Raw genomic sequence first — 142,057 nt, 5'->3', positions numbered from 1 at the left:
CTTCTCTCTTTAGAAAGCAAGCAAACAAACAAAAAACAATAATAAAAGCCCCATCTGGGTTGAACCTTGGCAGACCTGTTAACGCTGCCACGGTCTCTGTGAGTTCATATGGATATCGGTGTAGTTTGCGTTCTGACATGGTGATTTTTTCCCCACGATATAATATGTATTTTTAAAAACTCCCCACTTTATCATTGCTCCCTTTTCGAGATATTTCATATTTTTCTAAGAGACAAAAGAAAATGTGAACTAAGTTTTAAGATTTGTTCAATCGGAATAGTGGATACTTTTTCAAGTATTTAAAATAACTTGTAATAATTTTCGGCGGTGTAGACATAGCCCTGTGGCCAGAGCTTGATGGCCACCAGCCAGGCCCAAGGAAAGAGAAGAGAGAGGGAGAAGTTGGAGGAGGAGATTAAGAAGAGAGCATACATTTTGGGTTTTTTGTTTTGTCCTGTTCTGTTTTGTTGTTGTTTTTGGTGTCTTTGTGTAGCCTTGGCTGTCCTGGAACTCACTCTGTAGACCACGCTGGTCTTGAACTCACAGATCCACCTGCCCCTGCCTCCCAAGTACTGGGATTAAAGGCATGCGCAGCCACTGCCAGACCTGAGATCACACATTTTGGAAACAGCGGCTGGAGAGACAGCTAGCAGATAAGAACACTTGCTGCACTTCCAGAGAGCCTAAATTCAGTGTCCAGTACCACGTTAACCCCAGATCCCAAAGATCCGCATCTTACTTCCAAGGACACCTGCGCTCACATGCACACACCCACATGCAGACATACACAGCTACATGTAAGTAAAAATGATAAAAATTAAACAGATTAGGCAGTCAAGTATAATGGTACATAGCTGGAATCCTATCTCAGCACATCAGATGGTCAGGATATGAAGAGTTCAAAGGTCAGCCTTGCCAACATAGCCAGTCTAAGATTTGAAAAAAGTCTGAGTTACAGGCACAGTGGTGCAGACCTTTAATTCCAGCATTTGGAGGCAGAGGCAGGAAGATCTCTGAATTCAAGGCCAGCCCGGTCTACAGATTGGATTCCAGGATAGCCAGGGCTACACAGAGAAACCCTATCTTGAAAAAACAAGAAAGAAGAAAATCAATGTGAATCTATGTTGTGGACACAGTTCTGGAATAAATGTCTGGAATAAATGTCTCTGAACAAGGCTGCTTTTGTCCCAATGCAAGCTGGTCTCAGAGCAAGATCATGGCTGACTCAGGGGAGGACCCTTACAAATCCCAACAAGACCTACAAAATGGGGATGCCAGTGAAGGAGGGATGGTCCTGTCAAGCCGTTTCTAATTCAGAGAAAGAGGATGACCATGACAAGCCCCGACAGCCATGTGACCCTGAAAACAGCTTCTAGAATGCCTGTCTGCAGACAGTTTCTTCTACTGTCCCGCCCACTGCATCAGTACCACGGTGTTCTGACAGTGCCTTCTGCCTCGTGTCTTTGGGATATTCATGTACAACCCATGTGTCACTGGCCTACCAACACCCTGCCCTGCACAGCACACAGGAAATGAACACATCAAGGGCACAGTCCATCACGGCAGGGAAGCCACGGTGTCGGCAGCAGACTAAGCAGCTGGTCACGTTGATTCACAATCAGAAGGAAGTCGGAGAAGCACACGTGGTGCTTCTTAGCTCGTGCTCTCCATTTGTTCAGTCCATAGCAAGTGGGCTGGTCGGTTTTCCCACCTAGGTTAGAATAATCAAGATAACCACAGTCATGGGCATGGTAGAGACCCCTCTCTCAGGTGATTCTGGATTCCAGAGTCTGTGATAATGTTGCCCATGGCCGTGGCTGTCTATAACCTCAACATTGGGGTGTGCAGACAGGCAGATCCCTGGACTAGCCAGGCGAGCCAAAGTGGTCAGCTCTAAATTCAGCAAGAGACTGTCTAAAACTGGGAGAAGTTGAGTGGCCGTGCTTTAACACCAGCAATGGGGAGGCAGAGGACACCTAGATCTCTGAATCTGAGGCCAGCCTGGTCTAGATAAGGAGTACCAGGCCTTCGAGGGCTACATAGTGAGATTCTACCTCAAAATAAATGAATGATGGAGTTCTATAGAGGAAGACACCCAAATCTCTCTGGCTTTCCTGAGCACACACCTGTGCACACACGAGGACACGAGCACATGCACACAAATTTCTAATTAAAAACAAAGGGGGGAGTTGCCAGTGCTTTCTGAGCAAGTGTAAAACCCTTTATAAACTGAATGTCCAAATGAAATGGGGGGGCGCAAAACATGATCTCGTTTGCATAGCTATGTGCAACTGCAAGTACTTTTTCGGGCTGTGTACACACACACACACACACACACACACACACACACACAGAGTTTTGGTTTTGGAGACAGGGTTTCTCTGTGTGTATCAGTCCCTGCTGTCCTGGCACTCCCTTTGTTGACCAGCCTGGCCTCGAACTCACTGAGATCCACCTCCCTCTGCCTCCCAAGTGCTGGAACTAAAGGCATGCACTACCATCACCCAGCTGACCCTTTTTATTATATTTTATTATTTACGTGGGTGGGTGCACAAATGTTGGGGTCAGAGAACTATCTGAAGTTCCTCTTTGTGGGTACCGGAGATCAAACTCAGGTATGACAACAAGCACCTTTACCAGCTGAGCTATCTGGCTGGCCCTTTAGGGACAGACCTTTTTAAATGCAGATAATAAATCCTAACGAAGTTGCTCATACCTGTAACACCTACTTTTTGTGAAGCTGAGGCAGGAGGACTGTTGCAAGTTCCAGGTCGGACTGGGGCTAGAAGAACCTGCCTCAAAGCAACAACGAAACACTTAACACAGGGCTGGAGAGATGGCTCAGTGGCTAAGAGCATTGCCTGCTCTTCCAAAGGTCCTGAGTTCAATTCCCAGCAACCACATGGTGGCTCATAACCATCTGTAAAGAGGTCTGGCACCCTCTTCTGACCTTCAGTCATACAGACAGAATATTGTACACATAATAAAATAAAAAAAAAAAACACTTAACACAGTATCTCAAAGTAGAACTAAAACTCACAGAAAAGAGTTGAAAGCGCTTTGATCTCAAGATGCAGAAAGTCTCACAAGGGACCACACATGTGGTACACATACACACATGTAAGGCAAAACATTCATGCACATAATGTGAAAATAAAAGTAAATTTTAAAAAGAATGTCTCAGCCATCCTCCGGATTGGGTGGCGTCCAAAACCGCGCAGACTCCTCCCAACCAGAAGCGCGGCTCACTGTGGGACTTCGACTCCCACAAGGCATAGCGCTACTACGCAAAAGAGACGTCAGGGAATGTGTCAGAACGTCCGGCCTCCGAGAGTCGAGTGCATCAAGTGCCGCCAGGTTTTGCGTCTGTATACCAGGCCAGTGTTAACTCTGCTAGCCCAGGCCGTTCTCTAGCTTCAGGCAAATCCTCTGTCTCAGCATCCCAAGTGCTGTGATTGTAGGCATGGGCCACAAAACGCGGCTGCGAGTTATGTCTTTACGTGAGATTCGTATTTGAGCCTAGAAACAAGAGGCTACAATCCCCAGAAGCTCTGAGCGCCACAGGTGGGCCTCACAGCTTAGGGCTGTTACACAGAGAAACCCTGTCTCGGAAATATACAAACGAAACAAAACAAAATTATGTAATCCTTCAGAGCTGTTTTGTTGAGTTTTTTCTTTGTTTGATTTGGGTTGGTTTTGGAGACCATGTCTTTCTTCCACAATCGAGGCTGGCCTAGAGTTCACTGTGGGAGGAGTATGTAGTACAGAATGGTTTTGATCCTCCTGCCTCCATCTCCCTGGTACTGGGGTTACGGTAGGTTTGGAACCCGGGCATTACGCTACCAACCATGTTCCAACCCCTTCTCTAGAGGCTGCCGGAGCAATTATAACCACGGAGACGGTGGATGCTGCTGGATGCCCCTGTTAGGTATTGGTGAACAGGATGGAAATAGTGATACTTATGCAGAGGCAGGAGATAAACTGAACCCTAAACTGCTCTCAAACATTCGGTGGGAAAGGATGTGAAGCCCTGACCTCAGCCATCCCACAGTGCTCCGTGACTGAAGTGCACCCCACCCCCAGTTTTGTTTTTGTTCTATTTTATTCTTTTATGCATATTAAGTGTGTTGCCTGCAGAAGTCCAAAGGGATTATGGTCTGAAGTTACTCGGGAGGCAGAGGCAGGTGGACCTCTGAGTTTGAGGCCAGCCTGGTCTTCAGAGTGAGTTCCAGGATAGCCAGGGATACACAGAGAAAACCTGTCTCAAACACAACAAAAGCAACAAAAAAGTAAAAAATTTAAGTATTAAATTGAGAATTCCAATAACCAATTTAAGAGAGAAGATTGAAAGAGAATTTAAAGATATTAATTGGCTTTTAGTTGTAATTCAAAAATTCATTCTGAATTATTGCTCAGCTAAGTTCTCATGAGCTCAGCAGCAAGTTCACAGAAAACAGCGGAAGTAAGAAGAAACAGAACTTGAAGGAGTTAATTCCAAAGCTCCTTTTGGCTGGGCTTGGCACACTCCTTTACTCCCAACACTGGGGAGGCAGAGGCCTGTAGAATTCTGTGAGTCAAGGCTACAAGCTATTTGAGACCCTGTCTATAGATAAATGAAAAAAGCTGCTTTTGTTTGAGGTTTTCTTTTCTCACCCTCCCCTTGGATTTTGGAGACAGGGTTACTCTGTGTAGCCCTGGCTGTCCTGGAACTTCTTCTGTCAATGAGGCTGGCCTTGAACTCGGGGATTCACCTGCCTCTGCCACCCCAGTGCTGGGATTAAAGGTGTGTGCCACCACTGCCCGGCTTCCCACAATATTTTTAAGACTTATTTAGTTTTATTTTATTTGTATGGATGTGTTGCCTGTATACCACGGCACCATCTGCAGTGCCCACAGAGGCCAGAAGATAAAGGAACCCCTGGAACTGGAGTTGATGCTTGTGAACCAGGATGTAGGTGCTTGGAAATTAAACCTGGGTCCTCTGTAAGAGGAGCCAGTGTTTTTAACCTCTGAGCCATCTCTCCATCTTGCCCCTCCCTTTTTAGGTAGCATTGGATGTATCCTAGGCTAGCGTCAAACTCACCATGTAGTCAAAAAGGACCTTGAGTTTCTAATCTTGCCTCTACCTCCTAAGTGCTGGGATTACAGGGTATCCTATCATGTAATCCCTAGTATCTGGTTTATGTGATACTAGGGGTCAAACCCAGGGCTTCAAGCATTACAGGTAAGCACTGTGAATTGAACTACATCCCTAGTCTCCTACAAATTTCATCTAATACACCATTACTGAGGCCCTACTGTGTGCCTTGGGCAAAGCTACAATGTCAGCCCTGCTATGTCTGACTCCCAAACTCAGAGTGGAGAAAACGCATAGGACATTTCTACATCAAATTCTCTGGCCTGAATTATTGTGGAATATTATTTTAACTAGGCAAAGATGTGTGACATTTGTTTATGCTACAGAATATTACATTACCTATGTTCATGCTGCGTTTGTTTAATTATGTAAAGATGTGTTGCATTTGTTTCTCCTTGCCTGCCTAAGGCACCTGATTGGTCTAATAAAGAGCTGAACGGCCAATAGGCAGAGAAAGGATAGGCGGGCCTAGCAGGGAGAGGGAATATATAGGAAGAGAAATAACTAGGAATGAGAAGGAAGAACAAGAGAGAGAAGGAAGAGAGATCAAGGGACACACCTGGAGCCAGAAGCCATCAGCCAGCCAGACACAGAGAAAGCAGGAAAGCACAAAAGGATAAAAAGACCTGAGGCACAAGGCAGTGATGGCACTAAGATGTGGTGGTGCACCCCTTTAATCCCAGCACTCGGGAGATAGAGCCAGGTGGATCTCTTTGAGTTCGAGACCAGCCTGGTCTACAGGGTGAGTTTCAGGACAGCCAGGGTTACACAGAAAAATCCTGTCTCAAAAAAAAAAAAAAAATGGTGATGGTGTGCACTCTTAATTCAAGTAGAAAAATAGAACAAGGTGCATTTCTTGTCCTTACGACTACACTGAGTCCTCGCTGAGCAGTGCCTCCTTGATTTATGAAGTTTATGAAGAGGGGTATTGGACCAAGATAATGATTCTCAGATTCAAACTGCACTTGGTCTGGCTTGCCCTGCAACTGGGGTTTCAGTTAAATTTATAATCCTTTGCACTGGGTGGTGGCAGCAGGCCTTTGGTTTCAGCACTCGGGAGACAGAGGCAGGCGAATCTCTGAGTCTGAGGCCAGTCTGGTCTGCAAATCAAGTTCCTGAACAGCCTGGGCTGTTACACAGAGAAACCCTGTCTTGGGGGGAAAAATGTATTGTACTTGCATAGCATGTCCAAGTCCATAGATTGCATGTGTATGTGAACGAATACGTGTGCTCACCATGTGCATGCAGACCAGAAAAGTACATTCAGTTCCCCGGTTTATAAACCACCCGATGCAGGTGCTAGAACACAAGTTGGTAGCTGAGATAACACGTGGTCTGACAAGGGGTGACTAATCCCCACAACGATGGTATGTGCTCAGGGAGAACATACCCTGTCCTTCTTACCGCAGCAGACTACGTGAGTGCGTAAGCATTTGTTGGTTTGTTTCCTTTCTCTCCCGGAATGGGAATTAAGCCCCGTGCCTGGCTAAGCGAGCGCCTCACGCTGACCTACACGCCGGCCCTTTGTCAGCACTTGGAATGACTTCAAAGCTGTGTGATTATGGCAAACTTAACTATGACGGGCTCTCCTCCAGATGAATTAAAGCAAGCATCTCTGGGCGGGGCCCAGCGTGATTAAAGCTCACCTCAGTGGTTCTGCCTGCAGTGGGTGCCACCTAATCAGGGATACCCATCTACGTAGGAAATGTTAATGAATAATTCCAAGGTCGGGGGCCTCCGACTCCGACAGGCATCACAGAATTGCTTTCGAGACAGGAGTTAAGATGCCCATAGGTGGTCACGGTGGGTCCACAGAAGGGCAGAGCTAGTCACAAAACACATGCGGCCCCTCCCCCAAATGAACTCTCCGGGTGACCCACAGGAACACGAATAGGGTGTGTGGACGCCTCATCAGCTGGACCCACTGCGTGCTCAGAAATGACCAATCTCAGTAAGTTTACCTCAGACTCTAGCCGGGCAGTGGTGGCATACACCCTTAATCCCAGCACTCAAGGAGGCAGAGGCAGGGGGATCTCTGTGAATCTGAGGTCAGCCAAAACTCAAAAGTGAGTTCAAGGACAGCTGGAGCTGTTACAGAGAAACCTGGTTTCAAAATAAAATTAAAAAAAAAAAAAAAAAAAAAAAGAAAGAAAGACTGTCTCAGTCTCCATCTAATTCCACCATATGTATCACACACACACACTCAGTAGCTGGAGAGATGGCTCAATGGTTAAGAGCACTGCCTGCTGCTTTTCCAGAGGACCCCAACGTGGAGGCTTACAGCCATCTGTAACTCCAGGTCCGGGAGATCTGACACCCTCTTCTAGCCTCTAAGGGCATGCATGCACAGTGGTATACATGCATTCAGGCAAATGACCCATACATTTTTACACTGTAGAGAATGTGACAGCCCACCAGGCAGATCAATATGGTGTCATTCTTCCTCGGAGTCCTCCCCACCCTTGGGAGTTCTTCCTCACTTTTCTTACATTAACCCTGCTCCTCCCTTGTCTAGGTTTCCCTGTTCAGAAGCCTCTGTCTTCAAGTGGCTCAGGTGACCGTTGATGGCCCAGGTCAAGCTCACCAGACCTAGGGAAAGCCTCCATTGCACTCATAAATCCCGTTATCAGATTCGGGGACAGAGAATTTAGGTGTTGTATGAGTCTGTGTGGGCTCACACTTGCCAGGTAAGAGTCAAACTGAAATAGAGAACAGTATTCACGAGCTCATTCCTGGTTCTGCAGAAATTGCTTGATAATGTGGAGGTATAAAAGAAATGGACAGAGCTGGAGAGATGGCTCAGAGGTTAAGAGCACTGGCTGCTCTTCCAGAGGTCCTGAGTTCAATTCCCAGCAACCACATGGTGGCTCACAGTCATCTATAATGAGATCTGGTGCCCTCTTCTGGCATGCAAGCATACATAGAAGGAATGTTGTATACATAATAAATAAATTATTTTTAAAAAGAAAGAAATGGACACCCAAATGGCCCATGCCTTTAATCCCAGTACTCTGAGGCAGAGGTGGTGGATCTCTGAGTTTAAAGCTGGCTAGAGCTACATCAGGAGGCTGTCCCAAAAACAAGGAGTGTATAAACCAGCAGACCAAATCCATTACTCGCCAGTCAAATGAGGCCTACCAAACCGTGGGTCTAAGCAATTGTGGATTTGTTGGCAACAATTTTTAACTGGGAGATTTTTTTTCATAAAATCCCGAGCTTCTGGTGTGATGATACACTGTGTAGCATGCTGGAGGCCCTTGGTCCTGTCCTAAATACCAACAAAGTGGGGAAGGAAGCGTGTGGTTTTCGACCCCAGATAACTCACCAGCTGTGTGACCTCCTGCCTCTGTTTACCATTTATCTACACAAGGTGTCAAATGGCAGTGCTAGCTGGGAAAGGATGGTTTGAGAGTTGGTTTTTGTTGTTTGTTTTGGGTTGTGGAAAGTGTCGTTGCCTTGAGACAGACTTCGCCCAGGCTGGCCTGGAACTAGTAATCAGGGACGACTTTGAAGATCTAATCCTCTTGGCACCCCCTCCCAAGTGCTGGGCTTAGAGGCATGTGGCACCACGTTATTACTGATTTGAGAACTGGAAAGTCAGGTCCTTGTACATATTACCCTCTACCACTGAGCTACAACTCCTGGATTGTATTAGCTGTTGGAGGATTTCTGTGCTTTGCCGTGATCAACAACAGTACCTCAGAATTCCACTAGAGGGACTAAAACCAAGGAATTCGGCAAGCTCTGAGGCCCAGGTCTGTACCAAGGGCTGCTCTTCTCTTTAACCCCGTCCCCTTTTCTTTTCTTTCATTTATTTTATATATATTTTTGAGTCAGGGTCTCATCATGTACCCCATCTGACAGTCTGACTCTTTCTCAAAAACAAACAGAAAGTAAGATTTGTTAACAGGGCATCGCTGCTCCTGTTCGTAAGCCTGTCACGCAGGCGCAGAAGCAAGAGGCGGAGAGTGTGGTCCTGTGGTCAAGGCACACCTGAGCTACATTGCAAGACATTGTCTATGAAGCAAAGAAAAAGGCTGATGAGATGGTCCAGCCAGCAAAGGTGCTTGCAGCCTACCCTGGTAACAAATCTTGGGGGCGGGGGTATGACTTGTTTCTCATGAGGTGCATGAGTCCTGGGGATACGTGCTTGTGGAAGTCAAAGGATAACGTGCAGCAGCTGGTTCCCGCCTTCTGCTGTGTGGGCTCCAGGCTTAGAACTCGGGTCTCAGGCTTGTCAGCCCACACTCAGATATTTTTGCTTTTGTTTAATTTTTTGGGGTGGTTTTTGTTTGTTTGATTGATTGATTGATTGATTGATCGATTGACTTCTAATGTGTTTGGGTGCTTTGCCTGCATGTATGCTACGTACCATGTGCATGCCTGCCATCTGTGGAGACCAGAAGAGGGCAATCAGATCCTCTGGAACTGTTGTGAACCACTGAGTAGGTGTTGGGGATTGAACCCTTGAACCTAAGTCCTCTGGAAGAGCAGGTGGTGCTCCTAACTGTTGAGCCACCTCTTCAAGACAGGGTCTCACACATTAAGCCGGTGTAGTTGGGGACTCTAGGTAATTTAAATGTTTTTCTTTTTTTTTTTAACTCATTGCGTGTGTGTATGTGTGTGTGTGCACGTGCATGTATGTGAGATCTCTGTGTGAGTGTGCATGTGAGATCTGTGTAGGTGTGCATGGGTGTGAGATCTGTGTGTGTAAGTGTGAGATCTGTGTGCGTGCATATGTGAGATCTGTGTGAGAGTGTGTGTTTGTGCATGCGTGTGTGTGTGAGATCTGTGTGAGTATGCATGTGTGAGATCTGTGTGTGAGTGTGCATGTGTGTGAGTATGCGTGTGTGTGATCTGTGTGTGAATGTGCATGCGTGCATGCGTGTGTGAGATCTGTGTGTGAGTGTGCATGTGTGTGAGTATGCGTGTGTGTGATCTGTGTGAATGTGCGTTAGTGCATGTGTGTGTGATCTGTGTGTGAATGTGCATGCGTGCATGCATGTGTGAGATCTGTGTGTGAGTGTCCCACATTGCCCATGTGGAGATCAGAAGACTGTAAGCCAAGACTGCTTATTCATTTCCTGGATGCCCAGACCCAAATAATCACACAGAAACTATATTAATTACAACACTGTTTGTCTTATTAGCTCAAGCTTCTTGTTAACTATTATATCTTAAATTAACCCTATTTCTATTATTTTATATTTTGTAAGGCTCGTGATTTATTATCTCTTGCTTCTTGGGCAGCTCCTTGACTCCTCCTACTGTCTCCCTATACCCCTCTCATCCTGGCTGTATTCTACCCTGCCATAGGTCAAAGCAGCTTTATTCATTAACCAATAAAAGCAACACATATACAGAAGGACAGCCCACATCAGAAGACAATTCGCAGAAATCAGTCCTTTCCTTTAGCTATGTCAGACCCTTATTAGGTTTTTGTCCAGGGTAGTTTTACATCAGCTTGACACAAGCTAGAGTCATTAGAGAACCATACCCCTATTGAGAAAATGCCTCCGTAAGACTGGGCTATAGGCAAACATGTGGCGCGTTATCCTAATTAGTGACTGATGTGGGTGGGCTCAGCCCATTGTGGGGGGGGCACCATTGAGCAGATTGGGAGTTCTAAGAAAGCAGGCTGAGCAAGCCATAGGGAGCAAACCAGTAAGCAGCTCCCTTCCGTGGCCTCTGCAACAGCTCCTGCCCCCAGGTTCCTGCCCTGCATGAGTTCCTGTCCTAGCTTCCTTCAGTGACGGACTACAGTGTGGAGGTGTGAGCCAAACAAACCCTCCCCTCCCCAACCCGCGCTTTGGTCGTGGTGTTTCCTTTGCCACAACAATAGAAACCCTGACTAAGGCAACCTTCATGGCGAGTGTTTTACACACCGAGTCCTCTCACTCAGCATTCTCTTCATGCTGCTGTCTCTCTTGAAAATCTGGGGGATCTGTAATCACAGCATTGTCAAGCTGGAGGCTGAGGCTGGAAGATCTCAGTGGGGCTGGAGAGGTGGCTCAGTTTAAGAGCATGCACTGTTCTTACAAAGGACCTGAGTTTGGTTCCCAGCACCTACATCAGGCTACTCACAACCTCCTGTAATACTGGGTCAAGGCTTCTACCAACACCCACAACACACACACACACACACACCACACGACTTTTTTTTTTAAATTGAGATGGTCTCACTATGTATCCCTGAATGGCATGGATTTTTGTTTGTTTGTTTTTGTTTGTTTTTCAAGATAGGGTTTCTTTGTGTAACAGCTCTGGCTGTCCTGAAACTCAGTTTGAAGATCAGGCTGGCCTCGAACTCAGAGATCTGCCTGCCTTTGCCTCCTGAGTGCTGGAACCGAAGGCATGCACAGTAACTGCCCATTTTTCCCTTTTCTTATGTGCACTGGTGTTTCCCCTGCATGCATGTCTGTGTGAGAGTGTTGGATCTCCTGGAACCTGAGTTACAGACAGTTGTGAGCTGCCATGTGGGAGTTGGGAATTGAACCTGGATCCTTTGGAAGAACAGCTAGTATTCTTTCTTCACCACTGAGCCATCTCTCCAGCCCCCAGTCTTATTTCTTGCCTTCCTCTTGTTGTGGGGTTTCCGCCAGAGGAGACTGCACATACACGGGGTTAAGTCAATAGAAAGTCTTGGTAGCCAGCTGGTGACTGTATTGGGTGTTCAGGGAGTTCTCAGGGTAAACTTCCAAACACAATAAAACATATTCAATTAACAAGAACAGTTGGCCAGAATCAGAACTGCAGAAGTTAAAAAGCAAGGTTGAAGCACAATTAATAAAAATCAGAGACAGATATTGGGGTTTAGCCTGAAGATCAGAAAAGCAAAGCGGCCAGCTACTGGCTCTTACTGTGACCTCAGTCCGAAAATTGTGATCCTGCCTCTAGGAAGCCTCAGAATGAGACTGAGAGCTGTCTCCTCCATATATATATATATATATATATATATATATATATATATATCCTCTCTAGTTCTGGGATTAAGGGCATGCACCACCGCCGCCTAATTGCTATGGCAAACTATTGTGGCTACTGGGATTAAAGATGTGTGTCACTGTGGCTACTGGGATTAAAGATGTGTGTCACTGTGGCTACTGGGATTAAAGGTGTGTGTCACTGTGGCTACTGGGATTAAAGGTGTGTGTCACTGTGGCTACTGGGATTAAAGGTGTGTGTCATTGCTGCCTGGCCTGTAAGGCTGACCAGTGTTGCTGTTTTACTTTTCTGATCCTCAGGCAAGCCTTATTTATTAAACTCCAAATGAAATGCCACTACGCAAGGTTAATACATTAGAGATTTTTCCAGAACTATAGACTTTGACGGATTAGATCTTCGTTTTTTCATTTTGGCAGGTAATACTGTCATCTATGTGCTGCGGTGGTCTTTGTTTGTTTGTTTTTGTTTTGTTTTATTGTTTTTATTTTTATTTTATTTATTTATTTATTTTGAGACAGGGTTTCTCTGTGGCTTTGGAGCCTGTCCTGGAACTAGCTCTGTAGACCAGGCTGGTCTTGAACTCACAGAGATCCGCCTGCCTCTGCCTCCCGAGGGCTGGGATTAAAGGCGTGCACCACCGTCGCCCGGCTGTTTTTATTGATCTATACATTTTCCCACTCCCCTTCCTTCCTCCCCTCTTCCCACTAGCCATTCCCCTTGCCCCCCACACTTCTAGTTTACTCAGGAGATCTGGTCTGTTTCTCCTTCCTAGGTGGAGCCATGTATGTCTGTCTTGGAGTCCTCTTTGTTGTCTAGGTTCTCCGGGGTTGTGGACACTAGGCTTGTTATCCTTTGCTTTATGTCTATAATATCCACTTGTGAGTGAGTACATATGATATTTGTCTTTCTGGGTCTGTGTTACCTTACTCAGTATATTTTTTTTCTAGTTCCATTCATTTGTCTACAAATTTCAACATGTTATTATTTTTTACCATTGAGTAATATCCGTTGTGTAACTGTATCACATTTTCTTTATCCATTTTTCAGTTGAGGGGCATCTAGGTTGTTTCCAGGTTCTGGCAATTATGAATAATGCTACAATGAACATAGTTGAGCAAATGTCCTTGATGTCCTTGTGGTATGGTTGAGTATCTTTGGGTATATGCCCAAAAATGGTATTGTTGAGTCTTGTAGATTGACTCCTAATTTTCTGAGAAACTACCATACTGATTTCCAAAGTGGTTGTACAAGTTTGCATTCCCACCAGCAATGGAGGAGTATTCTCCTTACTCCACATCCTCTTCAGCATAAACTGTCATCAGTGGTTTTTTGTTTTTGTTTTTGTTTTTGTTTGTGTGTGTGTGTGTGGTTTTTGTTTGGTTGTTTGGTTGGTTTTTGGGTTTTGGTGGTTTTTTTTTTTTTTTTTTTTTTTTTTGGTTTATTAGAGATAAGGTTTCTCTGTGGCTTTGGTGCCTGTCCTGGAACTAACTCTTGCAGACCAGGCTGGCCTCAGACTCACAGAGATCCACCTGCCTCTGCCTCCCAACTGCTGGGATTAAAGGTGTGCACCACCGCCAACCTATCTTGGCCATTCTTACAGGTGTAAGATGGAATCTCAGAGTTGTTTTGGTTTGCATTTCTCTGATGGCTAAGGATGTTGAACATTTCCTTAAGTATCTTTCAGCCATTTTAGATTCCTCTGTTGAGAGTTCTTCTTTTTAGGTCTGTACCCCACTTTTTATTAGGTTATTTGTTCTTTTGCGGACAAGAATCACAGGTTTAACCAAGCGGTGGTGGTGCACACCTTTAATCCTAGCACTCGGGAGGCACCCTAGTGTACAGAATGAGTTCCAGGACAGCCAGGGATCCACAGAGAAAACCTGTCTCAAAACCTGCACCCCCGACCCCCAATGAAAAAGAACCTGGATTTCCCTAGCAGCTGGGCCTGCTACCCTGCTTTCCTAGGGCTGTTGTATCATCCAGGTCCCCTTGTGTTTGTAGTGTTTGACACTCCCCACTGAGTAGCTGGGGCTAGATTGGCAGGTTGCTTTCTGCTCTTCTACTTCTCCATGGCATTTAGTTTTCTGTCATCACCTTCAAGATTCCTGGATAACTCTTCTCCCTTTCTCTGCTCAAAATAAAGTTTCTCGGCTGTCTTCCTGGCTTGTTTGCAAAGGACTGGAAAGGAAATAACCATTCTGCCACCTTGTCCCAGAAGTCACCTGTGTAGAGGTCAGAGGACAATGTGATGGAATCAGTCCTCTCCTTCCACCTTTACATGGCCTCTGGATATTGAACTCAGGTCATCAGGCTTTTGTGGAAATGCCTTTACCCTCTGATAAGTCTTGCCGGTACCAAAGCCTATTATTTTTAATGGAACCACAATAAATTCTCAGAACCTAACTGAATACACATACATGGATACACCCATATATATATATATATATATATATATATATATATATATATATATATATATGTGTGTGTGTGTGTGTGTGTGTGTGTGTGTGTGTATATATATATATATATATATATATACACACATATATATTTCCTTGGACTACCGGCTCACAAACAATATGGAGACTCCTTATTAATTATGAAAGTTCAAGCCAGGTGGTGGCGCACGCCTTTAATCCCAGGCAGGCAGATCTCTGTGAGTTCAAGGCCAGCCTGGTCTATATGAACTAGTTCCAGGACAGGCTTCAAAGCTACAGAGAAACCCTGTCTCGAAAAACCAAAAAAAACAAAACAAAACAAAACAAAAAAAAAAAGTTCAGCCTATAGCTTAGGCTAGTTTCTAACTAGCTCTTATAACTTAACCCATTTCTAGTCATAGCTCGTGGCTTTTATTTCCTCTGTTGGTCTCTCTGTGTCCAGCTGGTGACTCCACCCTTCTTCTTTCCAGAGTTCTCTCTGTCCAGAAGTCCTGACTATGTCTTCTGCCCAGCTACTGGCCCCTTAGCTTTTGATTAAACCAATCACAGTGACACATGTTCACACAGTGTAAAGGAATATTCCACACCACGTGACCACCACTCCAACAGAAGTGTCTGGACCAGGCAAACGTTACTTCTGACCAAGATGGCATGCTTGTGAGAAGCAACACAGAAAAAGGAAGTGCCTTTGGTTTTTATTCTAACTCAGGTGGTGACTGTGTCTTTTCCCCAGTGGCTGGGATCCCACCACAGTCTCGCCCACCCCCCACCCCCAAAAAAGTTAATGGCCATTCTTGGCTATAAAGCAAGTTTGATGCTAGCCTTGCATACATAAGATCCTGTCTCTAATAAAAAAAGAAGGGAGGGAGGAATTAATTAGTTAAGGATTTGGGCAGAGACAGGTGTGGTGGCACACACCTTTAATCCCAGGACTCAGGAAGCAGAGGCAGGTGGATCTTTGTGAGTTCAAAGCCAGCCTGGTCTACACAGTGAGCTCTAGGATAGCCAGAGCTACACAGAGAAACCATGAAAAATAAAACAAGGCACCTGAGATACCTAACCGCCCTCAAAGCTGCCTTTTCCCAGTATAATTCTGTTTAGGGTATATCAGTGTTTGTAGATGGAAATACTGCTGTCACTGGAACATCCTTGAACCAGCATGAAGGAAAGTCTGAAGAAAGCTAAGAAAGATTTAACAAGAAATATTGAATGTGGTGTGTTGGTTTATGCTTGCAACCCCAGCTCTCAGGAGCTTGAAAACAAGCACAAGTTTCAGCCTCAGTTACATGGAAAATGATCCAATTATTCAGAGCAACATGGAAACACTCTATTTAAATAAGTCAAACAAACAACAAGGATTATTCAAAAACTAAGTGTTGCTTTACAGTGCGGGAGCTGCACCTTAAGCAACTGCTATCCCAACCAACAATTGCAACCCAGCAGTTACCAGAAGCAGTTCAGCCTCCTGACCATGGTGAGGTGGGAAACCATGCTACAGAGAAACCCTGACTCAAATAAACAAACAACAATCCTCAGAACTCTAAGACTGAAGTGAAATCCTACTAGTAGCTAACTTTCTTTGCTCTGATCTCCCAAAAAAGGGGCCGTCCTTCTTCTCAGCCCCGACTAAAGAAACCTCACTATGCGGGGTTCCACCTACCCACTTCCTGTCAACTAGTTGCTGACTCAGCCTCCTGACTCCAGGTTAATTTTATTTAATCAAACAAATGTAATCCATCTTTGCATTGGTAACAAAGACAGCGGAAACAGCTTTACACAGATAATATTCCACAACAGCTAAGCGTAGCCTTCATTATGAATTTAAGCTACAAGATCCTCTTTGGTGAGGGCTGGGGTCATGGCTCAGTCAATAAAGTGACCTCTGAGTATGAGGACCTGAGTTCAGATCTCCAGAACCAATTTATCTGTAGGGAACGAGTAGAGTTCTGAGTAAATGTGTGTTGTTGACCAGGGAACAGCCATGTCAGGGACTTCAATGTCTCAACCTCATGAAAGAGACCATGCCTGGGAGAGATGGCAAAGTCTTCCTATCAGTGAGCGCAGGAATGTTGATTTGGGCAGGAAATGACCACTGTGTTTTTCTCAGATGTTTGCTACCTGAAGACTGGTTTCTTACAACTACTGCTTCTACCAAGATGACCTCAGCCTGCCTCCTTGTTCAACTGTGTGCAATAACCCCACCTTCCTGTTCAGATGTATATAATAAGCACACTGAGTGTCTTAGGGTTTCTATTGCTGTGAAGAGATACCATGACCATAGCAACTCTCATAAAGGAAAATAGTTCGTTGTGGTGGCTCACTTACAGTTTCAGAGGTTTAGTCCATTATCATCATGGTGTAACGTGGTGGTGTACAGGCAGACATGGTGCTGGAGAAGGAGTTGATGATTCTACATCTTGAGCCAAAGGTGACAGGAAGTAAACTATGTGCCACACTGAGCATAGCTTGAGCAAAGGAGACCTCAAAACCCACCCCCACCAGTGATACTTCCTCCAACAAGGCCACACCTCCTGACAGTACCCTGCCCTTTGGGGACCGTTTTCTTTCAAACCAGCAGCATTCAGGGTACTGAGGCTTCTTCACCACAGAGCCCAGACCTCAGCTTTTCTGTATGTGTGTCTGTCCTTCCTTCATTCCCTTGTCAGCCACAGTTATGACTCCAGAACTCAAGCTGTGTCAGGACTCGGTTCACTGTCATAGCAGCACTGGGGAGATGGAGACAGGACAATTCGGGCTTGGTATCCAACTAGTCGAGGACATTTTTACGTCTGGATTCAGTGAGACATCTGTCGCAGAATATAAGTGAAAAGTGTGGAAGACATCGACCTCTGGCCTCCGTGTGTCCTGGTGTCCATGTACACACATGTGTACACAGCATACATCCCACATACTGCACACACACACCTAAACAATAAATAAATTCTCTTAGGTGACAATACTAATCTAAAAAATGTGTCATTCACTAAAAGAGCCCAACTGAATGTCTGACACAGTATACAAATATTGTGAGACCCTGAGATTTAACTGAAATATGACTTCATAGACTCCATCTTAAAAGATGAGATTTCTTTTTAGGACAACTGGTGTGATAGAGAGATTTAAAATGGACAGCCAATTAAGGAGTGAGACATTAAGAGTCAAAGAGGTCCAGACGTCTCTGAAGACAGCCTTCACAGATACCTTGTAATTCATGGTTGTTAGGGTTTCATGCCCAAAAACTGACCAATGGTTTCAGAAATCCTCGTACTCTGTACCCTTTTTACCCAGTCCCAAAATGCCAAAACCAAGACATGTACCCCCTTACTTGCAGCATTTCCCCTTTAAGAGCTCGTCTTTTTTTGACCTCAGGGCCGCATTCTCTTCTCACCTACCGCATAGGTGCTGGAGATCTGTGGTTCGAGCTTAAGCTTGCTAAATAAAGACCCTCTTAAATTTATATCGAAAACCGGCTCCTTGGCTTCACTGGGGATTCCGAGATACAGCATAACATAAAGCTCATTTCTTTAAATAAAACTAGTTTGGGAGGCAGCCTGGTCTACAGAATGAGTTTCAAAACAGAACTACATAGTGAGACCTTGTCTCAAGAAACAATTTGAAACTGGTTTTAAAAAAGTAGGTAAGCCGGGCGGTGGTGGCACACGCCTTTAATCCCAGCACTCCGGAGGCAGAGGCAGGCGGATCTCTGTAAGTTCGAGGCCAGCCTGGTCTACAATAGGTAAACATTGAGGCTAATTCCTTTTTTTTTTTGGTTTTTTGAGACAAGGTTTCTCTGTGGTTTTGGAGCCTGTCCTGGAACTAGCTCTTGTAGACCAGGCTGGTCTCGAACTCACAGAGATCCACCTGCCTCTGCCTCCCAAGTGCTGGGATTAAAGGCATGCGCCACCACGGCCTGGCAGGCTAATTTCTTTTAAAACATGTGTGGGTTCAATATAGCAGCTGGAACATGTTTTATTAAGTCATATCAAAACCATTTATTCCCTTACTACAAGCCATCTGTATTCATTTTCTATTTTGCTTAGCAAATTACCAGGAACACAAAGAAAAAAAAAGCATGGTTGGAAGGTGGTGGCACAAGCCTTTAATCTTACTACTCTGGAGGAGTCAGAGGTGGGTCTCTGAGTTCAAGGCCAGCCTGGTCTATACAGCAAGCTCTAGGAAAACCGGGCTTATAGGCAAAAACCTTGTCTCACACCCCCCATCCCAAACAGATGTCAAACTGCTAAGGCTGCCTCCAGGAAACCAAGGGAAGAGCCAGGGAAAGAGTTCCATGTTAACAGAACTTGAAGAAAACGAGTTTATGACCTGGGGTGGGGTTTGTGGGCAGGGTCGAGAAAAATGTGAGGCTAGCTTTGACTTTTGACTAGTTAGCAGGCAATAGCCACTTGGTGATTGAGTTCCTCAGAGATAAGGAGGATGACTACATTTTTAGCAAGGAGGAACTTTTGTCAAACCCTGAGGCAAGGGTGGCTTTGGTCTAAATGCTAGACCTTGGGAAAAGGAATTTACGGGGGGGGGGGGGGTACAGAAAATCCACTATAGTGAAAAATGTTTTAGTTTCATTTATGACTCAAACTCTTTTTTTTTATATATATTTATTGAGCTCTACATTTTTCTCTACTCCCCTGACTTTCCACTCTCTCCTTCAGCCCTCCCCCAAGGTCCCTATGCTCCCAATTTACTCAGGAGATCTTGTCTTTTTCTACTTTCTACTTCCCATGTAAATTAGATCTATGTAAGTCTCTTAGTGTCCTCATTGTTGTCTAAATTCTCTGAGATTGTGGTTTGTAGGCTGGCTTTCTTTGCTTTATGTTTAAAAACCACCTATGACTGAGTACATGTGATAATTGTCTTTCTGTGTCAGGGTTACCTCACTCAAAATAATGTTTTCTAGCTCCATCCATTTTCCTGCAAAATTCAAAATGTTATTTTTTTCTGCTGTGTAGTACTCCATTGTGTAAATGTACCACATTTTTCTTATACATTCTTCGATTGAGGGGGCATTTAGGTTGTTTCCAGGTTCTGGTTATGACAAACAAAGCTGCTATGAACATAGTTGAGCACATGTCCTTGTGGCACGATTGAGCATCCTTTGGATATATATATACCCAAAGGTGGTATTACTGGGTCTTGAAAGTTGTTTCCTAATTTTCTGAGAAATCGCCACACTGACATCCAAAGGGGTTGTACCAGCTTGCATTCCCACCAGCAATGCAGAAGTGTTCCCTTTTCCCCACAACCTCTCCAGCATAAGTTGTCATCAGTGTTTTTGATCTTGGCTATCCTTAAAGGTGTTAAGATGGAATCTCAGAGTTGTTTTGATTTGCATTTCTCTGATGACTAAGGATGTTGAGCATTTCCTTAAGTGTCTTTCAGCGATTTTAGATTCCTCTGTTGAGAATTTTCTGTTTAGGTCTGTACTCCATATTTTTTAATTGGATTATGTGATCTTTTGGTGTCCAATTTCTTGAGTTCTTTGTATATTTTGGAGATCAGTCCCTGTCTGATGTGGGGTTAGTGAAGATCTTTCCCCATTCTGTAGGCTGTCATTTTGTCTTGTTGACCGTGTCCTTTGCTTTACAGAAGCTTTTCAGTTTCAGGAGGTCCCATTTATTAATTGTTTCTCTCAGTGTCTGTGCTGCTGGGGTTATATTTAGGAAGTGGTCTCCTGTGCCAATGCATACAAGTGTACTTCCCACTTTCTCTTCTATAAGGCTCAGTGTGGCTGGCTTTATGTTGAGGTCTTTGATCCATTTGGACTTGAGTTTTGTGCATGGTGATAGATATGGGTCTATTTTCATTGTTCTACATGTTGATATCCAGTTATGCCAGCACCACTTGCTAAATATGCTTTCTTTTTTCCATTTGATATTTTTTGCTTCTTTATCAAAGATCCATCTGCTGTGGTTGGAAAACTCAGGTTTCAGACACCTGCTCTGGGCTGCCATGGAGCCCCCTGTGGGTCTTTACAATTCGGGCCTCTCAGAAGCCCTGTGACATTGCTTCAAAGTCAGCCTACTCGCTGAGTTGGCAGGGTGCTTGCCCAGCGTGACCTGGGCTCGTCCCCAGCACTGTCTACAACTCAGGTTGGTGGTTCATGCCTATAACCCTAGACTGGAAGTTAAGAGAAGAGAAGCAGGAGTTCAAAGTCATCCCTGATTACATAGTTCGAGGCTAACCTGTGAAAAGCAAGGTCCTGTCACTAAACAAGAACAAACATTAATCCCAGCACTCGGGAGGCAGAGGCCGGCGGATCACCAAACAGAAGCAGCCATCCCACCACGGTGACAGGTCACAACAGCACTCACGAGAAGAGTTCTTTCTGTCACTTTGCTTGTCACTGTGATGAAAATATCTGACAGAAGCAGCTTCAGGGAGGAAGGATTTGTTTTAGCGTGGGTTTCTGGCAAGTTCAGTGCATCACAGGTGGGAAAAGTGGAGAGCTGAGGCTCCAGGGTCAGGTCAGAGAGCAGCATGAGACCGGGAGCAAGGCCAGGGTCCAACCTTCAACAGTTCAACGGAGGTTCCCTCTTAGGTTTGTTTGGTTGCTTGGTTTGGTTTAGTTTGTTTGTTTTTTTTTTTTTTTTTTTTTTTTTGGTTTTTCGAGACAGGTTTCTCTGTGGTTTTCGGAGCCTGTCCTGGAACTAGCTCTTGTAGACCAGGTTGGTCTCGAACTTTGGTTTAGTTTTTGAGACAGGGTTTCTCTGTGTAGCCTTGGCTGGAACTCACTCTGTAGACCAGGCTGCCCTTGAACTCACAGAGATCCGCCTGCCTCTGCCTCCCTAAGTACTGGGATTAAAGGCGTGGACCATCACCGCCAGGCTCTTAGTTTCATTATTAAAAGAATTTAAGAACATACTCAGAGGGAAATTTGAGAACAATTTTATTAGTTTAAAAGAAAAAAAAAAGCCTTGGGAAGAGAAAGGAAGGAAGGAAGGAAGGAAGGAAGGAAGGAAGGAAGGAAGGAGAAAAAGAAAGGAAAAGAAAAAAGTCAGGCATTGATGGTACATATGGAGAAATGCAGTCTTGAAAGAAAAGAAAAAGCACTTGGAAGGTGAGCTGTATCTCAGCTGCCTGAAGGAGAGGGAAAGCCACTGCTTTCTGGGTCACACATGGCAAACCTGAGGTCGTCTCACTAAAAGTGAAAAACAATCTCAAATTACCAGGGAAAGCACACTCACCCTCTGGTAGCATCTGAGAGAAACCTGAAGAAAGAGGAGCTGCTGGGAGAGAAGGCTCACCTATTGCAAGTTCTCGATGCTCTTCAGAGGAGAGTTCAGTTCTCAGGATCCACCTCGGGCAGCTCGCAATGGCCTGTAGTGTCAGGTGTGGGAGAGCTGAAGCCCTCCTCTGGCCTCCAGGGGCTTCCATACACGTGGCACAGACACACAGACATACACAAAGAAAAAGGGAACATTCTGTCCTGTCTTCTCAAGGTTGGATCTAATGGAGCCTCATAGCCACTTGTGGAGACTACATCACGGGTGGGGGCTCTGGAAAGGAAAAGTACATTATTCCATTAAAGAGATAATTATTCCTCCCATTTCTTTAGCATGACACAGGTGACTCAGCTGTAGTGCGAATTCTAATTGGTCTTAATAATAAAGACTCTGAGTCATATACGGGGTAAATGCTGAAAGATCAGAGAAGCAGAGCAGCCAGCCACTAGTTCTTACCTCTGCCGAATCCTCAGAACAAAAGGGCAAACTGTTCCTATGACTCTTCAGACTGAATGTTCTGAGTGCCTGTCTTCTCCCCCCCCCCCTTATATTCCTCTCTGCCCAGACATATCACTTCCTGTCTCCACCTCCCTGGTGGTGGTATTAAAGGTGTGAATCACCACCACTTGACTATTTCTCCACTGAGCTACCTCTCTAGCCTCTTTGTGTGGTTGTTTTTTTGTTTGTTTGTTTGTTTGTTTGTTTTAAAAAAGGAAGGAAATAAAGAAAATTGGCCAAGACATGGTGGTCCATGCCTTTAAGCCTGGCACTCAAGAGATGAGGCAGGAGGATCTCTGTGAGTTCCAGATCTCAGTGAGTTCTAGGCCAGCCAGGAATACATAGTAGAACCTTGTCTCAAAAGGGAAAGGTTCAGAAACCTCGCTCAGAAAATGGTTCTCTTGCCGGGCGATGGTGGCGCACGCCTTTAATCCCAGCACTCGGGAGGCAGAGGCAGGCGGATCTCTGTGAGTTCGAGACCAGCCTGGTCTACAAGAGCTAGTTCCAGGACAGGCTCCAAAGCCACAGAGAAACCCTGTCTCGAAAAACAAAAACAAAAAAAACAAAAAAAACAAAAAAAAAAAAGGGAAAGGAGGAGGAGGAGGAAGAAGAAGAAAAAAAAAAGAAAAATGAAAATTACACACTTAAATCTACGCACGGAGGCACACACCTACAATCCCAACACTTGGAAGGCTGGGAGGGGAGAATGGTGAGCCAGCTTGGGTTGCTTTGAGAAACCTCAGCTCCAAGCAAAGAACCTGTATTGAATTTCATCGTTGTATACACTGAATGGACTAAAACTTCCACATTCTAGAGAAAAGCATATTCAAGATTCTCCGTAGACTCCGAGGCACTCAGTATTCCCCCAACTTTTCTAAAAGGCGCCTCTAGCAGAAGGAAAGGGAGTGTAGTTTATGATTAGTTTGTGAATCTAAGCAAACATCTCACAAGATTAGACCCCAAAGGACTTTGGTGACAAATCTTTCTGAAAGTCAGGTAGTTTCCAGTCTTTTGACTTTTCCAAGCCACCGAAGAAGCTAATTGATTTCTCAGCGATTAGGTTATTAAATGATATTTGTGTCGGGCACAAACCTGAAAGCCCAGCTCTCAAATCTGAGCCTGGACTATGTTACAATTCCATACCAGCTGGGCTCTGCAGTGAGGTGGGAGGGGGAGATATTTTTGAAAACAGAAAGTTGGGTGATTTATTTTTCAGCATAACACGGGGCAGAACTTGAAATAATTTGATACTATAACAAAACTCCTTAAATGCATGTCTGTTTATATATGTGTATGTGTACACATATCTAATGGATATGGAAATCAAACAATAATATTTATTTACCTATATCTAAACTATTTGGAAAGAGATGATTTTCTTTCTTTCTTTCTTTCTTTCTTTCTTTCTTTCTTTCTTTCTTTCTTTCTTTCTTTTTTTGTAGTCCTACTAGCTGGCGTACACTAGGCAGGTTCTTTGCTACTGAAGCTGCATCTCCAACAGTCTCCAGTGATTTCAGGGTGAAGTGTGGGGTGGTGGTGTGTCCAGGCAGAAGGATTTCTTGAGCCCACAAGTAGAAGACCCTGTCTGAACAATGGGGAGCTGGAGAGATGGCTCAGCAGTAGAGAGCATTTGCTGCTCTTCCAGAGGACCAGAGAGTTTGGTTCTCTGCACCCTCTAGCTGATAGTCTATCAGGTGTTCACAATGGCCTTCAGGTGATCTGACACCCACTTCTGGCCTCCATGTTCAGTCACCTGCACACCAACCACACAGAAACAAACACGTCATTTGCCTCCGCTCGGCTGTTATAACAAATTACCACCAGCTGGGCACTCAATCAGAGTTCGTTTCTCAGGCTCTGAAGTTGGACATCTGAGACTATGGCACCCGGAAACCCTAGGACTTCCAGTGCCCACCAAGCTGGCCTTGCTCTCCCGGAGAGCTGCCTGTCTCTGTCTCCTAAGTGCTTACATTAAAGGAGGGCATTGCGTGGGAATCTCTTTTTATAGGGGCACTGATTCCATTCTGAAGACGCCACCTTCATAACCATTTCCGAAAGGCTTACATCTCAGTGTTATCATTCTGAGGATTGGAATATATCACAAAAGCACTCTGTCCTTGATATTATTAAAGAGGTGGCTACTAAGTTAATGGGTGACAGGGAATAGTGTGTAAAGTTATAATGGGGGACTAGAGATGTACCTCAGTGGAAGTGTGTTTTCTTTCTTTCTTTCTTTCTTTCTTTCTTTCTTTCTTTCTTTCTCTCTTCTTTTTTTTTTCTTTTTCCTCTTTGGTTTTTTTTTGAGACAAGGTTTTTCTGGGTAGCCCTCACTGCCCCGGAACTCACTCTGTAGACCATGCTTGCCTCGAAGTCACAGAGATCAGCGTGCCTCTGGGATTAAAAGCCTGTGCAACCATCTCCAGGCAGTGTGTTTCCTTAAACTTCACAATACTCAGTAACAGCTGCCTCCACCACCATGACAGTGGGCAATCCAGTGGCCAACACAAGCACAATACATATGGCTACAATACCTGTTTCATTTTCTTTTTTGTGGTAGGGCTCAAACCCAGGGCATACTAAGTAATCCTGTAGTAGGGAATGCAGTAGAGTCATCGTATCCAGGGTGAACACTAGCAAAAAAATAATTGCTTTCTACCCAGCTACCACCCAGGCCCAGTACCAGCATTGAGTTGGCCCACCCCAACATTCACCCCATGTGTGAACTGCCAAAGTCTGTGAAGGGGCTGGTCCTGCAGATCCAAATCTATAGGATCTTCACGACGCAAGGCAACAACAGGATATCCAGGAGGAGTCCCAGGATTGATAGTGTAGCTGAAGCCAGAGGCGTAGAACCAGACCAATGACTCATTGCAGTGAACACAGTAAAGATATAAGGACCTAAAGGTACACTGTGTGATTCACTGTGACATACTACAGTTTCCATGGTGAAATTTTTTTTTGTTTTAAATTTTATTTTGTCGGGGAGGTTGCAATGGCAGAGGGCGGATTCAAAGGGATGGGGAGATGAACAGGATCGGGTGCATGATGTGAAACCCACAAAGAATCAATAAAAAAGTTTATTTTTTTAAATAAGAAATGGTTGTGTTCTGGAAGTATTTAGACCTTGAAGAAATCACTGTAGGGGCTGGAGAAATGGCTCAGTGGTTAAGAGCACTGGCTGCTCTTCCAGAGGACCCGGGTTCAATCCCTAGTACCCACAGCTCAAAACTCTAACTCTGGTTCCAGGATATCCAACACCCTCACACAGACATGCAGGAAAAACACCAATGTATATAAATTAAAAATAAATAAATCATTAAAAAGTTAAAAAAAAAACGGTGTGAAAACCTGATTGTCCTCTTTGATTTAGCGAGGTGTTTTCCTGAAGGTCTTCACGGCCTTTGCCTGACTTTGGTCACGAGACGGTCCTGGCACACCTGAAATGTCTTCCATTATCAAGTACTGCAAACAGTGCCCAACAAGGACTAAACATGCAGGGGCGTGACGTTTCCCTTCATGAAATGGATAGATCAGGGGCTTTGGTATGAGGAACTTGCTTTACCCAAGAAAACAATCTGTGTGTCACAAACAGTAAATAAAGCTCCGCAGGTCTGTCTGGGGTTCAGGCCATCAGAGACTCAGAGACTGCTCCTCCCTGCTGCCCCACAGCCTGCTTACATCCTGACGTGATCCTCTTTCTTTGATCGTCCCCAGTAACTATGAACACCAACATAATCGACCACCACAATCCCCAGCAACCTCCTAGGCATTGCCTCTGCTTTTGCTCCTGCTCCTTCTGCCTCCCCCTTTCCCACCCTCCTTACCCTACCTCCACCCAAGATGGAATCTCAAGTTGGTCAGTCCGACCTTAAACTTGCTACTTGGACAAGTATCTTATTCCGGGTTTCTATTTCTGTGGTAAGACACTGTGACTGTAAACAACTGGGGGAAGAAAGGGGTTATTTCAGCTTCCAACTCTCAGGCCACACTCCATCACTGAGAGACTTCAGGACAGGAACTCGAGGCAGGAACCTGGAGGCAGGAACCTGATGCAGAGGCTATGAAGGAGTGTCGTTTACTGGCTTACTCCTTAGCTTGCTCAGCCTGCTTTCTTATAGCACCCAGGACCAGGGATGGCACCACCATCCCCAGTGAGCTGGGCCCTCCCACATCAATCAGCAATCAAGAAAATACAAAATGTACCACTGATGTGTTGACAGGGCAACATTAGTGGGGGCGTTTTCTCAATTTAGGGTCCCTCTAACAAAATGACTCTAGTTTGTCTCAAGTTGGCACAAACCTAGCCAGCATAAAAAGGTTGATTTGTAACTATTTGGGGGGCGGTGCGGGTTCAGACAGGCTTTCTTCTCTGTGTAACAGTCCTGGCTGTCCTGGAATTTGGTTGGTGGACCATGCTGGCCTCGAACTCATTGAGATCTGCATGTCTCTGCCTCCATCTGGTAATTTGTAACTTGTGATCCTCCTGCTTCCACTTCCCAAGTCTGGATGAAAGATAAGGACCTCAGGCTGGAGAGATGGCTCAGAGGTTAAGAACATTGCCTGCTCTTCCAAAGGTCCTGAATTCAATTCCCAGCAACCACATGTTGGCTCACAACCATCTGTAATGAGAGCTGGTGCCCTCTTCTGGCCTGCAGGCATACACGTAGAAAGAATATTGTATACATAATAAATAAATAAATATTAAAAAAAAAAAGAACACTGACTGTTCTTCCAGAGGTCGTGAGTTCAATTCCCAGCAACCACATGGTGGCTCACAGCCATCTGTAATGAGATCTGGTGCCCTCTTCTGGCCTGTAGGCAGACATGGAAGCTAACACTGTATACATAATAAATAAATAAATAGTTTAAAATTAAAAAAAAAATAAGAACTTCCACGCCTGGCTTAGGCAGTGCTAGGATTGAACTCAGAACTTTGTGCATGCTATGCAAGCTCTCTACCAACATCCCCAGACCCTTGATCCTTGCTTCTGATTCCTGAAATACTCCATTCTGCCAACCTGGATGATACAACCTGTCAGTCTTCTTTGTGTATAGGCACATGACTAACGTCTAGAAAGCTGATGTAAGAAATAGTGCCACTTCCCTGCTTAGTTCATAAAAAGCCTTCAATGTGCCTGGTGGTGGTGGCACATGCCTTTAACTCCAGCACTTGGAAGTCAGAGGCAGGGGTATCTCTGTGACTTCAAGATAAGCCTGGTCTACAGTTAGTTCCAGGACAGTCAAGGCTACACAGAGAAACCCTGTCTTGAAAACGAAGCAAACAGACAAACAATCATGGAACATGTGCACAAATAGCCTGATGCTACACACATCTCCTTCCTCCTGTGCTGTGTGCCGCAGAGATCTTCCTTTATCAGAAGTTCAGAGTTTTTGTGTTGGAAAGATGGGCTCTGCGAAGTGAAAAGCTCAGTTTAGAGTGCATCAATGCTGAGAACAACAGTAAGGCCAGTTCTGGGAACTGTAAACCTGAATGTGAACTTGAAGGGCCAGAGAACAACAAGATTCAGGTCAATGTTTTTCAAGTATTGGTAGAACAAAAACATAGTGGTGAGGTTCTTTTCCCCTCTTTGGGTCTCTCCTTGTTTGTTGTTATAACTCAAAGTCACGATGTAGCAGAGGATGATCGTGAACTTCTGGTCTTCCTGGCTCCCCCTCACCAGCGCTGCTGCTATCACACACGTGGCTTAGGCAGCGCTGGGGATAGAGCCTGGGCATTCCCGGGTCCTGCTGTTGTGTGTGTGTGGACAAGTGCACTGGAGTGCTATGGTGTCGCTTGTGGAAACGGAAAGACAACTTGCAGGAATCAGTTGTGTTTTTGTTTTTTGTTTTGTTTTGTTTTTTGAGACAGGGTTTCTCTATAGCTTTGGAGCCTGTCCTGGAACTCACTCTGTAGACCAGGCTGGCCTGGAACTCACAGAGATCCACCTGCCTCTAGCCTCTGCCTCCCAAGTGCTGGGATTAAAGGAGTGTGCTACCACTGCCCAGCATGCTATTTGTGTTTTTGAGTCAGGGTCTCACTGTGTAGCTCTGGCTAGCCTGGAACTTGCTGTGTGTAAACCAGGCTGACCTCAAATTCCCTTTCTGCCTCTACCTCCTGAGTGCTAAGGTTGAAAGTGTGTGCCACTGCAACCCTTGAGCCTAAAGATTTTTAATTTTTTTTTAAATATTTATTTATTATGTATACAATATTCTGCCTGTGAGTATGCCTGCAGGCCAGAAGAGGGCACCAGACCCCATTACAGATGGTTGTGAGCCACCATGTGGTTGCTGGGAATTGAACTCAGGACCTCCGGAAGAGAAGGGAATGCTCTTAACCTCTGAGCCATCTCTCCAGCCCCCAAGATTTTTAATTTTTAAATATGTTTTTGTATGTATGTACACACGAGGGTAGTGCCTGTGGAGGTCAGTATTACCTGGAGCTGGGGTTACACGTTTTTGAGCCACCTGAAATGGGTGCTGGGAACCGAACTCAGATCCTCCTGAAGAGCAGTACATGTGCCTAACCATGGAGCTATTCCTCCAGCTCCCAGGCTTAATTTTTATTTTTATTTTTTATTTATTTATTTATTTTGATTTTTTTCGAGACAAGGTTTCTCCGTAGTTTTTGGTTCCTGTCCTGGAACTAGCTCTTGTAGACCAGGCTGGTCTCGAACTCACAGAGATCTGCCTGCCTCTGCCTCCCGAGTGCTGGGATTAAAGGCGTGCGCCACCACCGCCCGGCCCAGGCTTAATTTTTAATTTTGAAGATTTATTTTTATTTGCATGGGTTGTTATAATTTAAAAAAACGGCAGTTAGAGGAACAAAATGGGGCCTCAGGTTCTCGCCGATGGCAGTCAAATACCTCCTTGACTCTTGAACAAGTCTCAGGTCAGGGACTATGTATAGGGACAATACCTGACCACTACTTACCCCTCTGCAATCACACTATGCTCCTCACAAACCAGTCAGGATATTTGGTCCCAGCAAATGATACCTGGTGGGCAGGTTCCTCTGGCCTAACACCTTGCGTCCATGTGACTGTGCTGAATCTAACGAAGGGGTTTTGTGTCCTTGTACACCTGGTTCCCAGAGTAATCTACCATGCCTCTGAGGAATTGTTTAGCCTTAGTGAGGCTACCCAGTATGCTCTGAGACATAAGAGAGAGCCGGTCACAGTCCTTACCCTTGCCATCCTGATGGGAACCAGCTTAGCAGGATTGGGGACAGGAGCAGCCTACCCAACAGCATTATTATGCGGATCTCCGCATGTCAATAGATGAGGACATTCAGAGAATAGAAACCTCCATCTCCCACCTGCAAGAATCTCTGTCTTCACCGAAAGAAGTGGTGTTACAGAACGGAAGGGGCCTAGATTTACTGTTCCTAAAAGGGCTATGTGCAGCTCTGCGAGAAGAATGCTGCTTCTATACAGACCACTCAGGAATTGCAAAAGATTCCATAGCAAAGGTCCATGAAGGCCTAGCAAAAAGGAAAAGAGAACATGAAGCCAACTAGAGTTGGTTTGAGGCCTGGTATTCCAAATCCTCTTGGTTCACCACCCTTGTTTCGTCCCTAATAGGGCCTCTGTTACTCTTCCTCCTAATACTCACCTTTGGGCCCTACAGTATTAATAGAATACTCCAATATATGAAACAAAGGTTGGGAAGTATACAACTTATGGTGCAACAGGGGTATACTCCACTCAGGCCTTATACAGCTGAAATGTATGATAGTATCAGTAGGGCTGACGAAATATACGAGCTATAGCAAGCAGGCTCATGATTGAGCCCCCTTTAGGACCAAGAGAAGAGGGGAATGCAAGACCCTTATCCCTTATTCTCAAAGGAACAAACAGGTATTTCCCAGCAGAGTGTTTTAAAATCAAAAATCCCAGACTAGCTTCATGTTCCCAGAAAAGATAGTGCCCGCCCCCCCCAGTCACCAGGTGGACACTGATAAAGATGTCCTGACTCAGGGACAGGGTGACCTTGCTCTGAAGACAAAAAACAAAATAATAATAATAAAAAAAACAAGCTGATGAAACAGGATGGAAAAGAGTAAAGACCTTGTACTCGTGCCACGCCCCCTGAGGGCCCTGAAGGGCTTGTAGTTTTTACCCTTAAAAAGCTAACCCCACAGAGGGACTCTAACTCCTCCCTACCTCACTACGAGGGCAAATGCTGGGGCCGAGTTCGGTGCTAGCTAGCTTGTATTACGCTTACAATAACAATAAACCTTGCTTGTTGCAGTCTGGGGAAAAAAGGCAGTAAGAAGTCATGCCATACAACATGGCTCACATAGGAGGTTCATTGGAAGAGGAGAGAGAAGGGGCAGAAAAGGGGATAGAGAAGGGGGCAGTGAGGGGTGTGGGGAAGGTGGGCAGAGACATGGCCCTGGGGACGAAAGTGGCAGAAGAGAGAGAAGGGATGTGGGTAAGGCCCACCTTTTAAAAGGTAATGTAGCAAATAATGTGCACAGCAGGTGCTTGTTTTATTTTGTTGGTATTTTGGTTTCTCTGTAGCTTTGGATCCTGTCCTAGAATTTGCTCTGTAGACCAGCTGGCCTCTGCCTCCCGAGAACTGGGATTAAAGGCACATGCCATCACTGCCTCTGCTTCCCGAGTACTGGGATTAAAGGCACATGCCATCACTGCCTCTGCCTCCCGAGTACTGGGATTAAAGGCACATGCCATCACTGCCTCTGCCTCCCGAGTACTGGGATTAAAGGCACATGCCATCACTGCCTCTGCCTCCCGAGTACTGGGATTAAAGGCACATGCCATCACTGCCTCTGCCTCCCGAGTACTGGGATTAAAGGCACATGCCATCACTGCCTCTGCCTCCCGAGTACTGGGATTAAAGGCATGTGACACCACTGCTCTGCTCACAGGGGGTGCTCTTAAGAGTTTGCAGCTGAGGACTATCCTGTCAGGACCCTAAGGGCAGGCCCGTGCAGATGCCTGAATACTAATATTGGTGGTTTGCCTGTATTTATTATGTCTGGGTGAGGATGCCAGATCCTCTGGAATTGGAGTTACAGTTGTGAGCTACCATGTGGGTGCTGGGAATTGAACCTGAGTCCTCTGGAAAAGAAGCCAGTGTTCCTAACCGCTAAGCCATCTTTCTGGCCCCTTAATTTTTTTTTTTTTTTTTTTTCCGAGACAGGGTTTCTCTGTAGCTTTGGAGCCTGTCCTGGAACTCCCTTTGTAGACCAGGCTGGCCTCGAACTCACAGAGATCCACCTGCCTCTGCCTCCCGAGTGCTGGGATTAAAGGCGTGCACCACCACCGCCCGGCTGGCCCCTTAATTTTTAATCATTTTTCATAGTCTTTAAGACAGGGTCTGAATAGCCCTGGCTAACCTGAACTCCATATTTAGGCCAGGCTAGCCTAGATTCTCCTGCCTGTACCCCTTCCCCCCGCAGCCCCCATACTGGTATTAAAGATGTGTGCCAACACACCTGGCGATTGTTTTGTTTTTGAGACAGTGTGGGCTCAAATTCACTACGCAGTGAAATGCCTTAAATTCCTGATCCTCTTGCCACTAACTCCCGAGTTATTGGATTAGGGGATTACATACCAGGCTTGCTGTAATTGAGCCATGTGTAATTGAGTTCTAATGACCCAAATGGATAGAGCTGCCCAGAATTTCAGGGTAACTGGAAAGTGAAGGAGCTTCGAGTTGGGGAGGAAATAAGGATTTAGAAACATTACTCAAAGATTTATTTAAATTCCAGGTGATGGTGGCTCAAGCCTTTAATCCCAGCACTTGAGAGGCAGAGGCAGGTGGATCTCTGTGAGTTCGAGATCCTGCAGCTTGATCTACAAGAGGGAGTTCCAGGACAGCCAGGGCTACACAGAGAAGCCCTGTCTCGAAAAGCAAACATACAAAAGTGTCTTTTTATGTGTCTGGGTATTTTGGCTGCATGCATGTCTGTGTTTGCCAAAAAAGGGTGTCAGATCTGCAGGTGTGAGTCCCCCTGTGGATGGTGGGAGGCAAACCCAGGGCCTTTGCAAGGGCAACAAGTGCTGTTAGTCAGAGAGCCACTTCTCCAGTTCTAGAACTAAGATTTTTACATTTAGTTTGAGCCATTTATTTTACACCTGGCCAGCTGATTTCTCACCAGAGCACTGCAAAAAAAAACATGGCCTGTCACTTTTAAATTTCATTTTCGAGACAAGTTTTGGGTATTTCAGGCCTTTTTTGAACTTCCTATGTAGTTGGAAGATGACCTCAGGGCCCCTCTCCCTAGAGCCTCATGCATGTCGGGTAGCATGACTTTACACCTGAGCTGCATCCTCAGTCCTGGTTTTGCCACTTTAGAAATGATTAAAGATTAGATTTAGATGGTTCGCGGTGTTGGTGCATACCGTTAATCCCAGCACTTGAGAGGCAGAAGCAGGTGGATCTCTAAATTGGAGACCAGCCTGCTCTACCGATCAAGTTCCAGGACAGCCAGGGCTGCACAGAGAAACTCTGTCTCGAAAAACAAAACATAAAACCCAAAACAAAAAACCCAAATAATAATAAATGTAAAAAGGGTTCAGAAAAGACTCAACTGCTGAAGTCACAGGAGCCGGGCCCCAAATTTGACTCCTTCACAGAAGTGCCTAAGAACCAAGCGCTCTCCCTCCTGTCCTCGCTCTTGCCGCCCCACCTGAGCCAAGGGATTAAATTTTACAAATGACAAAAGCGAGGACCAGAGACCGGAGCTGGGGGCCTTAGAGCAGAGGGGCCCAGGTCCCCGGGGCTCTGGGATTAACATTCCTTTGCACTAGATAAGGGAAGGTGGGAGACGGCGCAAACTCCGGAGACTACAGCGGTAAACTGAGGAAGAGCTGCCACAAAGCGCCAGGCAGGTGGGGGAACTCTTCTCAGAGAGGCCGGCCTCGGCCAGTTCGGGCTACTCGCCGCTTCAGGGCTTTTAAAAACCCCTGAGGGAGAAGCCGACAGAGGCGAAGCCGGGCAAGGTGCACGCGGGAGGCCCAGGTGGGAACTCCCGGCGCGGCCGCCAACTTGAGCCGCAGCCGAGCGAGCCGAGCCGAGCGAGCGAGCGGGAGGGAGGCGAGCAGAGGCCGCCGAGGGGAGCCGGGCCCTTGGGTGGGGCCGGGGAGGGCCGAGGCCGCGGGCGGCGCCCGGACACGTGACCCGGCGTGTTGTGGTCCGGCCCGCGTGGGTGGCGGGAGCGGCGCGGGGGCGGGGGCGGCGAGGGGCCGGGTCACGTGACGGGGTTTAAATCTCCCGCAGCCGAGCCGCGGGGGCGCCAGTGCCGCGCGTCGAGCGGAGCAGAGGAGGCGAGGGCGGAGGGCCAGAGAGGCAGTTGGAAGATGGCGGACGAGGCGGCGCTCGCCCTTCAGGCCGGCGGCTCCCCTTCCGCGGCGGCCGCCATGGAGGCCGCGTCGCATCCCGCCGCCGAGGAGCCGCTCCGCAAGAGGCCGCGCCGAGACGGGCCTGGCCTCGGGCGCAGCCCGGGCGAGCCGAGCGCGGCGGTGGCGGTAGCGGCGGCGGCGGGGTGTGAGGCGGAGAGCGCCGCGGCCCCGGCGGCGCTGTGGCGGGAGGCGGTAGGGGCGGCGGCGGCGGGCGCGGAGCCGGAGGCCCCAGCGACCGCCGCGGCCGGGGACGGAGACAATGGGTCGGGCCTGCGGCGGCGGGAGCCGAGGGCTGCCGACGACTTCGACGACGACGAGGGCGAGGAGGACGACGAGGCGGCGGCGGCGGCGGCAGCGATCGGCTACCGAGGTGAGTGGCGCGCGCGGGGTCGGGACCGCGCAGTCGCGTCCCTCCGCGTCCCCGCCTGTGACCCGGTCCCGGGCTGGCCGGGGCCCCGAGGGCTCCGACGGCTCCTCGGGCTCGGCGGCGGTGGCAGCGCAGCTCGGCCCTGGCTCGGCCGCGCGCCGCCGAGCTCGCCGGCCCTGCAGCGGAGCCGCGCGCGGACTCGCCGCTCGCCCGGGCCGCTTAGCGCTGCGCGCAGTCACCCGGGCTCTCGTAGTTGTCGTTGAAGTTTTCCCTCCCTCGGATGCTTTTGACCCTAGCGCCTTTATTAAAGTTGCATTTTCCTGGCAGCTCGCTTTGGGCTGTCCCGTGGCTCGACCTTCTGCGATTGCGTTTGCAAGCTGACACCTGTATGGTGGTGTTTTTTTCCTTTTGGACCGATATCTTTTTTTGAAGTTAGAAATTTTAATAGACCAAAGCTGTTTCGTGAGGCACCGTCTTAAAAATGTAATGAAATGACTGTTCTAAAAACATTAATTTCCTGAGATTGCATTTAAGCACCTAGGTATAGAAGAGTAATAATTTTACAGTACTTATTTTTTCTTCTAAAATCATGTGCTCATAACATTTTTTTTAGTTTCCTAACATACCTGTTATTCTGAAACAAACCGACTTCTGTATGCCATTGACACCAAAGGTGTTGTATATGTAATAATGTCATCTGAACTTCTTTTGCCCAGAATTTATCGGAGTCTGTCAGTATTTGTGGACCATCATGTATTTAAAAGAAAAGAACGGCGTGCTAGGGACTGGAATACTAAATAGCCCTGGATTTCAGCTACTAAAGGAGAAACGGAGAGTGTAGTGTGAAGCATGTTTTATGTTCTTTAAAGTGTAAATTTGCTAACGCTGAGGCTGAGGCAGGAAGTTTTCTACTTTGAGGGCTACAGAAAGACTGGCTGGGGCAGGGAGGACACTGCTAAGGATTAAGGTTTTTTTTTTTTCTTTCTTTCTTTTTCTGAGACAGGGTTTCGCTGTAACAGTCGTGGCTGTCCTGGAACTCACTGTAGAACCAGGCTGCCTCCCCTAGTGCTGGGATTAAAGGCATGTGCCACCTACCACTGTCCTGTTTGTGGTAATTTCTGTTTGATGCATTTCATGAAACTGTAGGTTTTAGCCCTTGACGTGAAGCTCAGATCCTATTTTTGAAGGCATGTTTCACCTTAAGCTTCTTTTAAAAAAAAAACAAAAAAAACTTTTTTACTTTTGAGACAGGGTTTCTCTGTGTAACAGCTCTGGGCATCCATTGTAATTAAGCTGGCCTTGAACTCACAGAGATCGACCTGATTGCTGAGGTTAATGGTGTGCACCACCACTGGCCAGCCCCGTTTTTGATTTTTGAGCTAGGGTTCCACTTTAGCCCAGGCTGGTCCAGATTTCACTGTTCTGTGTAGGTTAGGTGTTCTCAACTTCTGTGCTTCCCATGTGCTGGAATCATAGATGTAAGTAAAACCTTTCTGGTTTTTTGATTTTTGTCTCAATAACCTGAGTCTTGCCATGTAGCTCAGACTAGCCTGAAAGCGCCAGTGCCTGCAGGTGTGCACCGCTAGCCCCAGATGAAGATGGTTTTGGCAGTAGCCTTTGTTTTCTTTCACAGACAACCTGCTGTTCACTGATGAAATCATCACTAATGGCTTCCATTCCTGCGAGAGTGATGAGGACGATAGAACTTCGCATGCGAGCTCTAGTGACTGGACTCCACGGCCGAGGATAGGTATGCTTCGGACCTGCAAGCTTTGAATAAATGCCCTTTCCTTCCTTCCTTCTTTTTGAGACAAGGTGTTTTGTAGCCCAGGCTAGCCAAATTTGCTCTGCAGTCTTTTTCTTCCTTACACCTTTTCTTCTTTCTCCTTTTCCCTTTCTTGATTTCTTTGACAGTTCCATGTACCCAGGCTGGCTTTAAACTCATGGAGTCTAGGATGTAAGGATGATGTTGAACTTGAACTTCCTCCCAAGTGCTAGGATTATAGGTGTGCCACACCATGTCTCTATGTCTGAGGGTGTTCCTCATCCCTTTTCTTTTTCTTTCATACCCTTGACCAATTTTTTTCTCTTTTGCTCCATATGTAATAGTATTTTTAAAAATGTGTCTGCTTTCTTGTTGGGACAGGATCACTTTCTTGTAGCCTTGAACTCACTGTATAGCCCCCGTTGGCCTTCAGTTCCCGACTCCCTTGTGTTTAAATGCTGAAGATTATAGTTATGTGCCACCAACGTCTGCAGCAACTTCCCCAAAGCTATTCTTGTACCATCTTTAAATTTTCTCACCTTTATCATTTAGATTTAGTTTCTCAGGTATTGGTAAGGTTTTTTTCTTGGCTTCCTGCATGCTAATTCCTGAGTTGCTTCATCTTCTACCCATTTGACCCTTAAAATATAATCAAAATTATATTTAGACCTCCTAGGCAGTGGTGGCATGCACCTTTAATCCCAGCACTCGGAAGGCAGAGGCAGGCAGATCTCTGAGTTTGAGGCGAGCTTGGTCTACAAATTCAGGACAGCCAGGGCTACACAGAGAAATCCTATCTTGGAAAACAAAACCTCAGACCTAAGCAAGCTCTTGTTCAATCAGATTTTGTTTGGGATATGACGTGAAATACCTTTAAATTGCACTTTTTTTTTTTTTTTCTGTTTCTATTTTATTTTATTGGGGGGGGCGCTTTTGGAGACAGTTTCTCTGTAGCCCTGGCTATCCTGGAACTGTCTCAGACCAAGCTGACCTTCTAATTCAGAGATCCACCTACCTCTGCCTCTGTCCACTACCTGGCTCTAAATTGTATTTTTAAAATAATAATACTAATATAAATAATAATACTAAATTAAACTTTGCATAAGATTTTTATGTATTGCTAACTTATTTACTTGACAAAACAAATGAGGTTTTAATTAGAAGTGGAACTGACTGAAGCCTTTCTCCCCTAATACAGGTCCGTACACTTTTGTTCAGCAGCATCTCATGATTGGTACTGATCCTCGAACAATTCTTAAAGATTTACTACCAGAAACAATTCCTCCACCTGATTTGGATGATATGACACTGTGGCAGATTGTTATTAATATCCTTTCAGAACCACCAAAACGGAAAAAAAGAAAAGATGTTAATACAATTGAAGATGCTGTGAAGTTACTACAAGAATGCAAAAAGATAATAGTTTTAACTGGAGCTGGGGTATGTAAGATGAGAGCGCTGTGTTGTATTCCTTCCCCACTACTTGTTTTCTGCACTAGTTGAAGACTTTGTTCATAATATAGGTGTTTAGAAACTGCTAAAACCTGAGGGGCAGCAACAGTTGCTATAAATTAGTTCAGTGTTTTGGAAAGTCTTGACAATTTTTTTTTTTTTTTTGATTTTTCGAGACAGGGTTTCTCTGTAGCTTTTTGGTTCCTGTCCTGGAACTAGCTCTTGTAGACCAGGCTGGCCTCGAACTCAGAGATCCGCCTGCCTTTGCCTCCCGAGTGCTGGGATTAAAGGCGAGTGCCACCACCGCCTGGCTGACAGTTTTTTTAATGTTTATTTGTAGCTCATTTGGTAGGTGGGATCATCCCCCCCCCCTTTTTTAAAGATCTTATTTGTGTATGTGTGTTTGCCTGCATGCATGTATGTGTACTATGTGTGTGCCTGGTGCCAGCAGAGGCCAGAATTGGATGTTGGGTTCCCAGGAATTGGAACAGTTGTGGGCTCCCATCTGGTCACTAGTAACCAAATCTAGCTTCTCTTCAAGGGGCAGCAAGTTGTCTTTAATGGCTAGGCCATCTCTCCAGTTTCTGTAGTCAAGTTTATTTTTAATTCTATGTGTATGGGTAGTTTACCTGCATGAATGTTTTGTTCTATGGTGAGAAGTGCCCTGGTTGGCCTGGAACTTGCCAGGGATCCTCCCAAGTTCTGGGATTATTAGAGTGTGCTCTCATGGCTGGCTGATGGTCCCTGTAGCCTACAGGATGGTCTCAGACTTGCAGCAGTCCTTCTCTTCCAGCCTGTAAGTGTTGGGTCAGGGATGTGTTCTGGAGACAGTTTTCTTTCACTGTGAAACTGGGACAATAAAGCTTGCTGAGTCCTGATTTGAACTGCCAGGGTTTATCTGAAGGAAAAGTTTTGAGTCTAAAACTTTTTATTCATTTGGAAATAGTATCTCACTGTGTAGCTCTGGCTGAACTAGAACTTCCTTCATAGATCAGGCTGTCCTCAAACTTGCAGAGAACTAAGAAGAAAGAAAGAAAGGCATGTGCCGCCACACATGGTTATTTAAAAAAACTGGGTAGCCAGGCAGTGGTGGTGCACACCTTTAATCCCAGCACTTAGAAGGCAGGGGCTCTCTCTGAGTTTGAAGCCAGCCTAGTCTACAGCCAGAGCTGTTACACAGAGAAAGCCTGTCTTGAAAAACAAACCCAACAACAAGAAAAAATGGTGTGTGCACACACACATGAGGGTGTCAGAGGACTACTGGCAAGTGATTCCATGTGATTCCTGGCATCAAACAAGTCATCCAGCTTGGAGCCTTTAGCTGAGCTATCTTTCTGGCCCTTTATCGTAATTAGTGATGCAGGGGATTTGACCCTGGGGCTTATACATATTAGATCCTAGCACTCTACAACAGACTGATCCTTAGCCCTTTCTTGTTTTTGTTTTGAGACAGGGTGTCATTGTGTTACACAGACCTGAACTCAAGTGAGTCTGCCTCAGCTATCTTAGCTTCGAATATAGACTGGGGCCACTGTTCTGGATTTGATTATTGTATTTAACAATGTGGCAGGTTTTCTTTTGGGCCACCAACCAGCTCCCAAATCATGACACAGAGACTTACTAGTTATAAATGCTTGGCCTTAGCTTATGCTTGTCTCACTAGCTTTTATAACTTAACCTGTTTCTTGTCTATGCTTTGCCTCAGCTTTTTACCTTCCTTTCCTTCTGGATGTCCTGCATTCATTACTTCTCCTCATTCTTTCTATTCTTAAGCCTAGATTCTCCTATTTATTTATTCTTTCTGCCTGGCCCTATCCCTCTACTGCCTCGCTGTTGGCCGTCCAACAGGCAGTGTTACACATGTAAGTAACACCTTTACATAGTTCAACATAAGCAGATGTGATCTCTACTTAAAGTAATATTCCATAACAAACAAAAAATCACATCCCTTAGCTGGGTATGATGATGCATGCCTTTAATCCCAGCATTTACCTGTCAGGGCCTGACTGTAACCTCCTCACTGGTATGTAGAGATAGACTCCTGGATCTCAGTGGTTTGCCAGCCTAACTAAAGTGGTGAGATCTAGGTTCAGCAAGACACGATTTAAAAAAAAAACAAGAAAGTAGGTGGCCTGTGTTTTGGTTTTTTTCAAGACAGGGTTTCTCTGTAGCTTTGGAGCCTGTCCTGGAACTGGCTCTTGTAGACCAGGCTGGCCTCGAACTCAGATCTGCCTGCCTCTGCCTCCCTAGTGCTGGGATTAAAGGCATATGCCACCACTGCCCAGTGGTGGCCTGTTTTTTAATGCTAGCACTGTGGAGGCAGAGAGAGGCAGGTGTCCAGGTCAGGCAGGGATCTATAGTGAGACGCTGTTAAAAGACAAAATCCAAAGAACCCATAAGTAAATATGTTATATTCCTGGACTGGAGAGATGATTCGTAACTAAGCTCTTGCTGCTGCTAGGCGGGGACCCAGGTTCAGTTCCAGCACCCACATGGCTGTTGTCAACTGCATGATGTGACTCCTTCTGACCTCAGGACACAAGGTGCCCGTGTGGAGCACAGATACACATGCAGGTTCCCTTACAGACATAGAAAACAAAAGGAGTAAAGCCTGACAGCTTTTTTGGGGGAGGGGGAACCTCTATTTTTTCCTGGTTTTTTTTTGAAACAGGGTTTCTCTATGTAGCTTTGGAGCCTGTCCTGGAATTTGCTCTGTAGACCAAGGCTGCCTTCAAACTCAGAGATCTCCTGCCTCTGTCTCCTGAGTGCTAAATTAAAGGCATGTACTACCACTGCCTGGCAAATTACTTTCTTAATGGTATGTGAGAGACAGTTGTACTATTGAACGTTTTGAATACCCAGGACGCACAGCCCCTTTATTGTAATGGTTTTTCTGTTGTGATTGTCCCAGCTAGTCTTGAAAATCTGAACCTAAAAGCCCCTCAGTCTCAGCCTCCTAAATATCTGAGACTACAGTCATGTACTTGTGTGCCCAGCTTCCAGTACAGTGTTGAAATTTTGGAATTCTAGTGTTCTCGAGGTATTAAAAACTGGCCATATGAAAGCAGTTTCTTTGGTATTATCTGCAAGGAAGTCTTACCTACTTTTTGGTTAAAAAAAAATGAGGTTAGCCGGGCGGTGGTGGCGCACGCCTTTAATCCCAGCACTCGGGAGGCAGAGGCAGGCGGATCTCTGTGAGTTCGAGACCAGCCTGGTCTACAAGAGCTAGTTCCAGGACAGGCTCCAAAACCACAGAGAAACCCTGTCTCGAAACCCCCCCCCCAAAAAAAAAATGAGGTTGATTTACTCTAATTATATTTGCTTTAATTTGTTTAAATGCTTAAAGGTTTTTGAGGTTGGCCCGACTTAGCACCACTAAAAACAGTATGTGGCAGATTAATTATTCTCATTAGTTTAGTTGTCTCTTCTGCATTTGAAAGAAATTAGAAGGGTGGTGTTTCTGTTCCTCAAATTTAACTTTTCTTTGCATTCTTAACCACCTAATTGTGTGTACTAGAGGTCCTAATTATGAAGGTAGATAATTGAATGTTGTGAATTATGTCTTGTATATTTCAGGTTTCTGTTTCCTGTGGAATACCTGACTTCAGATCAAGAGATGGTATTTATGCTCGTCTTGCCGTGGACTTCCCAGATCTCCCAGATCCTCAAGCCATGTTTGATATTGAGTATTTTAGAAAAGATCCAAGACCATTCTTCAAGTTTGCAAAGGTATCACAGTTTTTTGTTTGTCGTTCATGAGAAAGTGTTATTCTCATGTATAGACGTCTTAAATTGACATTCGTTGCCCAGTGAAGTGAATGCTACAGTGTGGTAGGCAGAACTTTTGTTGTTTTAGGACTGATTGTAAATAATTTTTGGTCTTTTGTCTGTCTCCCCCACTCCTTTAGTGGTTTGTAGATCATAAAAAAAATGACCTGTTTTGACTTTGAATCTATTTTCTGAGTCATAAAGTTTATAGGACCTACTGTAGTATGGTTTGTAGTAGACAAGTTTTAACGTGTGCCTCTGTCTGAAAAACGATTTTTAGTTACCAAAGATTGAGATTACATTATTTTGATGAACAGATGACAGGACCCTTGTAGAGTCTTCTAGTCTTTCTAGTTCATAAGTCAGTCACTAGCTGCATATGGCTATTGAATACTTGAAATGTGTTGATGTAAGTGAAGGACATACTTAGGGATATTAGAGATTTTGCTAAAGAAAAATGAACTACTAATTGCATTTATTAAATATTAACAAATATTCAGAAATATTTGGTAAAATGTTCAGGAGTCAGGCATAGTGGTGTATTCCTGCATTCCCAGGATTAAAGAGGCAGACAGGAGACTCGTGACTTCATGATCAGCCATGGCTACATTGTGAGACTCAGCTTCAAAAACAAAACAGCAACAAAAATTTTTATTAGGTATTTGAAATTTTCACTTGAATGTGAATTAGAAAATTGAAAACTGCATCCCTGGCTCCATACATCTGCTGTGCAGCTCTGCTGCTATAGAGTATAGAGTATATATATCAAACCAAGATTTTCATCTGTCACTAGAAAATGTTGCAGTTTTTCTGCAGCTCATCTCAAATTTTCTTTATTTTTGAGGCAGTCTGTAGGCCAGACTAGTCTTGAACTTTGTATAGCCATGGATGGTTTTTGAGATTCCCGGTCTTCCTGCCACCACCTACCACCACGCCTTTTGTTAGTTCATTTTTATGGGACTTGTAAATAAATCCCAAAGGCTCTTCTGTATTAGACTTTTTTAGAGAACCCAGAAATTAAATAGGATCTTGAAAGTTTTATTTCAGAAGGGGTAGAGTGGTGAGTGGGTGATGCGCATGCCAAAGTGAAATGTGGAAAACTCACATACATGCGTGTGTGTTCTTGGAATTGAACCCGGTTGACAGGATTGGCAGCAAAGCCCCTTTACTCACTGATCCATCTCACATCTTGCAGGCCCTAAGCTGAATTGTAAAAACTGTCTTTATATGGTATATTTACAGAACTGTGAGGGAATACTCTCAGCACCCTAGGTGCTGGAATTATAGGGGTAACCACAGTTTGCAGCTAGGATGTGCTATTGGAATCTCTGATACTTAGCGATGCTGCCCTGTCTCAACAATGAGAGATGTCTGATGTCCTATGAACTCAGTCAGTAGACACAGGTTCAGAAAGGTCAGCAGGTACCTAAGTTACTTTCATGTCTTACATAAGCAGAGTTGGTTAGTGTATCTGTGTTTTCCCCAAGGTTTTTCATGTAAATTCTGTTGTGAGCGGGGCACTGCATTGCCAGTAGTCACTTTTGTCACTGTTTTACAGGGTATCAAGTATAGATACATCTCTAAAATTAAGGGTTCTGTACATTTTTAAAATTATGTTTAGTTATTTTGTGTATGTGTGTATATTTTGCTGCTCTTTGGGGGATTATAAAGGCTGGAATTCCAGTAGGCATAGCATGAAAATGCTCTCCAATAATATGTAACAAACCCAGGGTTCAGGAGGTGGAGGCAGGAGGATCTCAAGAGGTAAAAGGCCAGTCTCTGCTTAACACTTGAGTTCCAGGCCAGCCTGGGTTGCAAATGGTAGAGCTTTAGGCCCTGGATTCAGGCCCTAGCAAAGGACATATATGCTAGACTGTTTTTGTTCTTAGGGTTTAATTGGGTTTATGATGCAAGTGAGGAGCATAAAAGTTAGCCTTCATAGAAAGATGTACATGGTGGAATCAGAGATCCTCACTCCGTTTATGGATGATATTCTAGACACAGACTCTTAAAGGCTCCAAACATGGCTAGGAAGGAAATCTGGGGAAAACCTTTCACAGTCAAAGACTGGAGAGATGAGACAGTGCGTGAGTGCATTCTACTTAGAAAGTTCGGAGATCAGTTTCCAGCAACTTGTCTTTATAGCTGCTGGCGATCACCAGTCCCAGTATAAGCCTGTGCTGCTGGCCTCCACCTCCATGGCACCTGCGCTCTCTCATCCCAACCCCAGACATATAATTAAAAGTTTTAAAATAGGGTCTGGAGAGATGGCTTAGAAGTTAAGAACACTCAAGAGTTCAGACCTGTTAAGAGGGACCTGGGTTTGGTTCCTATCACTCATGTGGTGGCTCACAACCATCCATAACTACAGCCCGCTGAGAGGGTCCAATGTCTTTCTAACATTCTTGGGGACTAGGCAAGCAATACATATACATATTACCTATAGGCACAACACTCATAAAATTTCTTTTTAGTATATAAAAAAATAAGGGTTAGATGTGGTAGTACATACAGGTCTTTAATCTCAGTACTCTGGAGTGAGAGGCAGGTGTATCTCTGTGTTCCAGACCAGTTAGGGCTACATGAGACTCCGTCTTTAATTCAGCCTTATACATGTAAGCTGTATAACATGTATAACATGTGAAGTATGTATGATGCTCTACAGCATTATAATGTGAAATACAAGTATGGGTTTTGCATGTACATGTTCAAGTTCAGTAGGGATTAGTTTTTAGCTTCACTAATTGAATTTCTTTCATTAGATTAGACAGATCGGTGTACTCTGAAAAAATCTTGTTAGACACATGTATAATTTTAAGTATTAGCTGACTGAGCTGTGAGTTTATTTAAATGGACATATAAATTAATATATTTATAGGATATACATTATGGGATGGTTATAGCTGACTAGTGACATACTTTCTACTCTTACACTCAGACATTGTTAATTGTAATCTCTGTGTTGTACAATATATCATCTAAACATCATTCTGTCAGATTGTGTCTGCTCACCAGCTTCTTCCCGTCTTACCACATCCCATTAGCTGAGAGTTAATTGGTAATGACTAGGAGTTCTCAGGTTGTTTTTACAACACGACACTGAAATTCTACTGTATTGTCCCTAAGTCGTTTCAGTGACAGCCAAGTCCACTTAATAAATCATCTCTTTGCTATATGAGGCCATATGGCAAAATGTGTAGCCCATACAGCCTAAAATATGCACTGTCATGATCTTGTCTAGAAAATCTGTTCTCTTAAATATCCCCACGAGGAAGCCAGCAAAAGGTTTTTATTGAGTAAACTCTACTGAGGTTTTCTGAATGAGTATGAGAGTCCTTACTGGAATTTTTGGTTTCTCTATGGGCATGTGTGTGATGTTTATGCAATGCCCAGGTACAAGTGTGCGTGTCACAAGTGGTGGCCAGAGTTGACTTTGGGTATCTTTCTCTATTACTCTCCCCACATTGTGTATGGAGGCAGGGTCTCCTGTTTCTGCCTCCTGCATGCAGAGTTATAGCAAAGGCTTACCCACTGACCCCTTCCTCCCCAGCCCTTCACTTTTTTGTGTGGTGCTAGGGATTGAGCTCTTAGCCTCCCACATGCTGAGAAAGAGCTGGGTTTTTCCCTGTAGCCCTGGGTGTCCTGCAAAATTTGTAGATCTGGCTGGCCTCAAATTGGGAGGTCTTCCTGTTTCCTGCCTCTGCCTCAGGAGTGCTGGGATTAAAGGTGTGCACCCCAAGTGCCCTGCAGAATGTTAGCTTTTAAAACTCATATTTTAAATTTGAACTCAGTAGAATGGTCTAACACTCATGATTGTTTTTTTTCTTTTATTGGAGGGCTGGGGGTTCTCTGTAATAGCTTTGGCTGTCCTGGAACTTACTTTGTAGATAGACCAGGCCTGCCTCCCAAGTGCTGATTAGAGGCATGTCCACCATGCCTGACTTGAATGGTTTCCTTTTCTGTATGTAACAACTCTGGTTGTCCTGGAACTTGCTCTGTGGACCAGGCTGGCCTTGAATTTCCGGATATCCCCTGCCTCTGCCTCCCAAGTGCTAGGATTAGCAGATTAACAGCTGCATCCCTGCCATTGGTTTCTTAAAAGGCTTTAGGCTGAGATAACCTATCTGATGTAAAGTTCTTTTAGAATGCTATAATTTCTAGCTATCCTTTAGTTTGACCTTTGTGTGCTGGGCTTTTAGGATGTGCCGCACAATCCAGACTCAAATTTTTTCTGTATACGTTGGAATGGAAATCAAAAATCTTGGATTTTTGTGTAATGGACCACAATATATATGACTTCATAGAACCTAGGTTATTGTTGAGTGTGGTGGTGTACATCTTTTTAATTCCAGCACTGAAGAGGCAGAGGCAGGTGGGTCTTTGAGCTTGAGGCCAGCCTGGTCTACATAGTGAGTTCCAGGAGAGCCAGGGCTATGTAGAGACAGACCCTGTCTCCTTAAAAAAAAAAAAAAAAAAAAAAAAAATTAGCTTACTAAGTTTAACTTGTGAGTTACTAAATAGGTGAAAAGTGAAGTCCTCTAATCCCTACAGAAATCTCAGCCTTGTTTACACTTGCTGTGTGTTCTCATGTGTTTATACAGACAGAACCATCCATATGTGCATACAATTTCAGGGTTTTTTTTTTTTTCTTAATAAAACCAAAAAGATTACTCCCTGGTGACTAACTTGCTTTTTTCCTGTGTCATGAACTATTTTTCAGTTTAGTGCATGAGAGCCCTCTCATCTCTCAGTGGCTAAATATTCCACTGTATGGGTGTACGTTACTATACAACCAGTTTCCCTATTAATGGACATATGGTTGTATTTAATTTTTGCTAACATTACAATGAATTAGATAGAGCCTATATTGTAAGGAAGTAGAAAGTATTGCTACTTTAAAGAAAAAAGAAACTTCCTTTGCCATAGTCACTTACTAAATGAAATTGAATAAAAACACCGTCAAGTTAGGAGGACCAAAATTGATACTTTTTTCTGATCTTTTTGCCATGTGTATATCTGAAATCTTTGTTTTTAAAGAAGAAACAGCATTGAAGCATTATTTGGGGGTAAAAACACACACACAAAATCCAGCAAGTCAGCATTCATGAGCAGCTCTGTTCTATCCCAGTATGCCTGTGCAGTGGAAGGAAAGCAATGTTGGTAAGGAATTAACACTTCAGCTTTAAACCCCCAGCAGGTTGATAATTATGAATGATAATCCAATAGCTTTAAATAATACATTGAGAGCCTTTTTTAGTTGTGAAGTCACCATACCCTTTGATACCTGTAATTTCAGTGTAAAGTTTACCCTTTTTTTCCTTTTAAAAAAAATCTGAATTTACAGCCAACAAAATTCTGATGTACCTAAGGTATGTATTTCTTCTGACTTACATTATCCATTAAGATGTGTTTATGGGTCACCTTACCTTGTTCAAGGGACCACGTTCATGCTCAGTTTTGTATAGTTATAGCCCTTTCCTAGGTGTGCCATCGTGCTTTAAAATGCTCACTTTGTTTATTAAAATATATACATGGGGGTTATGATTAGTACATTTGACTAAACAGAAGCAGGATATCTGTTATGCTTATTTAATTAATGTAAACCTTTCTGCCTTTTGCATTATGTAGGAAATATATCCTGGACAATTCCAGCCATCTCTGTGTCACAAATTCATAGCTTTGTCAGATAAGGAAGGAAAACTACTTCGAAACTATACTCAAAATATAGATACCTTGGAGCAGGTTGCAGGAATTCAAAGGATCATCCAGTGTCATGGTTAGTAAATGTCAACAGTGGTTTCTGTGGTGTGCTTAGTTAGATAGAAATATTGGGCACGGAAAGAAGCTGCGTAACGAGATTAAGCATTATTTGATAATCTTGAATGTACATAACTGAAAAACATACACAATAAATGCAGAAATAAGGCCTGTGGTGTATGCCTAATGATAGGCAATTCAAGACCAGCCATGACTATATAAGACAACTGAGCCAAGGTTGGTACCTTTTTCTTTTTTTTAAATATTATGTATACAATAGTCTATCTGTGTGTATGCCGAAGGCCAGAAGAGGGCACCAGACCTTATTACAGATGGTTGTGAGCCACCATGTGGTTGCTGGGAATTGAACTCAGGACCTTTGGAAGATCAGGCAATGCTTTTAACGTCTGAGCCATCTCTCCAGCCCTATATGTGTATTCTTAAATAACCCATATTATATTCCTTGTAAGACTTCAGGAAAACTCAGCTTAAAGTTTGTTGTGTAAGCCACAAATATTTCTTAAAGCAGGTATATTTTGTTTTAGGTTCTTTTGCAACAGCATCTTGCCTGATTTGTAAATACAAAGTTGATTGTGAAACTGTTCGTGGAGACATTTTTAATCAGGTAATTTAATTCATCTGCTCATTTTAGGAATCGTGTAAACTTGATATTTGTTGCTTCTACCTTCATCTTTTCTCCCCTCCTGTAAAAAGCATGTGCTATACAGAAGGAACGCTGGAAATTCTGATAAATTATGTTTTCTACCTTAAGTAGCAAATCCTTGTATAGTGAAGGTGTTAGAGCACACTAAGGAGGAGGGGTGTTTGTGCGCGCGCGTGCACGAGCTTGCAAGTTAACCTGAGTGTGTGTGTGCATATGTGCGCGCTTGCCAAGTTAACCTGAGCTATATAGGAAGAGTCGTTTAAAAAAAAGAAAAAGTTGAACCAATGGTGGCACATTCCTTTAATCCCAGCACTTGGGAGGCAGAGTCTCTGTGAATTCAAGGCCAGCCTGGTGTAAAGAGGGTTTCAGGAGAGCCAGTACTATTACACAGAGAAATCCTGTCTCAGAGAAACAGAAGTTGGAATGTTGTTTGGTTGGTATGCCTGTTTTAACATTCAGAGTCCTGAGTTTGCTGTCCAGCACCAGTAATCTGGTTAATCCCAGCACATCGGTGGCTGGAGAATAAGAAGCTGAGGGTCATGCTCAGCTACAAACAAGTGATACCAACAAGTGATAGTGAAGTATTTACTACACGAAAACATAGCAAGCCGGGTGGTGGTGGCGCAGACCTTAATCCCAGCACTTGGGAAGCAGAGGCAGTCAGATCTCTGAGTTTGAGGCCAGCCTGGTTTACAAGAGCTAGTTCCAGGACAGGCTCCAAAACCACAGAGAAACCCTGTCTTGAAAAACAAAACATATAAACAAAAAAATATAGCAACACACATCCAGAAATAGTCACACAATTAATTATGTATGATCAGGAAAAATAGTATATTGGAATGGAGTCACTTTCACAAACATTTTTAAAGGTCAAGCTTTTTGTTTCCATTTTTTCTTGTGCTCGCTTTTTGCATGCTTAGTATTTTGTGTGCACACAGGTGGGCATGAGGAAATGACAGCACTTGTGTGGAGGTGAATAATAAAGGAGATCAGGGTGTTGGGGTCAGAAGATCAATGGGGATGGGGAGGTGTCAGTCCTACCATGTGGACTCTGGGAGTTGAATTCAGGTTGTTGGCTTGGCAGGAATTGTCTTCACCTGCTGAGCTGTCTTATGTTTCCTGGGAATATAATATTGGCTGTTTCTAACTGGGGCTCCCTTCACTTTCTCAATTTGTGCAGGTAGTTCCTCGGTGTCCCAGGTGCCCAGCCGATGAGCCACTTGCTATTATGAAGCCGGAGATTGTCTTCTTTGGTGAAAATTTACCAGAACAGTTTCATAGAGCCATGAAGTATGACAAAGATGAAGTTGACCTCCTCATTGTTATTGGGTCTTCTCTGAAAGTAAGACCAGTAGCATTAATTCCAAGTAAGTTGGTTTAGGGGAACAGTTCTGTATGCCATGTGTTGTGGATCTGTGTAAGAGGTAATTTTACTGTTTCTATTTAGAGAATAGTTGAAGGTCTAACTAAGCTTTACTTTTTAAAAAAAACTTCTTTGTGTATATGAATGTTTTGTTTACATGCATGTATGCGCACCATTTGGATTCTTTTTTTTTTCTTTATTCTTTTTTAATTAAAATTTCCACCATTTGGATTCTTTAGAACTGGGGTTACAGATGGTTGTAGGCTATCTTGTGGGGGAATCTGACAACCCCATTTGACCAAAGTGGTCACAAGTACTCAGATTGGGCACTTTACATGTTGGTAGGCACCACCCCCTTTCTTTTGAGACAAGATCTCACTATAGCCTGGGATATTCAGACCAGGCTGGCCTCATACTTAGATATGTCTTCTGAGTGCTGGGATCCAAGGCATGTGCTACCATTCCCACCTAGTAAATCTTTGGTAGTTAGGAGTGATGACACATACTTGTAAGCCATGTCGTGGTGGCGTCAGGAGTTCAAAGAATAGCGCCTGCCACATAGCAATTTTGAGGCCACCCTGGGTTAGATGAAAAGATAAAGGTTCATTTGCTTATGCCCAGAAGCTGGCATAGCATAAACACCTTTAGCCCCAAGAGGCAGATCTCAGAGTTTAATTAAGATCATCCTGGTCTATATACATATAGTGTTCCAGGACAGCCAGGGTGACAAAATGAGACCCTGTCTTAATACGCCTTCCCTGCCCCCCCCAGAAAAAGCTTATGTCCAGTTCAAGTTTGCCATTCTTGAATTATTCTTTCATGTTTCTGTTGCCACCTCTACTGTGTGAAGCAGCTAAGACTATGTGCCCTTTCATAGCAAAGGGATATGAGATTCTCTGAGCCTTCCAAACACCTAAAGCCACATGTTGTGCTAGATTGTCATCTTTAAAGCTAATTCAAAGGAGTTTTATTATTTAAAAGTTTAAGCTTTCTGAGATGAGCTCTCTGAGGCTGGGACAGGACTGCCAAGTGTTTAAGGTCAGAGAATATGGGAGAAATATAAATAATATAAATATAATATAAAATATAAAACATATAAATAAATATAAAATGTCGCTTCTCTGGCCCCCACCCCCATTTTTTATGGCTGAGACAGTCTCGCGGGGTTTTTGGCTGCTGTCTTGGTGCCCACCCATATGTATCTATTGTGGTTATAATTGCTTTCTCTTTCTTTTTCTAACCCCCCTTTCCATCCTGTTTTTAGGTTCCATACCCCATGAAGTGCCTCAAATATTAATAAATAGGGAACCTTTGCCTCATCTGCATTTTGATGTAGAGCTTCTTGGAGACTGTGATGTCATAATTAATGAGTTGTGTCATAGGTTAGGTGGTGAATATGCCAAACTTTGTTGTAACCCTGTAAAGCTTTCAGAAATTACTGAAAAACCTCCACGAACACACAAGGAATTGGTTCATTTATCAGAGTTGCCACCAACACCTCTTCATATTTCTGAAGCCTCAAGTTCACCTGAAAGAACTATACCACCAGACTCTGCTGTGATTACTGCACTTGTAGACCAAGCAACAAAGAACAAAGTTGACGATTTAGAAGGATCTGAATCAAAAAGTTGTATGGAAGAAAAGTCACAAGAAGTACAGGCTTGTAGGAATGTTGAGAGCATTAATGTAGAAGACCCAGATTTCAATGCTGTTGGTTCCAGTACCGGAGAGAAAAATGAAAGAACTTCAGTTGCAGAAGCTGTGAGAAAGTGTTGGCCCAATAGACTTGCAAAGGAGCAGATTAGTAAGCGTCTTGATGGTAAGGAATGCTGTTTGTTGAACCATTTCAAGTATTGTGATCCAAGAAAGAGGATTCCCCATGTCAGAGAAAAATTTAGTGCTGTGTGTTGATTTAGAGAAAGGTGGTATGTTTATTTTTGCAGGCAATACTGTGATACAGGGCTTCAAACGGCTAGGCAAGTGATCTCCTGAGCTATAACCTCAGCTCTAGGAGTGGGTTTTAAAATATATTGCTGTGCTGTTTTAAGTGGTAGAAATGACTTAAGAAGATGGATGGCTCACCAGGTCAAGACACGCTGTGTTTCTTGGACACAGGAGAGCAAACTGGCCTTTAAATGTATCCAAACCATAGCTATCTAGACAGCAGCAGAGCACTGTAATATAAAATGTTTTCCATCCCCTATAGAAATGAAACATCATCAAACTTTATATATATATAGCCCTGGCTGGCCTCAACAGAGATCCGCTTTTCTGCTGGGATTAAAGGTGTGTGATACCCAGCTTTGACAGTTTATAGTTCCTCTAAAGTTCCCTAGAATTGTGGCCATAAGCCGTCACAGCCCAGGGTAAGAAATCTTAGATATTAATGGTGAACTTCTTGCTCCATCTCTCTAGTACTAGGATCATAAATATGTGCCACCATACCTGTAATGTTATTAACTCAAATTTTAGTGGAATAGAATAAACGTTTAAATTCTGGGGCACTCTACTGTCTGCATACTTGTAAATAAGATGTTTTAATATTTCTGAAGCAGAAGACCCTGATAACAGAGCCCAACTTTTAAGCAGTAATTTATCCTCATTCCAGGTAAACATGAACACTTATGTTTGGAAATGGTGGTATGAGCGGTGGTTTAGGTATGCTACATAACTCTCCCCCTCCCCTAAGTCTGGACATACACAACGGGAGACTAAGCTCTGGGAAGTGTAACTTGCCTCTATCATATATACATCTTTGCCTCTGGAGCAGTCTTTTATCATACTGTATTTTACAGACTTTGTAGTCTGTAAGGTGAAAGCTACTTTTGTTTCTCATCACCTTAACTAATTAACATGTAAGCCAGGCATGGTTACCTACAATACATACCTCTTATAAATTAAGATAAACGGGTAATAAGATAACACAACCACAACCTAGAAAGTTTGTGAGCCTTCCACGACAAACCGAACCGACACTTGTAGAATGATTCAAACAACTGAGAGTGACATCTCTTACCACTCTGTTTCAGGTAATCAGTACCTTTTTGTACCACCAAATCGTTACATATTCCACGGTGCGGAGGTGTACTCAGACTCTGAAGATGATGTCTTATCCTCTAGTTCCTGTGGCAGTAACAGTGACAGTGGCACGTGCCAGAGCCCTAGTTTAGAAGAACCCATGGAAGATGAAAGTGAGATTGAAGAGTTCTACAATGGCTTGGAAGATGATCCTGATAGACCTGAAGGTGCCGATAGAGGGGATCAGGAGGGAGTTAATGAAGCTGCAGCCATGCGACAGGAAGTGGCAGGTGTGAACTATCCATCAGACAAATCATAACGTTATCACAGCTGTCCAGGTACAGGAACTGCTCCACCAGCATTGGGAACTTCAGCATGTCAAAATGAATGTTTACTTGTGAACTTGAACAAGGAAATCAGAAAGATGTAATATTTATAGACTGGAAAATAGATTGTCTTCTAATTTTTAAAGTTCCATCATATTTCTGTACTTGTACATTCAACACTAGCCTTCTTTAAAGGTACTAGGTATCTTTAATCAGCTGTTAGTTGACTTCAGTTTCCTTTAAAGGTTTCATTTGTATGATACCTCCATATGTATATATAATTTTGTTTTTGCGTAATGATTTTCAACATTTTAAAGTTTTCAAAAAGCCATTGGAATGTTAATGTAAAGGGAACAGCTTATCTAGACCAAAGAATGGTATTTCACACTTTTTGTTTGTGACATTGAATAGTTTTGAAATCCTCAATTTCTGTTCTGAATTATTTTTAGCAGTTACCTTTTGAAACACTGGCATTTTCAAAAACTTGGCAGCTAACTTTTTAAAATCACTGATGACTTTACAATGTGAGAAGGAAGTCAGCATGTGTGGGGAGCACTCAAAACCTGCTCAGTTTGAAGTTGTATTTATTGCTTAAAGATGGCATGTACTTGCTGCAGTCAGCAGACTAACCTGATAAATGATTTGAAAATGTTTCAGTTGCTTTAGAAACAATAGTCCTGTCTATAGGTCCCCTTAGCTTAACCTATCACTGTGGTAGAGCCTGCATCTATTGTCACCACAAGTACTAAACTGCCAAGATGTGCATATGCAAAGCCTTTCTGAACCTAATAATGGTACTTCTACTGGGAAGAGTGTAATATTTTGGACTGCTGTTTTTCCACTTATGAGGAAAGCAACAGGTCTTAATTAAAGTTCCAAAGTAATAAATTGTAACTCAGCCAGAAAGTACATTGTTTCCTATTGAGATTGGTGTAATGTATCCCAAAGTGTTAGCCTTGTATTATGGAGATGAATAGTCAATGAAACTAGTTCTTATTTATTTAAAAGCTTAGCTTGCCTTAAAACTAGGGATCAGTTTTCTGAACTGCAGAAGCGTTTAGCCTTTCAAACAGTTCACACCTCAAATTACAGTATTTATTTTACAGACTTCTTTGGAACATTACCCGCAAATTTAAATATTCAATGTTGGTTTAGTATTTATTACCAAAAAAAAAAAAAAAGGTTTTGAAATATAGCTGTTCTTTATGCGTAAAATACCCAGCGAGGACCGTTACTGCCAGAGAAAAAGACTAATAAAAGTGGCTCATTTCCCTACCTAAAAGATTTCAATCTGAATTTGGCTTACACTAAAGAATGCAGTATATTTAGTTTCCATTTGCATGATGTGTTTGTGCTATAGACAATATTTTAAATTGAAAAATTTGTTTTAAATTATTTTTACAGTGAAGACTGTTTTCAGCTCTTTTTATATTGTACATAGACTTTTATGTAATCTGGCATATGTTTTGTAGACTGTTTAATGACTGGATTATCTTCCTCAAACTTTTGAAATACAAAAGCAGTGTTTTATACTTGTATCTTGTTTTAAAGTCTCATATTAAAATGGTCATTTGACTCCCTCCCCCCTCCCCATTAACTTGCCAGCCAAATAAGGTTCGCTCATGTTGGGGTCTTCTGGTGTCTGATTCCTTCTACCTCTAACACCAACTTACTGTTGAGAACGAATCTCAATGACATGAATGTGGAATGAAAGCACTAGAAGGCGCCTTGTATGGACCATGGTTTTCCCTCTGTCAAATTAGATAATCATAGAAATAGCCAGAGCCTCACCTTGTGGCATAGAGCCAAAAATGTGAGCAACAAATGAACTCTGCCAGGTGTGGTGGGCATGCCTGAGACAACAGGGTCACTGAACGACCGCTGAGACTAAAGTAGGTGAGAAAGGAAACAAAAATACCACCATGCTAGGCTTCAATATACTATAGGAGTGTTAAGTAACTGAAGGAAGATGGCATTTACAGGAAAGAATGAACCTTAAAAATGTGAAAAGACATCCAGGGCCCATCTAAGCATTTTAAAGTCCCATTTAGTGAATAGCTTGAACAGCCTTGACAGTTAAGAATACTTACACCAGCAGCTGAGTGCATTTACATATTCCTTAGCACCAACCAACATTGGGGCTTGTGACTTCAATGCCTGCTTCTAGCCTCTCGTTTATAGTGCACAGAAAAGATATACAAACCTCCCTGAGTTTGAATCCGATGAGATCCACTGGAAGTTGAAATAGTAAGCTATTAAGCTTTTCATGGCACTTTTTAAGTTGAAAAAAATATTTGCATTGCAGCTAACAGAGTTACATATTTAACTCTTTCACAGTTAACAAGCTCACCCTTAAGATTTTCTAAAGCACGGAGAATTTAACAAATACTGCAGCATCAGTTCCAAAGTGGCCACTGGTTCTGTTTCTGGCAACTTTGATTGTCAACAGATATACTGGCTGTATATCTCAGGACTCGGGAAAGAGGGAAGAACATCAAGTTAATATACGTCTGCACGGACATTTAATGTAGTAAAGATGTTTCCGCCATGCTTTTATGGAGGCAGATAATTTTTAACCCTTAAAACTTGAGCTTAGTTCAATTACAGCCACAGAAACTACTGGTATATGAATGTCACTATTTTATTACAAAACTTTTATTTACAAAATGGAAAAATAATCAAATAACTAAAGGCAGGCCATAGTTAGGTTTTTACCCAGTGATTGAAGAAACATTAAGCAACAGTTCCATGCACTCACACATCAGGTCATTTCTGAAATATGCAAACTCTTAAAATTCCTGTTAGTAAAACTTTTAATGTATTCACAATACTGTATTTTTATGAGGACGGGGACAATTCATGGTTATGTACAGTTTAGTATTAACAGTTGCTCAATTTTTCTTTAATATTTGGCTTTCATCAATACAGTAGTGAACAATTTGCAAGTGAGAATTACAAGTACTTCTCACTTTGCTGAAATTCACAAGAAAAACACAAGTGGTTTGATCTCTTTGCACTAAACAGAACAAAACTCCAAGGTTATATTAAACTGAAGCCTTCATTGTGATCAATAGCTTGGATCAATTTAGATCGTAGAGTTTCTTTTTCTGTATATTTTGGTAGATCTAAAAGATTAAAACAGGTATGGGAAACCGGAAGATAGCTCTCACCACCTCCTGTTGACTGGATGACTAGTTTCAGACTCTTCATACCAAGAATGGGAATGCGATCACTACCTGTCAAAAATACTGCCAAGAAAGATGATTTAGACAACAGTCCAGTGACCACAGCCTAGCTTTGCATGAACATCACCCACTGTCTTAAAAGTGCTCAATAAATACTTGGTGAAGAATGTTGGTATTGACAAGCATTTAGAAGTCATTTAGAGAACTGGTTAAACTAGTTTGTGTGTGTGTGTGTAAGTCAAAACTTTTAGAAGTTCTCTCCTGCCACACGGGTGCTGGGTTCTGGAGTCAGGTGTTAATTGCTAAGCTGTGTTTACTGTTGCTTTTTACTTTGAAACAGGATCTTGGCAACTGCCCAGACTTCAACCCTATTTTTCAGCAGACCTTGGAACTTGAGATCCTGCCCATGTCTTCTGAATAGCCAGGACTTTGCAAAAGCAGTGCACACTCTTAACCCATAAGTGAACACTCCTGAGAGTGGGGAGACCTTCAACAGAAGGAATGCCCTAGAACATTTTATACAAGGTAACAAATAGGAAAAGAAATTAAGCAGAGAATCCAAGTTAGGTTTCCGAATCTCAACCACCTGTAACAACAGTTCCAGGGGATCAGACACTCTTCTTGCCTCTGAGGACAACATACATAACACAGATTCAGCATACATATAAATAAAAATCTTCAAAAATAGCAAAAACTAATTTTTAAAAACTGAGCTAATATTTATAATTTTTAAGCATTAATTATGTATACAGTGAACTCAGAACCTCTAGAAGAACAGTCAGTGCTCCTTAGCCTCTGAGCCATCTCTGCAGCGCATATTTTACAATTTTAACAATTAGATTCTTGTCTAATAGACTATACAGCTGGTCAGAAATACTTACATAGAAATTGCTTCTTCTTTTCCAGTGGTAATTCATGAAACACTTCCCAAAAAATTTTTATTGTGGGATGTTCTGCCCAATACTCCCCTTTGTATTCTGTATTCTAAAAAGAGTACAGACAACTTTTTTTAGCATTAAAACTTATATCACGGGTGAAGTGAACTACTGCAATCCTACTGGTTCCCAGGAAGAGGGAAGAAAGAACAGATCTAAAATCACCAGAAATGCTTATGCAACACTATCAATAAGGATTTATTAAAATAGCACGAAAGGTTTATTAAAATGCTAACATGAAATTTTATAAAATTTTACTGTTTCCAAGAAGAGAAATCAAACTTTTTCTTTTTTAAACAAAAATGCTACGAGGAATACAACAATATTCTGTGGTATAAATTTCTGAGCCAGCCCTCAAAGTCTTTCCCTTGTAGCCCCCTCCCTGTAGGAGTTACCAATTTAACACTAGATTTGCCAGAAAAGCACTGGGTGGAGAGCCACTCAGTCGGGGCACTCCTATGGCATTTTCTCAAGCACCTCCCCAGTGCCATCAAACAGTGCACTGTGGGTAGGAGGGGCTGGGGTGTCTACCAGTTACACCAATGAGTTGTACATACGAAGGGCAACAGCATACAGATGGGCTAGTTTTTCAGCAGCCAGCCATATCCTTCCCTTTCTACACTGACAGGTAAAGGCTGGTATTTTCCTTACCTTCTCCAGTTCTTTCCAGTCGTAATTTGTATTCCCAATAACCATAGCTTGTAATTCATTAGGCTGAAAGAGCAGGAGAACTTTCCCTCCACAGACTTTATGAAAGCCTGCATGGAAAGCATCAAATAAAGATGCCACCGATTTATTGAATATGTAATCCACATAGGCATCAACAAACTCTTGCCTAGAAATGAAAGCAAAGCATAGTTACGTGGGTCACACGCACCATCTATGGAGAATACTCAGAACTGTCCAAGTCGCTTTTTCACTTCTTGCCACTTTTCAACTCAACTCAGAAAAGACAATTTCAACGAAAAGGACACCATCATTATGGGGAAAATAAAGCCAAGCCAAAACCACACCAAACCCAGAATAGGCTATGTACAGAGACCCTATCTTGAAGGAAAAAAAAAAAAAAGGCCTTCATGTTATTCATTCCTAGGCTACTTCTACTTGAAAAAACAAAAAAAAGGTAATTTCCTATTCAGAGTAAGGCAACTGGCTATCAAAAAATTTCAAAATAGACCCAAACCATGGAGAAATAAGACACTGGGTGATAGCCGGGCGGTGGTGGTGCACGCCTTTAATCCCAGCACTTGGGAGGCAGAGGCAGGCGGATCTCTGTGAGTTCGAGACCAGCCTGGTCTACAAGAGCTAGTTCTAGGACAGGCTCCAAAACCACAGAGAAACCCTGTCTCGAAAAACCAAAAAAAAAAGACACTGGGTGATAAGAGATCTCCCTGGAAGCAGGAGGTTTATGCTGCAGAGAACAGATTTTCCATACCTTTGGTTTCAATGAACCTATATAACATTCATACCCAAGGAATAGGTATTAAGCATTCTTTCCTTCGAGATCATTTTTTAAAAGTTACAAATTCTTTGTTTTTTGCTTTTTTAATTTTCAAAAGAGGTTTTCTCTGTGTAGCCCTGGCTGTCCTGGAACTCAGTCTGTAGATCAGGCTGACCTTAAGCTCAGATTTATCTGCCTCTACCTCCAGAGTGCTGGGACTAACAGCCACTGCCAGGCTAACAACAGTTTCTTTTCAAATGTGTGCAGTAGACACAAGTGGTTCTTTCCTGCCTCTCATGATATTATGGAAACTGTAAAGAAAAATGCAAAGCTGGTCAGATGGCTTATTGGCTAAATGCACTTGCTACCCAGCTGGATGAAGGAGAAAAGTAACCCTCATGGGTTGTCTTCTGACCACCATACAGGTACTATGGCATAGTTGTTTGGAGTTACAGGCAGCCGTGTGCCCTGGGAACAATGCTGGGTGACTAGACATAACGGTTTCTATTTGATTCTTTACCTCAAACCCTTAGCACTCTCTAAGAGGGGGTCAGACTCGGCGTCGGTGAAATGAACTGGTGGCTTCTGAGTGCCCCAGCCCATCTTACACCTCTTCCTCTCATCAGCTAGTCAGCTGCCGCCATTTCCATTTAGACCATATTTGCTGTTTTTCTTTTCATTTCTCTTTGTGCCGCTATTCATCATGATCTTTTCACTCTTTTACTTATACCTTAAAGGGGATTTCAGACTTTACCATTAAACATTCAATTATGGGTTGTTTTTAGACTGTTTTGAGACATGGTCTCATCATGTAGTCCTGGCAGGATCAGAGAGATCCTCCTGCCTTTGCCTCCTGAAGTGCTGTGTGCCACAACCTATAGCTATGACATGTTTCTAGTAACATTAGGGAATGCCTACTAACCCTTATCACTCCCACTGAGGTCACTGCAATTCCTTACCGATTTTGTTTGTTAACAGCTGTGTCTGCACCATTCAGAACCAGCTCTTTCACTTCTGTTGCACCGAAGTTTTCAACTGTAATCTATTAATTTAAAAATAAATAAATAAAGGTCAATGCCAGATTCAAAACCTGGAATACTTTTAAATGTAACATTCTTTTCATTAAATATATAAACAAATTTATGCTAAAAAAAAAAAAAGCCCACTCACAACAGAGCCGCAACTAGGACTCTAAGTTTCTAGCAGCCTGATATCCCACAGCAACCCCAGTATATTACACCACGTACTTGGTTAGGTAAACACAGGCAACTTGAGCATTTCTTATAAACAAACCACTTCAGAAAGAAACAAAACCGCAGGAAGGGAACTCAGAAGACTGGGCAAACCTGAGAGACCTCTGCACTTACAGCAGTGCACTCATCCACACGACAACAATTTCCCCAGATTCTGCTATGTTTACTGGACAGGTAGTTTTTAGTTACATATTAATTTGGTTTATAAGGAGGTATATTATTATTTTTTTTTTTTTTGGTTTTTCGAGACAGGGTTTCTCTGTGGTTTTGGAGCCTGTCCTGGAACTAGCTCTTGTAGACCAGGCTGGTCTCGAACTCACAGAGATCCGCCTACCTCTGCCTCCCGAGTGCTGGGATTAAAGGCGTGCGCCACCACCGCCCGGCGAGGTATATTATTTTAAAACCTTTTATTTCTCCTAATAGTCCATGTTTTGTATCCACAAGCACTATGGGAATACATTCTTGCTTTCAATTCACTATGTAGTAAGAACCCTTTATAAAAAGGATAAAAACAGAATTTTACCACACTACATAGGAATCATCTACACTACTAGACACACACACACCAACTCAACAAAAAAGTAAGTAAAAAGTTCTGAAAGCGCATGACAAGGTGTTCTTAAAAAAAAAGCAGGGTGTATGAGAAAATATTGTATAAAACAATTATATAAATGGAGGAATAAGGTTTGGAAAGATAGCAGCTAGAGACTAAGTGGATAGAGTGTTCCTTTGCAAGAATGATGAACTGAGTTGGATCCTGAACACCAAGGCTAGGAGCTATGGAGAAGGCCGATACTGGGGATCAGTCCAGCAAAAAAGCAAGTGCAGTGAGCTCAGGCTACAGTAAGGGACCCTGTCTCAAAAGTAAAAAGCAAATGAGGAAGACATCCCAATGTCACCCTCGAGCCTTCACATGTGCTGTGGGACAATGGTCTGTACCCTGTCACTTGTATTTTAATAAATGCTGATTGGCCAGGAGTCAGGCAGGAAGTAGAGGCGGGCAATGAGAACAGGAGAATTCTGGGAAGTGGAAAGCTCAGTCTGTAGTCATTATCCAGATACAGAGCAAGATATGACTGACCCGCCAAAAAAGGTACCAAGTCATGTTGGCTAACACAGACAAGAATTATGGGCTAATATAAGTTATAAGAGTTAATAAGAAGCCTGAGATACTAGGCTTGGCCAATCAGTTTATAATTAGTGTAGACCTCTGTGTGTTTCTTTGGCTGTGGGATCCAGTGGGACAGAAATCTCAGTCAACACACATGCACCACATGGGCAAGCAAATCAGTGTATACACACCACACTCATCCCCCCATATAATAAATGAATAATAAAAAAATTTAGGAGTCTGCTGCCAAACCTGAAACTTGAATACAACCCCTAAAATTAATGGAAGGAGATAACTGACTCCCCTAAGTTGTCCTTTGAGCTCTACACGGTCAGTGTTTAAGCCTGTGTGCACATGCGCGCGCACACACACACACACACACAAGTGTACTAATTTTTTAAAAAGAGAAATCATGTCTTTTATGTTTTCGTGGCTTTTATTGTGCAAGTGATAATCAAAGGAGTGTGGAGAATCAAAGGAGACTCTCTAAGGCAGCTGGAAGAAATTTATCAACGTTCCTGAATATATAGGAATATATGTATTAATAAATGAATCGGAGCTTAAACTTCACAGAACTCAATATTTTATTCAACTACAATACTAACAAAAGTCAAGGAATGAGACCAGAGAGATGGTCCAGTGGTTAAGAGTTCAATTCCCAGCACATACATAGCGACCCACAACTGTCTGTAACTACAGTTCTAGGGCGCTCTAACACCCTCATACAGACATACACGCATGCAAAACACCAATGCACCTTAAATAAACAAATCATCAAGGAGTCTTAAACTGACAGTGAATCCACTGAAAGGGCGAACCAAAATTTAACAGACAATGGAAAGCACGGGAAGTTCCCTCCCTCTTCTTTCTTCCTCCTTCTCAACATTTGTCCCCCACCCAACCCCTTGTTCAAAACAGGGTCTCAATGTGTTGTTCTGGCTCTCTTGAAACTCAACCAAAAGATTCGTGAGTCTCTGTCTTAGAGTTTTGGGGTTGAAAGTGTGTACCATAAGACCTGGCTATTATTTATTATTTTTTTTCTTTAATTAATCCTCCCAGATTCACTTGTGCCTCTTATACTGCCCCCAATTTTTGGGTCTTTGTGTTTGATCTTTCTAAAGGAACTCATCAATCTAATTCTGCTCACTGTTGTATAACAGTCTTCCCCGAGACTGAAATATTTCATCTTGCTCATTAATCAAGAAGGTAAACAACAGCTGGGTGGTGGTGGCCCACACCTTTATTCCCAGGAGGAGGCAGAGAGGCAGATGGACCTCTGAGTTTGAGGCCAGCCTGATCTAGGACAGCTAGAGCTACACAGAGAAACACTCTTAAAAAACAAAATAAAAAAAAAAACAAACAAGACCCCACAAAACAAAACCAAAACAAAAAAATGTGGGCAGTGGTGGCACCTGACTTTAAACCCAGTACTCAGGAGGGAGAGGCAGATGGATCTCTCTTGAGATCAAGGCCAGCCTGGTCTACAGAGCAGACAGACTCGGGACAGTCAAAGAAACCCTGTTTCTAAACAAACAACCCTCCTCCATATCCCCCAAAACAAATAAAACAACAAATCAAACAACCAAAAAAAGGTAAACAACTTAAAAGGCTTCAGGAAGTCCCCAAGACTGATCATATTCACTAGGTTCTTCCCTGCCAGAGTAAGCAATAAAAGCTGAGTCCCTCTCAGATGGAAGGAAAACTGAACTGCAAAAAAGACTTTGAGAGCAGACCAGCTGCCTGGAAAAGCAGAAACAACCAAGCTGTCTGGAATATGTTTAGACTAGAGGCACCTAGAAAGGACATTCTCCAACCTGCTGTCCCAGCTTTGTGACCAATCTGTCACCCATGTTGGGATGGGCCTTGGTGATGTTGCTGTAAGTAAACTTATATTCCTGTAAGTAACGTACTTTAGTGTTATCAGCACATCTTCCCTGGAAAAATTTGTCATACAGCACCCAAACATAAAGGGTATGTGGTCATCTGCTATGGCGTATGGTGAACCTACCAAGAGCCTTACCTAAAAAGAAATCTGACTGTCCCTTCAAATAGAAGCCATCAACTTAGGTGTGTAAATCTAAGTGTAGGTGTGTGCCTCTGAAGGACGCAGGCAGTGGTCCATGGAGCTAAGTTAATGGCAACTGTGAGCTTCCCAAGTGGAATGCTGAAAACTGAACTTGGGGCCTCTAAAAGAACAGTAGTTGCCGGGCGGTGGTGGCGCACGCCTTTAATCCCAGCACTTGGGAGGCAGAGGCAGGCGGATCTCTGTGAGTTCGAGACCAGCCTGGTCTACAAGAGCTAGTTCCAGGACAGGCTCCAAAACCACAGAGAAACCCTGTCTCGAAAAACCAAAAAAAGAAAAAAAAAAAAAAGAAAGAAAAAAAAAAAAAAAAACAGTAGTGTTCCAGGCCCCAGAAAATTTTTTCTTCTGGAAAAACTAACAAACAAAAACAGCACGGTAATTTTACATTAATGATACAGGTTAAACATGTTATCAGATTTCCTTACAAATACACCATTCACATTCTAATATATTAACGATCTGGCGAGAAAGCTCAGTAGGTACAGGTACTTTGCTGTGCAAACCCGACAGTAGACGTTCAGTTTCTGGATCCACGGTGAAAGGACAGAACTGACAGAAGAGAGTCAAGGATGACAACCAAACAGACACACTGGAGAATTCATCTACTAAGTAGTTTAAGCTCATCAGCAGTTCTCTTTTGTTACTCTTTCCATCTTCTAATCATTCCTACAGCTACAGGTTCAGAAGTGAATAGGTCTCCTGAATTTAAGTTCCCTTATTATTATGATTAGTAAAGTATGCAATTACTGAAATCACAGAGCTGGTAAATAATGACTAACATGCAGTTATTTCAGTTTTAACTGTAAAATTAAGGATAAAAAAATCTCATAGGATTGTTGAGAAAAAAAATGAAATAATCCATGTATTGTGGCTGGCATATAGCAAATGTTCAATAAATGTTAGCTGCAGGGTTAAGAATTCCATGCATGGGGATAGAGAAATGGCTCGGAGGTTAAAAACAATGGCTGATCTTCCAGAGGTTCAATTCACAGCATCCTAGCTCACATCCATCTGTAACTCCAGTCCTAGTCTGACCTCCATGAGCAGCAGGCATGCATGCTACTCAGATATACAAGCAGACTAAACATCCACACACACTGGAAAAGAGAAACCCGAAAGCATAGCTGTTAAATAAGGCCACACAGTGTCTGCTCATCTTACTGTGAAATTCAGACAAAACGTTTCCTCTATATCATCTTCTGGATAGTCCAACAACTGCTGCATGCTTCTGCAAAAAAAGAAAAAAAAAAGAGTGCTTCTTTAAAACAGATTATTTTGATAATTCTGATATGAATAACTACATGTAAGATTTTCCTTTACTGAAACAGTGTTTATTTACTTAAAAAATGCTGGCAGAACAACAAAACATAAATATCTCTAGAAGGAAAGCTTTCTCTCCTTTCCTCTCTCTTAGCACTGTTAAGCACTAACCTCCCAACATCTGGCATCAGCTCCTTCAGATCATCCAGGGACGGCTTCCGTTTCAGCAGTTTCTTGTATAAAGCCAGAGGAAAATGGAGGTCCACGATAGTAAAGTTATAGATTGCTAAGCCACAGATAACACCAATTAAGTGGAACAAATCACTGTCCTCAAATGTCTAAAAATACAAAGAAAAATATAAAAGACTTTTATTCCAAATTAAAAACCTTTATTTCTAATACAAAACCACATTCTCCACAGTAGAAAATTCTGAAGACATAAAAGTAACAAGAAATTGGGCAGAGAGATGGCTCAGCGGTTAAAGTAACAAGAAATTAGCTCATTCATTTCCTCGTCTCCCTCGCATGATCATCACCGGCTATATCTGCATTCAATACTTTCTTTGTAAAAATTTGCTTAGTAGCCAAGAGTGGGGGTGCACACCTTCGACTCTAGTATCTGGGAGGCGGAGGCAGGTGAATCTCTAAGTTCAAGGTCAGCCTGTACTACAGAGCCAGATCCAGGGCAGTCAGGACTACAGATAGACGCATGGCTTTACAACTGACTGTTTATTCCAGAAACAAGCATTTCCATGTTATGAAACATAAAACTTGGGCTGTCAGGCTTGCCTACTGTGGGATGGGAAGGAACAAGAGGATGACTGATAGACAATAAAAGCAAAACTTAAAAATGTGTTCATGGGAAGTGCCTATGTGTGCATGCACATGTGTGGTGGCGGAATGACAACACAATGTGTCACTCTCAAGAAAGCTATCTACCTCCTTCCTTGAGACCTTTCAGGCTGGAGCTCAACAGTCAGTCTAGCCTGTCTGTCCAGTGAGTCCCAGAGAACCTCCTTCCTTCATTAGCACTGCGGTCACACACCACCATTCCTAGCTTTTGGTTTGCTGTCATTGAGAGAAAGGGTATAGCTTAGTCTAGATGTAGTCCAAGCTTTCCTCAAACCCACCTCTCAAGCAACAGAATTATAGATGTGAGTCACTATACCCTGTTTTCATCATGCTTTTTAAGTAAAGATTTATTTATGTATACGGTTGTGTTGTCTGCATGTACATCTGCAGAGAAGATGGTATCTGATCCCAAAATCCTGTGGGACTAGTGAGACATTTGTGAGCTGCCATGTTGGAACTGAACTCAGGACCTATGCAGAGCAGCCAGTTCTACTTAACCACTGAGCTATTGTTCCTGAACCTTATGGCAGGGTATTGGGGATCAAACTCAGGTCCTTATACTTCTAAGGCATGTTGCTTTGCCAAGAGTCATAATCACAATCCCTAAAACAGTAACCCTTTGAAAAAGATTAAAGGCTGAGAGTGGTGGGAGCATGCCTTTAATTCCAGCACTAAGGAAGAAGTAGGCAGCTCTGTGAGCTGGAGCTCAGTCTGGTCTGCATAGGGAACTCCAGGTCAGTCAGGGCTACATATTGAGATCCTGTCTCAAACAAAAACGAAAATATCAAAGTACAATATACATTCATAGTTATGGTGGTGTACCCCTATGATCTTGGCAACTTGGGAGGCTAAATATCAGGAACTCAGCCCAGGGTGACAGCACACATTGGCAGAGGTAGGTAGATCTAGTTCAAGGCCAGCCTGGACTACATACTGAGCTCCAGGACAGTCAGGGCTACATAGAGAGATCCCACTAAAATAGACAGACAGACAGACAGACAGACAGACAGACAGACAGACAAGAGATAAATATCAACAAAAAAATCCAAAAGAGTTATTTACAGGAGAAAGGAGAAAATGACAAAGCTTGGCTTCTTCCAATCTATTCTCTAAATTTGACTGTAGAATTACAAACATTTTATATACTTACAAAACTAAAATATACTAAAATGATCAATTTTTAAAAATCCCATAAGTTAACCTAAATATGTAGTTACTGATAAAATAACCATAATAATAAAAATAGAAAATGTAGTACGACTATTTCAAATAACAGCAAACATCATTGTATCATGACTATACCCTAAATATGAAATAAATCAAACACTTAAAATGTATTTTCATTTACATCACAATTTTTTTTTCTTTTTTCTTTTCTTTTTTTTTTTTTTTTTTTTTTGGTTTTTTGAGACAGGGTTTCTCTGTAGCTTTGGAGCCCGTCCCGGAACTAACTCTTGTAGACCAGGCTGGCCTCAAACTCCCAGAGATCCGCCTGTCTCTGCTTCCCAAGTGCTGGGATTAAAGGCGTGCGCCACCACCGCCCGGCTGGCTATTTTTTTTTTAAGTTTAACTTATTTCTTATGTATGCAGTGTTCTGCCTGCATGCATGCATGCCAGAAAAGGGCACCAAATTTCATTACAGATGTTTGTGAGCGACCATGTGATTGTTGGGAATTGAACTCAAAACCTCTGGAAAAGCAGCCAGTGCTCTTAACCTCTGAGCCATCTCTCCAGCCCCATTCCGCTACATTGTTGAAGTCTAGAACATTTAGTAGAACTATCAGAGTGCTGAGGGTTGCCAGGCAACACCCCTAAGTCTTTAACAGACAAGATCATGTAGGTGGACACCAGTAAAGATAACAACTGCAACAAACAGAAACACAAGATCAAAAACTACACTGTAACTACTGGTGGGCGCTAGACAACAGGTAACTGAACAGACAGGCCCCTTTTCTGGTGAACTAGACACACAACAAATAATGCAGGGGTGTTTCTCTATAAAAGTATACAAGATAGTATAATTACAGTAGCTTTATTTTTTTCTCCTCAGGAATTATCCTAGTGTTACCCTCACACAAGACAAACAGCCTCCTGCAACAAAGACCACACACGCCCCACAGGACCAGCTGGTTCTTAGTCTTGGACACAGGGTCCTTGTAACTAATCAACTCTGCCCCTGACACATACGTGTCAAGAACAGTCATAGCCAACTGGTGGTTTCCTATATGAAAATGTATGGTGGGAAGATCTGGTTCACACACGACAATGTACTAGCCCTCAATCTAAATTATAAGAGACATCAATAATCTCTAATGCTAAATGAATTTACCCTAGAAGAGAAGCTAACATGGTGATTACTATTCAGTTTTCCAAACTGAAATATATAGACGGAAAATTCAGCTTTTTGGTTGTTTTATGAGACAGGGTTTCTATATGTAGCCCTGGCTGTCCTGGAACTTGTTCTCCAGACCAGGCTGACCTTGAACTTAAAGAGATCCACCCGTTTCTGCCTCCCAAGTGCTGGGATTAAAGGCACAAGCCACCACTGCCCATCAGCATTGTTTTTAAGTTGATTGGTCCTCAATTTATTTTCTTAATTTTAAATAAAAAAAAAAAAAAATCAGGGTTGTGTTTTGACAATAAGTCTAAAAGTTCCTAACTTCAAGTTGTAATAAAGCAAACCTTTGGCCAAAATACGTTAGGAATCTAGTCTTCCTGAGTGAATCTGATACACAAGGTATAGAAACAAAGATATAAAGAAATAATTGTGGTAGGTGGGCATTTTACCTGATCTGAAAACCAAATAAGCCTGGAATCTTCATAATATCGAAACATGCCATATTTAGGATCCAATAATTCCCTCATGATGAGCAGGAAAAATTCTTTGCGTACACCTCCCGCATCAACAGCATCTTCTCCAACAAATATAACCTAAAAGAGGGGAAGTAAGGTCAACACTGAATCTTAACAAACAAAACCTAAATGGGTAATGTGAACATTTAATTTCCTTGAGGCTAGAGAGCAGGCTCAGTGGTCAGGAGGAGTGGTAGCTCCTGCAGAAAACCCAGTTTGCTTCCCTGCACCCACTTGGTGGGTCACAACTATCTGTGAACTACAATTCCACAGGATCTAACCCTCGCTTCTGACCTCTGCAGGCCTCAGGCCACACACGGCGCACATACATGAAGGCAAAACATATGGATAGAATAAAGTAAGCCTATAATTTTAAAAAAAGACAAAAACTTTCAAATACACACACACACACACACACACACAAAGCCTGAAACATCTTTTAAACAGAAGTCCCAATGTCTATGAAGAACTGCTCACTTACTTTGAGTGGCTTTTTGTAATCTATGTTCTTGGTTTTCCTGAGGACTTCCATTGCATCTCCTACAATGTTTTCTCTGCGAACCACTAGAATTAAGCAGGGATTCACAGACTCAATCACTGGGAGAAAAAGAGAGGAGACGTTCTGTCTGTGGGCCTGGTCAATAGCCATCTAGAAAACAAAAACAAACAAATCAGCATTTTATTTTACTTTGAGACAGTTTCATTTAACCCAGTCTGGCCCTAAATTTGCTACGGAGCTGACTATGGAGATTTGAATGTGTATGGCTCCCATAGGCTCATGTATATGAGTATTTAGTTCCCAATGGTGGACAATATTTACGAAGGATTAGGAAGTGTGATCATGTTGGAGAAAGTGCATCACTAGGGGTAGGCTTCCTGCCTGCAGATTAGGATATAAAACTCTAAGCTACTGATTTAGTGCTATACTTGTCTGACTTCTGTCATGATGACCAACTCTCTAAGACTGTATGCAAGCCCCTAATTAAATGCTTTCCTAAACAAGGTACTTTAGTCATAGTGTCTCTTCATAGCATCAGAGCAAGGACCGCTATGAACTCCTGCTTTGCTCCACTTTCCAAATGCTGGATTAGGGCTGGGATCACATGTAAGCATCACCATGTCCAGATTTTATTTTAGTTAGCATCGAGTAATCAGTTTCATTGTGATATCCCCAACACACGTGCGCACACACACAACACTCTCTCTTTTTTTTTTTTTTTTGAGGCAGGGTCTCACTGAGTAGAGCTTTAGGTAGCTTATAACTCATAGACATTGACCTGCTTCTGTCTTCCAAGTGCTAGATTAAAGACGTGTGCCACCTTACCCAGACTTGTCCATGAACTAGTTTTTAAAATCTTCATTGTGAATGAAAAAGCTCATTGTAAAAGTGAAAGAGGAAGGAAAGGAGGGATTCTGGAGGCAGATCTCAGCAGTAAGACCCTCCCCTGCCAACACCAACAAAGAAAAAAAGAAGGGGGGGGGTCCCCCTATGACCAGCCTCAAGGAAATCAATCTTTCCTTCCCTCTGTCTATTCTGAACCTAGCTGTATAGACCAGGTTGGCCTCTGAATTCACAGAGCTGGGACTAAATGTGAATTTAGTGTCACCATGCCAGGCTCCAGGCAATTTCAAACTCTTCCCACTGAAGTGATGAAATGCTTCCAAGTTTGATTTTATCTCACCTTTCACTCCTTCCACTTTTTATCACCATGAATAAAGGCTGCACCACTCTATTTTTATTACAGTTCCTTTTTGAGGAGCAAGGGGTGGGTTTATGAAGAGAAGTCAGGACAGGAGCTCAAGCAGAAACCGGGAGGCAGAAACTTAACACAGCTCCTTTTTAAAAATAAGCAGCTTTCATGTGTGTGTTTTACAGCAGTCTTCAGAGTTACACAAGGCACCATGTAGGATACCCTACAATACTGTCCCCACACATTACACACTATGTGTTCTTCAATTATTAAAAAAAATGAGAGAAATTTTATCCCCAAATCAAACGAGCACTGTACAGTACTTACCTGCATCTGTAAGACTGCATCTGTTTGTAACAGAGTAGTTTTTGCTTGGGCATCAAATACAAATGGATATGTACAAATTGTCACAGGGATATCGGCCAACTGGAAAGAAAAGAAAAGAACTTATTAGTTCAAGCTGGTTGTGGTCTATGGGTGCTGTCAATTTCGGTAAAGATGATCATCATACTCTTTGTTCATTCACTGGTATGGTTAGAAATTATCAAAACTGTCACTCTTTTTATTTTGGCTTTTCAAAGTAGGGTTCACTGTGTAGCCCTGGCTGTCCTGGTATTCACTCTGTAGACCAAGCTGCCCTCGATCTCAGAGACCTGTCTGCCCCGCCTTCCAAGTGCTGGAGCTAAAGGTGTGTGCCGCCACCACCTGGCGTCACTCATTTCTGACTACAGGATTTTTATTTTATATAAGGCAGAATAAACCAAGAAAGAATTACATAGAGTGCATAAAATCAAAAATAACAGGTGGCCAATGAACTCAAGGCTTTGTGAATGTCATCTAAGTCCTCAACTAAACTACATCCTTAGCCCTTTGTTTAAGCCCGAGAAGGCCTCAAACTCTTATTCCTATCTTTGCCTCCCAAGTGCTGAACAAAGTGTGTGCCACAAGTGAAAATAATGTAAACAAGGCAACAAAATAGTAATCTCCAAGTGATTTTTGTTTTGGACTTCAGAGACAGGGTCTTTCTACATAGCTCTGAGTGTCCTGAAACTCATTATGTAGAGTAAGCTGGTCAAGAACTCACAGAAATGCACCTGCTCCTGCCTCCCAAGTGCTTGGATTAAATGTGTATGCCACCATGCTCGATCTAAATTATTTTGTATGAGTATATATGTGGGTACGCTGATGTCATACATGTGAAGGTCAGAGGTGAGCTCTTTCCATGAAAGGTGGGGGTGGGGTGGGGAGTCCCACAGACTGATCCCAGGCAGTAGACGCCTTTATCTGCTGAGCCATATGGCTAAAACTTTCACACAAAAAATAACATTTAAAAACTTTTATTTTGTGCTTGTCTGTATATGCGTGCAAATATGTACATGGAGGTCAGAGGACAACCTGCAGCAGTTAGTTCTCTCCTTCCACCATATGGGCCCAATGGCCAATGCCTTCACCCACTGAACCACCTCCATATTCCTCAGTCTCTCTCTCTGTCTCTCTCCTTGTTGTTGCTGTTGTTTTTGAGGCAGGGTTTCTCTGCCTATCTCTGGCTGTCCTAAAACCCACTCTGTACACCACACTGGCCTTGAACTCAGTGATCCACTTGCCTCTGCCTCCCTGAGTGTTGGCATTAAAGGCGTGCGTCACCACCGCTGGCTGTCTTCATATTTCTATACATGACTATGGAGCTCTGTTAAGCTCGTGGTTCTCAGCCTTCCAAACACTGTGACCCTTTAATACAATTCCTCATGTTGTGGTGACCCCAATCATAAAATTATTTCGGATGTGTTACTTCATAATTGTAATTTTGCTACTCTTTAAAAATTCTAATATTTCTGACATTCTTAGGCAACCCCCACGAGAGGGTCATTGGACCACCACAGAGATCACAACCAAAGAGGTTGAAAACTGCTGCTTTAGTTTCTACAGGAAGTCTATGTGCTTACAATATTTCAAATCCTAATCATGTTTTCAAAACTGTGTTTTTTGAAAATTTTTCCCCTCTCCAACACAAACTCTTATGGTGCCCACGTAGCACATGGAGCCTTTGCATGACAGGCAAGAACTCTAGTACTGAGCCCTACTTGATACCAGTCCTATCTTTTCATAATTGTATGTGATACTTACCTGAGGAAGCAAACAAACAATAGTTTATAATCTAAGCCAAGAAACACCTCATTAGTTTGGGAAAACCGGACCAAATAAAGTCTAAAGCAAAGCAAAGCAAAATCTAGCACTGTAACATAAAAGAACATAAAATACCCGGTTCTGAAAAGGAAGTTCAGGATCACTCATTAGTCAGGTCAAAGTACTAGAACTTTACATATTAAGGTCACAAAAGAGGTAACATTTTTAATAGTAATTATTAGTTTAAAAAATGTATCACTTTATTTCTTTAATACTTTGCTCTATTAGATAAGCATTTATTTTTAAAATAAAATTTTATTCTGAGAACATACTGGCATTTTTTATTGGGAAACAAGGAGAATAATTGTTGTTAGAAGGTATCATACAAGTGTAATGTTAAGTAACATGATTTTTTTGTTGCTGCTGTTGTTTTTTCCTAAGATAGAGTCTCAGGGTACAGCCCTGGCTGTTCTGAACTCACACTCAGATAATCTGCCTGCCTCTACATCTCAAGTGCTAGGATTAAAGAAGCATGCCATCACACCCCGCAGCAGCATTTAATTCAGAAAACTTTTCTGAATTAATAATATACAGGATAACTTAAATAGATTTTTTTATCCCCCTCCCCTTTTTTGCTTTTTCAAGACAGGGTTTCTGTGTGTAACAACCCTGGCTGCCCCAGAACTTGATTTATAGACCAGGCGGGCCTCAAACATACAGAGCTCTATCTGCCTCTGCCAGGGTTAAATAAAGGAGCACCATGCCTGGCTTAGAGTTTTATAATACAAAAGTTAAAATACAAAAATGACAACAAATTTGATTCTTCACAAAAGAAAAAACAGAATATACTTCAGGAATATGAGACTTTATTACACCAAACTTACCTCAGTTAATCCATGGCTGACATCCTAAGACAGCAATGCAGAATGCAACAATGAGGAAAGAGCAATGTTAGTGTTCTATTTCTAGTCAAGAAGTAGTTCATATATTTTGCTACAGCTGAATATCGATTTAATGATGTAGAAAATAAATCAACAAAAAAGTTCACCATCCCACAAGCAACTTCCATGTCTGTATCTATAAATTTAAGTTTTGGGGTTCTCTATATCATGAAACTAATAGGTTTGAACATTGTGAGATCTAGATTCAGCAAGTAAGGTTTCCTACTTGCAGAATTTACGTAGACTAGCAAACTAATTCTAAGCCTGACACATCTTAATGGCTGTTTCTTTACCTGGAAAATGGAAGAAATATTTTCAGACTTGACTGATCTCAATGAAGTAAAAATGTTCAGTATATTAAAATATTGCAAGGAAACAAAATAAGAAGAAAACGGCCATAAATTGTTTTGGGACAGATAATCAGAAAGATATAAGGTATCTTAAAGTGGTTGGGTTTTTTTCCCCCTTAAAACTTCTTTTTGAAACGGTCTCTCTGTATAGCTCTGGCTGCAATGAAACTTACTATGTAAGCCAGGAAATCCTTGAACTCAAGAGATCAGAATGCCCCTCTCTCTCTCCTATATTCAAATATCACCATGCTGAGCCTGTCCTTACATTATTTTATTTATTGTTATTATTGCACGATAGAGAATACACGTGTGCCTTTGGGAATCAAGAGGCAGCTGTATAGGTGGTTTTCTTCCTTGCACTGTGGGTTGTTTGCACACCAAGTACTTTTACCAATCAACGAGGCATCGTGCAAGCTCTTAGTGTTTTTGAAAACATTAACATAAAATAAAAAGCGTAACACAGAACATAACAGGCTGCTAAATTGTAAAAATATAGATTTATGAAGGAAAAATAGTGAAAACTGACTTAAATGGATACAAAAGGAATATATACGGTTTTCCTTCCAATTCCAGGGATTAAACCCAGGGCCTTACACATACCAAGCCAGTTTGAACAGTGAGTCACATCCCCAGCCCACAAATGTACAAGCTTTTTTTTAGGAGGGTCTCATATATCTCATGCTGGTCTTGAACTTAGCATGCAGTTTAAGATGATCTTTAACTCTGATCTTCCTGCCTCCTGGGACTGTAGATAGGTGCTACCATGCCTAGTTTTGTTTGGTGTTGGGTATCAAACCCAGGGCTTCTAACACCTTAGACAAGCATTCTATCAACAGAGTTATATGCTTTCTTACTGAGGGCTTCCACATATGCTCAGGATTTAGACTTCTAAGTACAAGAATCTCCAAAAGTGTGCCACTAAGTTTACACCTGGTGACTACTGTAGTGAAGACTTTGGAATGTCTTTGGAATGACACAGATTTTTAGCTGCTGAGAATGTAAATAATATTATTTATGATGCAGACTTCAACCATCTGATATCAGTTCTGCCTTTAGGATATTCAGGCATGGAGGAGAGATGGCTCAGCAGTAAAGAGCATTTAGTGCTCTTACAGAGGACCCGGGTTCAGTTCCCAGCACCCACATGGAGTCTCACTACTGTCTCTAATGTAGATCCTGGGGATCTGATGACCCCTAATCTGACCTCTGCAGGCACCCCATCCAGACACTCATACACACAAAACAAAAAAGACAGCCACACTGTGATAAGTGACAGACACCCAATAAAAGCACTGGGCACAAGTTAGCTTCATTGCTTAGCAATCCTCTGAGCACTATCAAATATCAATGCCACGTACCCATTTATGATTTTCCCATGAGAAAAGAACAGATGCTAATGACACCTCTCCTAGAGTCTTCCTGATGTGCCTTCACTTGACCAATTTTAATTTGTATTCTTAACAAACTACATTTGGTTGTGTAGTAGTTCTCTAAGTTCTATGAAACGTAAGAACAAATGATAGAACCTGAGACAGAGTGGGGCAAACCCCCTCCCAACGTGGCAAATGTGTATCAGAAATAAGGACAGTCACAAGTGGTTTTCCTACAATTTGTAGGTGGCTAAATTCTAACATGCTTTGATAATTGAGAAGAACTCCCTACCTGAGGAAGTTAAATATCAGTGTGTCCTCCCAATGCTGGTCTATCCTGATGTTACACCTGCCCATCTATCATACTAATGAGCATGCCAGGTTGCTAGTTCAATCACTATTCAATTAAATTCCCTAGGACAAATTTAGACACACAGCACAATACTGAATGAACAAGATTTATAACTTACAAAATATAACAAAGCAAAATAAATAAATGAACAAACAAATAAATAAACGACCACTAACCCCAAGCCCCCCAAAAGAGCCACTTAACTTAAATCTCAATGTAATTGACAAACCAACATGGACCTTTCTTTTCTTTTGAAAAAAGCAGAATGAATTTCTGATCATTTGCCTCAAGTTTTTGAGTGAGTGCTGGTATTACAAATATGCCCTACCATACCGAGGTCATAACTTTGAGCTTTATTTTTAAAGTTTAAAGCATTTGTTTGTGTGGGCGTGAGTGGGTGGAGTGCACATATGCCATAGCACGAGTGAAACTCAGAGGATAACTTGTAAGAGTCCTTTTCTTCCATCACATGAGTCCCAGGTCATCAGGCTTGGTAGCAAGATCCCTTTACCTGCTGTGCCAGCTCAATGGCACACACCATAACGGGGCGGGGGGAGGGAAAGGAAGGAAAAAAGGAAAAGGAGGAAGAAGAGGAAAAGACAGCTAAACAGATACGAGTTCTTCCAGAGAACCAGGTTCAATCCCAACATCCACAGGGTGGTTCACAACTCTAGTTCCTGAGGATCCAACACTATCATCTGACCTCACCTTGGTACACAAGTGGAGGCCAGATACACATATAGGCAAAACACCAATACACATAATAAAAATATTTTGAAATTGCACATTATTATTATTATTATTATGTTTTTTCGAGACAGAGTTTCTCTGTGTAACAAACAGTTCTGACTGTCCTGGAAGTCACTCTGTAAACGGGGCTGGCCTTGAACTCACAGAGATCTACCTGCCTGCCTCTGCCTCCTAAGTGCTGGATTAAAAGCGTGTGCCACTATGGCCATTTTACTATTTTTAAACTGTGTGTATGTGAGTGTCTGTGTATGGGTATGTGTACATGAGTGCAAAAAGGGACATTGGATCCTCTGAAGTTGGAGTGACAGATGGCTGTGAGCCATTATACGGGTGCTGGGAACTGAACTAAGGTTCACCGGAAGAGCAGCCAGTGCTCTAACCACTTAAGCCATCTCTCCATCCCCTCATCTTAACTCTTGGTAGGGAACTATAAACAAGCTGCAATAGTGACACTGGGAAGCTGAAGCAGAACTTTTCCAAAGTTGAATCTAGCCTGAACTTATCTTCACAACAACCGGCCACATAAGCCAAACTGGCATTCATATGTTTATGAGTACAAAAATACAGGCATACATGTATATACATACTTGTACTTGCATACAAATGTACACATCACCACAAAATAGCATGACTATATTTAGGATCGTCTTTAAAACTTTACTAAAACTGTGTGAAGATGATGCCCAACTTAGCATTAAGACTGGCAATGAAGCCTGGTGGTGATGATGCACGGCTTTAATCCCAGCACTCAGAAGACAGAGGCGTTAGGGGTGGGGGGAGAGTGGACAAACAGGGACAGGACACAACTCTGAGCTCGAGGTCAGCCTGGTCTACCAGAGCTAGTTACAGCGCAGTCAGGGCTGTTAAACAGAGAAACCTAAATGTGCATCTTATTTTTTAAGATTTCAAGAAAGTCTTAAAAGTTCTGCATAAATACAAAAGTTTGATGAACTCTCTTTGTTTTAAAAACAAAGGAGAGATGGCTCAGCAGTTAAGAGTACTGACTGCTCTTCTAGAGGACCCGGGTTCAATTCCCAGCACCCACATGGCAGCTCACAACTGTCTGAAAATGCAGTTCCATGAGATCTGACACCTTCACACCAACGACCATAAAGTTAAATAAATAATTAAAAAAAAAAAAAAAAAAGGAAGGGCTAGGTGTGGTGGCATAAGTCTTTAATCCCAGAACTCTGGAAGCAGAGGGAAATGATCTCTGTTGAATTCAAGGCAAGCCTGGTCAACATAGCATGTTCCAGGCCAAGCAGGGCTGTCTTCCAAAAAGGGAAAAGAGGCCAGATTTCTGCAGTGATTTCACATTCACGTGTAAATGGAGACAGGAACTATATTATAGATCAGAAAGAATGAGAAGTAAAACAAAACAAAAAACACTAAAAAAATTATAGTCCTCAATTACCTCATTCTTATCAGAAAACGGTGAACAACAAAATAGTTCCTTAAGAGATTTAGTCTGAAATCATCACGGCTTTGCACTAAGATATGTGTGGATGACGAGATTACCAAATTTCATGCAAATATTGAAAGACAGAGGAGTTGCTAGCTAAAAGGAGATCGTATTAAGAGAGCATTTATCTTAACTAGGTTGTCTACGGATGGTATTACTTTTCCATTAGGCTGGCCCAGAGCTCACTGCCTCAGCGAGTGGAGCGCTGAGAGGTCAGGTGTATGCCATTGTGTTTGGTTCTTGTGGGACAGTAAGTATCTGGTTACTAAAGACCTTCAGTCACGCAAAGAAGCTCATCCGTAAGTGGACAATATTAACAATCTGAAATAAAAACAAACTCAGCGGTCCCAGGACTCTCTCCTGCTTCTGAAGCAAACATCTTATAGCATAGCTAAGAGATCCACTATCTACTATGCTGAATATTAGAAAAGAGGTAACCTTACAGAAAATGAGTTCAAAGTCCAAGCCACACCTGCATTTGCTCTAGAAAAATACTATCTGTACTGTTGGTTTGGTGTTGAGAGAAATCTCCTATATACAATGCATTATTTTAAAATAATTAACTACTTGGAGTAAAAGCTATGAAAATACTTATTTGCTTCCAAAATGCTTCTTTTGTATATTAACAAATGGCACCTAAGTTCAATCTCCAAGTGTAGAGACGTACCACTCCATAGGCTTGCTGTTGGACCCAGTTGATATAGTCATTTCTTATGTCTATCAATTCTTGTACTTCATGTATATAGAATTTGTCGTACTGTATAAGGTGTCCTGTTTTCTCATTTACCTAAAAAAGAAAAAAGAAAGAAGTGTAATTAAATTTAGACAGTACTTAAAGCAGAGAGTAAACAGCTCTTAAATAGAAAAAAAGGCTTTGGAGATTTCTTTAGCTAATTTTCTATGAGGGAAAAATACAATTACTGAGTGCCTACTATATATGCAAAATCCTTATCAAGTGCTATGGGAGACAAAATATTTATAGGATGTGATATCTACCTGCATTCAGTACCCCCAAGTCTAGAAAAAAAATACCTTTACAACCAAACACACTACAAAATGTATAAATCAGAAACTTTACGGACTTCAAGATGGCAAACAAGACCTGAACAGTAATAGCTAATACCTGATAAATGTTATACTATTTAATATCTGATTAGACAAGACTTTTAATTATTCTTTTACTTTCATTTTTGTTTATATGACTGTACACTACACATGTGGGGTACCTTTAGAGGTCAGAAGAAGGGGTCAGATCCCCTGGAGCTGGAGTAAAAGGCAATGGAGAGTACCTGACATGGACGCTGGGAACTGAACTCAAGTCCCTTAATAGAGTAGTAAGTGTTCTTAGGCACTGAGCAATCTCTCCAGACCTTGATTATAAAAGGTGGTGCCTGACTACGGTGAAAAACAAACTGACAAAACAAGGCTGCAGACTCACTTGAGAGATAAGCAAGTACAGAAGCAAAGGTCGTCCCTAGTGAAGAGCATCACCGCAACCAATCCTGGGACAGTGACATCTGCTGATGCAATGCAACAAGTCCACACCTTTTTATCAAGCACACTAACCCAAACTGAATCAAGTCTTAGAATCTAAATTCTGGTTTGCAGAAAATACAAAGGACAGACAAGCCGGGCGATGGTGGCGCACGCCTTTAATCCCAGCACTTGGGAGGCAGAGGCAGGTGGATCTCTGTGAGTTTGAGACCAGCCTGGTCTACAGAGCAAGTTCCAGGACAGGCTCCAAAGCCACAGAGAAACCCTGTCTCGAAAAACCCAAAAAAAAAAAAAAAAAAAAAAAAAGGACAGACAAGCATCACAATCACATAAGGACACGATCACACAAATTCTCAATTGTGGAACTTTCACAACACGCACCACAATTCTTCAAAAACCGAGGAAATAGAAATTAAGGAGGGAAAAGGATGAAGGGGTTCGACAATGAAGAAAAGGGGGAGGGGCTAGGTCCTGTAAGATGGTTTGGGGGATAAAGGAGCCTGCTACTGTGGCAGGTCTGGTTTGAGTTTCTGGAATCCATGTGGTGGAAGTCTTCTGACCATGCAATGATAGCTGAGGCACCTCCCACATACATAACTAGAGACTGGCAGGTAAAGAAGAAGCTTACAAAGTCACCCTCCTCCTCACAGTAACAATGACAAATTTTTGACCATCAATAATGTTTTCTTTCAGTAACAGAATTAAACTAAATGACAGTCACAGAGAGGTACAAGTACAAACTTCTAAGCACTCCTATAAGAGAATTATCAGAGCTAATAATTTGCCAAAATCATGGAGTAAAAGTTCAATACTTAAAATTTTCAACTCAATTTCTCTACCAAGAAAGCTCTGAAAATGAAACATTCAAATTATATACAATTAAAAATATAAAATATTGAGGAATATTAAAAAAATGATTACTTTATGCATATGAGAATTTTGCCTACATGTTTGTCTGGACCAGAAGAGGGTGTTGGATCCCCTAGAACCGAATTACAACAAATGGTTGTGAATGCTAGGAACTGAACACTTGGGTGCTAGGAATTGAACCTGGTTCTCCTCAAGAGCAACAAGTGCTTTTAACCACTAAGTTATCTCTCTAGCTGCCTAGGGGGATTTTTTCAAGGATGCATAAGACCTATGAAAATGGTAAAACATTAGAGAACAAAGAGACCTAGATAAACCAAGAGAAAAACTATGATCATAGACTGTTACAAAATTTAATTGGATTCTGCAAACCCTGTTTCAACCCCCTCTCCACCAAAAAAAAAAAAAAAAAAAGAACCCAAAATCAAACCAAAACCAAAAACAGTGCCTTAAAGAATATCCTGCTATAAATGGGGTAAACTACATATACACAGACACTGAAGGATGATAATTTCCTTAAGAGAAATAATATTACTGTTCTGTAGAAAAACCACTTGTCTACTCAGAACTGGAATACTGAGGAGTGATATATGCATGGGGTGACACAGATGGCTCAGCATTTGCAGATCCTGCCGGGGACCTGGGTTCTGCTCCCAGTATCCACAGGGAATCTAACAATCTCCAGTTCCAGGAGATATAAATGCCCTCTTCTGACCTCAGAAAGCACCAGGCATGCATGCATATGTCTATGTACATGGTTCACAAACATGCAGAGAACACACCTATATACATAAAATAAAAATTACAAAGTGTGACATGTGGTATAGTCACAAATGTTTTATAGAAATGTACACACACTAAGATAAAGAACAAATACAACAAGGCTAACAACTGATAAACCTAAGATGGGGAATATAGGTATTCATTATACTTGTCTTACAACGTTCAGTAGGCATGAAAATAGTTAAAATAAAAACTGAAGAGGGAAGAGATCAGGCATATAGCACAGTGGTAGAGGCTGGCTTAGCATGCAGAACATTCTGGGCTCAGTAACATACTTATTACATTACAGATACACATCCATAAAACAAAATAAAACTCACAAGTGTAAAGATTTAAAAAAAAAAAAAAAAAAGGCTGTGTGGTGGTGGTGCACACCTTTAAGCCCAGCAGTTCAAAGCCAGCCTGATCCACAGAATGAATTCCAGGACAGCCAGGCTAAACAGAGAAACCATCTTGGAAAAACAAAAAAACAAAAAACAAGAAGTTTGAGAAAGGCGAGTCTAAACTTGTAGGCAAAGAAGCATGGGTTAAATAAAGGAGAAAAAAAATTATATATCCTGGCTTTAACAGCTGGTCCAACAAGACTGAAAGACAGGAAACAAAACTGGACAGAGAGGCAGCTCCAAGGAAGTGAGCCAGCTTGTTGGAAACTGCCCTGAGATTCCAAAGAATGCTTAGCACTGTGTAACAAAGTTTGGAGTGCTTCACTGAGGAACTGACAAGACCAATGATGAAATAATTTGGAGCCAACAGGTTATAAAATCAGTGAAATTTTGAAAATTATTCTGTTAGCTCAATAATATAAAGAGAAATGAGAGACTAATGGTAAAAAAAAAAAAGGAGAAGGAGAATATCAACAAGATACCAATTTCCCGCTCATAGGACATGCAGAGGCCATGGCAGCCAAATGGACAAAGTTAAATTTTTTTTCAATACTTCAAATCTGGTGAACAACAACAACAAAAAGCCAGAAGTATCACCTATAAGTCAGAAGACATTCTTTTTTGGTTTTCTTTTTTCGAGACAGGATTTCCCTGTGAAACAGTCCTGGCTGTCCAGGAACTCACTCTGTAGACCAGGCTGGCTTCAAACTCACAGAGATCCACCTGCTTCTGCCTCCCTGGTGCTGGAATTAAAAGGGTGCGCCTCCACCAACCACCGGCTTCTCAGAAGACATTCTTGGTACAGCAGGAAGTAGGAGTTGGGGAGGATGAGAAGTTTGACATCAGGTCTTTGTAAATTCTAAAGAAAGAAGAGCTAGGCACAAAAGGTCACAGCACTCACTCAGGAGGTAGAGGCAGGAGGTTCAGACTTTTAAAGCTATCCTAGTGTCTTAAATCCCTAGTGAGGGGAAGTCAAAATGGACTACTAAGACCACATGTCAAAAAAAAAAAAAAAAAAAACCAAATAAGTTAGTGCAATGGAAAGAATGATATAATTGAGAATTGTTTTCTTTAAAGAAAAATACTAAAGCAATGGTAATAGTTAATTCAACACACATTAAACAACACTAACTTTCTATGGGAAACAATGAAAGCAACTTTATTAATGGCTCCTCTTTCAACACAGTGAGTAAATGTACATTAAAATCTTTTCTTGATTGAGCATAATGGTGTTTTTAATCCCAGCATTCAGGAGACAAAGGCAGGGATCTCTGAGAGAAGTTCCAGGTCAACCAGAGCTAGCTTCACAGTGAGACCCAGTCTCAAAAAACAAAACACCCCAACAAATAGTAACCCTTTTCTTGGGAAGGCCAGATGGCTCAACTGGCCAGAGCTCTTGCCTCCAAAGCCTGACTGGTCACAGGAGTTGATCCTTGGGAATCTATAAGAAAAGAAAAGAACTGACTCCTGCAAGCTGTCCTCTGATCTTCACATGTGTGCTGCGCTTCTTCATGTACACAAAATAAATGGAAAAGAAATCATTTAAATAGCATGTTATGGCGGTCCATGTCTCATATTCTAAACAAAAAGAACATCCATTGAGTTGAACCGTGGTCTGAGTTCTGGGCTAGCCAGGGCCGTAGTGGAACCATGTCACAAAACAAAAGTCAATATATTAATGAAATCAACATCTATTCCTAATACACCTGAACTTCTGAGAAAGCAGAAGGAAAAGAAAGAAGATCATCAATTGGACGTATAGATCTAACTGGACAATTTCGATATTTTAAAGCAATAACAAACCTCCACAAGGAGGAATGAAAAGACAAGACAAAGAAAAGGTGCAAAGATATGCGTACAGTTCAGCTTCCAATGAGAGTTTAACACAAACCATCTCTAGCCACTGCACCTTCAGAGGGATGTGCTGTAATGAACAGACAGCCACTGTTAACTTTTAGTAATGAGAAACAATTTTCAGATTCCAAATTTTTGCTTTGAAGGAAAATTAGAACAAACACTCCATACCACTTCTACAAAGAACAAGATCAGAAATCTTAACTGCAGACTTCTGCCTTAAAACCAATTCAAACTGTATGTTTCAGTAAGAGCCATGATTATACCTTACACTACCGGTGCACATTATTTCAATCATCTTGCAAAAACAGTACTGCTTTTATTTTCAAAGTCATGTTTTTAATCGCTTTATTTTACTGATTAAAAACATTTTGAGCTCTTTTCCTGTTTCTTTGGCATGGGGTGGAGGGAGACAGAGTCTCACTGTGTAGGTATGGCTTCTTTGAAACTAGTTATGCAGACCAGGCTGGTCTCAAACTCTAAAGGTCTGCCTGTTTCTACTTCTGGAAGGCTGGGACTAAAGGTCTGTGCCACCAATCCCTGCCCATTTTTCCCCCAATGTTCTCATCTGGAAAAAGCAACCAGAGTGAAGATGTTATTACAGAACAAAAGACCTACTTAATAACGGAGATGCAGAGTGATAAATACTGCACAGACTTTTATAGAAGAAGCTGCTGCGTCCTGCCCCACAGACTTCTAACAGTAATAGTATTGTAGCATTAGCAGCTGCAGTCTTTACTAAAAACACCCGCATCACACCTGCACTCAAAAATTCTACAACAGCTTTTTCCTCAGATACTCATATTTTTAAGTATAAATACAACCCTCCCCCCACTTCTCCCTGGAGACAGGGCTTCTCTGTGTAACAGTTCTGGCTGTCTTGGAACTTACTCTGTAGAACAGGCTGGCCTCGAACTCACTGAGATCCACCTGCCTCTGCCTCCTGAGTGCTGGGATTAAAGGTGTGCGCCACCACACCTAGCTCATGTCATATTTTTTTCACATCATATTTTAATCACATTTTTCAGTCTAAATTTAACGTCTCTTGTTGAAAATAATTCAGATTCGATTATTCTTTAAAAGAAGAATTTTAGTAGAATATAAATACTTTTATAATATTAAAAAAATAACTCAGTTTCCTCCCTCTCCCCACACAGTGTTTGAAATCTGAACTATTTTGCAAATGTAAGACATAGAGGTTCTGGAGAGATGGCTCAACAGGTAAGAGTACACACTGCTCTTCCAGGAGACACAAGGCTGTATCACAGACCCTAACATATGAGTGCTCACAAATACCTGTAAGGCACTGCATTCAAGTGCACACAAGCATAGGCACACATACTTTTTTTTTTTAAGGTATGAACATTTATTAATAGAAATAACAACAAAATAATAAAAATTTAAAATCAGTGAAAAGTTGACTTGGGGAGACTATGACTAGTAGTTAATTCAAATATAATGATTTAATAACTAAATAGAAAATAGGTACTATAGCATTTAAAATAAACTGTACTGGAGAGATGGCTTAGGAGTTATGAGCATTTGTTTCTCTTGCAGAAGAGCAGGGTTGCAGCACCCACATGGTGGTCACTGCACACTGTAGTTGCAGTTCCAAAGAATCCAATACTATCTTCTGATGCCTATGGGTGCATGCACACACGCACGCACACACACACAGAGGCAATACTCATACACATAAAACAATAAAATAAACAAATCCATAAAAAGTATAAAGATATTTGGTATTGAAGGGGTTCGATTGGTTGGTTTTTTTGAGGCAAAAATCTTTCTACACAACCTTAGCTGTCCTGAAACTCACTAAGTAGACCAAGTTGGTTGGCCTCAGACTTGAAGAAATCCACCTGCCTTTGCATCCCAAGTGTTGGAATTAAAGCTGTGCTCACCGTGCCTGGCTCAGAAGAATTATCCAAAAGACATGCCTACAAATTTATACATAAAACACACACATACACCTACCTCTCTGAATGGTATGCACACTTACAAGCTATCTTACAAAGCTACTTTTTCTCTAAGAAGTTCTTAATCCTTCAGTTAGTATATTTCCCCTTTTCTAGCATTTATGCTATATCATAAATATTCACTTATTTGTACATATATAATCTTTCTAGTTTACCAGCTCAAAGGTGGAAATCACATAATTTCCTATCACTAAATCCCTACCATCTAGTATAATAACAAGCATACAGTAGGCACTCAATAAATATTTGCAAAGGAAAACACAGAAATCACAGGTAAGTTAAAAAAAATCCGTATATAATTTTTACTAAAAAGTGTTCAAAATAAAATCTAAATTCTGGTCACAATGCTTTAATTTCACATTATAATTTAGTATTTTGGTTAAGGAGTGACTATGCTGAATAAATATATGTTCTATCCATTCATCAGTTTGAGGGTTCCATGCCCCCACCCCATGTGTGAAAACCAATACAATACATAGCAACAAAACTAGACAGACCAAGCAAGTCATTTTCTTTTGGCACACTGGTATTGCTACAATGTACTGTGTAAGAACTCAAAAACCAATAAACTTATTTATCTCATTATAGATCCATTCCTGACAGCAGGTGCCAAAGGTATCTTCCTCATGATGCCATTCAGAACACTGGAAATATTTTCAACTTACAAAGTTTTCCAAAGGACATGACATATGGGAGGAACAAGCACATTCTGAAATTAACAGTGAACACAAAATATAGTTTTCTTGGTTCTAATCCTGCTCCTAACTTAGGTAGGTCAAGGAGCAAACTGAGGAAACTGTCCCTGATTGTTAATCACTGAGCAGAGAGAAGGAATAACTAACATAGTGTCCTTAAAATCTTTTAAAATTAATTTACATGTGTGTATGCTTTCAAATGAGAACCCAATTTCTGTCTAACCCAATAAGTCAAAGGTAGTGATTTCTTCCTCCAATAGTGTGACAATGAAATCTCTGCCATCAGAATATATAACAACTTAAAAATTATATACCTTAGGACCAGCAAAACAGCTTAGGAGGTAATGGCACTTCTCACCAAGCCTGAGAACCAGCATTCAATACCTGGGACCCACATGGTGGAGAGAACTGACTCCTACAAGTTGTCCTCTGAGTTCCTCATGTGTACCATGGTACATGCTCACTGGCATACATTCAACACACATATACATACAAAAATAAGCATTTAAAAACATTAAGATTAAGAAACTATCAGGGTGGTATTTTACTGGTAATTATTAATCTGCATATGATAGAGAAAATCTTGTTCAAAATCACAATTATAGGGAACAGAACCAAAAAGATTAAAATGTGTTGTATTGATTCCAGTCAGGAACAGCACTAAGGTGGACAAAGAAGCATACTCAATGAACAGAGGACCTACACAGCAGAAGTAAAGCAGCCCTGAGCCCAGTCCTGAGCTCTGCACATATACACACACATAAATAACACACAAAGCAGCCTAAACACAAGACAGTATACATAATGTACTCTACAGAGTTTGACTCTCGATACCTAAAGGCATAATAAAAGTAAAGCCCACTCCAAGCATGTGTATACTCAAGTACAAATGCACAAGAGGCTTGGTGTGTTAGAATGAATCCCTTGCACGTGGAGTTGCAGAAGGTTGAGTTTGTCTGATATGTGGGTTCTCTGGAAGAGCAATATATGCTTAATTATTAACTCATCTTCCAGCCCCTAAGTATATGGCAACACACTCATTAATGTGGAATAAAAATAGCAGGGCCTTGAGAAGCAGATGGGAACTTCTCTTTCAACTCTATAACTTACTAACCATCAATACTGAGCTGTTTTCCAGTTTCTTTCTTTGGTTTTCTGAGACAGGATTTCTCTATGTAGCCTTGGCTGTTTTGGAACTCTCTCTGTAGACCAGGCTGCCCTCGAAATTAGAGATTCTACTGCCCAAGTAGGCATGTGCCACTACTACCTGGCAAAATTAAGATTTCTTTGGTTTGTTGTTCTTTTTATATTTTTGTGTCTTAATTTATAAAAAAGGACAAAACACCATCTACACAAGTATTTTTTAAAAATCTTCAAAATCGAATAACGTGCTCACATGTATTATATAAAGAGGCTACTAATGCTGGATGCTGTTGGCAAACAATAAATATAAGATTCCACCCCCATCCCAACCTTGAACTAGTAAGGTGGATCTAGTATCTGGCATGACTTCATCAAAATGGTCTCTGGAGCTACACTTGGTAGATAATACTAAAATCCCAGCATACAGGAGGCTGAGGCAGGAGGATCATGGGTTTAAATCCAGCTGAGGCTATACCACAAAACCTAAGACTTAGACTGTAGCTCAAGTAAAACATCTGCTTATCACGTACAGTTCAATTCAGGGACACAGAGAAAACAAAAACAAACAAAAAAGGGACACAAAATCTTTGAAGTATTGTCTGAAACTTTTATCTTAATAACGGTGCAGATGGACTCTTAATAGGGCTCTCAGTAGAGACTGTGGCTTTGAACTGGAAAGTCCAAATTGGGATTATAAAAGTTCCTCCCCACTCCCTTTCTTTGAGACAAAGTTGCTCTCTGCAGTTCACAATGACCTGAATTGTGCTGATCCTCCTGCTCCAGTTTCCAGACTAGTGGAATTACAGGTACCCCTTTCTCTTGAGATAAAAGACAGGGCTAAAGAAAACCAGTATTAAGAGAAATAAAGATAAGCAGATAATGGATACAAAAAGAGTAATCATGTAGAAATACAGTCCAGCTGAAGAAGGACGGTTCATGAAATATTAGGGAAAATTCACCCATGGAAAGAAAAACAACCAAGTAATCGTTTGAATCCTAAGCAAAAAGCATACAGAAAGGTAGAGACCCATGCTATGATGTTACAAGATCTTCATAATTGCAGTATGCTGCACACTCAGGCCCTGATATGCTGCAAGAAAGTCTTGTTCTGGGAAATGAATGACCTGTTTTCCTAGGAAAGAAATTGCTATCACCACTTTAATTATAACAATGACAACAGAAGTAACTGCCTAGAAGTCATGGGCATACTAAAAAAGGAAAAAAAAGTTCATGAAGTTAAGTAGTTGCAAAACACCTAGGAGCTTCACTTAAAAAAACAAAACAAAACAAAGGTAAATAAATGATCCACAGGGGTTCTTTGATACAAAGAAGAAGGACCTATCACCTTTGTCCCCTTTATAATTTACTTTAGTACTGAGCAAGGAGAAACTATATTCATATGGAGCTTTCAGTCTATTATGGGCTATGAACACATGCTTCTCCCTTAGGTCATGTCTCATCTAAGTAGCAACTCAAGAATACCAAATGGCATAACAGAGATATACCTACCAACTGTCAGGGATGACTCAAATCCATCTTTAATGAGACAGCTGAGACTCTATTTCTTCATGTAACTTTGCACTTCTACAGTGTAAAGTGTACTATTTCTTACACTGGGAAAAAGGGCAGGAAAGAACAATAGGCAAATTAATGAATTATATATGGTTTCATTTTTAAATTAGTCAATTGTTTCAAATGAAACATTCTACTTTGATTGAGGCCATTAGTACCTGACACCAAAAAAATAGAATTTTAAATGTTTGTAATTACAAGGGCCCAGTCAGTCACTTGTATGTATATGACAACTCCTTATAACTAAAAACAATGTATCATTAAATTAACACATTAGGTTACTTACAAAAAAGGGTAAGAATTCTAATTCATTAAGATGCTATTGTTCTGCCCAATTGTAGGCTACAGATGCCTAACAAACTCAAGTAAATCCAAAGCTACAAAGTACAAACATATTATTTGTAAAGGAATTACAAGAAATTATAAATAACTTCCAAATTTCTTTAATATGTATCTTTTATGCCATTCTAATATTAATGTTAAAATGAACATTACAAGCTGTTAGTAGGAATGGGGAAAGGAGAATAAAGGACTAATGGACATACCCTATGTAATATTTCTAAAACCTTTAATGCAGTATGAAGAAAACTGTTGAAAATTCTTCTTTCAGAAGGGGGAATGCCGATCTTGTAGAGTTTCAAAAGATGTACCACAACTTCCTTAAAAAGTTCTACTATCTTGAGGAATAGTGGAGGTTCAAGTATTGACCACCAGTTTTCTGTTATTAAAGGGTGAACATGCAAATAAAATGAATAAAAAAAATCAGAATTTAAAAAAAAACATACTAACTTTTCTTCTAGAGCAGTGGTTCTTAATCCTTTGAACATTTCAGGAAGATGAATATAACAATTATTTATATAACATCTCTAGGGCTTATAGATAACTTTCCTCACTACCAAGATAAAGGATAATGTTCTTAAAATCTCTTAAAAGTAAATATAAAGTATGAAAGACCTACTGAATTAAATTCTCGGTATCCTAAATTCTATTTAAATTCATAAACTGCAATTAGAAATCACCACAGCTAATATTAAAACCAGTTATTAAAATGTTACTGAGATCAGAATTATTTTTAAACAAAATACACTTTAAAATAGTATTGTTCAAATATTTAAAAACCCAAGTTTTATTATTCAATTTAATATAGAAAACTGAAATATTATGAAGTAACAACTTTAAAAATCCAAGGAACTCTGGGAAATCAGAAACAGGAATTTAATGTAAAGTTGTCCTATACTGCCTTATTCATGTTATTACTAATAGTTTCTAAGTACAAACACCACGAGCCTATGAGATGAAGCAAGAGGAATGCACAGCCTTCTGAAGCGGGGAAGTAGGACTTGGCCTTACTTTTCCACACGGGCTCACCCCTTCAGGCCCCAGCGTTCTATCCCTCACTCACTGATTCTTCCACTCACCTCAGCCTTACCTCTCAGCCTTTAAGTGCTTATGGTGACTTTATACTTCAGTATATTTCAGTTCCACATAGCTAGTGCACACTCTTAGCAAAAAAACACTAGATTACCCATACCAAGTATAAAGGCCAGGAGTTAGAGATGAATCCACACCATTAGAAGAATTAAGGTGAGCAAAGTTAGACCAAAACCCAGAGAAAAATAGAGACTGAACTGCAAATTCAGGAATCTTTTGCATACACAGAAATACAAAATTAAACAAATGGAAATTAGTAAAGGAAGGAACTAAGAGGAAAAGGGTTGATATCGAGACTCAAGAATGACTTAAAACCAACGTTGTTCAGTTTCAATGGCTCTTCCAGTTCTTTATCAGCAAGATCATTCAAGGAGATGGGGGGGGGGGAATACAGGTTTTAATTGTTCTTAATACTGTGTCTGTGTTATACTGAATTAAATTCTATATTTAACATTATTCGCCTTCAGCAACTCCAACGATCAGAATCAAATACCCAGGAAAAAAGCCAATAAAAGAGAAAAATCTTTTTCATGTAGAATGATGTCAAATAAGCAAGGCAACAAACAAGAGAACTCATTTTCATTTAAAGAGAAAACATTTCAGAAGAAAAAATACTAAAATTCTTACCAAGTACTTTCAGTGGTGCCTTTTCTAGGTTCACAAGAGCTGTACCAAAGGGAATTGCTATGGTTGTGAAATTGTTGGAGTCACTCATCAGGGGACATTCTGGTAGAGTAAGATAAAACCTCAATGCTTCAACATCAGGTAAGGAGCTAGTCAGTTTAGGTATAAGATTCTTTTCCAAACTAGCTGCCACCTATATTTTGACAAAAAGCAAAACCTACTTCATTTAAAATGAATGCACTTCACAAAGAAACATATGCATGTTACACACATAACAAGAGAAAAGAAGATCCAGCACTACAAACAAGAAATGCTGACTAAAACAAAAAGGACAGTAGATGTCAATGGTTATTCTGGAGCAGAGTGACAACTACTGCCTAGGCACTGCTAAGAAATTTCAAAAATCCTCAGTGTAATATCAACTTAAACTCTCTACCACAAGGCTACTATAGCTATTAAAAGACTTAACTGAACAGTAATATTAAACATTCAGAGTCTGCTACAAACATCTCAAAAGACTAATGTATCTTTAACATCTAAATTACAAATACTTTAAAATTAAAACCCCTTTTTTTAAAATCACAAAGTATGTCAGTCTATGAAACACAAGGATAATTTGTTTAGAGACATAAAATCTCTGTAAAAACAACATGTAAAAATCCAGCAGCTAAATAAAGTAAATATATACAATCACGTAAAAACAAACCTGCTGAGATATCTGAGGATGGTCAGGTTGTATTAGTTTGTGAAATAGGAGTCTAGCAGCATTCATATCAACCCCTGAAAATTTGGGACCTGTTCTATAGTGATCATCATTGCTAAAAGAGAAAAAAGGGAGAGAAGGTCATTTTCCTCGGTGTTAGAGCCACTTAGCTGTTCCCAGGCTACAGTGAATAAACTTCCATCCGTGCTCATGCAAACAACTCATAATAAACTCAGTGGACATCGCACGAGCACACAACAGAGGACATGAAGGTAGACAGGGAACTTGTTGGGAAGAAGGGTTAACAAGAGCAAGGAGGAGGTAAGAGGGCAACGAGGGGTTACAGCATCAAAGCAAAATTATTTACAAATGTGAAGTTGTCCAAGAATTCACTTTTAAAAACAGAAAAACTAATGATTAAAATATTAATATTTTCATTTCAATATATAGATTTCTACAAGTATATACTAATTCCTCAATTCTTTAATATATTACACAATTTAATACATTTCAAAGGTTCAGGCAATGAAGGAGTTGCCACTTACCTAGTAGCTAAAAAGCTTCCATTTAGGCAACCAGATGAAGAAAATGTTCCATCTATCTCACTAAAAATAAAATAAATGAGACATATAACTATCTTTCGTTTTTAATAAAAATTTAAATGACAATTTAGACCTAGGCACAGTGGCACATGGGTAGAATCTGATCATTTGGGAAGCAGAGGCAGGAGAATCTACAGCTTGAGGCCAAATGAGGCAAGACTGTCCCGTTTAAAGAAAAAAAATTGCAGAAATGACTTAGTAATTGCTGTTGTATAAGCAAGAGGGCTTAAGCTTGATCACCTATGTTGCCGAGCTTGGGAAGCAGAGGAAAGAGTCCCTAAGGCCCAGCAACCACTGAATCTAGCCTAATCATAGCAATTTTAAGGGTCAGTAAAGGACCTGGCCTCAAAAAAAGGGAGAACTGAGGAAGATTTTCAGTGTTGACCCATGGCCTCTATACATATTCCCAAACATGTACCTGCATACATACACAAATGCACACAAATATTTAATGTTACAAAGTACTTGTCTCACTACTCAACTAAAATAATCAGAACTATGTAAATCACTGTAGATAGGATATATAATACTTGATAAAGGAATTAACTGTCTGACTCAAACTTAAATACATTCATTCATCTTTAGTTTGTAAAGTGTCTGTCACATAAAGACATGACCTCTGATTCCCTGATACCCACATAAAAAAACAGGTGTGGCATGTGCCTGTAACTTCAGTGGTGGTGATGGCAGAAGGGTAGGGACAAGGGGATCCTAGAGCTGACTAAACAGCCAGCCTACGAGCCCCAGGTAGTGCTTCAAAAGCTAAAGCCGTGAGTGATGGGGAGAACACCTAACATAGACTCACACTTCCACATGCCCATGGAAACAAGTGAGTGCAAACATCTGTGCACACACCCATACACTAAATTCAAGGAAATACATTCATCCTTCCGACCTACCTAGGATTATGTAGCCTTGGCTGGTCTGGAATTTGCTATGAAGTTCATGTTAGTTGTGAACTCAGAGAATCACCTGCCTCTGATTCCCAAGCATGGGACAATCTTGAAATAATTTTTATTTAAGTGGAAGAGAACTCACTTCTCCAAGTTGTCCTCTGACAGCCACAAGTGTACAACAGCACATGTGCACCCACACACATAAGCAAAATACATAAATATTAATTAAAAAATAACAAAAAAAAACAAAAACAAAGAAAGTATTAAGGAAACAAAGGAACGCAGTTTAAATGGAATTTTAAAATAGCTCTGTTCCACACTATATCAATTAGTTTCACATGTATGAAAAAAAACTGAAGCTTTGGGGCTGGAGAGATGGCTCAGAGGTTGAGCACACTGGCTGTTCTTCCAGAGGTCCTGAGTTCAATTCCCAGTAACCACATGATGGCTCATAACCATCTGTAATGAGGTCTGGTGCCCTCTTCTGGCATAGAGGTGTACAGGAGGAATATTGTATACGTAAGAAATAAATCTTAGCCGGGCGGTGGTGGTGCACGCCTTTAATCCCAGCACTCGGGAGGCAGAGGCAGGCGGATCTCTGTGAGTTCGAGACCAGCCTGGTCTACAAGAGCTAGTTCTAGGACAGGCTCCAAAACCACAGAGAAACCCTGTCTCAAAAAACCAAAAAAAAAAAAAAGAAATAAATCTTAAAAAAACAAAAAACAAAAAACTGAAGCTTTTAAATAAGATCTTTAAAATACCCCCCATGAAAGCTTAAGTACTCAAACTTTTATATACAAATCATGCAGAGAATGACAGTCAAGGAAATATTTAAATGAAAATTCTTGGTGGGGGAGAGTGCAAGGGCGGAAAGAGGATGTGAACAGATGGGGAAATGAATGGGATGAAGATACATAATGTAAAAAACACATAGAATAAGTAAAAAGAAAGTAAAAAAGAAAAAGGAAAGAAAATTCTCCACAAATACTGCTCTAATGCACAGGTTTGGGGCTGTGTATGTGTGAGTAAAATGTCTCCCATACTTGGCTATCTCCACAGGAAACCTTCCAGAAGGGTAGCTGAGCCACTTCTGAATGAGAGCTTCATTTATTGTCCAGATCTGCTTCAAAGGGTCAGGGCATCTGAAGTCATCTGCTGGGCCGCAGCTCTACATTACAATTAATGAGATCAGTCAGAGGAAGAGATGTCACAACACAAAATTAAGAGCCAATATTTTTGTTTGTTTATTTCTGTTAAAAATAGTAATCAATATCTCCTAAATACCAAAAACAGAAACAGGAGATAGCTTAGCGGAAAAAATTTCTTTTGTAGACTTGAAGAAAAAATATTAAGATAATAATTTCTAATATATTAAAGAGGAAGGTAAGTTTCTAAAATTACACCAACTTATTTGAAGCTAACTGATTACTTATATAATTAATTATATTAGTACCTGAGGACTAGAATAATGTGAAAAGCTTTGATCTCCACCTGAGAAAATTCTTTTGACACAGAAATAGTCTTCAGTATCTACAATTTAAAAAAAAAAAAAGTAAAACATTAGATTCCAAGACTTTTATTTTCCAGAACATTAAATTTGCAATAAGAATTGTCTTGATCATCTAACTAGGTTTCTCGGGACTCCATAACATGAAATGGCTTGGAATGATCTGATTACTTGGAATGAGACTGAGCAAATAATGAACATGAAATAACCCCACAAGCCTAAGCATCATTTGGCAATTCCTAAGATTTTCTTCTGATCTGTAGCCATGCACAAAACTGTTTTCTAGTCTGTATTTCACATTTCGGCTTAAAAAATATAAAACTAGAATAATTGTTACAGCTTGGGTGACATATCAAGACTATACCTCAAACAGCAAATAGAAATTCATTTCTAAAAAGAACATGGGAACATTTAAGCAATTTTGAGTAAATACTTCATAATGCATAACTATCTCCATTGATTGTCTATAAAACAATGATTTCTCAATTTGTTGAGTCACAATCCATTTGAAGGTCAAATGACTTTTTTACAGGGATCATCTAAGACCACTGAAAAACACAGATATGGCTCAGAGGTTAAGAGCACGGACTGCTCTTCCAGAGGTCCTGAGTTCAATTCCCAGCAACCACATGGTGGCTCACAACCATCTGTAATGAGATCTGGTGCCTTCTTCTGGTCTGTAGGCACACATGCAGACAGAATACTGTATACTTAATAAATAAATAAATCTTAAAAAAAAAAAACATAGATATTTGCATTACAATTCCTAGCAGTAGCAAAAATCAGAGTTATGGAATAGCAAAAAAATAATTTAATGACTGGGAGGGGTCACAACATTAGGAAAATTAGGGCCACTGATATAGAAGGTGACAGATATTCATCAATAAAAATTAAGCTAAGGGCTGGGGAGATGGTTCAGCAGTTAAAAGTGTTAGTTTTGCAAGTGTGATGACCAAGGTTTAAAGCAACTGTTTAAAAGAAACCCAGATACAGCTAGGTGTGGCACACACTTTTGATTCTAGCACTCAGTAAAAAAAGCAGGTGGACCTCTAAGCTTGAGGTCAACCTGGTCTACAGAGTGAGATCCAGGACAGTCAGGGCTACACCCTGTCTTCAAACAGATGGGAGGGAAGGAGGCAGGGAGAGAGCTAGCTCAAGGACAGTCGGGTACACAGAGGACCCCTCTTGAAAAAACAAAAAAGAACAAAGAAACTCAGATGCAGTGATCACATCTGTAATCCTAGCATTCCTACATTGAAATGGGAGGTAGAAATAGAAAAATCATCAGAAGCTTTCAGGCAGAGAGAAAAAAATGACTTTCCAAAGTTGTCCTCTAACCTCCACACCACTACTTGTAGCTGCTAAAGAAATATTAGCTTTTTTCAAGGAAAGGAAAACTATCTTAATTTCCTTGATAACTCCCTTGTAACTAGTAAAACATATGTTTAAAAAAAATCCTCAGTTAAAAAAAAAATCAAAATGTAAAATACTATTTAAAATATTTCTATTTTAATTTTTATTTATGTGCATGTGTACGTATAGTGTGTGTATGTGCGTGAGCATGTGTGCTGTGTGCATGTGAAGACCAGAAGAAGGCCATCAGGCTTCCTGAAGCTGGAGTTAAGAGTGCCAGACATGATAAGTGCTGGGAACTGAAACTGTGTCCTCTGGAAGAGCACCAAGTGCTCTTACTTGTTGAACCATCTCTCTAACTACAGGAAGGCAAATTTCATCTGGCTTAGACAACACTGATTACAAGAGTTCAGAAAAGATTTCTCAAAAGTCACAAACTGTAACTCATAGTAGACTCCTTCTTAGCTAACACTGACAAAGCCCTGGGTTTAATCTTTAGCTTCAAAAGATAACAAATTGCATCCCAGCACATGGGATGCAAAGGCAGGCAGATGGATCTGTGAGTTGAGCTTCACCTAAATAGTGACACTTCTCTTAACAAAACTAGAAGGAGGGATAAATTCTATTTTATGATATTCCTATTTATCACTCATTCACCTGTTGTCAGACACCTGAGTTGTCCCTAACATTTTGCAACAGTGTATTAACAATGATACTGCTGGATAAGCCTTTATAGGCAAGTACTATATGATGCTATGTCAAAACCAGCATGGGCTTGTCATTCACTATGGAGTCCAGAATGGGCTACACCTGGCAACAATAAAACTAAAAGTCTAAAAACAAAAATGAAGTAAAACTCCATTTCTTTTACCACTTCAATGTAAAGAGACCTTAAAATCTATGGTGTGAAAGGCGACAAAATTCATGTCTAGATGAGCAAGTAAACATCATAAACAGAAATGCACAACTCTTTTTTTGTTTTGTTTTTCGAGACAGGGTTTCTCTGTAGCAGCCCTATAGGCAGGATTTCAGGAGAGAGAAAGGAAGAGGATGAAGAATCTAGGCACACAGGATACACTGAAAGGAAACAAGAGGTGCAAGATGGAGGAGAGGTAACACGACGTTACAGAACGTATATTAATATAAATGGGTTAATTTAAGTTATAAGAGCTAGTTAGGAACAAGCATAAGCTTTAGGCAGAGCTTTCATAATTAATAAGAAGTCTCTGTGCCATTATTTGGGAGCTGGCTGGTGGGACAGAAAAAGACTCGTTACACATATATTGTGGGTCTTGCCATAGCCCAGGCTAGACTAAACTCAATGTTCTTACTGTTACCGCCATACTTGTAACTCAATGTTTTATCTTGGAGTGCCTATAAACATGGGAGACGAACATTTTTTAAAATTTTTATTTATTTATATTTTATGTATGAGTGTTCTGCATGTATGCCTGCATGCCAGAAGAAGGCATTAGATCCTATTATAGACAGTTATGAGTCGGGAATTGAACTCAAGACCTCTGGAAGAGCAGTCAGTACTCTTAACTGGTGAGCCATCTCTCCAGTCCCAGAAGACCAACATCTTAATAAGAGCTTTAATATATGTAGCAGAGAGGTTCACTACATTAACACTTACCAATATCTTGTGGACACTGCCCATTATAAGAAAACCAATTTCCTTTTACAGTGAAAGGACTTTTTCTGTTGCTTGTTGAACCAGTTCCCAACTGCCCGTTACCACCAAGACCAAAGGAGTAAATTCGTCCTGAAGAAGGAACAAATGCAGAGGTATGCTGCCTAGAATAAAATGATAGAAAAACCTCTGACTTAAGATTAAATTCCAAACAACATACTTAGAAAAATAAAAATTAACCAACATCCTTCTCTTTTTGTTTGCTTGTTTGTTTTTCGAAACAAGGTTTCTCTGTGTAGCTTTGGAGCCTGGAACTCGGTTCTGCAGACCAGGCTGGCCTCGGACTCATAGAAATCCACCTGGCTCTGCCTCCCGAGTGCTGAGATTAAAGGCATGCACAACCACCACCCGGTCATAATCCTTCTTTTAAAAAATAAAATGGGACTGGGAAGATGGCTCAGTGGGTATGAGTGTTTGCTCATGGGGAACTGATCAGAATACCCATCACCATATTTAAACAGTCAGGTCTGAATAGTTGTGTGCTTGTAAACCCAGCATGTAGAGTAGGGACAAACTGAGAGCTTACTGACCAGCCAGTTTTGCTGAAATGGTGAACTTCCAGCTCACTGAGTTCCTATCTCAGGGGGTAATGCTGCAGAGAGTGACAGAAACAGACATCAATGCTTTGTTCTGGCCTCTGAATATGCACACTACATACAATAAAAATCACAAGTCGCCTCAGCAGATACACAACTAGGAATGGGACTGGGATGTACCTCATTGGCAGAGTGCTTGCCTAGCATGGATAAGATGCTGGAATCAATCCCTAGGACTAAAAACAAACATACAGAAAATGAAACTAGGAAGAAAAGAAAAATTGTTTAATCTGATAAAGATAACATACAAAAACAGCTGGCATAGAGGCGTGTATGTCTTTGATCCTAGCACTTAAGAGGAGACAGAGGCAGGCGGGTCTCTGTAAAGTTGAGGCCAGTCTGGTCTGCAGAGTTCTAGGACAGACAGAGCTACACAAAGAAACAAGAGTGAAATGGAGAAACCTTGTCTCAAAAAAAAAAAAAAACCAAAACAAACAAAAAAAAAAAAACAAGACCAAACAAAATGTACAAAACTCTTAAGGCAGACATAATACATAACTGTGAAATACTGAGTTTTTCCACAAAGATATCTTGATCGTCGGTTCTTTAATGAACATTATACTAGCATACCAGTCAATAAATGAAAATAAGACAACTATATAAATGATATGCATAACCAACAGAGATAAACAAAACCAGATGTCTGTGTACAAGAGTAAGTTATTAATAAAATATAATGAGATAGCATTTTTAAGTAGCAATGTAAATACATAATTTATGACAACACTGTCATAACAAAGCAAGAAGTTTTCAAAAATTCTGGGAAAATGGATGTAAGTACTAAACAGTGAGAATTTATCTCTCATCCAGGTTAAGGATTACACTGGCAGAATCTAATACACATATTATTATTTTGCCTTAAAATAACAAAATTGACAAGTGTGGTGTATGGCTTTAGTTCCAGCACTTGGGAGTCGGGAAGGCTGACTTCTGTGAGTTCAAGGCTAGCCAAGACCACACACAGAGTTCCAAGACAGTCAGGGCTACAGAGTGAGACTCTGCCTTAAAATAAAACAACTTTAAAAGGAATCTAATCAGCTATGGGCTAGACTGACTAAGAGACAACTGGAACTACTAAACCAGAAAATGGAAGTGAAAGCCTAGACACGGTGGCACTTGTGAAGTCAGCACTTAGGAGGAGGCAGGATTGTAAGTTTTAGGGCAGCCAGAGCTATATAGTGAGACCTTATCAAACAAACAAAAAGTCCCAGGTAAACTAAAGGATATTCATTATGATCAAGTATGATTTATTCCTGTAATGCAAGGGTGGCCCAGAATATTAACTGATCACTGCACACACCTAAGTAAGTAAAGAAAAACAAATGACAAACAAAACCCAAAAGACATAGAAAGTAAGTATCTAATGAACTTAAATACTTGACAGACTGAAAAGACAAACTAACATAATGAAGTCATATGGGAAAAATTCAACATTGAATACATATTCAATGGTAAAAAGACTTTCCTCTAAGGTCACAAACAAAGCAAGATGTCCTCTTTCGACCACTTTTATTCCACACAGTCCAGCAAGTCCTAGTCATACCAATTTGGCAAGAATAAGAAATAAAATATATTCAAATTGGAAATGGAGAAAGTCATACCTATATGCAGATGGCATCTATATATGTAGGGCACCTTAAACTATCCACCAAAGAACACAATCAAAACTAAAACACCCTGTTAGGACAATTAGTGAAAGAAGCTTATCCTTGGACTAGGGCGCTGGCTCAGTGGGTAAAGTGTTTGCTATGTAAGCATGAGGACTTCAGTTCCCACATAAAGGAGCCAGGTATAAAGCAAACAGTGTGTGCCTGGACACCTACAAACTCAAGAGCTAGGATGCAGATAGGGCCTTACTATCAAGCCAGTCAAGCCAACCAGTAAACTCCAGGTCCAGAGAGAAAGCCTGTCACAAAAAACAAGGTGAAGAGACCAAGGAAGACATTTCTGGCCTCCATGCAAGTGGACACCCACAAACACGTAAGAAATTAAGTATGTAAATAAATGGAAAGCTAACCTATGCTCAAGGACTGATGGAAATATTTGATATTAGGCTATCAGTGCTATCCTAAACAAAGTAAAATTATATGCAAATTCTATGCAATCTCTATAATAACCCAAGCAATGTATTTTTTTCAGAAAAACTAAAACTCATCAGAACTCTCAACGGATGTGAAACAGTAAATATAATTTTTCAAAAAGATTTTATTTGTATTTTATGCGTATGTTTGTTTTGCTTGCATGTATGTGTATGCGCCAAGTGCATGCAGTGTGCAGAGAGGACAGAAAGGGAAATCTGATGTCCAGGAACTGGAGTTTCCATTAGATGTGAACTGCCACGAGGGCTGGGAACTGAATTCAGGTCCTCCACAAGAGCAAGTGCTTTTATTCACCGAGCACTCTCTCCATTCCAGCTAATATGATCTTATGAAGAAAGTAAGCCAATTGTGCTGTAGGCTTCTGCTTGAGGCCAGCCAGAGCTACACAGCAAGACTGCCTCAAGAACAGTAAAACAAGGCTGGTGGGCTCACAGTTCATGACTTAAAACACGATACAGAGTTACAACAATTAAAACTGCACCATGTTAGCATACAAACCAATGGAATAGAAAGCCCAAAATTAAGTTCTAGAGTGTTTTAAGACCAAATGAATCTCAGCAAGCACGTCAAAAATCATTAGGTATACAAAGAAAAGTCTTTTATACAAATAATGCTGGTAAAACTGGCTATCTCTATGCAGAAGAACAAAGCTGAACCTTTACTGACTTATTACAAGAATTAACACACATAAACCTACCACTTGGGAGACTGCAGTAAAAGACTGCTCCAAGTTCAAAGTAAGCTTGGGCTATATGATGAGTTCTAAGCCAGCCTGAGCTACATAAGGAAAGGAAACGTCTCAAAAAACAAAGGCTAAGGATGCAGTTCAAGGGCAAAACACTTGTGTAGTATGTATAATGCCCTGGTTCAATCCCCAAAACTGCCACAAAATCGCAAATGGGTCAAGATCCAAAACTAAAAATTCTTGGAAGAAAACAGAACAAAAGATAAAGCACACTGGGCCTGGTCGTGGCATGCCTTTTATCCTAGCAGAAGCAGATGGATCTCTCAGAGTTCAAAGCCAGTCTGGTCTACAGATCTAGTCCCAGGAACAGAGAGACCCTATCCTCAAAAGCAAAAACAAAGATAAAGCACATTGGAATTGGGCAATATTTTCTCAATTACACCATAGTCACAGGCAGCAAAAAGACAAAACGACAAAACTTTACATCTGTGTGCATACCTAAAAGTACTATTGACCAGATACAATGGCTCATGCCATTAATCACACCCAGCTATTAGGAAGATTCAGAGAACTGAGGACCATTTATGTCCAGGGCTTTGGGGTCAATCTCAATCTGTGTGTGTGTGCACACACGCATGCACACCAGAAGACAATCTCTGGCATCGTCTCTTCTGACACAAGGTCTCTCAGTAGTCTGGCTCTACAATTAGGCTACAATGGCTGGTCAGCAAACCCCAGAAATTCTGTTTTTGTCTCATCAATGTCAGGCTTATAAGCACATGTCACCATGTCCAGCATTTTATATAGATTGTGGGTACTGAACTCAGGTCCTTGTCCTAGCAAGGCAAGTACTTTATTATCAGCTATCCCCCACTAGTCCTGGATCTCATGTATTTCTCTCTTCCTTTTTTGTTTTTAAATAAACTATTACTTTATTTTATTATATGGGTATTTGCCTGTAGGTATGTCGATACACCACATGCATGCCTGGTGTCCATGGAAGTCAGGAAAGGGTATTGGATCTGGAGTTAGAGATGGTTGTGAGATACCATATAGGTGCTGGAAATAGAACTCGGGCCCCCGGGGAAAAGCAATCAGTGCTCTTTAATCATATGGTGATACTCTGTCTGTGTTCAAAAAAATAAAGCTTGCCTGAAGATCAGAGTGCAGAGCTAAACTACTTACTTGTTGGCCATAGAGGCCAAGCAGTAGTGGTGCACACCTTTAATCCCAGCACTCAGGGGGACAGAGGCAGACAGATCTCTGTGAGTTCAAGGCCATCCCGGGCTATGAGATTGAATTAATGCTGTTTACAGAAATAAAAAATGATTCCATTACAATGGGACATGACTGCTAACACAATCACCGTAAGACAGCTCTGTTACTTTGACTAACTCCTCAGTCGCTAATCAGACATTCAGGAGAAATGTTTTACCTCAAACTATTAATTAGAACCCTAAGATAATTTATTACATAACCCTTTTGAAAAAAAAAAACATAAATTTTTGGTTGTGAGCCTAGCCTTTAACAGCTGAGCTATCTCGAAAAACCAAAAACAAACAAAAAACCATAAATTTTGCTGGGTGGTAGTGGCACACACCTTTAATCCCAGCACTTGGGAGGCAGAGGCAGGTAGATCTCTGAGATTGAGGTCAGCCTGGTCTACAGAGTGAGTTCCAGGTTAGTCAGGGCTATACAGAAAAACCATGCCTTGAAACAAAGGGGGGGGGGTGTGTGAAATTTTTCTTGGAATAGGGACAGAGGAGTAGGTTGTTTGTTTGAAACAGGGACTCCCTATGTAGCCTCCCAAGTGCTAGAATTACAAGAGTGTATCATCAAGCTCAACAGTTCAATAATCAGTCTAGAGACCAAACTTCTCTCTTCTTTACCACAGCTTACCTTCCACAAGCAACCTGAGTAACAATGCTTCCCATAAGTTCAAAAACTTTCCTTGGATTTATTTCATGACTGGTAGAGTTATGACCCAACTGGCCATACCCTCCGGCTCCAAAGGTGAACACTCCACCTTCCTGGAAAACAACAACAACGTATGAGGAAGCTCAATCAAAGAAAACTGTTCAGACATATGAGTTGACCTTTAACATGGACTAAATGTTTTCTTCCCAGCCCTTGAAATTAAACAGATGAAGAAAGTAAGAATGTGTGACAAGCACTCAGAATACAGCTTCAGACCCCTTTTATGTAGAACATTTTAAAGATGTATTGTTAGTGTGGGGAATCAGCTACTCTATGGAGCTGATTCTCTCCTTCCTCCTTTACTACTGAGTTCTGGCCAGTCAACTCAGGTTTCCTTTATCTGCTGAGCTATCTCACCACCTTTCCCTTTTATTTTGAAACAGAATCTCACAGAAATGTCAAGGTTGGTTGGTTCTGAACTTGATCTTAGTTCAGGAAGGCTCCTGCTTCAGCATCTCAGAGCTATGACCACAGGCTTGAACCACCAGGCAGGTGGTTTACATTACTATCAAACAATTTCAGTGTTCATTTAAGAAGTAATTACTGCTGGGCATGGTGGTGCACAGCTGCAATCTCAGCACTAGAGAAGAGGTTGAAAGACTGCCCAAGAGTTTCATAAGCGACACCTTACCAAATATCAACTACCATTACATGAGTCAGGAAATACTTAATTGCACTGCTTCTGAATATCATTATATTCTTTTTTTGAATTCAAAGGACACATTTTTAACACTTCAAAAAAACTTTAAAATACTACTATCTTTAGTTAGGAAGCTAGTTATTCCTTGAACACAGATGCTAGACCTAAATTGAATGTGATGTCCTCCCATCAGGAAGCCAGTGGGCAAAAAGATAACGAGTTTAGGCCAGCCCAAGCTCTATAGAGAATCCTGTCAAAAACAAAATAAAAACAAACAAAAGGCTCTACACACAGAGTACATGCAAGCAAATGCATAGATATGACTTTAAGCATACATAGTTGCTATAAGTGATAATCTTTTTTTTTTTTTTTGAGACAGTTTGTGTAGCCCTGGCTGTCCTGGAACTCACTCTGTAGACCAGGCTAGCCTCAAACTCAGAGATCGACCTGTCTCTGACTCGAGTGCTGGGATTACAGATGTGAGCCACTAGCACCCCACTGAGGATATGTATTTTAAAAAAGAGATATGATACACTACAACCTAACACAACCAGTGTTTTTCTTTTTTTTAATTAATTTATTTTTTTAATTTTATGTTAATTGGTGTTTTGCCATGAGTGTTGGGTCCCTTGGAACTGAAGTTACATAGTTGTGAGCTGCCATGTGGGTGCTGGGAATTGAACCAGGGTTTTCTCTTAACCACTGAGCTGTCTCTCTAGTTCCAACCACAGTGTTTTTCAACTTGATACTTTTCTTCATAACTGTAGTTATGAATGTACAATCTTACATACTGCTTTCAACACCTAACAGCATAATTTTTTATATATTATAGTATAAGGGTGTGCTTTAAGAAACTTTCCATGCCGGGCGGTGGTGGCTCACGCCTTTAATCCCAGCACTCGGGAGGCAGAGGCAGGCGGATCTCTGTGAGTTCGAGACCAGCCTGGTCTACAAGAGCTAGTTCCAGGACAGGCTCCAAAGCCACAGAGAAACCCTGTCTCGAAAAACCAAAAAGAAAAAAAAGAAAAAGAAACTTTCCATATCCAATATAGAGTAGGGCTGGGATACAGCTTTGGTTTCCAATGCTAACACTGTATAATGTAGGTATGGTGGTGCACACCTGTGATTCTAATGCTCAGAAAGTGGAAGCAGGAGAATCAGAAGTTCAAGATCATTCTCAGCTACATTTAGAATTCAAGGGGAACTTGTAATGCCAGACCAAAGAGTCTAAGACTGATCACAAAATTGAGGACATTCTTAGCTATGTTAAGATTTTGTCTAAGCCCAGCAGTGGTGGTGCATGTCTTTAATCCCAGCACTCAGGAGGCAGAGGCAGGTTAATCTCTGTGAGTTCTGAATTCTGAATTCTGGTCTACAGAGTGAGTTCCAGGAGAGCCAGGACCACACAGAGAAACTCTGTCTCAAAAACCACAAACCAAAACCAAAGATTTTTGTCTATAAAGTAAAACTAAAAAAGCAATTTTGAGTTTCTTTTCCTCCTTTTGTGATCTTATGCAAACCAGTACATACTCTGCACCTGAGCTCTATTTCCCAATCCAATGCAATTTCAATACCATTTTTTTTGTTGTTGTTGTTGTTGTTTTTTTTTTTTTGGTTTTTCGAGACAGGGTTTCTCTGTAGCTTTGGAGCCTGTCCTGGAACTAGCTCTTGTAGACCAGGCTGGTCTCGAACTCACAGAGATCCGCCTGCCTCTGCCTCCCGAGTGCTGGGATTAAAGGCGTGCGCCACCACCGCCCGGCTTCAATACCATTTTTATGTTTGAGTGTTTTACCTGGATGTGAGTGCAGTGCCCCAGAGGTCAGATGGGGTGATCTGATCCCCTGAAATTGAATTACAAGTGGTTGTGAGCTGTCATGTGGGTGACAGCAATCAAACCAAATTCTGTGAATCTGAACCCACTGACCTACGTAAGTTCTTAGCCCTGCCAGGGCTACAGAGTGAGACTCTTTATAAAAAAAAAAAGGGGGGGGGAATCTTTTACCAGTTATACAAGACAATATTAGTGAAGTCACGCAGTGGTGGCACACATCTTTTAATCCCATCATAAGGCAGGCTTATCTCTGTGAATTTGAGACCAGCCTGGTCTACAGATCAAGTTCCAAGACAGCCGTACCTACACAGAGACAGCTTTCGATTTCTAAACTTTCTGCCTGTCTCCCTCTATCCCGCACCACCCCATCAGTTGAAGCGGTACTTGGAGATAGAACCCAGAACCTCCCGTTGTCAGACAAGCTGCATCCCTAGCCCTTCTGAAACATCAACTTCTAATCTGACCAAAGAACAATTTCCAAGAATCTTTGTTAATTGAATAAACACAATATATTTTTTCCAGTAAAGATTAGCTGCACTCTGTTTTGTTTTTGTATTGTTCAGGATCTCATGTAGGTCCCTACATAACTTTTTACTGGGCTACACCCATCGTCTGAATAAGTTCATTTCCATTTGACATCTAGTCACCACAGAAATACCCCAGAAAATGAAACATAAATGTTAAAGTAACTGATACTGTTCTGAAAACAAGCTGTAATTACTAGCACAGTACTCAGCCTACAGATAACAGAAATTCACTGATTCTTTACTTGTTATAAAATATTTATAAACCAAATGGAAGCTTAATGCAAATTAGGCAGAATGACAGAGTACAAATGGGACTGACACATAGCATGCACTGTAAGCCTGATGAACTAAATTCATTTTCATTCATATTTTTTAATAATCCCAGCTACTCAGGAGGCTAACATGATTAAAAACCCAAGGTCAGCCTAAGCAATTTAATTTAGCAAGTTCCTATCTAACATTAAAAAGGGCTGGAGATGCGGCTCAGTGGTAGAGAAGTGACCTAGTACACCCAAGGTCTTGAGTTTTAATTTCTATTATCAACACCACAGACAAACACCCCTCCAAAAAGGGCTAGGCGTGTACTGAATGCCTGTAACCCCAGCACTCGGGACACCCAGAAAGGGGAGTGTCTACAGTTTAAGGTGAGTTTGGGTTACATAATCATTTAAACACTGCTGCAATCGCATGTGACAGTGAATCAAAACGCACAGTTCCTAACCCTAAGCATTAAGACATGTTACTTTCAAAAATAATTTAGGTCTTTTTAAAGATAAAGTTTCTGAAACACAAAAACTGCTCAAGTTTAATGGAAATATCACAAAAGCATTCACCAATTATGAAAAAATTACTGTGAATAATAAAAAGTTTTATAAATACAATACCTTGGTTAATGCAGCAGTATGATCTTCTCCGCAACAAATATAAACTATTTTCTGAGATCTTAGTGACTTTAGTAAATTAGGAACATACCTATCTGAAAATTCCAATAAAAGATGTTAATGATATTTTTAAACTAAAATTCTTCTAAAATGTGCTTCCTCTACAGATTTCCAAACTCAGTAGACATAATACTAATTTCTACTATCACTTCAAGACTTTGTAAAAGACTATAAAATTGGGTTTCCAGGACTCTACTCCTATGATAAACAATTCAAAGATGAGCATTAAATCACCTTTATGCCAATGTGCACAAGGCTGAGCAATCCAGTTTAGTGTTTCAGATTTTCTACATGTGTATCATTATTTATTCTGTAATGGCTAAGCTCAGAGACCCTACTCAATAGCCTACCAAACTTTCTGCTTTTTGTGGAAAAACATATACACAGCATAATATGAACATATTTTATGCAGAATAAAAATCATCTAATTCTATGAGAAAATTATTTGCTTATCATTTACCAGTCATTACTAGGTTAAAAACTCACTTTGGCCACCTCAGTCATTAAAAGTATGTTGAATTTTAAAACCTATGGACTTGTGTGCCATTAGTATTCAAAATACTGGCAGATAAAATATTGTAACTTTAAAAATTGCCATTTTTTTATTAAAAATGTTTATTTTCAAGACTATCATCAGTGTAAAAAGTTCAATCAAAAGTTAATGTAATAACCCCAGATCACATAAATCTAATTTAAAACACATCAATTGAATATATCATATTACTTTCCTAGAGCAAATTTATTTTCAGTATCAGGCCAAGCCATTGCATGCATGTTCTACCAGGAAGCGATATATGCAGCTTCTTCACTAATTTATTTTATAGCTTCTTTCCATTAATGGTGGCCAATACTGGAACAACATTGGCTACCAATTAAAAGCAGTATTTGTAAACTGTCTTGACCCCCAGTAACAAAGATTTAGACAGCATAAACTTCTTTTCTTCCAGTGTTGAGGAATAAAACCATAGGCTCCTGTGTGGTAGGCAGCACTCTACCATGGAGCTATCTTATACCTTCAGTCCAAACAATCTAAAAATCTTTCCTTGTTTTGGTGGGGGAAAGGTGTTAGGGGTTGAACCCAGGAGCCTTGTGCACACTAGGCAAGAGCTTTTCCACTGAGCTCTATCTCCAGGCCTCAAAAAACTTTCCAACTTATTATATGCTATTTTTTTTTGCCTTCCCATGATCTTCACAAAACATTACCACATTAAAATTTTAAATTAATATCCTCAATTCCACCTCTACTTGTCCTGGGGAGATCTGGGCATATATATCTCCAACACTCTTAAAAAGCACTCATTCATCTCGGAAAATGATCTTTTAAAACATATACTTGAACATAATGAGAACCTACCATTTTCATCATTAAGACCTAGCTGACCAAATTTGTTACGTCCCCATCCAAAGATAGCCCCAGAAAGGGTGAGCACAAAACTATGGGCTCCTCCTGCTGCGACTTGCATGAATGGAATTCCAAGTAAAGACTTGATGAGCTGTGGTGAAGTCTGCTTTTTATAGTCAATGCCTAGACCCAGCTGGCCATATTTATTCTGTCCCCAACAGAAAACTTCACTTGCTGTAAGACAAAAATTGTAAAATTATTTTACACACACATAATTTGCATAATTTAATATAATGAGACATCCTCTCATTAGATGAAAATACATACTTACTAGCAATGAAGTTTCTTTCTATGAAAACATACTACTACCTAAAAGACTTTCCTTATCAGGATGCTTTTAAGTCGGAGAAAAACACTGGTAAATAGTAATACAATTAAAGATGCGTGGGGTTCACTAAGGATACTCTACAACAAATGACTGTCCCTCACTAACATCCCTCATCTTTCTCTCTTACTCTCTAACTTCTCTTCTAATCTCAAGGCTTCAGTTATCAACACACACAAATTGAAACAGAAAGAAACACCTTGTAACATACTGCTTTTCTGACACCCATACATGGATGTTTCAAAACTACTTCTAATTCAATATGCCTAAAATGAGTGATGTCTCCTACCCTACCTATTTCCACTTCCCATACATCTCTCTTCCCAGTGCTGCCCTCTATCAGAGGCAGATATCCAGGGATGTTATGACCCTTCTCAGACATCACCAAATCTAAATCTACTAACTATTACTAAGTCACATAAAGTTTTCTTTCTAATAATAGGATTTTTTTTAGCATCCTTCCTGATTCCTTTTATCATTTTTCTCTGTTTGCCTCTTTTTTCTTAATTTATCTAACTTTATTTTATGTACATTAGTGTGAAGGTGTCAGATTCCCTGGAACTGGAGTTACAGACAGTTGTGAGCTGCCATGTGGGCTAGGAATTGAACCCAGGTCCTCTGGAAGAGCAGTCAGTGCTCTTAACCATTGAGCCACCTCTCTAGCCCATGCCTGTTACTTTTGATTCATCTGTCAGACTATTTCGCAACTTCAGATATTTTTTACTAAAACAACTAACAATAATCTAGTAAGCATAATAATGAGTAAATTTAAAAGTTTATACTACAAAATAGTACACATTTAAAACTAAGCCTCTAAGCCGGGCGGTGGTGGCGCACGCCTTTAATCCCAGCACTTGGGAGGCAGAGGCAGGCGGATCTCTGTGAGTTCGAGACCAGCCCGGTCTACAAGAGCTAGTCCCAGGACAGGCTCCAAAACCACAGAGAAACCCTGTCTCGAAGAAAAAAAAAAAAAACTAAGCTTCTAGGCTGGGGAAATGGCTCAGCTGGGAAAGTGGAAAGGAGCTCAATAGGCTCCTAGAACCCATGTGGGAGGAGGGGAAGCCAGGTATAGTAGCGTGCTCCTGCAATCTCTAGCACTGGGAAGAGGAGACAGTAATGTCTCTTAGGTTCACTGACTAGTCAGCTTATCCTAACTCATTTAGTAAGCTCCAAAGTAGTGACGACCTCTCTCAAAAAGGGAAAAAAAAAAAAAAAAAAAAAAAAGAAAAAGAAAGAAAGAAAGAAAAAAAAAGAAAGGGTATATGTCACCAGAAGACCAACTCCCAACCAAGGCTGTCCTTTGGATCCAAATCTGTGTACATATAGCTAAAAAAATAAAAGTTGGCGTCTCTTTAACCTTTGTTCAAGGACAGCCTGAGCTACAGAGTCAAGACTCTGCCTCAAAAACAAATAAAACAAACAAACAAAAAAGCCAAAGAAAACAAAAGCAAAAAAGGGTAGACTTGAGGGGAGAAGTCTGGAGCTTCCCACTGCACTCAGGATGAACATTCCTCACTCACCGCACTCCAGCCACACTTACACTCCTTTGCACACATGTGCTGATTTCACCACCCTAATCACCTTCTAACTTTTTGTTCAGCTCACTTCTAGTCTTCATTCTCATTAAATGTTCTATAAACTGTAAAGTTTTTCTCTACAGACTTTTCACAGTATATAATTATGCTGTAATTTGTGTGATTCTATGAGGTTTAGGAATGCAGTTATCACTTACTGTATACTCATCTGTATAGTTCATACAAAATGCTCAGAAGGCTTGCTGCATGACTATGATACTACCTAAAGCTATATAATGCAAAAAATAAAAACCAGCTTCAGATGGCAAACTTTTTGTTGTTGTTTTGTTTCTTTTTTCTGAGACAATTTTTGTGTAACTCTGGCTGTCCTTGTTTACTGAGTTAAAACCTAGTATTTTGTTTACAGTAGACCCCATCAGGCAGTTATAGAGGCACTAGAACTTATTTTCTGGCATAGTCTAAGTAAGCTGGCCTGGAACTTGCAGAAATCTTCCTGCTTCAGCTTCCCAAGTGTTGGGCTTTATAGGTATGTATCACCATGCTGAGCTGAATTTATCATTGCATTTTTATTCATGTGTTCAACTGTGTGTGTGCACACCCAAGAAGGTGTTGATCATTTGGAGCTGGAGTTACAGAGCTGCCTTACATGGGTGCTGGGAACTGAGCTCAGGGCCTCTGGAAAAGTCACTTCTCCAGTTCAAGGTTTATCTTTTTAAGTGGTAACACAAAAACCATGGGTGATTCTCTATTCATTTTCCAATCATTAGTTGGCATATGAATAAATTAAACCAGAAAGAAGAATGTAAACAAAACTAATACGATACTTATCCTCCTCTGTGCTTAATTCCTAAAAGGCTTAGATATAAAATTTAATGAGATGGGGGAGAGCAAGTTTCCTCTGCACTCTGGAGGCAGAGGCAGTCAGATCTCTGAGTTGGAGGCCAGCCTACATAGTCTACATAGTGAGTGTTCATCAAGAGCTACACAGTGAGAACCAAAAACTAGTAAGAAAAACTTAAAGAGAGAATTACATGGAGTATCATGTTCATGAGTTAAAAACCTTAACACTGTTAAAGATTATTCTGAAACTGATTTATAGGCAATAATCTCAACAAATATTTTAGCAGTTCTGTGTATGTGAAAACTTAGCTGATTTAAAACACATACAGAAAACAATTCAAACGCAGGACAAATCCTATAAAAGGAGAAAGTTAGAGGTCTTTTTGTTCAAAGCACCAAGCAATAACTTTTAGAAAGAAAAGGCCAAATGCTTACCTTTAGAAAGTGCAAGTGAGTGATAGTAACCACATGCAACCTGTACTATCTGGATATCCGAAAGACTTTTAATATTTCTAGAAAAGAAGAGCAGAATCAGTTCCCTGTGAGTAACAAGTGGATCTTGTATGCTACTTATGTGCCATACACTGGCCATTTATTATGTGCAAGTTTGTCTTTCCAGGGTGCGCCATCTTTTTCAGTCAGGCTAATTATCAAAACTTCAAGTTAAAACCAGTAATCACAATGTTAAATATTATGTATTTTTTTAAAAAAAGTAAAAGATGGGCTGAGAAAACACCTTAAAAGACAAAATAGGGCCGGGCGATGGTGGCGCACGCCTTTAATCCCAGCACTTGGGAGGCAGAGGCAGGCGGATCTCTGTGAGTTCGAGACCAGCCTGGTCTACAAGAGCTAGTTCCAGGACAGGCTCCAAAACCACAGAGAAACCCTGTCTCGAAAAACCAAAAAAAAAAAAAAAAAAGACAAAATAGGGAGGTTGGGAGTTTAGTGCAGTGGTAAACAAGAGCGAGGTCCTGGGATTCGGTCCTCAGCTAGGGAAGGTGGAGACAAAAACAAAACAAACCAAAATGACAGAATAAAAGCCAAGTGCACAATGTTTACAGATAAATACCCTTTAGGATGCTCTTATTCAAACGTTTTCTTCCATTATCCAGTACTTTTCTTAATTTTTACAGTGCGAAACTTGGCAGTTTATTTGGAAGACCAATTATTCTAAAACTAGTGCTCTCCTAACTCAGAACTGTGGACCCCATTCCTTCCCCCTAGCCTGCCCTTCTCAATCTGCACTCACAGCAGTGGCATCTGTGTTAACTAAAGAAATTTAGTCCATTCATATTTATTATAATCAAAATGTATCTTTTCTTTTTTGGCTATCTTGTATTCTTTCTTCACGCTCCTAAATTTACCTAACTGCAATGTCCTGTACTTCCCCTTCACCTGACCAATCTTCTACTAATTTTCTGAACAAATACTTTCTTTTTTTAAAAAAAAAAAAAAAATTTATTTATTATGTATACAATATTCTGCCTGTGTGTATACCTGAAGGCCAGAAGAGGGCGCCAGACCTCCCTACAGATGGTTGTGAGCCACCATGTGGTTGCTGGGAATTGAACTCAGGACCTTTGGAAGAGCAGGCAATGCTCTTAACCATTGAGCCATCTCTCCAGCCCCACGAATACTTTCAAGAAAAGGGGAAAGAAGGAATTTTTCTTATTTGCCTTTTTCTGACAATGCCGTCTGACCTGATTCTGCCCTCTGGATATATATATATACATATTTCTTAACCACAGAACCTTAGAGCTGTGTTTCAAATCAGCAGGTTCCAATGTAACTTCAGTTTTTAAAATCATTACAAAATACCATAGCAAAATAAATGCAAAACAGTTAGAAACAAAAATACATGGATGTGTATAATTACGCTGAAGTTAGTATTAACTCTTACTGCTTATGGGTACCACCCACAAAGCACACTGATCTTTTCACCATATTAAATTACTCTGGAGAAAAAAGCCTACTCCAGTTACTAATTTACAAGTTCACATAGAACACTTCATAATACTACATTTTCACAGAGCCCTGTTTTTCTGTCTTCATACTGTTATCACTACTACATATTTACTTAATATTTGTCTCCTGTGCCAAACAATATAATATATTCTGCAAAGGTAGAATATTCATGAGATTCCCAATGCCTGACACAGCGCTGGGCAAACACCAGTTAACTGAACACACCATTTTTAAAGGCCTGTAGAGTGAGTTTGAAGCCAGTTAGAGGTACACAGTGAGATGCTGTAAAATTAAACAAACAAAACCACCACCTTAAATGACAACCCACTAAATTCTCCAGTTAAAAATGAGCAACTAAAGCTAGAGATTATTACAAACTCTCTACCATCAAACTCCATGACCTAGAAGAAGCAGACCAATTCCGGAACAAAAACACTTAAAAACTGAACCATGAAGGAAACACAAAACTCAAAGATCAGCAAGAAGGAGTAAGATAGAACCGGTACTAATGTGTCCACCAAAGAAAGTCAAAGACCTGATGGTGGCTTCTCTGCTGAGGCCAACACCTAAAGAACTGATACTGACTCTCAGATTACTTTGAAACATTCAAGAGAAATGAATTCACCTACTCTGATACTAGTAACAAATAAGGGCATATCATAAAAGACTAGAGGCTGAAGAAATAGGTATAAAAGGAGTATATTTCTACATAATAAAGATGTTACAGAAAATGCACAACTAGGGGGCTGGAGAGGTGACTGATTAAAAGCACTTGCTGCCCTTGCAAAAGATGCATATTTGGTTTTTCCAGCACCCACATGTCAGCTCACAACCATCTGTTGCTCTCGTTCAGTGGTTCTCAACCTATGGACCACGACTCCTTTGCGGGTTGAGTGGCACTTTCATAGGGGGTGAATATCAGATATCCTGATTTACATTATGATTCCTAACAGTAGCAAAATTACAGTTATGAGTTAGCAACAGAAATAATTTTATGACTTGGGGGTCACCACAGCATGAGCAACTAACTGTATTATAGGGTTGCAGCCGTAGGAAGGTTGAGAACCACTGCTCTAGTTCCACAAGAACTGATGCCTTCTTCTGCCTCTCTGGGCACTCACACAGTGCATACACATATATACATGCAGACAAAACACTCATACACATAAAAAAAGAAAATCTTAAACAGCAACAAAAAAACCCAAGAAGTTAACATACAGGATAAAAGCTAAATGCTCCCTCCAAGATTTAAAACAAGAACTAGAATAGTGCTGCATACCTTAAGTCCCAGTATTGGTGGGGAGGGGGGGTCCATTTCTAATGGAATTCTACACTGACTTAAACAGACAAAAATAAATTAAGCCTTAAAATAAAAAAGGTCAGAGAAACATGTAATCAATAGGTATTTTTTTTGTTTGTTTTTGAGACAGGGTCTCCCTATAAAGCCCTGGCTGTCTTGGAACATCATATATAGACCAGGCTGGTCTTGAACTCACAGAGATCTGTCTGTCTGCCTCTACTTCTAAGTAGTGGGATTAAAGGCATGCACCACCACCCAGTAACCAATCAATATTTAATAAATATTCCAATAGCTAGGACACCTGATAGAATAGAAGCAGCAGCTTAAATCAGCCTATCCAGTCAGAAGAAAACAATTGAAGCAGCAGCTTAAATCAGCCTATCCAGTCAGAAGAAAACAACTGCTACTTCTTTTTTTTCTTTTTTCCAAGAAAGGTTTTCTATGTATAGACCTGGCTACCTGGGAACTTACTCTGTAGAAGACAGGCTGGCCTCCAACTCACAGAGATCCACTGTCTCTGACTCCAAGAGATAGGATTAAAGACATGTGCCACCATACCTGGCATTCTACTTCTTTAAGAACAAAAATTGTTGGGGGCTGGAGAGATGACTCAGAGGTTAAGAGCATTGCCTGCTCTACCAAAGGTCCTGAGTTCAATTCCCAGCAACCGCATGGTGGCTCACAACCATCTGTAATGGGGTCTGGTGCCCTCTTCTGGCCAGCAGGTATACACACAGACAGAATATTGTATACATAATAAATAAATAAATATTAAAAAAAAAGAACAAAAATTGTATCCATTATGAAGACAACATCAGTTATATAAAAAACAGCCAACCAAATACCTCAACCCCAATCAGTAACAGAGCCAACTTAGTAAATTCTAAGAAGATTCAAAGGGGAAAAATAATGAGGCAACAATATTTACATACTCACAGTAAGCAGAGTGCTCACCATAAGCAAAATGACTTAGATAAACAAATTTATTATAAAGATTAAGGACCTCTTTGTGGTCACCTTTGTTACCTGGGTACTCTGATACATTCCTCTGATCCTAGGAGGCCAAGTTGTCCATCAGAGTCGAGACCCCAAGCATACACCTGGCCCTTGTCATTAAGTGCTAATGTATGAGCTTCTCCACATGAAACAGCTACGATATTTTGGGCATCCAGGGCAACAACCTGCTCTAACAGAACAGAAGTCAAGAAGAGAAACATTACATTCTAATTGAGCTTGAAATGAGAATAAACATATTCGATTCTCATCGTCTATCAAAAGAAAGATGCTTAAACATAAAAAACAATCAGTTGTGATGAAAAATTGACAAATACGGGCGGTGGTGGTACATGCCTTTAATCCCAGCACTCGGGAGGCAGAAACAGGTGGATCTTTGTGAGTTCGAGGCCCAAGAGCTAGTTCCAGGACAGGCTCTAAAGCCATAGAGAAAGAAACCCTGCCTCGAAAAACCATAAATAAACAAACAAACAAACAAATAAATGAATAGATAAATAAATAAATGGGTGAAACTGACAAATATGTTCCACATACAATTCTCACTGTGATAATACCACTACGGATAATAAGTGACCTGAACATCTTTGAGAAATTTAGGGCTCATCAAGTTGATCTCAGAAGTACTCTATTAAACAACACCACTGAAAAAGAAACTATGTAACAATAATAACCCTTGGGCTATTGGAATTTTAGCCAGTAATTCAGACTAACTTTATCATACAGACACTACAATGTAGTATTCTTGGGTTTTTGGGTTTTGTTTGTTTTGTTTTTCAAGACAGGATTTCTCTGTGTAACAGCCCTGGCTGTCCTGGAACTTGTTTTGTAGATCAGGCTGGCCGCAAATTCAGAGACCTGCCTGCCTCTGCTTCCCGAGTGCTGGGATTAAAGGCGTGCGTCACCACAACCCGACCAGTGTAGTATTCTTAATGAAATAATCTCAACTGGTAATTTATTTACAGATTTTTGTTGTTGTTAGTTTTTTGAGACAGAATCTCATTATTGCAGCCCAGGGTGGTCTGAACTTGAGTTCTTATGCCTCTGCTGCCCAACTGCTGGGATTACAGGCATGGACCGTCACTCCAGGCTCAGATTTTAAAATATAAAATCTGCTGGGATATGATGAACAGAGAGCTCAAAGGTATTATGCCCATTATAAATAGTAGGTTTCAGTTTATAGATTTCCACTTTAGCATCAACAGCTATAAACCCCCTCACGTGGTTAAAATAAGTTCAAGTTTTATTTTTTAAAATATTTATTTATTTATTATGTATACAATATTCTTTCTGCATGTATGCTTGACGGCCAGAAGAGGGCACCAGACCTCATTACAGATGGTTGTGAGCCACCATGTGGTTGCTGGGAATTGAACTCAGGACCTTTGCTCTTAACCACTGAGCCATCACTCCAGCCCCCTAAGATCAAGTTTTAAATCAAAAGTAGCCAGCCAGTGACAGGTCGGTGGGTTAAGAGCACTTGCTGTTCTTACAGAGGACCTGGGCTCAATTCCCAGCATCCACAGAGTAGCTTGCAAAACCTCCAGTTTCAGGGCATCTGAGGTCCGGTTCTGGTCTCCAAAGGCACCTGAATGCACATGGTGCACATGGAATCATTCAGGAAAAACACTGTTAGTGTTTTACCAGTAAGTTTTTAACACGCCACTTGAAATTAACTTTATAAGCTTGCTACCATTATTACCTTCAATACAACAGAAGCCTCATGAGGAAAGTAATTAAAACTCCATCAACTAGGGTTTCTTGGCATACTAATTTGTAAATAATGCTATTCAATAATGAAACTGACCACATCAAGAAAACTGACATTCCTCCATGCAAAGCGATTGATATTTACCTGGATTACGATCTTATATTTTTGGGGTGGGGGCAGAGGGGAGGCTAGTGCTGGATAACCTCCAGGAATCTGTACAACTCCACTGATACACTAAGTACTTACCTTAAAGTATCTTGAGTTGATGTATACTTGAGGCATGTAAACTTGGCCTTACTATGTAGATCAGGCCTGCAGCGATCTTCCTGCGTCTGCCTCACATGTCCTAGGACTGCAGTTGTGCACAACCACGCCAAGTGAGCTGATAATTCTTTAAGCTAGTGCCTAGTACACTGAAGTGTGTAACACCAATTTCTCAGTCTGCACTATTTTGTATATGTTTTAATAAAATCATATTGCAGAAACACACACACACAAAAACCAGGATATATCATGACATTTCTTTAAAAAATTAAGAAAACTAGGAATTAACTTACACAAATAGTCCCATAAATCTTAATTACAATGGGAATTGAAATCTTTTTCAGTAACAGAAGCTCAAAGGTAGTGGCACAAGCCTTAAATCCCAGCACTCAGGAGGCAGACGCAGGCAGATCTCTGTGAGTTCAAGGCTAGCCTGGTCTACAAAGCAAGTTCCAGAACAGTCAGGGCTACACAGAGAAACCCTGCTTTGAAAAACTGGAGGGGGGGAGATAAACAGTCAGACAGAAAAATAAATAATAGCAGAGGCTCCCCAAGTAAGTCAATAGCACACTGAAGCAATTCTAATGGAAGTAGCAAAAGAAAGCAGAGTACAGAAATGAGTTAAGACTCCTTAGTTCTCCAATTAGCGAACACTTAAATTGGATTCTGATGTCTATGAACTCAAAGGCATCAAAATCTAATGTGTAATATAAATATCCAATGTAAAATATTACACATTAGTATTAAAATATACACTGTTGCTTCCCAAGCACTTAAAATACAAAAATAAAGTTTGGGAAAAACAGTAGAAATAAAGATTGTGATTAAAGGTTAAAATAAAGGTATGAAAAAGATGTCATGTGAACAAGACCTTTTCTTAGGTTTTGAAATACATTAGAAAGGATAATGATACTTAAGTCTTGAGCTTAGGAAAACAAAAGAGGATCCATATATCCATTAGGAAAATTCAAAATACTAGAACAAAACAAAGATAAATCAAAATTGAAAAGACTGATGGAGAAAACATTATTTATGCCTCTGACAAAGGAGCATCACTCATTCATTCTTTTTTTGGAGCTAGCTCTTGTAGATCAGGCTGGCCTCGAACTCATGTTCCTGTGATGCTGGGCAGTGGTAGAAGTGTAGCTCCCAATCACATGGTCAAAAGTGTAAACAGAAACACACATGTACTTGTTAAACTATGATACCCAGCAGGTTATCTACATCAAATAGTTCTTCAACTTAGAAAATGTACTCTTCATGCTACTGGGGGAGAAAAGTAACCAATATCTCCCATATCAAAGGGTACTAGGTGGATGAGTTGTTTTGGATAAAATAAACAGACTAACCCACATCACAATCATTTCCTTTCTTGTTCTCCACAATCATAAAACTGTTCTAATTCCACACACACACACACCTTAACTTTCTGCCTACATACCCATTTATTGATTGATTGGCAAGATCTCTGCAGCCCTGGCTGGTCTCAAATCCAGACACCCTCCAGCTTCTGCTTCCCTGACTGCTGGGATTAAACGCTCTGATTTTCTTGACATGTACATTTCTCCTCTATTCAACTGCCAAAATAATGACTGTTTACATGCTAAGTAAAAATTATGCTCAGATTAGTGAAAAAAAACAACTGCAAACACAGAAACGAGACACACAAAAGTTTTTGTTTTGTTTTTTACATTTTACGGTCAGTTCATTGTTTACAGATCAGCTCATCATTTTCAGTTCAGTCATGTTTAAAAGCCTGTATAAATAATACTAATTTGAGTATTTATTTTTCAGAATATCGGGATACAATTAATCCTTATAATTACTCATTAAATAATTTTTAAAATCAATGGCTAAAGGTTTTCAAGATACCTCAATGGGAAGAAAGGGGCTTGCCACTAAGTCTGACTCAATTCTCTCCACAGGACCACAAAATGGGAGGTGTAAGTCACCTGCTGTAGGTTATCTCTGATCCCCATATGTAGACTACGGCACATGTGTGCACTCATCTCCACCATATAATTTTTTATTTGTTTTCCTGTCCCGTGTCCTCTCTAACATCAGAAGATAAAAGAATCCCATTCATTCTGTCTTGTTCCAATATAGCATACCTCCAAGGACCACAATGCTTTTGTTTTGTAATATTTTAGCATAGTTCTTTTTAAAAGTTACAACATGGCCTTTATTAAAGACTAAAGGAGGGGGCTGGAGAGATGGCTCAGTGGTTAAGAGCACTGCCTGCTCCTCCAATGGTCCTGAGTTCAATTCCCAGCAACCACATGGTGGCTCACAATCATCTGTAATGAGATCTGGTGCCCTCTTCTGACCTGCAGGCATACATGAAGACAGAATACTGAGAACACTGTATGCATAATAAATAAATCTTTAAATAAATAAAAAAATAAATAAAGGCTAAAGGAGCCGGGAAGTGGTGGCACGTGCCTTTAATCTGGGAGGCAGAGGCAGAGGCAGAGGCAGGCAGATCTCTGTGAGTTCGAGGCTAGCCTGGTCTGTAAGAGTTAGTTCCAGGACAGACACCAATAACTAGAGAAACCCTGTCTCGAAAATCCAAAAAAAAATAACTGTTGTCCAGCCTGGTCTACAAGAGCTAGTTCCAGGACAGGCTCCAAAACCACAGAGAAACCCTGTCTCGAAAAACCAAAATATAAATAAATAAATAACTATTTGAGCTATCATGAAGAGATAGATCCTGGCAATTTAACAGGCTATCAGGTAAATCTGAGAAGGGTCTAATACCCAAACCCGCATTAGTCAGACCTAGCTATGAAAGCAAACATCTCAACTACTAGTAACCCAGAAAGAAGTCAAACAGTCATTAACTTGATAGGGATTGTTTGTTCCACAATAAGCAAATAAGCCTATTAACAAAATTCAAATGATCAAGATATCAGATGGTACATGACTGTGGCAGTTTGAAAGAAAATGGTACCCAAAGGGAGTGGCACTATTGGGAGGTGTGTTCTTGGTTGGAGGAAGTGTGTCACTAGGGAGGTGGGCTTTGAGGCTTCATATATTCTCAGGCCACTTTCTGTTGCCTACAAGGTGCATGAACTCTCAGCTCCTTCTCCAGCACCATGTCTGCCTGCAGGCTGCCTTGCTTCCTGCCATGATAACAATGGACTAAACCTCTGAACTTAAGTGAGCCACCACAATTAAATGTTTTCCTTTATAAGAGTTGCCATGATCATGGCGCCTCTTGATAGCAACAGAAACACCTAAGATACTGACAGACATTTTCAGTTTATCATTTTATAAAAAATTCAACTTTAAGAAACAGATAAGGCTGGGCAGTGGTGGCACACACCTTTAGTCTCAGCACTTGGGAGGCAGAGGCAGGCGGATCTCTGTGAGTTTGAGGCCAGCCTGGGTTATAAAGCAAGTTCTAGGACAGGCTCCAAAGCTACACAGAGAAATCCTATCTGGTAAAAACAAAAAGAGAGAGGAAGAGAGGAGAGAGAAGGGAAGGGGAGAGGGGAAGGGAGAGGAGGGGAGGGGAGGAGAGTAGAGGGGAAAGAAAGGAGAGGAAGGAGAAGGGGGGAGAGGGGAGGAGGGAGGGGAGGGGGGAGAGGGGAGGAGAGACAGGTAAAACTAGGCCTGTAGCTCAAACCTGTCATCTCAGAATCTGGTAAACTGAGACAGGAGGGTAGCCATGAGTATCAGGCATCTCAAAACAAACAAAAAATAATAAAATAGAAAACAGATAAAGTAGACAGCCCTTTATGACCTTTAAATTTATAGGTTACTTTAAATTCATTAAGTACTTTTAACAGTTTCCAAAGATTGACTCCCAACCACAAAATAATAGCTATATTATTAATTACTTGATACAATGGAATAATGGAAAAATTTACAGCCTACCTAATACACCTAGAGAAAGCAAAGCTGGAAATAAATACTTCATGCTTTTAGTCATGATTTTCTCCCCTTTGTTTTGATCCCTTACTGTCCACTGAATATTGTTATCACAGTCACAATAAAATTTACCTCATCAGAATTATCTTTCTCTAAACAGAACTAACAGCCCTAATCATAACACATCCTGTATTTCCAACCAACGACTCCACCAGGGATCATAGCTACAATTCACTTCCATCAAGTTAACAATGTCGGGGGCTGGAGAAATGGCTCAGAGGTTAAGAGCACTGACTGTTCTTCCAGAGGTCCTGAGTTCAATTCCCAGCAACCACATGGTGGCCCAAAGCCATCTATAATGAGATCTGGTGCCCTCTTTCTGGCATGCAAGCATACACGGAAGGAATGTTGTATACATAATAAATAAATAAATCTTTAAAAAAAAAGTTAACAATGTCTGTCCATCTTCGGTCTGCCAAATCTCTCCTTCATTGTTTTTTTTGTTGTTGTTGTTTGTTTGTTTGTTTTTTGTTTTTGGAGACAGGGTTTCTCTGTGGTTTTGGAGCCTGTCCTGGAACTAGCTCTTGTAGACCAGGCTGGTCTCGAACTCACAGAGATCCGCCTGCCTCTGCCTCCCAAGTGCTGGGATTAAAGGCGTGCGCCACCACAGTTAAATTACTTTCCCAATTATCCTCTCTTCAATATTCCCTTAATAAAACCAGTAATTCCCATTAAAATCTCTTAGTGCCCACTAACCAAATTAAAATGAAAACATCTAAATATAATTTTATAGTTCAATCTGCTGTTGTAGAACATCTTACAAGTGCATATACTCACAAGAATGTCAGGAAATAAAAGTTCCAAAACACATTCATTTGACAAGCTTCTGAGTATAATGAACATATGAACAGATGAATGCCTATATGAAATTTTATGTTCCCTACTTTCAAGACATTCCAGCTAAATGGATTACCATTCCCATACCGCATCTAACTTGCCTATGGTCATCTGAGCTAGTGTGCCTCTAAAGCACTTTCCATTCTTTCCTGTAAGAGCACTGCATATATTTCCTGTCCATGTGCTATCTACCTCTCCTACACTCACCTTTAAGCCATGCTGTTTTATAAGGTTCTATTACGCATCTTCGTATTTCAGGACTTTCTGTGACAGGATCTAACTGTGAAGCCCTGACTAGCATAGAACTTCCAAAACAGATCAGTTTGGACTCAACCTTGCAGCATTCCCGAGTCCTGAGTTACAGCCGTGAGCTGCCTGGCTCAGCTATTCTATACAAGCATTCATCTGTAAACGACACTGCTGCATATTTACGTGCAGTCCTATGATTTGTGTCTGATTTTCCTTACTAGACTTTCAAATGACATGCATCATATTGTACCCAGAAGCCTATCAAATGAATGTATTCTGGAACTTTCATGTACAAACAATATTCTCGTGAGCAGACATTAGTAAAATGATCTATAACCGTGTTTAACATTCCACCCCCACCCTCAAGACAGGGTTTCTCTGTAGCTTTGGAGCCTGTCCCAGAACTAGCTCTAGACCAGGCTGGCCTCGAAATCAGAGATCTGCCTGCCTCTACCTCCCAAGTGCTAGGATTAAAGGCGTGCAATACTACCCAGCCTGATTTTTTACCTTCTTATAGCTGCCAAATTTTCTACCAAGAATGTCTACTACTTTTGAAACCAGAAAAAATATGAAAAACTAAAATTGTATTTAAGAACTGAATGATAACAAAGGAAAAAAACACAAGTCTAAAGTTGAGTATTAAGAAGCAAGGAAGTGGCATATGGTTAACTGATAAGAGTGCTGGTCTAGTATATCATACATAAAACCCTGTGTCAATTTTTAGCACTTCAAAGCAACAACACAAGTAAGCACTGGTTTTTAATAATATGTGGAAAATGTGTTACTAAAGAGTCTTAAAAATGCAAAAATAAGCTGGGCAGTAATGGCACATGCCTTTAATCCCAGCACTCGAGAGGCAGAGACATGCAGATCTCTGTGAGTTGGAGGCCAGCCTGGCCTGCAGAACGTTTCAGAATAGGCTCTAAGGGTACACAGAGAGACCCTGTCTCAAAAAACCAAAAAGGAAAAATAAAACTATACCAAAAAAGAAAATAAAAGACAGAAGAGTTAAGTCCAGGTAAATAAAAATGTAGAAGCACTAATGGTCAAGAAATTTCCCTTTTATAACTGTAACAAATTGGTTTTGATTTTGTTGACAAGAATGTATTTCTACATAACCCAGTCTGCCTTCCAATTCTTGATCTTTCTGCTGCAACCTCCCAGTGTTAAAATTAGAGGTAGATACCACTACATCTAGCAAATTTGTGTATACTGATTATACACAACACCGTTTTCCTTCCATGTATTCTATGGACAAAGAGTTAAGTTTGCATATGGCTCCTTTAACTACTTATTTCCTACACGATCCCACTCAAATAAACCCTTGAGCAATGCTTAACTACACCTGTATCAGAGTTTAAAACACATCTCAACATTCAATAATACACTTTATAGTTAGGAAGTCACTTTCATTTCTTCAAAATAATTTTTTAAATAGATGGAATGTGTGAGATCATGCTATACTTATATAGCATACTGAGAACAATGGAAACCTAAGAATCCTTTAGAAGTCTCTAAGAATAGGTGTGGGATGGACTGGAGACATGGCTCAGTTTAAGACATGGCTGTTCTTCTAGAGGTCTGAGTACAATTCTCAGCAACCACATGGTGAACCACAACCATCTATAATGGGATCTGATGCCCTCATCTGGCATGCAGGCAGACATGCAAAGCACTCACACCAAAAAAGAAAAGAAAAAAAAAAAAAGGAATAGATGTGGTGGTGGTGCACACCTTTGACCCCAGACTTAGGAGGCAGAAGCAGGAAGATTTCTACTAAATTGGAGGCCAGCCTGGTCTATAAAATAAGCCCAGACCAGTCAGAACAACATAATGAGAACCTGTCTCAAAAAAACACAACAAAAATCTCTTGAGTAGATGATGCAAATTGATTCCCTAGGCTTGCCATTTTACAATGTTAACCACTGGTAACTACCCAAACTGTAAAACTGAAGTCTACCATGCCCCCTTCCCTTTTTGCTAATGGAAACAGTATTTTGGTTTTTCATTTTCTATTTTTAAGGGAGGGTCTTGAAGCCTCTAACTAATGATCCTCCCGCCTCAACCTTCTGAGTGTTGTATTAAGGGCCAATCACCTAAGCACAGAAATAAACCAAACACAAAGAAAATACTGAAAGAAGCCAACTGCGCCTTTTTCCCCCCAAGAATTGTTTATATAACAGAAGCAAAGCAATGCATCCCAAAGACAAAGAGCCTTGATACAACTTAAATTATCTTGTTCTAATGCTAGCCATTCAATCAGCCCTACATGACAATTACTACAGACTTCTGATAGACCAGCACAACAGTCAAGACAATAAGGGAATATATGATAAAATAGAAACAAGAAAAGTGAGCTTTGTCTGCCTAAATATTCTTGCACTGGGGCAGAGTTGAGTGTCAGTGTTTGCTTCTCGTGAATGACGTCCTATGTTGATAATTCCCCTCCAAAAGAAAACTGTTCACACACTACACAGTGGTATAATGCAATCACCTTGGTAAAATACTGATTTATTTCAAGAGGCCATCAAATAGAATGGCAAAGAAACAATCTTAATTAGTACCTGGTCTGCCTCAAAGAGATCTTATTGTAAATAACACTCAACATAAGCACAACTCAGTGAATACAGTAGGAGACCTGTAGGCTTAAGCTTTCAGAGTCAGTTTACAGCTGTTCACCAGTCTCCTGCTGTTTGACAAGTTACTTACCAACTTGTGCTGCCATTTCTCCGAAAACTTATCCCCTAAGATGAGGATAATTCTTGCAATTTGTGTCACAAGCATTTTGAAAGGAACCATGAGTTATTGTGTAATGCTCTTGAAATTCCTCAGATGTGGGGTCCTACACAAAGTAAAGTATTATTATACATCTCTCTAACAGCAACTGTTTGCATTATGACTTTTCCCCTACACTTGAAACTGAGACTCCTGGGCACTGACCTTTCTCATAGTGCTCAAGGCCAAGCCTCAAGTCCTGACCTAGGTAATTCTTTTTTCCAAGTCATTTATCATCTATATCTTTCTCTTCCTTAGAAGGTATTATGAAAATTAAGACTTACAAAACCCAGTGAGCTTTAATCTTGAATGTTTTAGCAAAGTAAGAAATATGTGGGACAATCTGGTATTTCTAATCTGCAAATAATTTACCATATTTACATATTTCCTACACTATTTTTAAAACTCCAAATTTATATAAAAGGACATTTCATTTATAGATTTATTTTATGTTTTATGAACAGAAAGAATAGGTCAGAAAGTGAGGAATCAAGAGGGCAAGCAAGCAGCTACTGCTATGACCAAAATGCTTTCACTGGAACAACGAACAGGAGACACTGCAGTGAGGCTCAAATGAGATAGTCCATATACTCCATTCCAAAGAACTTGGAAAACCACAAAAAGCTACCAAAATGCTCTGCTTAACAGAATTATAACATTATTTACAATAATAAAATAGCTTAGTACTGCTTTTAACATGAAACAAGTACAAACAGATGTATACAACATACACGTAAAGTTCCTGCCAACAAGTTATGGCTGGATATACTTTGAGTAAAAAAACCTGTTAAAAAAAGTTTACTTCTAATAAATTACTTCTAAATCTCTTAGGTAAATCTAGAAGTATACAAATAAAACTAACAATTCATTAAAATGGACAGATACTGAATAAATGTATTTACTTGTAAACTAAAAATTAGGAAACTGAGAAACTAGCTTTAAAAAGTATCTAGAAGTTTCCATGTAGGAAAAACTACATGAAGGTGGAAGAGACACTCATTTTTCTAGCACTAACTCAGAAAGAGCTAGGAGTGAGGTCATACCTATGGAAGAGAACAGAGATGGATATGGACTTAGCCTATTGCTCTTCGTATAATAAAAGTCAGAAAACATTTTATGATCCCTAAAATATCCAGAATGGAAAACTCTCCCAATAGGTTGCATGTCCAAACAAGTACACAACAAGGCCAACCCCTAAAGTCAGTCATGTGCCTCAAGTAATTTATCCTCAGTGATGCTAAGCTCCATTCCTTTGCTACAATGTATTTATGGTTACAAACCCAGTCTATGTAAAGAAATAATTCTTAGTTTTTCTCTACTTTCTTTGAGACTTAAGTAAAGCTCTGAGGAAGGAATTGTCTATGACAGACATAACCAGACAGTTCGATTAGCAAGACTATAAAACCAACTAAATAAGATCTAACAATTCCTTAGCTCTAAACTCAACCCTCAGATTCAACAATTCATAAAAGGGTCAGGGAGAGCACACTTTTAAAACACTGAACCAGTCCAAAGAAAGATAATCAGTTAGAACATTAGTAAAGTTACCACTTGTGTGCTTTAAACCAGAGGGAGGGAGGGAGGGAGGGAGGGAGGGAGGGAGGGAGGGAGGGAGGGAGGGAGGGAGGGAGGGAGGGAGGGAGGGAGGGAGGGAGGGAAAGAAATCAAGAAAGAAAGAAAGAAAGAAAGAAAGAAAGAAAGAAAGAAAGAGAAAGAAAGAAGAAAGAAAGAGAAGAAAAAGTGGTTGAAAACTGGAATCCTATCATAGCAATCATACCTCTTTGAATTTCTGTGTTTTTCTATCTCTGCAGCCTGGTTACTCTTCAAAATATCAGAGAACTAGGACTTTTGCTTAGGCTCAGAACCCCCCCCCCCCCCGCCGCCAAGTACCCTTTATAAAAGCAATTCTAGCTCCAGACTTATTTTGTGGCTATTATGTGACTACTGACAGAATTTAATTTAAACCTTTATTTCTTAATTCAATCCTACAATATCTTTCTCATTATTTAAATTCCCTAGGCTTAAAATATAAAGCAGACAGACAAACTTCAATATTCTTTAGTTATTTCATTTACATAGGTCTGAACTCCCAACTCTTGCGCTAAATCTCTGGAAAAACAACGCTCTCCCCCCTCCCCCCATCATCTATTTTATATGCCATGGACATCAATGAGCTCATCTGAAAGGGGAAGCACATTCTTCAACTTTGTATTACTAAACAGTTTCCGGGATAAATTCACAGGAAGACAGAGATGTCACAGTACAACCGTCACAGAGTCAACAAGATCAAAAAGCATCTGGCTTTCCCGAAACTTCACCTGTGCAGTTTAAGTCACTCTACTCATTGATGTATGTATTTACCCTTGTTCTGAACACCAAACAGAGTGTAGTAACATTTAAAATTTCTAAACCTCGGTAAGTTACAATGATCGTGCTGGCAATTACATCTGGTAAGTAATCCAATACCACAGAAATCTCAACTTGAGGCAGCATTTTCCACACTAAGCAAAATGTACAGATAGTAAATAACCACCCACAACCACCTCAATGCACAAGAGACTATGAAAATCTGTAAGATGCTTTTGTAAAGTATAATACAAGAAAACTATCATTTATTTTGAGTTTTACAATCATTAGACCCATTGTATTAAGGAATCGTTCTCATTCACTCACTAAAACCAAGTTACATACTATGTGTGCCTCAAGAAAAGGGATTAAGATCCTACTCACAAAGACTAAAACCTCCAGGATCTCCAAATTACGAGTGAAGTATGGCAATGGTAGTGAGATGATATGACAGATACTTCAATTTAATGCCTGAGTTTTGATACCCACATTTATCTCTTAAAAACAGACTATAAAAAAAATTATAAATGAGCTGATAGAGAAAAAGGATTGTCATGGGAACCCCTAAGGGCCCTACTGTGACACTAGGTACGGCAGCAGTCTCCCCGGAATCTACTACCTTCATGGAGTAGCTTTTGGTTGTCACAACTGAAAGCAAAGTGCTAACAAGCCCATCAAAAGTGCTGACGCCAAGTAAATACAACATCCAGGAAAGCAGAACAAGAATTGTGACTAAATGCTTTCGATTCTCATTACCTTTAAAGTATTTTACATTTTGTTTAGATACCTCTACAGAGTCAGACCAGCTCACATTCACACTCTTTAAAAGCTGGCACTGATGTGAAAGCAGAAAATGCAGGAGACTAAACAGTATGTCTAACTAAGCAGAACAAAATTACATATCTAAAATATAACAGGAAGTAAATGGAAGAATTAAGATATAATTTAAGCAAGTAAACAAAAGTAAAAACTTTTACCATACCCCCCTCAGGTGTACAGAAACATTACAGAGCAAATTAGAAATTCACAATATGTTCAAGGTAGATGACTTATTAAAGAATTTGATGTCTTTATATTTTATAAAAAAAAAAATACACTGAAGGCGAGTTTTTGTTGTTATTGTTGCTATTCAACCATCATCAATTAGGGTCATACTAAAAGTAATAGTAATAAAAGAGAAAAAAACCTAAAGAACTAAGAAGGGTGCAAAAGTCAAGAATGTTTAATTCTTACTTTGCTTTTAAAACTTGGTGAAGACTGCAAATTTTATATTTATATACAGGTCATATAAAGCATCATTTCAAATATAAAATGGTACCAGTTATTAGAACTAGAGAATGTCTAACTTACCTGGTTTCTTCCTTGACTTCTCATGACCCAGCTGCCCTAAATCGTTACATCCACATGTGTACACAGTTCCGTCATCCAGGACAAACACAGTATGTCTGAGTCCACATCCTACATCGCGGACCTTTTTATTCACAAAAAAGTCACTTTTTCTGGGCTCAAGTACAATTTCTTCATCAATTCCACCCAGACCTAGCTGTCCATACGATGCATTTCCCCAACACAACATGCTTGTAAGGACCTTGGTCTTCCAGCTTCGATACACAAGTCCCTTTGGTAACACTGGGAACTTGGAGGTGCCTGATGTCTGAGGAGACAAAGTGAACAGAACTTCAAAGGAAGAATGATGTATAACTGCTCTTTCATCAGTGTTAAGCTACGATGAGGATCGCAATTGTTAAATGTTTAAAATATGCCTGTTATCAGCTCTTTCATTTTTAAAGTACCATATGCAAATGTTTCGGAAATGACATCACTTTCTACGGTTCTTCGCAAAACTTTAACCAGGAACTGACTTTGACTTTGTTATATAACTCAGTAAGAAGTACTCTGATGAAATTAGGTTTTTTCGGGCTGGAGAGATGGCTCAGCGGTTAAGAGCACTGACTGCTCTTCCAGAGGTCCTGAGTTCAATTCCCAGCAACTACATGGTGGCTCACAACCACCTATAATGAGATCTGGTACCCTCTTCTGGCCTACAGGCAGGATACTTGGCGGACTGACTGACTGACTGAATAAATAAATAAATAAATAAATATTTAAAAAAAAAAAAAAAAAGAAATTAGGTTTTTTCTTCAAACAAGTTTAATGAGAACAGTAAATGAGGCATGTGTCCAATACTCAAACAAACAGAACGCCAGTCAACTTCAGGAACACAACCTCACAGTCCCCCTCAACTCAAAGAATTCAATAGTCTGATACCTACCTCCACATCAACAGAAAGCTGAAGTTCTGATCTGTAACAGAAATTAAGCCAATAATGGAACTTAAAAAAAAAAAAACTGTCACAATTTGACTATATACTTTATTAATGGCTATACACAAAATTAGAATCTATCAAGTCATAATTTTAAAACTCCATTTTACAAGTCAAAATATTAGCACCAAACCCTCTCTACTAATTTAATTTTAAAACTAAATCGATGTGATTATAATACATAAAAATACTCAGCTTAAATATCAAGATTCTCCCAATTCAAATTTTTTTTTATTATGAATGGTTCCTACAAGTAAAACAAAATTCTCCTTCAATAATCTTTGTGTGTACTTCTAAGACAATTACTTAAAGATGAAAAACAAACTGTCAACAATCCCACAACTACCCAGCACTCGGGAGGCAGAGGCAGGCGGATCTCTGTGAGTTCGAGACCAGCCTGGTCTACAAGAGCTAGTTCCAGGACAGACTCCAAAACCACAGAGAAACCTTGTCTCGAAAAAAAATCCCAGAACTATTGTTTTTTTTTTTTTTTTTTTTTTCAAAATAGGAATGGGGTTGAGGGACTGTGAGGCACCAACAGTTTAATAGAGAAATCTATATAACTTCTTCACTTGAAAGACTACATGAGGAGCTGAGAGACCTCTCAGAGGTTAAGGGCACTGGCTGCTCTTTTAAATGAGCCGGATTCAATTCCAGCACCCACATCGCTGCTCCCTCCTGTCTGTGACTAGTCCCAGGGAATCCTACGGAATCCTACGCCCTCTTCTGGCCTCCACCAGCACCAAGCACACACATGGTGCACAAACATCTAAGCAAAATATCCATAAACATTATAAAACACACACACACAAAAGACACGAGCCTTTCTCATATAAACCTCCACATTTTAAAAAAATATATATAATGCATTATTAAGTAGCACCCTTAGTGGAAGTTAGTCTTATCCTTGCTGTCCAAAGTCACCTAAATTCCTTACACTGAATCTGAGGTTTCAAAACACAATTTTCCTGCATTTATTATTTAGAAAGTGCTGACGCTGTCCCACTACACTCGCTAACCAGAAATTTGATTTCATCCCTTTGGGACACCAAAACTCGAAAGTTTCAGAGAGTTCTGCATTGTCTTTCCATAGTTTATTTTATTTTTAAGGCTAGAGGAAGGCAGAAACATTTCTCCGATTTCAGCGCGCTTCGTTTGGGTACCCTTTCTTTTTTTCCTCCAGAAGTTAGAACGGGGATCTCGAAAGGCGTTCTCTCGCCAGCAACAGGTAGGAGAAGGGGAAAGAGTTTCGTTTCCTTTCCCCGACCGTGCACCACGATCAGCTCACGCGGCCCCGGTTTGGGGGAAAGAGGAAAGGTCCGCACACACCCTGCCTCCTCGCGTGCCCACCAGCCTAACTCCCGCGGCCACCGGCACCGTCCCACCGGGCTCGGGCCCCGCGGCCTCAGCCCCGGGGAGGGCCCTTCCCCCGAGGGAGGTGCAACACCCCGGCCCCGGCGAGCTCGGGTACCGCTAGCGCCCTCCGCCGAGGCCCCAGCCGAGCCCACCTTCGTCGCACTACCCCGAACCCACGGGGGGCAACGACTCACCCGGCCCCTCGGGGCAGGGAGAGCCCCAGGCGATGGAGGACGGCTGGCTCTCCGGCTCCCGAGATCTTCCTCCGTCAGGCGGCTGCGGCGGAGGTGACCACGACGCCTCCTTCGGGATCCCGGCCGCCGCTCCGCTGGCTCGGCTTGCCCGGCTCGCTCCCTCCCTCACTCCTGTGAAACTTTCCCAGGTTCCTCAGAGAAAAGCCGCCGCCGCCAGCGCTCTCCGGACCGAGAGACAGCCGTCAGCGACCCGGATGGAGCAGGAGGGGAAGTGCTGCTGGCGAACAGGGCGGAGAGCACGAGGGGTGGAGAGAGCCGAGGGAGAGGCTGGCGACAAGGGAGAGGGGCGGTGGTTTCGCGGGGGATGGGGATGGGGTGGGGGAGGGGCCTGCCGGAAGTCAGTCGCCGCGCCTGCGCAGCCCGGCCCGCTTCCCTGGCCCGCGGAAGTTCTCCCAGGGTTCGTCGGACCCAGGCGCCTGCGCGGTGTTTTGCTAGAGGCGAATGGAGGATAAGGGCTGCAAGCTGTCAGTGTATTTTCTTTCTTTCTTTTTGTCGATGTGTTTTTAACAGTGCTTCGGCGTCCACAAGGGCGGCTTAAGGAAATTTTCTTTGTCTTAAGGAAATTTGGTTTGTCTCTCTACTTATAGGTTTTAGCCTTCTCGTAAATTTGATTCTACCTTTCCTAAGGAGATTTTGAAGTAGCAGGAGAAACAATCGCAAAAATTAGAAAAGCGGATGGCTCAGTGTAAACCCTTAAACCCACCTGAACTTAATCTGAACGTGTGTGAGGTATTGATAGCAATGGAGCAATGGCTTAGCCTAATCTTTGTTTAGGTTCCTGGAACAGTGTTGGCTCACATTTTTAGCTAACTCATTGGAAGATAAGGTTAAATTGCCCGGCCTCTTTCGCTCAGCAAAAAGTAGAGCGTATGACTTCAGTTCCTGTTTCATGACAACGAAATCCAGATTTCATAGGCCAATATTAACATCATTTTGATACCAAAGCCGTCCGTTATGTCAAAAAAAAAAAAAAAAAGGACCCAGTGAACGAATTGGAGGGCAAGTTGTTGGGGCAAGAAAAAAATATTTATTCGGTAAGACACTCAAGACCAAGCATGTGAAGTGGCTTGTTGACACTTCTTAAAACAGGTTCCATGCCCCCTCTAAGGAGGAAATGATCTGAGGAAACCCAGTGGCTAATGCTCTGTGGGGCTGTGTCAATCTTGAAGAAGGAGGGGAAAGAACAACATGGAAATCCCATGCAAATCAACTGTGCTGCTAGCTTAAGGGGGGAGGGGGCTGCGCGGACTAAAGGAGGCATGAGCCCTTTGCAGCAGAGGATAGCTATAAACAAAATTAGTCCCATTTGAAAATTAGAGAACTTAAAACAAGACAGCCTTAAAATTGAATAGGACTTATTTTTACACCACATTTAGTTATGTCTTTACTAGGTGTTTTAACCAGCTAAGCACATCACCAAAACTAAATTATGTTGTCTACAAACTTGTAGCTCCTCCCTCATGAAAAGCTGAGATTGCAGGTGTAGGCGATAGCACCTAGTTTAAACCATACGAGAACCTGTTACTTTGCCATCAGTGTTAATCATCTATAATCAATGCCACAGTAGGCTGGTTTTTGCAGATTAGGAAGTGTCTACCGTTTGGTATATGCGTGTTAGCTTCCTAGACAATAATAACTTATCATGAATCAAGTCTCTTAAAACAGTAGAAATTTGTTGTATCCGTTCTAGATCTAGGCCAGAAGCCCGAAAAGTGGCAGCAAGTTGGTTCCCTCTGGTTTCAAGGGGAGAATTTTTCCATGCTTCTCTCTTACCTTCTGGTGATTGCCGATAGTCCCGGTTAAACCTCGTGGAAGCATCACCCTGATTTCTGCTCCCACCTTTTCTTGATGTCTCCCTGGATGTCTGTATTAAAGTTTTCCTTTTTATAAGGACACCAGTGATTGGATCAGGGCCCATGGTAGGAAAAATCTTAAGAAAATCCTCTCTGCTGCAAAGAGCTCCAATCAAACCAGAATGGCCGAATTAAAAATGCCCGCGTTTAATAAATGCAGCACTCCCAGGTGGCCAGGAGCATGGCGGCGGGGGGGGGGGGGGGGGGGGGGTAGAGGGAGGACACAGAAGGAGAGCACACGCAAAAGCCAAAAACACGTGTGCCCCCCCCACACACACACACAAGCCTAAATAACCTGTGGGAGTGGTCCTGACCCTCCCCAGGAGAGGGGTCAGTGCTTGGCAGACTGGGAGTTGGAGTATGGGCCAAGACAATTCCCAGGGGGAGGGGCCTGAGATGGAGCGGTTTGCTCCATTGGCGCTCCATGGATGACTGCTAGGGGCTGGGGTGATGCCCGCCCCCAACTTAATATTACAGTCCATTCTTATGCATTATGAGTTCATCATATTAATTGTATCTACAATTGTGGATTGTATCTCCAAAGAGCTTATTTCCCAGTAAGATCACATAAGGTACCTGAGGTTAAGATTTCAGCCTACTATAGTATGTTGTTATGTCCCAATCCGTGGGTCCCCACAAAAGCCAACAAAGGAGACTGAGTCCCGTATGTAAAAGCAAAGAGCCTTTATTTTAACCAAATTTGCAAACTCAGTCTCTCTGCGTGCCCAACGTATTGGAATATCAGGAGAGCCCCAAGCTCAATTAGAATTGGGTTTTTATAGTAGTAAAGGTGGGGTAGAGGGGTCTCTGAGGTTCAGGACCCCTGAATGTCTGACATTTGTCTAGGGGTGTCCTGGTGAAGTGCTGGCAGGTGTTTCTATCTACAGTGCTTGGAATGCCAGGCATTTCCTTTGAATGGTCTGCTCTTGGGTGGGTCGGGTAATCTTGGCCTGCCAGGCATTGTCTCAGGGTTAAACTATTGAGACTCCAGACTCCATTTAAATTTACCGATGGCCAGAGTCCCAAGTGATAATGTTTGGAAGTAAGGAACTTCCTTTGGATGACCTGCCCAGACTTAGCTTTCATGGCTGGCCCCCACAATGTCAGAGAAGTATAAAATAGTAAAATATTGGCCGCGCGGTGGTGGCGCACGCCTTTAATCCCAGCACTCTGGAGGCAGAGGCAGGCGGATGTCTGTGAGTTCGAGGCCAGCCTGGTCTACAAGAGCTAGTTCCAAGATAGCTAGTACTGTTACGCAAGAAAACCCTGTCTCGAAGAAACAAAAAAGAAAAAAAGAAAAGTAAAATATTTTAAAAAGCATAATTTCAATGTTGGATGTTAGAGTGCACAAACGTTCTCATTTTCACTTTTCCATCTTTCATGTTGTCAATTTTTTTCGAGACAAGATCTCATTATTTTGCTAGCACTACTGTCAAACAGAAGTGCATTGGAAGCTGTAATAAAGGATCGAGTTGAGAAGAGCAGAGTGAGTCCTTGAAATAGGATGGGCAGTGACAGTCTCCATGGAGGAGTTGCCATTAAAAATGAATATTAAAGGGGGATGGAGAGGTGGATTAGTGGTTAAGAGCGCCGATTGCTCTTGCAGAGGACCTGGGTTCAATTCCTGGCACCCACATGGTGACTCACAAGCATCTATAATTTCAGTTCTAAGGAATCCGATGCCTTCTTTTGACTTCTTTGAGCACCAGGCCTGAGTGTGAGGAAGGCAAAACACACACGTGAAATAAATCTGAAAAAGGAAAATTAAGTAAAATTAAAGGTAGAGGAGTTCAAGGTCATCCTCGGCTCCACTGGGAACGTGAGGCGCGCCGGGGTCTGGGGGTGAGGGGAGATAGGCAGGCAGTGGGTAGGATGAGTAGAGCTCAAGCCCTAGCAGACCAAAATGAAAGCCGCTGAGGAAGAAAAGAACAGGACACTTACGGAACTGGAAGAAAATGGTGTAGGTCAAGGATGGAAACAGACGTTTGGAAGCAGGTATAATTTAGACAGGAAGTCAGTCAAGTACAGCGTGAACAAGAAATTGATGTCAAGGAAGGAAACAGCGTGAACAAGAAATTGATGTCAAGGAAGGAAAGGAGTGTAGCAACTCTAGGGGCTAAGGGGGGAAAGCTAACTTTTGGTGTAGGACAGACCAGGATTGCTGATCAGTAAAAGGTGGGGAGGTTGCATTATCAGCCTTTTGCAATGATGCAAATGGGAGTTGATAGTGGTAGAGCCTGGAGCAGTTGTAATGGAGACTGAGACAATGTGAAGGTTGCTTTCTGCCTGCTCACTTGCTGCCCCTGTCCTCACCAAACACCATACCCCATAAAGTCCTGACACCTCTTTACCTGGTGCCAGCTTACCTCCGTCCACCCTTATATAGACAGTGACTGCTTAGAATCTACTAGCAACCTGCTAGAACCAACCCGTGAAGACCTATGAGACTCCACCAGTAACCTATTGGAATCAAATTGTGACCCACAAGCCGGGCGATGGTGGCGCACGCCTTTAATCCCAGCACTCGGGAGGCAGAGGCAGGCAGATCTCTGTGAGTTCGAGACCAGCCTGGTCTACAGAGCTAGTTCCAGGACAGGCTCCAAAGCCACAGAGAAACCCTGCCTCGAAAAAAAAAAAAAAAAATTGTGACCCACTAGAGTCAATGACGCAGAGCTGAGTAGTGATCTAGGCATTTGGGATGAGGTAGTGTTAACCACTAGTCTAGAGGTAGCCATGGACCAAGATTCAACCACTGACCTAGACCTAGAGCAACAGTTCGTACGTTCTAGGAAAACACACAGGCTTCTGCATCCTTTCCTAGGGATGAGACCAGGTACCTTCAGCTTTCTGGAAGAAGCCAAGGAGACCACAGATTCAGAACCCAGACCAAAAAAATATTTTGGAAGTAGATTCCAGTCCAGTTCACAGGATATGGTCTGAGAAAGAAGCTGAGGACAAGACATCAGGTTTTCAGATGCATTTGCTATACAACCCCATTTAGTAATTCCAGAACTTGGGCTCGAGAGATGACTTAGCAGTTAAGAGTGTCTTCACCCTTCCAGAGGACTGGAGATCGATTCCCAGCACCTGTTAGGACCATGCAGCTACCTGTAACTCCAGCACCAGGGGTTCCAACACCATTGTTCTCTGCCAGCACTTACACACACGACATACACTCACACAGAGGCACACATATAACACAAATTTAAAAAATAAAACTTAGCAACAGAACTGAAGGCCTCTGAGTCAAGAGGTTCAGCTGAAATCCTCCGCCTCTTCCCTTACTCTTTGAACCCCCTGAACTATTTCTTCATAAAATAAAATGGATATCAAAAACAAAAGTACAAGCAAGCTAAAAAATTTACTTTGTGGATAAATTTAACAGGGTTGCACCAGGTGGTTAATAGAGATTGTGGACACAAGAAGCTTTTGGACTTAGCAACTGACGGAGCAGCAAATACCATTTACAAACATGAAGACTGTTGAAGGAAGCCGAAGTAGCAAATACCATTTACAAACATGAAGACTGCTGAAGGAAGCCGAAGATGAGGTTTCAGTTTGCTTTAGTTTTTTTTGTCGTCATTGTTTATGATAAGAAAAGAACAGCTCGGCCAGCACAAGAAATCCAATTAGGTCGAATCAAACCGAATCAAAATGCCCATCGTTTTATCAAGAATAACGCTCCCAGGTGGCCGAGCGCATGGCTGGGAGACAGGACAGCAGGGAGCCCATGCAGACCCAAAACCAAGTGTTTCTCACTTAAACACAGGGTTGGAGGGTAGCTCCATGGTACAGCGCTTGCTTAGCACGTGAAAGAATCTGGGTTTCATCCCTATTACCATGAAAGAAAAAAAAGAAAGAAAAACATAACCTAAATAACTTATTTTCTCACAGCTTTGGAAGCTGAAAAATCCATGATGAAGGTGTCAGCAGGTTCCCATCCCCACCCCCCACCCCAGGACTGTTTCCTAGGCTTGCTAATAGCCACCTCCTTGCTGTGTGTTCCCACGGTCTTTGGTTGGCTTTCTGTATTCTGGTCCTGTCTTTGTTCTTGTAAAGTGCCGAATCCTAACGGGTTAGGGTCTATCCTTGGGACCTCGTTGTAAGTTAATAACCTCCTCAAAGAACCTGTAGCCACTTTCTGGCATATTGAGTGAAAGGATTTCAACATAGGAATTTGTCAGGGAAGAGTATAATGTGATCCACAGCAGTTTTTCTTTTTAACCCATTTTTATTTTTATGTATATAGATGTTTTGCCTACATGTGTGCCTCTGTACCATGTGATTGTGTGGTGCCTAGAGAGGCCAGACAAGGTGTCTGATCTTTTGAAAATCGAGCTACAGATGGATGTGAGCCACCGTGTGAGTGCTGGGAACCAAATTCAGATCTTCTGCTAGAGCAGCCAGTGCTCTTAACTGCTGAGTCACTGCTCCAGCTCCTCGTTTTAGTTTCCCAAGACAGTGTCTTAGTCACTGTTCTATTGCTGTGGAGAGACACCAGGACCATGGCAACTCTTATTAAGAAAAAAAAAAAAACAAAAAAAAAACTGCATTTAATTGTGGGCTTGCTTCCAGTTTAGGAGATTAGTTCATTATCATCACGGCACAGAGCGTGTGGCATGGAGGCAGAAAAAGTAATAGTTGAGAGTACATTCTGACCTGTTTCAGCCTGCAAATGCTGGGATTACTGGTGCTAGGAATCATGCCCAGCCCCTAATAGCATTTCTTTCTTTTGAATTATTAATAATAATAATAATAATAATTTGAATTATTATTAAAAAGTCTTGGCCGGGCGGTGGTGGCTAGTTCCAGGACAGGCTCCAAAACCACAGAGAAACCCTGTCTCGAAAAACCAAAAAAAAAAAAAATCATGTTTATTTAGTGTCAGGAGAGGTGGGGTGGTGAAAGGGTACACACTGTGTATAGAAATCAGAGGACAATTTTCAGGAATTGGTTCTCTCCTTCTACCGTGTAGGACCAGGGACTGAACTTGGGTCTTTAGCAGCCAGGGTCTTTCTCCACGGAGCTGTCTCATAACACAGCATCGTTATTATTTTTTTGTTTTGTTTTGTTTTTTCAAGACAGGGTTTCTCTGTGGCTTTGGAGCCTGTCCTGGAACTAGCTCTTGTAGACCAGGATGGTCTCGAACTCACAGAGATCTGCCTGCCTCTGCCTCCCAAGTGCTGGGATTAAAGGCGTGCGCCACCACCGCCCAGCAGCATCGTTATTTTTAAGGGCAGATACTGATTAGAGTTTGAAAACTGAATTCTTGCAAACTTAACATAGAACTGATAGGGACTGAGCTTGTAGTGAGCAGAAGGCCATGGTGTTCTAGGAGATAAATTATAGTTGCCATATTAAAATAATGAAAATGTTAAACCAAGAAAAATGCAATACTCCCTGCATTGCTTTGTCAAAATCTATGTACAGACTAAGAAATCAAACAAAAAATGTTCGTTAAACATGAAAGCAAATCAAGATGCAGTGTGTTCCCCCACAACCAACTTCATCTGTTCAACTTTTTTGAGTGGAGCAGGGGCCAGCAGGGGCTGGCGTAGAACTCTCTGTGTAGAACCTGCTGACTTCTAACTCACAGAACCAGTGTATGGGTGTGCATAGATGCCCACAGCGCGCATGTGGAGGTCCGAGGACAGCTCTGGGAAGTTCATTTCCTCCTTCCACTGAGAGGGTTCTGAGAATCAAACCTGGGTCATCAGGCTTGGCAGGAAGCCACCTTTAACTGATGAGCCATCTCACTGGGCCAAACCATTTATCTTTTTGTTTGTTTTTTATTTTTTTTGAGACAGGGTTTCTCTGTGTAACTTTGGAGACTGTCCTGGAACTCGTACTGTAGACCAGACTGGCCTTGAACTCACAGATCCCCCTGCCTCTGCCTCCCAAGTGCTGGGATTAAATGTGTGCGCCACCACTGCCCAGTTTCCATTTATCATTTTTAAAATGAGAAATAAATTGTTAGAAAACTTTATCAAGCCCATGAAGATGTTTAGACATAATATCTTTAGCAGAAAAGATAGGACCTCAGAGGGCTGGAGAGATGGCTCAGAGGTTAAGAGCATTGCCTGCTCTTCCAAAGGTCCTGAGTTCAATTCCCAGCAACCACATGGTGGCTCACAACCATCTGTAATGGGGTCTGGTGCCCTCTTCTGGCCTGAAGGCATACACACAGACAGAATGTTGTATACATAATAAATAAATAAATAAATATTTAAAAAAAAAAAAAGGTAGGACCTCAGAGAAGACCGAACATAATCAGTATTTTATGTGTTGTTATCTGAGCAGTGTTTTGTGTTTAGATCGCAACCTTTTTGATTGGAGAGACCAATGGCGGCCACAATTAGTACCTCTAGTGCCCAACAGAAAACTGTATCCGCGTCCCTTTTCACTGACAAACTGAGTAAGCAAATCCTTTCATTATCTAAAATCCAAGTCTAAGCCGGAATTTCTTAGGTTTGCCTTTGGGTCTGTATGTATTGAGATACCCGTGTGCCTTCTGAGGAACGGGGTCTCACTTACTGTCGCAGAACTGAGTGGAATCCCGGTTACCAGAATTTCACCAGTCAACACAGGTCTGCTTCCTTCATTGGTGTGTTTCAGTGACCCTGGGCTGTCTAGTAAATATTTATTTGACAAACATGATGCAGAAACCAGACTACTGGCAGGTACAGCAAAAATTCAGTGGGAAAAATTTGCTTTCATCTCTAGAGTTCAGGATCAAATTCAGATCAAAATGAGCATTATTCTGAAAGGGTTTCTGCTTGGTTTTTGTTGTTATTTTGCCTTAGTTTTGTTTCAGTTTTTTGTGCTGTACTTGAACCCAGGGCTTGACATTTGCTACCAAGCCCCTGAAAGACATATCTTAAGACATTATATACATTGATACTACAGTGAAGCAGCTAATGCTAATGGGGGTGGGGGAGGAGAAGGGAGACAAGCTGGAAACAAACAAGTGAGGCTCACAGGAGAAAATAGCTCCTCCGAGGGGAGCCACATGCTTTGATACCCATGGCAGCAGCATGAGGAAGCAGCCTAAAATTAGCAGGATGGGCAAGCCCAGGAGGGAAAGCCAGGCAGACTTCTCCGCCTTCAACTAGTGAGGAGTTCCCAAAGGAACCCCCTTAGCCTCTGCAGCCTCTGCTGGTGACAGGTAGGGCCCCCCTTGTGGGGGGGAAGCAATGTCTCCCTCCCTCCCTTCCTCCTACCCCCTCTACTCTTCCTTCCTATTGTGATTTTGTTGTTGTTTTGTTTTTGAGACAGGGTCTCACTATGTAGCTCAAACTGATGTCAAACTTGCCATCTGCTTGCCTCAGCCTCTTAAATGGTGGGATTACAGGTGTGGGCTATCATACACACACACACACACAGAGAGAGACAGAGAGATTTCTTAGGAGGCCATCCAGAGAATTGAAAGATTCGCTATTACCAATGAATGATGCTTCCAATAATCTAGCTATTAAGAGCTCTATAATAGAAATCTCATATCCATCCTTACCCATTACATTCATCCAAACTAACTTCCACTGTGAACTGGGGCTCTCTAGCATATGGTACACTGCCTTCTCAAGTGTTACAGATGCCTTGGGAAATTAGCAAAGCCTGCGGAGAGAGGACTGAGGAAGGTGCTGCTGATGGATCAGAGGAAGGGAAGGGACTAGACAAAGTAGAGCCAGAAAGATTAACGTGATGCAGACAAGACCAGTGGGGCGGGCAACAGGGGGCTTTTTCCATGGTTGAAATACAGAATAGTTGAGCTGATTGAGAACAGATGACAGGGTCCTGGGAAGAGCAGGGATTTTATCGGCTATTATTTCATAAAGGATTAGCAATTGGGCATTGATAGCTTCTGTCATTGGGAGCTCCAGCACTTGGGAGGTGGGCATAGAAGAATCAGGAGTTCAAGTCAGCCTGAGCTACATGAGATCCTGTCAATGAAGGAAGAAAGGAAGGGAGGGATGGAGGGAAGGAAAAAAAGAAAGAAGGAGGGAAGGAGGGAGGAAGGGAAGAAAAGAAGGAAGGAAGAGAGCAAACAATTCTCAGTCAAGATGTTAGCCATTCACTCTCCGTCGACTGATTGGTTGGTTTGGAGACAGGGATTCACTGTGTGGCTCGTGTTGGCTTCAAACTCTTCCTCCCCAGCCTTCTGCCCCAGCCTGTCAAGCCCTGGGAACAAATCGGCCCCCACACCTACGTTAGGCAGACAGTCTTCCACCGCTGCCCCCAGCTCCTCTCCATTGATCCGCAGCTTTCTGTCTTCTGGAATTCATTTTCATATGCCTTATTTCTTTTTTAAAAAGTTAAAAATCTTCCCTGATGTTAAAACTTTCAAGGGAAAGTGGAAAGGACCGTCCCATGTTTAACCTGAAGGGACTGTACAAAGGAATAACAGACACTCAGAACTAACACAGTAATAACTTTATTGGGATATAGTGCACATAGCATCCAGTCACCCACATAGTGTATTCATCTCAATGGATTTGGGAGTATTTGCAGGACTGTGCAGCCTGCAACCACGGCTGAGCAGTTTTAGAACACTTCACCTGTCCCCCAGCCCTTTTCCCTCCGCAAACCTGTGGTGCACAGCCCAGGCAACCACTGACTTCCTCTTTGCTTCTGTAAATTTGACTATTCTGGCATTTCATGTAAGTGGACTCCTGATATAGTCTTTTGTGTTGTCTTTTTAAAGATAATCCTCTGCCATTGAAGTGTTAGCCGTTGGTTTCGCCGTCACCTCCACCGTCTGCTCACAGTGAGCATCTATCCGTCTAAGATTACTCACTGTGAAGGTGGTCTAATGTTGTATGATTTTCACCAGTGTTATGTAGTGATGATGACTTTCTTTCTTTCTTTCTTTCTTTCTTTCTTTCTTTTTTTTTTTTTTTTTTTTTTGGTTTTTCGAGACAGGGTTTCTCTGTGGTTTTGGAGCCTGTCCTGGAACTAGCTCTTGTAGACCAGGCTGGTCTCGAACTCACAGAGATCCGCCTGCCTCTGCCTCCCGAGTGCTGGGATTAAAGGCGTGCGCCACCACCGCCCGGCTTCTTTCTTTCTTTCTTTACTTATTTATTTATTTATTTCAAGACAGGGTTTCTCTGTGTAGCTTTGAAGCCTGCCCTGGCACTCTGTTGGCCAGGGTGGCCTTGAACTCAGAGAGATCCTCCTGCCTCTGCCTTCCAAGTGCTGGGATTAAAAGCATATGCCACCACTGCCTGACTGTAGTCATGATGATTTTTATTTATGATATTTATGATATATATGTGTATGTCTTTGCAGCACATTTTTGCAGTGCCTGCAGAAGCCAGAAGAGGTATTGAGTCCCTCGAAACTGTAGTTACAAATGGGGGTTAGTTGCTGTGTGGGTGCGGGGAATCAAACCCAGGTCTTTTGGAAGAACAGTCAGTGCTCTTAGCTACTGAGTCATCTTCCAGGCCCAATGTTGATTGGTATTTAATGATCGTCTCAGGTAAGACCTGATAGAATGGCACGTGTCTATTTAGGACAATATGGGAGAACACATAGGTGTACATTCTAAGGTTATGCGTTCTGTTCGTTTTTTTCCTGAGACAGGGTTTCTCTGTGTAGCCCTGGCTGTCTGGGAACTTGCTCTGTTGACCAGGCTAGCCTGGAAATCACAGAGATCTGCCTGCCTCTGCCTCCCCAGTGTTGGGGCTAAAGACGTATGCCACCACCACCAACCGGCTTCTCCTTTCAATATTACACATCTAATCATAATATAAAATCTACCTACAAAGTAGATTAGAAGACAGCACTAACATAACAGGGTGCTTTAAACAGACTACCCAGTAAGTAAGTGTTTATTAAATCAGGAAAGGGAGATAGAGTTGTAGATACGCACTTAATACAGCTATGACATTGTTTTATAAAATCTGAGGGAGCAGCTTCATGTTCTGGACCAGAAGCACCAATTGTAATGTCAAGTTTGAACTAACATCAACTACCACCTAGTATAACTGGCTTACTTTCTTAAGTTCCCAATTTATCAGCAGTTCTAGATTAGGAATATTAATAGTGTGGGGGCTGGAGAGATGGCTCTGTGGGTAAGAGTGCTTACTGTACAGGAATGAGGGCACAAGTGTAGACCCCAGCACTTGGAAAAGGCTGTGTTATGAGTGCCTGCAACCCTAGCACTGGGAGGTGGAGACAGGGGGATGGTTGGCACTTGCTAGCCACCAGCCAGCTCCCAGTTCAGAGAGAGACCCTTTTTCAAAGGGATAAGGTAAAGAGTGTTAGAGCAGGGCACCCAGCGTCCTCCTCTGGCTTTTACACGCGTTCTGTATAGTCATGCACATCCTCACACACGGCGGCATACGCAACACACACACACACACACACACACACACGGAATCATTAGGAGTGTAGGCAAAATGCTATGTCCGTTGTTTATACTGCAGAATTATTTTACGGCAAGGTCTCCCAGACGCACCTGCCTTGGAGGTGTTTATCTCATGCTAAATATGACACGCTGAATCACAGGGTTGAGTTTTAGGGCAGTCCACTTAGTTGACTGTCATAGATCTCATATCTTATAATTACCTTGATGAAATTAGCAGGTTCTATTGTCTGGCATTCAGCTTTCCAAGCTCAAAACTCAGACTCATAAATGTTGCCCCCCGCCCCAAAAAAATCTCAAAGTAATTCTTTTTCATTACTGAAGATTGAACCCAGGGCCTTATTTGTGTGTATTCCACCAGCCAGAGTTATAATTTGTTAATTTACTTTTCTATTTGTTTGTTGTGTTTGTTTTTGGAGACA

General features: G+C 41.4%; 2 protein-coding genes across 8 annotated transcripts; one reads left to right on the top strand and one right to left on the bottom strand.

Moving 5' to 3' along the window:
* The first annotated feature begins 33,520 nt into the window (after positions 1 to 33,520).
* Sirt1 (sirtuin 1) lies at positions 33,521 to 53,643 on the top strand. The gene is made up of 9 exons (XM_057751467.1): positions 33,521 to 33,995; positions 35,626 to 35,742; positions 36,956 to 37,197; positions 40,786 to 40,938; positions 46,606 to 46,753; positions 47,280 to 47,359; positions 48,579 to 48,765; positions 50,026 to 50,580; positions 51,791 to 53,643. Exons 1-9 carry the CDS (start codon positions 33,584 to 33,586, stop codon positions 52,096 to 52,098), a joined length of 2,202 nt encoding a protein of 733 aa, XP_057607450.1. The 5' UTR covers positions 33,521 to 33,583; the 3' UTR covers positions 52,099 to 53,643.
* Positions 53,644 to 54,334: 691 nt separating this feature from the next.
* Herc4 (HECT and RLD domain containing E3 ubiquitin protein ligase 4) lies at positions 54,335 to 129,704 on the bottom strand. 7 transcript variants are annotated; one of them, XM_057794845.1, is made up of 26 exons: positions 129,360 to 129,704; positions 127,759 to 127,789; positions 126,837 to 127,140; positions 113,387 to 113,546; positions 109,531 to 109,607; positions 106,348 to 106,569; positions 104,937 to 105,028; positions 100,977 to 101,107; positions 95,641 to 95,801; positions 92,598 to 92,674; positions 92,188 to 92,312; positions 90,192 to 90,251; positions 89,650 to 89,761; positions 88,947 to 89,136; positions 87,434 to 87,606; positions 76,786 to 76,905; positions 71,778 to 71,801; positions 69,097 to 69,195; positions 67,560 to 67,727; positions 67,013 to 67,156; positions 63,545 to 63,711; positions 63,275 to 63,341; positions 58,626 to 58,708; positions 56,877 to 57,060; positions 56,172 to 56,274; positions 54,335 to 55,353 (listed from the first exon to the last, which is right to left on the bottom strand). In XM_057794845.1, the coding sequence occupies exons 3-26, from the start codon at positions 127,060 to 127,062 to the stop codon at positions 55,145 to 55,147; spliced, it is 3,174 nt and encodes a 1,057-aa protein (XP_057650828.1). In that variant the 5' UTR covers positions 127,063 to 127,140; positions 127,759 to 127,789; positions 129,360 to 129,704; the 3' UTR covers positions 54,335 to 55,144. The 7 variants fall into 7 exon arrangements, with proteins under 7 accessions (XP_057650828.1, XP_057606966.1, XP_057606965.1 ...); XM_057750983.1 differs by lacking the exon at positions 71,778 to 71,801; XM_057750982.1 differs by lacking the exon at positions 127,759 to 127,789.
* Between the last annotated feature and the right edge of the window lie 12,353 nt (positions 129,705 to 142,057).

The sequence above is a fragment of the Chionomys nivalis genome, chromosome 19 (genome assembly GCF_950005125.1).
Source record: "Chionomys nivalis chromosome 19, mChiNiv1.1, whole genome shotgun sequence".
Lineage (NCBI taxonomy): Eukaryota > Metazoa > Chordata > Mammalia > Rodentia > Cricetidae > Chionomys > Chionomys nivalis.
The sequence above is the reverse complement of the archived record's forward strand: the minus strand, read 5'-3'. Positions and strand labels throughout refer to the sequence as shown.

Coding starts and splice junctions, on each gene's coding strand:
- Sirt1 (XM_057751467.1), top strand. CDS start 33,584: ATGGCGGACGAGGCGGCGCTCGCCCTTCAGGCCGGCGGCTCCCCTTCC. Junction 35,743..36,955: donor GACTCCACGGCCGAGGATAG/GTATGCTTCGGA, acceptor CCCCTAATACAG/GTCCGTACACTTTTGTTCAG. Junction 40,939..46,605: donor CATTCTTCAAGTTTGCAAAG/GTATCACAGTTT, acceptor TGCATTATGTAG/GAAATATATCCTGGACAATT.
- Herc4 (XM_057794845.1), bottom strand. CDS start 127,062: ATGTTGTGTTGGGGAAATGCATCGTATGGACAGCTAGGTCTGGGTGGA. Junction 90,252..92,187: donor TTTCCTGTGGAGATAGCCAA/GTATGGGAGACA, acceptor TTTTATTTTTAG/TGAGATAGATGGAACATTTT. Junction 58,709..63,274: donor CGTTTTGTCTGAATTTCACA/GTAAGATGAGCA, acceptor TTAAATTAATAG/ATTACAGTTGAAAACTTCGG.